This window comes from Phocoena phocoena, chromosome 7 (genome assembly GCF_963924675.1).
Source record: "Phocoena phocoena chromosome 7, mPhoPho1.1, whole genome shotgun sequence".
Classification (NCBI taxonomy): domain Eukaryota; kingdom Metazoa; phylum Chordata; class Mammalia; order Artiodactyla; family Phocoenidae; genus Phocoena; species Phocoena phocoena.
Window position 1 is genome coordinate 13,060,977 of NC_089225.1, and position 143,587 is coordinate 13,204,563.

Genomic DNA, 143,587 nt, shown 5'->3' on the forward strand with positions numbered 1-143,587 from the left:
CTCTGAAGTCCAGTCCCTCAGGCTCACCCAGGTACCCTCTGCTCTGCCCGCGCACATCCCTCAGCACCAAACGCTTTCCCCTGCTGTGTCTCTTACTCCACCCCAGCTCTTAAATGGATATCCTTGGAGAAAATCTCACTGACTTCCCACTCAAAGCCATTCGTCCTTCTCTGCCTTCTCATCCCACCTTTCAACCTGCCATGAATGGCACGTATTTCACCTGCAGTCACGTAGCTTTGATGTGATTACTTTTCGTCGTATTATTTTGTATTCGTCTGTATTATTTTTGTTGTATTATTTTGATGTATTATTTTTCTGTGCACGTTCATCTCACAGCTCCATTTTGTTCACTTACTGTACCCAGTGTTTTTCCGTCAGAGGTTTGGGGGTGATTGTGGCATCTGGAGAGACAATTCTTCCTTGTGTGGTGCATTAGTCAGACTACGCTGTGACGATGATGTTAGCAAACAACCGCCAAATCTCAGTGCTCACACTGATACCCCACTCATGGGGCTGGCTGGGCTGGGTCTCAGGTCTGCTCCCTTCTCTGTTTCTCATGGAAGGACCCAGGCAGAGGCAGCCGTGGCTGCCAGGGTGCGTTCTCATAACGGTTGGAATGAACAGAAGGGCTCTTAGCATCCCCACCCAGAACTGGCACAGTCTCGTATCTTCCCTCACTCCTCCAGCCAAAGCAATTCTTTTTTTTTTTTTTTTTCAGTTTTCAAAACATTACTTGATTTTTCTTTTTTTTTTTTTTACATCTTTATTGGAGTATAATTGCTTTACAACAGTGTGTTAGTTTCTGCTTTATAACAAAGTGAATCAGTTATACACATACATATGTTCCCATATCTCTTCCCTCTTGCATCTCCCTCCCTCCCACCCTCCCTATCCCACCCATCTAGGTGGTCACAAAGCACCGAGCTGATCTCCCTGTGCTATGAGGCTGCTTCCCACTAGCTATCTATTTTACGTTTGGTAGTGTATATATGTCCATGTCACTCTCTCACTTTGTCCAGCCAAAGCAATTCTTATGACTCAAATTCAATACAGGACACTTGACATCCACAATGGCTGGGTGCTAAATTGTTGGTAATGACTCTTAGTCACTGTGAAAACTGCATATGCCCCTTGGGTGCTGAATCACACCTTCCAACCCCACTGAGAACCCTTCTCCCTGCCTGGCACACAGTAGGCACTCAATGGATATTTGGTAACAAACTAACTTTGCCAAATTGCCCTCCAAAACCCTTGCAAAACCTTAATGATGAGGGAGTGTTATGGCATTAGTTTAATGTCCTCAAAACATTAATTATTTCTTCTGTGCAAAGGTTATAACTAACGTGAAGCTGAGAATATTTTTCATATATACAGTGACAATTCCTTTGAGTAATTCCCTATTCAAGTCTTTGGCTCATTTTTCTATTAAACTTTTCTTCCTCATTTGCAAGAACTCTTGCCACTGGTAATGAATAGTTTTCCAGTTTGCCTTTTAAATGTTTTAATGAGTTTTTGACAGGCAGACATTTCTAATATTTATATAGCCTCATCTCTTACCCTTTTCTTTCCTGGCCTGCTGCAGTGAACGTTTTTTACAGGCAACGTGATGTTGCACCAAAAGGACATACTCTGATGTACTTACCCATTCCCTTTTCATGGGCTATTTACACAGTTTCCAGGTTTTCCTCTCATAAATAACATCATGATGAAGATCTTTGTGCATAAGTCCTAAGAATGGAAGTATCACGTCCAAGGATATGTTGTAAGTTCTTGATACAGTTTGCCAAATTACTATTGATACCCCACTTTCCAGGTCCCACACCCCAGAACTTGCCACCCCAGGATCGACACTACAGATCCTCACATCCTAGGCACCCGTACCCCAAGTCCTGCTGATGGACCCTTACTGGCCAGCTTTGTATAGCGGCAAGCAAGGCGAGAGGGGTAAGAGTGGGTCTGGAGGGGCAAAGAGAGGTTGTCCAGAACACCCTAGATGCTCCTCCTGCCTGGAAGGAGATCTTCCCATGGCACCGTCTTAAGATTTGGGTCTCCCTTCAAATGGCACCTGAAAGCCCTATACTGCCCCCTTCATCTAAAAGATGTACATGATGACACATCTAAAAGAGCCTCTGACTCCAAATATTCCCTATCACATTACACTGTTTCTTTTTCATGAAGAACACTTATTTGTATCCAATACTTTTTTTTTTACATCTTTATTGGAGTATAATTGCTTTACAATGGTGTGTTATTTTCTGCTTTATAACAAAGAATCAGTTATACATATACATATATCCCCATGTCTCCTCCCTCTTGCATCTCCCTCCCTCCCACCCTCCCTATCCCACATCTCTAGGTGGTCGCAAAGCACCGAGCTGATCTCCCTGTGCTATGCGGTACTTCCCACTAGCTATCTATTTTACGTTTGGTGGTGTATATATGTCCATGCCACTCTCTCGCTTTGTCACAGCTTACCCTTCCCCCTCCCCATATCCTCAAGTCCATTCTCTAGTAGGTCTGTGTCTTTATTCCTGTCTTACCCCTAGGTTCTTCATGACATTTTTTTTTCTTAAACTCCAATACTATCTTATTAATTTACATGTTTAATTTCTGTCATCATCTTGTCTGGTTTGCTAACTGCAGTATCTCCAGTACCAGGAACGAGTCTTTGGCACAGAGGGACTGGTTGTCAAATTGGCTGCTCGTCGAAATCACCTGTGAAGCTTTAAAAATCTACTTGCCTCCCCAATCATTTTACCAAGAAAATGTTAGATATCATTTTCTGCAGGAGATACAGAATGTAAGAGATGCTCTCAAGCATTTATTCATTGCTGTGTAGCTGGATCCTCGTCAAGTCCTTTGTAATGTAGTGAATAGAGTGTGATTGTGAAAATTATGGAAATTGCTGGAATTCTTTAATAAAACTACCACGTTTGGGAAAATGCACTAGAAGAACTCATCCAAGTGTCTGTGTTTCCGTGTGTGTGTGTGCTGGGTTGTGTCCAGAAGCAGAGGAGGGCTGGGTTTGCTTGTATCATCTGTGCCTCTATTTTTTACTATAGAAATGTGACATGCTAAATACAGGGTAGTGTGTTGTAAAACTTTACTGCATGAGAATAGATCAGCATACAACTAAGAATTTTCAGGAAGAACTCATTTAACTTAAAGACTCTTTGTTTAGGAATCTTAAATTTTGTATGCCACTGTAATCGATAAAGAAACAATAATAATGTAGTCACTGTAGTTACTACTGTGTTGCCCACGTACATATACCTGTATTGTTTTATATATAAACAATATATTCCAAGGGAAAAAATTCAGTATTCATGCTTCTTTCCAGATCAATTAAACCAGAATCTCTGGGGGTAGAATTCAAGGCACTGGTACCTTTTAAAACTCCCTTGGTGATTCCAAGGTGCAGCCAAATTTGAGAGCCACTGATGTAAAAGAAACTCAGGAGGGGCTTCCCTGGTGGCGCAGTGGTTGAGAGTCCGCCTGCCGACGCGGGGGACACGGGTTCGTGCCCCGGTCCGGAAGGATCCCACACGCCGCGGAGCGGCTGGGCCCGTGAGCCATGGCCGCTGAGCCTGCGCGTCCGGAGCCTGTGCTCCGCAACGGGAGAGGCCACAACAGTGAGAGGCCCGCGTACCGCAAAAAGGAAAAAAAAAAAAAAAAAAAAAGAAACTCAGGAGTATTTGTTGGATGGATGGATGGATGATGGAAGGATAAAAGGACACTGTGAATAAGAAATTTGGGGCTCTAGTCCAAGCACTGCCAATAACACGCTATGTGCCCTAAATTGTGTCACTCTACTTTTCTAAACATCCACAGTTGCCGTCTAAATTCCTGCTTCAAGACTTCACAATTCCCCTTCTTGGTTACAGTAAGAGCCCTGGAGTGGAAGAGCTGGGAGAAACATGAGGACAGAATGACTGAGGCTTTGTAAAACTGTCACCCAGGATAAAGGTGATCCTAACAGGAAGCTCTTTACTATAGCAACCTTTTACCTGGAAAAGGAAAGTATCTGTGGAGTTCCCGAGAATCTTGCACTTAGAAGAACATCACACATCTCTGTACTGGATGTGCAGAGGAGGGACAGAGTGATCCTTAATCCCCAAATACCCCACTAGGGAGATAAAATGTGTGTATGGGTACCCTGAGCCAGAAGAAGGGGAGAGATGCATTTATCTGAACCCTCACAAACCTCCTCTTCTGATATTATCTGTTTGAGGTCTTCTCTAAGGCAAACCTTAGAGAAGGTTTGGGCTACTCAAACTTTCTTTCTTTCTTTTTTTTAATTGTTTTTCTTGTGATGAGATGCTCTTTTTTTTCATGTTTATTTTATTTATTTATTTATTTATTTTTGGCTGTATTGGGTCTTAGTTGTCGCACATGGGATCTTTGTTGCGATGCATGGGCTCTTTGTTGCAGTGCGCAGGGTTCTCTCTAGTTGTGGTGCATGGGCTCCAGAGCACGTGGGCTCCGTAGTGGCGTGTGGGCTCAGTAGTTTCGGCACAGGGGCTTAGTTGCCCCATGGCATATGGGATCTTAGTCCCCTGACCAGGGATCGAACCTGCGTCCCCTGCATTGGGAGGTGGATTCTTAACCACTGGACCACCAGGGAAGTCCCTACTCAAGCTTTCTTTTTCTTTTTTCTTTTTTTATTATTTTTTATTGGGGTATAGTTGCTTTACAATGTTGTGTTAGTTTCTGCTGTACGGAAAAGTGAATCAGCCATACATATACATATATATCTGCTCTTTTTTGGATTTCCTTCCCATTTAGGTTACCACAGAGCACTGAGTGGAGATCTGTGTGCTATACAGTAGGTTCTCATTAGTTATCTATTTTATACATAGTAGTGTATATATGTCACTTCCAATCTCCCAATTCATCCCACCTCCCCTGGTATCCATACGTCTGTTCCTTACCTCTGTGTCTCTATTTCTGCTTCACAAATAAGTTCACCTGTATCATTTTTCTAGATTCCACATATAAGTGATATTATAGCATATTTTTCTCTTTCTGACTTACTTCACTCTGTGTGACAGTCTCTAGGTCCATCCACATCTCTGCAAATCACACAATTTCATTCCTTTTTATGGCTGAGTAATATTCCATTGTATATATGTACCACATCTTCTTTATCCATTCTTCTGTTGATGGACATTAAGGTTGCTTCCATGTCCTGGCTATTGTAAATAGTGCTGCAATGAACACTGGGGTCCTATTCAAGCTTTCTTGATTGTTACCATGGCTATTTTGCTGGATTCTTTTTTTTTTAATACAAATTTTCTTATTTATTTTTTATTTTATTTTTGGCTGTGTTGGGTCTTCATTGCTGCGCACGGGATTTTTCTAGTTGTGGTGAGCAGGGGCTACTCTTTGTTGCAATGTGTAGGCTTTTCATTGCGGTGGCTTCTCTTGTTGTGGAGCACAGGCTCTAGGTGCACGGACTTCAGTAGTTGTGGTGCGCAGGCTGAGTAGTTGTGGCTTGCAGGCTCTAGAGCATAGGCTCAGTAGTTGTGGTGCACAAGCTTAGTTGCTCTGCGGCATGTGGGATCTTCCCAGACCAGGGCTCGAACACGTGTCCCCTACATTGGCAGGAGGATTCTTAAGCACTGCGCCACCAGGGAAGACCCCTTGCTGGATCTTTAAAAAAAAAAAAAAAAGGCATGCTGCCACCCTGACTCTGCTGCTGTCACCCTACACAGACAGGATGGTTTCTTACTGGGAAAGATAGCTGCTCATGTTTATTTAAAACATTGCAAAGTCATTTACAACAGGGAAGTCCAGTGTGGCCTACCTGAGTCCTATTATTCTCCAGGCCCTATTCCCCAAGCTACTTTAAATACAGCTATTTAGGCTTGCTGCTATGTGAGATTGTGCTACCCGTTCCCTAGGCATCAACACCTGTCTGGTCATTCAACAATGGCTACAAATTATCCACCTTTAGTTCCCCTCATCCTATACCATCTCAGGGAAGGACAATTTTAAGATTACAAAGATAACACATCTGGGAAGTTATGAGTGTGGGCACCTTAGACACTGAGTTTCACTGGCTTCACAATGGGTGAGAGCAAAATATCACACAACACAGTCAAGAGAGTTCTCATAGCACCTTAATTTGCATATTCAAATTACTGCTAAATACTGTTAGCAATATTTACCAGCTACATTTTAGAAGGAAATGGTCATTCTTAGGATGCTTCCAACAATTTGTATACTCTGGTTCCAGAGTAATCTCTGTTCTGTCAGGATAAACTTGAGGAGTACAAAAGGCACAAAGAATTTCTTCAAGGACAAACATTAACTGAGTACCTACTTTTTAAGATGCTGGGGATGCAGAGAGGAACACACACACAACCTCTTTGATCTCAAGGGGCTCATAGCCTCACACTCCTCGCTCTGCCCCTTCCCCCCGCCCCACCCTACACACTCACAGAGGGAAGGATCTTCCCTACAGAAAAGTTTTCACATGTCACCTCTTTCTTCATCGCTTGAACAAAAACGGCTGGAGAACCCCATTATGGAGCGGGTGCGAGGGGCTTGTGGCTAGGGACACCACTCCTTTACATAGCTGCCATCCTCTGGGACAGACAAGGGGTGCTTCAGGTAAATGATGTAGCTAAAATGACGTCAATACTGGAGTCGCGTTCTCAGAGATGACCTTCTCCTCAGGAAGAACCCGAAACTGGGGATGGTGGGGGTGAGTTCCCGGGGAACACTGGCTCAGACACTGGGGAGGAAGCGAGCTGAAGAATCCTTCTTCGGGTACTCGGTTCCCTGGTCCGTATATCAAGAAGTTTACCCAAGCGCGCGTTAATCAGGGGACACCCCGATTCTGAGCCACAACCAGCCGGGTCTGAATCGCCAAGCTCATCAGTGCTTAAGCCTTGACCCGGAAGCAAGCGGGCTTCCGAAGTCCAGCTCGCGGAGAGGACCGAACCCACTTGGGGCATCTGATGCCCGTGAGAAGCAGAGACGGAAACCAGGATGCAAAATTTCCCCAAGATAGAAGAATAATCCCTTTTATAAAGCACCTCGAGGAAAATACAGAGCCCCGGCGCGAAGCTCCGCAGAACCTGGAGCTCGGCAGGCGGCCTGGACTGCAGCTCACGCTCCAGATCGAGTCCGGACCTCTCCCGGACCTGCCCTCGCGCAGGCGCAGTTGCGCAGCGCTCCCGCCCCAACGCGCATGCTCCGCCGGGCTGGGGAGCTCCCGGCGAGCTGCGGCGGCGGCGGCGGCGGCGGCAGCGGCGGGAGGAAGTTACCGCTTTGCACTCCACCCCGGTAGCAGCTTCGGGGCTGGGGACAGCTTCCTCCGGACGCTCCGCGGGCTTCGCTGCCGCCGCACGGCAGTCCGACGAGATCATGGGGTTGCCCAAGGGGCCTGAAGGCCAGGGTCTCCCGGAGGTAAGGAACCCCCCTCCCGCCCTGACACGTCCGGGTTTCCGAAAGAGGGCCAAGCCCACGGGGCCGCCTGTGATTAGGGCGCCCCGCCCCCTCTCTCAGGTGTGTCCACCGCCGGGAGCACCGGCCCTGTCCGCTGGGGGCTGAGCAAGTGTGGGCGTGGGCGGGGACAAACTTCAGCCGGTGCCGGCTCTCCCGGGACGGAGGGAGCCTTCCCAGCCCAATACCTGCGCCGACGCAGCACCAGGCCCCGCGGGGCCTGGGGTCCCACCTCTCCGGCTTCCCCCGGCAGTCCCCCGCGATCCCCGGCGCCGCTCGGCTCGCCTCGAGGACATGGGGTGCTGCGCCCAGTAGTCACGAGACGCGCGCTGGGACGGTCCGGGCTCGGGTTGTGCAAAGGGCGGTGACCTTGTGGCGCCGGCCGCCACCTCCCCGGGCCCACGGGGTCCTGGCGGCCGGCACCCGACGCCTTGGTATCGGGAGGGAATGCCGCCCTGCGTTTGTCCCCACGCCCCGCCGGTCCGGCGGGAGGAAGTTTGGGAGCCGTCCGGAGTGGCCGGGCGGAAACCGTCGCTGCTTCTCCAGAAGGGAGGTGTTTGTTATTAAGTACTCACTTGGTCCTGAGGAACAGGATGATCAAAGGTTTCTGGATTTACATACACATTACCTGGAAGGAGAGGAAAAGTGCATTTCCTTTTGGCTGCAAATATCACTTAGCTAGGTGGTTTGCATAGGTGGCTTGCATCTGTCCTCTATTCCAATTGATTTGCTCAAAAGCTAGTCTAGTTTACTAGATTCCTGAAAGAAATGGAATCCACGCTGCACCTCTGTCCCCTTTCTGGGGTTCTGAAGCAGGCATTTGTCAGAGGGACTGATTCCTTGACATGCTGCATGGTCCCTTCACACTTAGCTGCCTGTGGCCAATCTTGCTTCTTTTCCCCTCTCCCCGTATCCTTAGTTCTTAAAGCCCACTAGTACCACTAATTGAGGGGTCACTGTTCTGTGCATAAAAGCTGGACGTGTACTAATGGAAGGACAGACTTAAGCTGTCAGTGTGTGCTCCCAGAATGCAAATCCATTTTGTTATCTCTAGAAAACCTAGCAAGTTTTCTGACGTTTTCATTGTCCCACTGTACTACCAGTAGAATCTTTCTAAAATAAAAAGCAACTTGCCCCTGTTTGTCCTTTGCTTAACCCTTCACTGTCAGGAGACTGGGTCTAATTTGTCACTTTTCCAAGTTCCTGGCAATTGGGAGGAAAACAGGGTGAATATAATAATCCAATTATTATCACATCGTTCAAAGACCAGTACATATGAATATGTCATTAAGCTGTCACTAGTCCGGTTAATTAAATTCAATTTTGTAAGCCCTTTATTGTATGTATGTGAAGGATAGAGATATAGTTAGACGTGGCCCTGCCTTCCAGCTTATGTGAACTCCAGTATCAGACAACTGATAATTTAGTGTGCCTGGTTTAAGAGCTCACAGCATTCATCTTTATCAGAATTTTAGTTTTAACAATGGGATGTATTACCCAGCCTGGTGACGTTTTATGGCTTAAAGAGAGGATATTCTTTCATTCCCTGCACATTAGCCAGTGACCCTTTTACATTTTGTTTTAGTGTTAATCTGTGAATTGAATTTGGAGTCCTATTAACATTCTCCATTCATTGTCTCGTGCTAAAAAGTTACTTCGCAGGGTGCATTGCAAAAGTACACTTCTCCATTCGTGGGATAAGTGGCTGGGAAGCATGGGCCAGGCACCTGCCATGGTGTGGGCAGTGGGTGCTCATTAGGTGCAGGCTGAGGCAGGGATGCCCTTCCCCAGATGTCTTGTCCTCTTCTTGGAAGCGTTTTCATGATAAATGATTGAACGAATGAAGGGTTCCTGTTTTACATCCCGGGAGTTTTAAGAAAATACTTGTATCATCCATTTTCCTTTTCTATACTATTTTTATGAACCATAACTATTCTTTATTTTCTCTTCTCTTTGTGTCTCTTGACTTGTAGATGGTTCTCAACCATCACAGATCTTTTGCCAAGGAAGAGAATGTGTGAATAATTAATATTTACTTCTGCATGTCTCCTAGGAATTAGTGAATGCTAACCTTCAGAATCTTTGATAGGCCAGACCAGGGTCCTTTGAGACGGAAGTAAACGGAGCAGTGTTGCAAGGCTGTCTCTTCCATCACCACACACTGCAAGAGATTAACAGTCACATGAATAGTTCTATGTCCAGCTATGTGTGCTCCTTCTTTTTTTTTTTTTTTTTTTTTTTTGTGGTACACGGGCCTCCCACTGCTGTGGCCTCTCCCATTGCGGAGCACAGGCTCCGGACGCGCGGGCTCAGCGGCCATGGCTCACGGGCCCAGCCGCTCCGCGGCATGTGGGATCTTCCCGGACTGGGGCAGGACGAACTCGTGTCCCCAGCGTCGGCAGACGGACTCTCAACCACTGCGCCACCAGGGAAGCCCTACATGTGTGCCCCTTCTCCTGGCAGTTTGTCCTTTAAAATAAACTTGAATTTCCATTATCAGTGTCACGACTATGAAAACATTTTGTTAATACGAGACTGGCTTAGGTCATGGACTTTACGTAATGTTTGAGCGTGTCATTCCATACTTAACAAGTGTGTGCTTGGAGCCTAATGCTGTTCAGAACAGAGGAGTAAACGTGGGTGGATAATATATGGAATATATGGGTCCTCCCCTGAACCAGCTAATAGTCTATTTGGAGAGACTGGCGTGTCCGTTAACACCAGACATCTCACTCAGAAGAGGTTGATAATTGTATGAATGACGGACTATAAATAAAATAGAAATGCAGAGGAGTGACCACTTTAGGCTGTAGGGTTGACATTGAATAGGAGCTAGGGGTTGAAGATGGTGTCTGGGTGGTTAGAGAATATCAGGAGAGCCATGAAGGAATGAGAGTGAACAGGGCTTGTTTAGCTTGGCCACAGCCATGTCTGTATTGTTTTGGCAGGAGGTAAAGGATGAAGCTGAAAAGATAGGTTGCAGCCCAAGATCTGAATGCCAAACCAAGACGTTTGGAATTTATCTGATAGACAGTGAATGATGCCTTAATGATGAGGGCTGGGGGCCGAGCTGAAGAGGGATGATGAGAAAGCTGTGATTTCGGAAGGAAGGAGCAAGACAAATTAACAGGGAAGGAAGATTGAGAGGCAGTTGCCATAGTCCTGGCATAATGTGCAAAGAAAAGGGAAGGGAGGATAAATGTGAGCTGCGTAGTTAAGGAAGATTTAGCAGGCATTGTTGGGTAAGGGAGTAGTCAGAGGTGGGTATGAGGATTTAAAACAGGGTACCTTGGCATTGTTTTCTGTAGAGAGGTAGTAGTTTTTTATTTTCTGCAATAATGGAAGTCAGGAAAGGTACAGTTCAGGAAAGTAAATGGAGGCAAAAGTACTGGAATATTTAGATATATTGAACTTGTAGATAAACAACCTGAGAGCGGAGGTAGGATATTAATTAAAAACATTTAAATAAAGTCCTTATTTAAATGTATTAAGTGAATTTTTTCTTTTTAAGGCAATCCTGTTATGTGGTAGTAATCTCCCCGTAATATATCTGGGTTGAAAGCCTTCCTTATATTTGCTGTAGAGATCAAAGTGCAGATGGAGACACATGTTTGAATTCTTTGTTCTTGCCCCTCTTGTCAGTAACTTCTAGGACCAAGATGAGTATAAACTTAAACAAAACAAACTACCTGTTCCGTCTGAAAGGAGTTTATAATCCAGTCGAGAAGCCTGCCATACAAGTCACATGTTAGAGAACAGGGTGGTAATGTGCTGGAATCTTCCTTTCCCTGGATTCCTTCACACCTGATGGACAGTCCATATCACCTGTGCACGTCTTCTCCCCCCCACCCCCACCTAAGACGATTAACAGCAGGTTAGGACCAGGGACCCTGTTCTGTGCGACTCTGGCAGCACTGTGTCCCCACGCTCCGGCATGAATGCCGTGACACAGCCAATGTCACCTGCTCCTTGGCAATGAGATTGTGGCATCGGAAATATACCTTGTGTTCCTTTATTCAAGGTAGCTTTTACCAGCCTTTTGCTTTTGTTTTAGGTAGAAACAAGAGAAGATGAAGAACAAAATGTCAAGTTGACTGAGATTCTGGAGCTCTTGGTTGCAGCTGGGTATTTCAGGGCAAGAATTAAAGGCTTGTCACCTTTTGACAAGGTAAGACAAAGTCTTTCTAAGCATTAGACTAGTTTCTGTCAGGACGGCATGGTTTACTGTGGAAAGGAGGAAGAGGCTGTGTTTTTACTTTCTCTACGTCCTTGTTGCCATTTCTCCTGGATTCAGATTCATTAAGGAAGTGTTCACATTTCCTATTAAAAGAAAATAATCATGTATGCATAAATACACCTTGAAGTCCTTTCTGTGCACGAAGCTTTGAGATATACAAATAAGCAAAATAAATAGTTCCTTCTTTCAAGGAACTTAAAGCTTGGGTGGGGAGATAAAGTTTATGTAAGATAAAATAATTTGAGGTAATAGGGAGCTATCCCAAGTCGGGGCACTCACAGACAATTGCCAGGTATTCTGTGGGTGGTAAACGCTGGGTTTAGAGGAGGAAGAAATCACTATGGGATGAAGTCATTTAATTCAGCAGAACCTTGAACAGTTCTTATGCACAAGGCGTAGTAGTAGGTGTTCAGGGCACAAGGATAAGAACAAAGGTCTTCTCCCAAAGAGCCTGACTTCTAAAGAGTAGGGAAGAGAGGCAAGTAAAACGTCGTGCATAGACTAAATGGCACAATTCGGTAAGTGCCACAGTGAACTATGCACAGAAATGAAGCATTCAGATCAGTTGGGGCAGGCCGGGAAAGCTTCCTGGTGGAAGAAAGCATTGAGTCCTCCCATGGGCCACGGCCCTGGCTGCATATCACAGATTCTTTTGTAATACAGATATCTAGGCCTCAGCCATTGAAATTCTGGTTTGTTAGGTCTGGGCTGGGCCCTGGAATCTGTATTTTATTATGCATCTCACATGAGTCTACAGTATAGCCAGGGATAAGATTCACTGTTATTCTTTTCTAACATCAGGCTGTGTCTAAAAATGTTTTGTTTCAGAATGGATTTTTAGCCTTAGTCTCATCTGCATCTCCGAGAAATCCCATGACAAAACTAGAGCAAGGTTTCTCATCTCCTTTAGGTAGTAGGAAAAAATGAGATGTATGGAAATTAAGTAATGAGTCACAGAACGTCACCCTTGTTACCCACATATCTGGTCCATAAAATACATAATTTCTCTGCAGTCTGGCACTTGCCTGTAATTGGATTAAGACTTCACCCAGCTGAGAGTGAATGTCTGTCCCATCAGTATAAAGAGGATCTATGCATCATAGGTCCATTTAGTAATAGAAGTCAGCTTCTCAGTCCACTGGCCATGAGTCAAGTGCTCAGTAACTGCGTGTGGCAAGCAGCAGTGTACTTAACAGTGCAGATCCAGACTGTTCCCGTCTTTGCAGAAAGCTTTACAGTGGTCAGCAGTGCTGTTTAGGTGAATTGTAGTGGATGGAGTCAGGACACGTATTATCTCTCTGAGGGTACCCAATTTTGTATATAAAAACTCTTTATATTTTATCTACCTTCCACTTCTTCCCCTCTTCCCTAACTAGGAAGAGAAAATAGGTATTTTTTTGTGTCTTTCAGGTGGTAGGAGGAATGACCTGGTGCATCACCACTTGCAACTTTGATGTGGATGTTGATTTGCTCTTTCAGGAGAACTCTACAATAGGTCAGAAAATGTAAGTTACCCGGCTTAAGAGGCTGAAGGGGGAGAAAAGAGCTAACTCTTGAGCGTGTGCTGTGTGCCAGAAGTTGTGTTAGATGGTTTACCTATAGGCTGAAAGAAGCCAAGGTTACACAGCTAACATATGAGAGTCACCTAATGTTATTCTAATGTTATATAGGCTATTTCTGATGCTTTTCCTTGATCACAGTTTCTGTCGACTGCTCACGTATCTCTTTCCAAAGGCAGTGAATGTGGATGGAAGTTGAATAGGTGGGAGAAGGGGACTCTTTCCCTCCCCGTTGCCTCTGGGTAAGGCAGAGCCCCACTTTGCCTGCCATCGAGAGAAGGCAGCCTGGGCTCCTCGCTGGAAGTGTCAGGGGAGGGTGCCCTGGCTGGTCGTCCGTAGCTCAGCAGGGGCTTGGTGATTTCATGAGACCATTGGGATCCCCAGTTCTGTTCAGCCCTGCCCTGGGCAGCCGTGTGACCTTGGGCAAACCTTAGTTCTCTTTTCTGTAGGAAGGAGGGTTTGTGATCTCAGATCTGTATGATTCTGTGACTTACTTCCTCATTTTTCTGAAGACCTATCCTCCCCTAAATGGATTAAAGATAGTTTACAAACACGCATGGGGAGCAGTAATACTGGAGAAGCGAAGCAAAGCAAAAGGAAAAAAAAAGGCAGAGTTGAGGATAAGGGACACACCTGTGAGGGGCCATAAAGGCCCTGTTTTTCCAAGGGTGGGACACAGATTTGACTGCGAAAAGAAGAAAAAAACATGCTAAATTACCCAATATACAGTTTCCATACAGTAGAAGAAAAATAGGTCCCTGTGAATCACCAAAATTCTTAACACTAAGACCAAAAGGCGTCTCTTGGCTCCTTGTTAAGGAGGACATGCTGTTTGACACAGAGATACTGTCATCGGTGCCCGGCCATGAGTAGTGGGCTCTGTGTCCTAACACCTGTGTGGGGCTGTGGCATCATGTCCAGCGACCCGCAGTGAAAAGTCCTCCACTGGGAGGGTACGATGGAGTCCAGGCATGTGGCTCTGCTCCCTGTCGGTCCAGCTCAATCCAGAGGTAGATGATATTCTTGTTCTTTTGTTTGTTTTTATTTAGGTGTTACATACTTGAAGGTTAAAAAAAATTCAAATACTACCAAAGGGAGCAAAACATACAGCTGATGTTTCTCCTCCTTCCTATTTTACACCCCAGTTTTATTACCTGGAAACAGTCATCCTTGGCTGTCCAGGTTTTAGATTCTTCAGAGTGGTCACTAATACATCTCCAACAATGTATACAGTCTGTTTCATTCAAGTCTAATGAGAGGAGGCAGTTGGTTCACCTGTACCACTCACTACATCCCCTTTGTCTTCCATCTTCCACTCTTTTAATTGTTTTCTGGTTTTTCTGTGATCACTTGCATAATTTGAATCTACTTAAGCTTCTGTTTCTTGACCCATTAACATAAGGTGGTTTCTCCTAGGTCCTAACTGAGTAAACATTTTAGTATCTCTATCTTTCCTTCTGTCCTTCAGCCTCCATGTACCATCATGACATCACTTTCATAATGTTTAGCATATAATATTTATAGTCTCTTCTGTAGTAGCAGTTAAATTGTCTGTGCTTTAATCTACAGGTAAATTCTAAAAGCAAATCTATAAACAGTATTTACAATAAGAACTGAGAATTGTGATGGGGTCAGAAAGAAGGAACTGTAATCTTTTGGACCATAATCGTGCTGTTTAAAGGAGAATATTCAATGTATCATAGTCAAAAGCCATCTGTTTTCATTTATTCATAGACTCAGTAAATATCAAATGCCTACATTTACTGAACAATCAGGCATTGTTCTGGATACATTAATGAAAAATGTCCTGCCCTCATGGAGCTTATAGTCTATTGGGGGAGACAGACCAAAAACTAATTTAATCAATAACTAAATTATATATAGAAATAATATGTGCTATGAAAAAAATTAAAGCTGGGAAGGGCTATGAGGAGGGACGTAGGGCAGGAGGCAGCTGTTTTCGGTTAGTGTAGGCCTCGTTGAGGGCCTACACTAGAGCTAAGACTTGAGGGACGAGGGTTCCAGGCAAAGGGAACTACCACCGTGAAGGCTCCAAGCAGAAGCTTGCCTGCAGTGGAGGGCGGAGTGGGGAGCAGAGGACGTCAGTGCAGAGAGGTCATGGAGGCAGATCAGGTGCGGTGCTTGTGGGTCAGAGTAAGGACTTGGGGTTTACTCTGTGTGAGATGGGAAGTCCTTGGAGGGTTTTGAGCAGAGGAGGAACATAATCTGTTCTGTGTTTAAGAAGGAACCCTGGTCCAATTACCGAATTAAGGGGAATCAGGGAGATTCTTTAGTGTATTATAGTAATCCTCCTAAGAGATGATGGTGCCCTGAACGGTGGGCTAGCAGTGGTGGCATTCTGGATCTGTTCTGAAGGTAGAACCAACAGGATTTCATGACATTGGATTTGGAGCGTAAGAGAGGAGCTGAGGGTGATTCGGAAGTATTTGGCCCGAGCAGGTGGAGATGGTCTGTGCAAGTCATTGAGAATCAAGCACACTGCAATTTGCTTCATGTTTATACGGCATTTTTCCCTTGCATTTCTGATTGCCTTTTTTTTTCCTTGATGACAGAGAAGCACGTAGTTTCACCTGTAATGAAGACCAGCCAGCTTCATAATCAGTCTGTCCACTAACATGAATTCACTGTCTTCTTGAGTACGCTCTTGGTTGAAGCCTCTTTCTGTTCCAATTTGAGCTGATTGCTTCTTCCACCTGTGGCACCCCTAATGTTCTGAGATATCTTTCCATTGCATTCCTTCTGGGCTACGATTCTCAATCCCTTATCTGTGTTTCTGATATCTAAAAACACTGAAAATGGGTTTTTTTTCTTTCAAGTGCCAATACAAAACTTATTTGGAAGCAACACATGACCTGAACTGACTTAAGGTTATTTATAGTCATTATTGATCCCATTTATATGAATATTCATATGTTTTACTGCAGAAATATTCATTTCTTTGATTATAGGGTACTGCTCTAGATTTCACTGGGTCTTACCTAATACACAGTATATGCCCCTTAGGTATACTAAGGTACAAACATCTAAAGAATTCTGACTTCGGAAACACATCTGCTCCTAAAGGGTTTGGATAAGGGATTGAGGGCGTATTGTGTTCCCTGGTAAGTATTTGATGTGTAACTTTTAAGTGCACAGCCATGAACTACAATTGAAGGCAAAACAGTTGACAAGGGTTAACTTGTAAAGACCCAGCAGACTCCTAGCAGTGCATCAGACAGTTGGGTCTTTTCTTATCTGCAGGAGAAATGGCGTAGCCATAGGGCCCTGAATTAGCCAAAAATCTTTTCTGTTTGGTTTTGGAATATGTTCTGTGTTTGGGGTCCCCCCCGCAAAGTTTCTGGTTACTTGCAGATCAGATTAATACTGCCGTGTGTTTGCAGTGCCTCCGCACACCCCAGCTGCTGTGAGGGGGGGCCAGCAGCACCCCTGAGGAGCACACTTGCCTGTGTACAGGGCACAGTTATCTTCCAGGCTCTGTTGGGACCTTGTCCTCCTTCTTGAGCCTTCTTTCTTGTGGGTTCCATGAGCTTCGACCCTCTATCCCCAGCCTGTCCTAAAACCCCATTACCACAGAGTGCTATGTTCTGAGGTCCATAAATGAGATTTTAGGCTTATAACTGGGTTCATTTCTACAGCACATATTTACTAGCCGCCTGTGTGCAGAGCACTTACACATGCATTTTATTATTTTACCTTCACAGCAACCCTTGAACAGGCAGGACAGGGATTACCCCTTGTTTTATGATGGGATCATCAGACCAGTGGGACCTGGTGGCTTGCCAGAAGTTCCGTGGTAGGTGATGGAACTTGGAGTTTAGACCCTGGTTTAATTCACTCTCTTTCACACTGTTTGCAGTGGAGGAGGAAACAGTGCACTGAACACTCAGAAAGCTAAGGAGTCAAGCCTGTCACCTGTAATGAAACGTGGGCTTGTTAGATGAGGAATCTTAGATTAGGAAGCCCATCTGGTGACCTCTGAGACTGTCATGTTCCCTGATTTTCAGAAAGTCAGAGGATCTCCTCTGAGCTCCAGGGAGAAGCCGAATGGAGGCTGGTAGGTTTCCGCAAGAAGCCTTCCTGACTCCTGCCCCCTCAGCCGGCCTCTTTCCCTCCGGTCCCCACCCCCGCTGCAGACTTGGCAGTCATTTCTGAGAAGCGGGTTTAAGAGGGTTGTAAACCCTGAGATGACCCTGGGCATCCTTCCCTCAGGGGCCTTATGAACTGGGAAAGTGGGCCGTCTCTGAGGAGTGGCCAGGGAGAACCTTGTCTGAAGGTAGAGGGTTGGCTGGATGGTGATTTGGAAGCTGCTGACCGGTTGCAGGCAATCAGTAACCCTACACAGACCCACAGATCTGTAGCCACTAGAGGGCGCTCTCCTCCTGCCGAGCCAAGATGTGAATGCCTAGTGAAGACCTGCCCTGAGTAAGGACACAAAGCCGGAGCTGGGGACCATCTTCATTTGCTAAGCTTGGAGTCTGGGGAGCAGGGCCAATTAGGCATCCACCTCTTCCCCTCACAGGTTGCAAAGAAATTAAGGAACAAGGAATGGGCGTCTTATGGAAATCACATTAAAAAGTAAAGCTTATCAGAGAGAGAGCCTTAGCTATGTTGCCAAATGGGTTTGCCAATCCTTCCTACTAAACTGTCCCATTTGGGCCCCAGGAAGAGTTGGACGACCAGAGGCTTCTCAACTGGGGCAGGACATGTACCTCGTGGCAGAGAAGATGCATGTGTCCTAGGAACGGGCTGCTCAGAAAGGAGGGCCTGCAGGGGCTGCTGGGAGTCAGATGACACTTTCCTTCCCCGTCTCGGACCTTTTGGATAAATTACACACACACCCCTTCTGTTTGCAGTGAAAATGTCCTCCCGTGTACTTCTGGGAGGTGGGTAGTCCTTCCTTCCGTGAATGTGTGCAGCAGGGATCAGTCTTCCCTCTCCAAATTTTTTCTCTTAACATATTGGACTTGATATTGTGATCAGTGGAGCTGGGACTGGGACTGTTTCCACTCAGCAGTTTTAACCTTGGTCCCACCTTGTAAAGCTACTGTAGACATAAACATCGTTTTGTAGCATGTTCTCCAGGGATCATGGGATCATTCTCTGGGAGCTGTTTGGCTTCTGTCCCTAGATTGCTACCTTGGTTGCTACCAAGAGTAAGGGCATGAGACATACTAAAGGGACCATAGGTAAGGTAAGTACTCATCCAGGCCTGAGTTAGATGTCGGTCTTAAGGGTGTCTGTCCCCTGAGAAGGATTATGGAACTGCAGAAAGACAAAAGTATACAAGATTTCTTTGAACAAGAAATACTTTTGATAGATAGACCCCAAACTTACTGCATTTGAAGCATCTAATAAGAACCTGGTGACCTTGTTCAGCAGGGCCTTCATCTATTAGAGAGAAGTCTGACACTTGGAGATGAGGCCACAGTAGCTGCTGTAACTAGCTACGTTTTTGTTTTTTTTTTTTTTTTTTTAGTGTCTTAGATGGGGTGTAACCTAAACTATCCATAGGCTGAGCCAGAGCTCCCATTTCTCCACATGGCCTCACAAGGCCACAGCTTGTGACTTGTTTTTCAGGCTTCCTAGGCTTTGTACCATGGCTTTGGGGGTTAGCAGACCTGTTAAATAACCTCTGTTCTCTCCTTTTGAATGTGATCCGATTAAGGTATAAGAAATAGGAACCAGACAGTTGGAGATCAAATAGCAGCTGGTTAGAGAAGATTTAAATCTGTGGTGAAGTGGACTTGCACACAAGTCCCTCTATCACTCCTGCCATTAAACTGCCCCACCCAGGCCAGGGCTGAGCTGTGCGTCCAGCGGGGCGGGTGCTCAGCTCCTGACTGAGGCAGGCGATTCTCTGGGCCTCAAGGAGCCTGACTCCTGCTCTCTTCCTCCAGCCACTTCAAGAGAAGGCTGAGCAAGGTGTTGGAGACAGATCAAGTGTCCCTCGTGAGAAGTGGAAAGCACCTTCTCTCTGGAAGGAAGAGTGAGGGCGTATGGGTCCTCCAAACCTAAGATTAATTTTAGAGTATCAAAAAAATTAAAGGCTACTTTTTTTTTTTTTGCAGTACGCGGGCCTCACACCGCTGTGGCCTCTCCCGTCGCGGAGCACAGGCTCCGGACGCGCAGGCTCAGCGGCCATGGCTCATGGGCCTAGCTGCTCCGCGGCATGTGGGATCTTCCCAGACCGGGGCACGAACCCGTGTCCCCTGCATCGGCAGGAGGACTCTCAACCACTGTGCCACCAGGGAAGCTCCCAAAGGCTATTTTTTATTTCAAAAATATTTTGTATTGGAGTAGAGAACTTCTTTTTTTGTTTGTTTGTTTGTTTGTTTGAGCATGAGGCCTCATGTTTTGTCTTAATATTCTTGGCACCTGGCACAGAGTCTGGTAATTATTTGTTGCTTGCATGGTATTTAGAACAATTTTTTAAATGTTTAACCTAATGGTTTCCAGACTTGGAAAAAGTAAGGCAGTTAAGTGAAATGTAAAAGAATATGCAGCACTAATAACTTTTTATTTTACCACGTAAGGACGTTAAAAAAAATAGCTACTACCTCAAACATCGCCATAACTTCAAGGAACAAAATATTTTAATATAAAAAGCAGGACGAGCACGACCTTAGAATTAAGGATGAAGGTAGTTTTGTGTCCTTACACACACACAAGCCTAAGCTGTGCTTATTTTTCTCAATTTGCTATCAGCCAGGAGAAACGTGGTCGTGGTCTGGTATTGAGAAAACTCAGATCCCTCTGGGTCGCAGCCAGACTTGAGAGATGTCTTAAGAGCCACTTGGTGTGTCCTCACTCTTGGCTTGTTGTTTTTCTCTGAGCAGAGCTCTATCAGAAAAAATTGTCTCCGTCCTGCCAAGAATGAAATGTCCACACCAGCTGGAGCCCCACCAGATCCAGGGGATGGATTTTATTCACATATTTCCTGTTGTCCAGGTAAGAGCATCTGTGGGGTTTCTTGCCCTCCAAACATTGGAATTCCTGTAATGGGTCTGGCTCTTGGGCCGTCTGGCCTAGATCCCGGATCTGATGGGTGTGGTATGGATTTGGTGGCAGCAAAACACAATGATACTCCTCAGAACGTTGCCAGTATTCAGTCTACCCTAGTTTCACACCGTCACCTGTTCTGGTCTTTGAATGTTTCCATTAGTAACTTTTCATTGCCCTTCTGGTAAAGATGGAAGCCCATAGCTCCCCATCGCACCCCACGCGCTGGCCCCCTCTGACCTCTCCAGCCTCAGTTTATTCTTTGCTTTTCTTTGTTCTTTCTATTCTAGCCCCTCTGACTTTCTTTCAAGTTTCCTCATACACACTGTGCTTCCTCCTGTCACGGGGCCTTTCAGGGTGGGAAGGTCTTCCCTTCTCTCCTTACCTTTATCTTCCAGATCTCAGTTCCATCAAGCCTTCTCAAGAAAGCTTCCCCTGACTGCCAGATCTAGAGCAGGTTCCTTTGCTATATCCTCTTATACGGCATATTCCCTACCCTCACAGGAAGCTTCCTCACTGCAGTTTGTGACCGTGTCCATTCAATGTTTGGTTATTTGTACCTCTCTCCCATCAGACCGTAAGCTTCCTGAGGGCAGGTACCATGGCTGTCCTGCTTGCTCTCGTGTCTCCGGCACCTCTTGGAATGTCTGGCACTTTGTAGGCATTCAGTCCTACAAAGGACTAAATTTCTAACGGGAGACTTATCTCCACCCCGGCTTTTCCCCAAGGCCCCGTGATTAAGTGGCTGTGCTGTACAAGTCCCCGTATTCTGTGCGGTTCTTGTGTCTCAGCCCCTCCTCCAGGCACCATAGAAAGAAGAGGAGCAAAGGAACTTAACTTCGTTGCCTGCTGTGTGGACAGTACTTTGCCTCGGATCCTAATAGAGTTCTTTGAAGCATCTATTGTTATGCCGGTCTGACATCTGAGGAAAGGGAGACTCGGAAAAGGATAATCAGTTTGCTTAAGGGCAGAGAACTAGTGAGCGGAGAGGCAGATTCCTCTCAACTCCTTGTCTTTAAGCCTGTACTTTCTCCTCCACCACCATTCAGCCACCCCAAGGAAAGCCGCACAGCCCCTGCGGGAGGGGTTTTGTGATTCTGTTCAGATTATGTAATGTAGCAGTTAAGAGCCTGGACTCTGGAGACTTCCTGGGTTCACATCTTGGCTCTGCCACTTTCTAGCTGTGTGATCTTGGGCAGATGACTTAACTTCTTACCTGAGAATTAGAAATAATAATAGTACCTACCTGGTGGGATGGAAGCTGAGTAAGTTAGTATGTGTAAAGCACTTGATTGAAGGGCTGGCACCTTTCAGTAAGTGCTTTGTGTTATATAGTTGTCTCTGTTGTTGTTACTGCTGTTGGGGATCTTCCCCTGCACTAGACTGCAAATCAAATATGTTGACATTTATAACTGAAATTTGTAAACTTGAGGCTGGGACTTGAACTCAGGATTTGACTTGTTTGTTTGTTAGGGGATGGATGGTACTCAATCATTTTGTGAAAGTAAGAAGTAGGGAGTCTGTGTAGATACTTACAGAAGCCTCCAACCCCATCATACTGTGAAGTTGTCACCCTTTCCCCTGAAGCCTGGATCTCTAGTGACTAGACCTTACTCAAAACTCTGCTAGAACTTTGAGGACCCAAACTCTAGTCCATATATGAGAAGGGGATGAAAGGGAAGTGATTGTCTACAGTTGGTTTGGGCATTTTGAGTATCCAATGTTTGTGTTGTGAGCAGAATGTCAGAGGGCTTCCTGTCTGGATGTGAGAGCCTCTCTAAATGGTTACCCCATATCTTAATTTCGTGGATCTGTAAAATTTTGAAGCGCAAATAGAGGTTGACCTGTGGTTGCAACCTGTATTTTGGCAGGAAGGGACGTTTTTAAAGGCAACAATTACTTTGCTTTCTTTACCATTTCCTAAAAGAAAGGCCATTTAACTCTCAGTCTCAGAATAAAGGACAGTCCTTCAAATGGAATACATGTAGCCTTATGAAAAACTCACCACATGCCTGTAGTTTTCTGTTTTGCCGGACACCAGTGAAAGAGCAATTGTGGACCAGCCACTGGGAACCACTGAACTGGTTGTCTTGTGTGGGACTAGAGGCCCACCACCCTTGTTCGTGCTGTTTAGCACAGCTGTGGTGACACTCTCTGAATGCAACCAGGAGGAAAGAAGAGCTAACTTCCGGCTACTGGTAGTTCCAGGTCACGTCTTTTTCTCCCATGTGGGGCACATGAATCCTGTGAGGGTAGGTATTTTTCTCAAATGCTAGGGGCTTATGGCAGAGCTCAGCTGTCCTAGAGGTTCCCTCAGCAGCCCTTCATGCTGGGAAGTCCAAAACACAGCGGTCGGGTCTCTAAGGAATCCTTTGAATCCTTTGAATCAGCGGGCTCTGCCTTCCTCATCTGAGCATGTTCTCCAGGATCCAGCCAAGTTACAACTCAGTGTCGATCTAATTAACAGAGGCAGATCTGAAAAGGCAACAACAATGAAAGGCCAGAAACTGGATCTCCTGATGCAAAGCAAAGCAGAGAGAAATTGAGTTGAACAGTGACTCAGCCTCCTTAGATGTCCAGGGCCGGTGCTGGGGTACAGGTGAGGGACTGGAGTAGCCCCAAATGCCGTCCGACTTTCTGCCCCTGCCCTTCTGGATTTTAGTCAGTGCCTGAGGTCACTGTTTGGAGGTAGGGTAGAGTGGAGTAATGGAAACAAATGGAAGATACTAGCAACAAAAGAATACTCCTCATAGAATTATTTGCAGCCACTGCTGTCCTGGGCAGCTGCTTCCTACGTGTGTCCTTTACTTGAGCTGGCCGCCCTCCCTGAGCGCACGTTCCTGCCGTCCCCGCAGGAGCCCTGTGCCATGTGCATGTGTCTGAACCTTGCCACGTGTGGCCCTGCCCTGGGGAAGCACAGCTACTGTCCAGACACTGCTCCTGAGATGTAGTAGCTCTCTCTGGAGAGAGGATGGCATCCCTCCATAAAGTTCTTTAGTAATAATGGGAATGAATGAAGAGTCAGGAGGAGAAGCAAAGGCTCTTTTTGCACTTTGCATTCTCACCCTCAGAGCTCCTGGGCCTCCCGCAGGCTGTGGGGCGTGGGTGTGTGCACGTGTGTGTTTCAGTTCCCTCGAGTTGTAAGTCAGCGGGCGTGAGGAGCGGCTCCTTGTGCGTATCGACCCGGTCGACCTAGGACACGTGGCGTGAAGCCCAGACGCGCAGTGTCCCAATGTGGCCGGCAGCTGTGGCTGCTGGCTGTGGATCGGTGGGTGGATCATGTCGTCTCTCCGAGCTTCCGATTCTGTAAAACGCGGCCAGTGCCAATTACCTTATAGCGTTGGGTGGATTCGAGAGCTATGCTGTGAGTGCCGAGCTAACCTGAAGCCTAGGGCTTGTACTCAGTACACCTGGTCTCAAGTCTGAATTTTGGGGGGATTTTTTCCCACCTATCAAACGAGGTTACACTAGGCATTCTCACTGGTTCCCTTCCCTCCCTCTGGTCTGTGGTGCAAGCAGCACGGGAAGGAGAGAGCTCCAGTAAGATCAGCCACTAGGCGCAGGGAGGTTTGGGGGACAGCTCTGTTTGTGTCGGGCTCCAGGTGTTTACAGAGCTGTCTAGTACTTGTGTTTCATTTGCTCCCACAGTTGCTCTGTGACGTGAAGGGAACTGATACTCTCACCTCCTCTTTAGCAGAGAGGGAAACTGAGGCCTGGGCACCTGAAGCGAGGCCCGAAGCCTGCTGCGCGGCTGTCAGCTCAGGCCCCCCTGGATCTCAGCATCCAGACACCCAGCAGCTGCTTTTCCTGCAGGGCAGTATGTGTTGGTGGTTATTCACCACCTGGGCAGTTCATGTTCTGTGATTCAGGCACAGGACCTGTGCCGTCTCTGAGCTGGCCTTTACCATAGTGTGTTTCGTCCCCGTCGGCTCACGTTTCCTCACTTTCTTCCCCAGTGGCTGGTGAAGCGAGCTATAGAAACAAAAGAAGAGATGGGCGACTATATCCGTTCCTACTCCATTTCCCAGTTCCAGAAAACCTACAGTCTCCCTGAGGTCAGTGTTCTTTTCTAGCCCAGTTGGGAACCGGAGTGCACAGTGAGGGACCCCTGGGAAGGTGCAGAGTACGCTCAGGCTCCCCTGCACTCCCGCCCGCCTGTGTGGCCTCCCTGCCCCCACCTACCTGATCAGCCCTGAAACTGGGCCTCCTGGTTCATTAGAATTGCCTGTTTAAATGGGCACTGAGTGTCAAGCCCTACAGTTTTGTCCTTGTCTCTCAATTTTGATACTGGATCTGGACCTTTTGTTAAATTACAAGAGTGTATTTTTGTACAGTCATATAAAGGTTTTCGAGAGCCCACCTGCTTGGGACGCACCTACCGTAACAGCTGAATAGTCATCACAGCAATACGAGCTGGCCACTGTCAGATACCACATTCCAGTCCCGGCACATCACACGCCTTCTGTTTTTTGATCCTCACGACTGCTCCCTGAGATAGGCGGTATCATCCCCGTTATGCAGGTGGAAAAGCTAAGGCTTAGAGGTTAGGTAACTTGCTGAGGTTTCAGAGCTCATACGGATCTGAAGTGAGAACGCTTGTCTTCACCACTACACTCTGTGGTCCCCCTTTTTCTCACCGGCTATAGGGATCTGTTATGCAGCCATCGGCAGAGGCCCTAGCTTTTTCCCATGCAGGATATATTCCAATTTGTTAGAAAACTGAGACTTCTTCAGGCAAAGTTGTGATGAGAAGTCAGTTTATAAGACGGACTGCTGAGCAGTCCAGTGGAGTTTCAGTCTTTACGCAGGAAGATTTGCTTCATCCCTGTGTCTTCTTGTCTTGCAGGATGATGACTTCATCAAGAGAAAAGAAAAGGCCATCAAGACAGTTGTTGACCTCTCGGTGAGTTCCCTGCCCGTGTTCTTCTGTAAGGGAAGAACGTAGGGTCGTAGCCTCCAAGTAGCCCTTTGAGTTAAATCACAAAAGCCCCTGCCCCCCGAGGTTTCTATCTGCCGGGTTGCCCAAGAGCTGATCTCAGGTGCACATGTGAGGGAGGCCCTGCCTGCCGTGCGTGCCCGGTACCCAGTGCCAGCGTTCAGGGTAGAACGTGCCACAACCACTGCCCTGTTTCCCTTAGTTCCAGTTTCCCAGACCCGAAGCCCTTCCTCATTTGTGCCAGCGGCAGCTGTAAACTTCACATAGCTCCAAAGAGCAGATGACAAACTAGAGCTGATGCATTGAGGTGACCACCACCATGACGCCTTCGGAGAGGCAGAGTAGCTTCTGAGCTTTGTGTGGGAAACTCTGGGATGGCCTTTGTCCCCAAGCACAGTGTATCTTAACCACAGGGTCTGCACTCATGTGCCCACTTCCCCAGTGCAAGGGCCAGAGGAGAGCTTCGAGCCTTTTGAAAACACTCTGGGCCAGAGCCCAGCAGGACCTTGTCAGCCTTCACCCCCCAGCCTTCCTCCTTGAGCTGATGGGAATGGAGCCCCAATGCCTGGGTGTAAATTCACTTTCTTTAGAAAATAATATCTAGAGTTATTCTGCATTTTTTTTTTTTTTTTTTTTTTACTTTTAAGAATAAATGTGTGGTCTCCCCAGGTGATTACTGTGAAAAGAATAACAGTAGTTTGATGATGAAAGACGTGAAATGCTCATTTAAAACAAAAAAGCCTTTGTCAGTTTATGGTTGTAATTTGTATCTTTTCCACAGTTCCATTTTGGAAATGGGAGAAATGGAAAACCTTTAACATAGTTATACTCTGAAGCCAGATGCCGTTTTCAGATTTGGTGGCAGTATTAAATAATAATACCAAGAGAACATGATAGAACAGCAAGTAATTTTTTTCCTGGTTGTGAGGTAGATGTTCAGTTTAGAACATCTTTAAAGTTTTCTTTAAAAAGATTGATAGATGAGAGGAAGAAAATCAACCTTAATCTAACAACACAGAAGCAGCCACTTTTGATGCTTGGACATATGTCTTCTGTGTTTTTAATGTGTATTTTTATAGTGAATTAGAATTATACTTTGAATGTAATTTTGTAGTTTTTTTTTCCACTTACCAATATAGAGTCTTGTATGCTGTTAAAGGTTCCTCCTAATCGCATTTTCATGAGAAATAATAACCAATTGGTTGGATGTGCTGTTGCTTTCCCTTGTTTTAAATGATGCTTCATTTAAAAGAAGTGAAAAGAAATGCTTTCATTTCTCCCTCTGATACAGGGAGCTGGGGAGCCAGTGGCAGGAGAGGAAGGGAAATTCTCTTTTCCCTATAAACTCTGTACTATTTGGATTTTACACTAAGTCTGTGTATTACCTATGTAAAAACAATAACGTAAAAACTATTTAATTGTTTTTAATTAAGAAGCTGTAGGAAGTTTATTTTTCCAAAATTACAACTACAGGCATATATTACTGTATCAAATCTTATAAAATCCAATTCTTTTTTTTTGATATTTTCAGCATGTTGTTTTATTTTATTTTATTTTATTGGCTTATAGTTGCTTTACAACGCTGTGTTAGTTTCTGCTGTACAGCAGAGTGAATTAGCTATACGTATACATATATCCCCTCTTTTTTGGATTTCCTTCCCATTTAGGTCACTGCAGAGCACTGAGTAGAGTTCCCTGTGCTATACAATAGGTTCTCATTAGTTATCTGTTTTATACATAGTATCAACAGTGTAAAAAATATTTAACGTTTAATTGAATATCTTCATGTGCAAATCTCACTTGGAGCCCTGGGTAGAGAGTGAGAAACATTGCATTTTTTGGCTGTATCACCAAGAATAAAAGGCCAGTGTAGCTGTTGATCAAACTGGGCCTGATGTCTCTTTACCTATTAAACATTTCAGGCCTCTAGAGACACATTATTTCTTCTTCTCATTTGTAATGGAGTTTTTAAAGATAATCGTCTTCTGCTTGGCAATATGACTTAAATTCTTAATGGAATTTAGGGAGATAATGACAGTGACAAATATATAGGGCCCAAACATTGTTCTAAGCATTTATATATAACTTATCTAGTGCTCACCACAACCCTATGAAGTAATAGTATTTTTTTTTTTTGACAGGTGAGGAAACTAAGGCACAGATCGGTTATGTAGGTTGCCCTAGGTCACATTGGTGATGATGGAGCCAGGATGCAATAAAATGCTAGATAAAATGCTGTTTGCAGCTCATTAGAAAATAATATCAAGATAAAGGAAAATGGAAAAAAAATGTAGGTCTCTGATAATAGTTCAAATTGCTTAGTTTATTTCCTTTTTTTATGTGCGAACTTACCCCTCCGTTGACTGTCAATGCATTTGCAACAGGAATGATAAAAAAATTTTTATGGATGGCCAGAGCTGGCCTTTGGGTTTTGTTTGTTTGTTTTCTACTTTCTCTGTCTACTGAAAATACGCCCCCATTTCTAGATGCTGTCTTCTTAGGTTTCTGAGCTGAGCTCTGTTGCCATTAACTTCCATCCTTCCCACCCACCACTGCTGCACACGCTTGCTTGCGGCCTTGGAGTGAGGGTCCCAGGAGCTTGTCAGGGGCTCCATGTCCCTGTCTTCTTCTTGTGAGTCAGTGTAAGACATGAAACAGCTTGCTGGGTTTTGTCTGCTGTCACTCTCTCCAAGGAGAGTCCCTCCCCTTGTAAAGGGAATAAATTCTTTCCTAGGTGACCAGGGTGTGGCTCTTTGCAAGTCTTTAGTTTCTCAAGAATGTTTTCTTCTCCTCCCAGCCTCTCTCCAGTTCTGCCCTTCAGATGTCTCATCACTGTTTCTTACCTACCCCTTACTGACAAATGTAGAATCCCAAATTTAAACTCTGAATGGTAAATTAAGGATTAAAATTCGCTCTTACATACAGTGCCAGGTTTCTAGAGCCAGCCTTCTATAAAATATGCATGTAGCTGCCGGGTACTGACTGAGTGCCTTCTATGTGCTTGACATCTAATGAGGCGTTTTACAAGCATTATCTCATGTACTCATCAACACTCAAGGACTTATGCGTTACATTTCCATTTTATAAATCAGGAAGTTGAAACTCAGAAAGGTTAATAAATTCCGTACACAGTTGCAGAGCTGAGAAGAGGCAGCCAGGTTTTCACTTGACATCTGGCTCCTCAGACACAGCAGGTGTTGGTGCATCTCTAGTTTTCTCACTCTTCACCTGGTCTCTGATTTCCTGCATATCCCTGACACTGATTTGGCCCTAATGTTTCTGACTGATTTCAGGACCCTGGGGTGTTATTTATCAGGGTCCCAGAGACACAAATGCATGCAGAGTGGTTGGGTACTCTGCCCTTGTGAGGGCATCTACTCTGCTTTTGCCCGTTTGAAGACCATTTGTCCAGCTGGAGAATGGGTGCCAAGTGGAGACTGTCCTGTTGTCTTTTTCTTCCATCTATTAACAAGTTATCACTGTGCTTCAACAAGCAGACTTTACTTACTCTTGCTTACGTGTCTTTTTAAAAATAAATATTAAACATTTTAATATTTTTCAAAAAATTTTAGCTTATAAGAATATAAGCTTGTCTTGTCTTTAGCCATCTTTGTAGGCCTGTTCCAATTTTTTGCATTCATCCTTGGTTATGTAGCTCATCTATTTTTTTGATGCATGATTTTTTTGTTTTACAAAAGGTTATTTTTCTTTCATTCTACTACTGTGGTAATAATGAAAAATTAGGCAATGGAGAGAAAGTACAAAGACTAAATCACCCATGATACCACCAGCCAGGGATAACCACAGTTATTCCAAGTAGGAAATACATAGTTATGGATATCAATATAGAAAATTAGAGATCACAGAAAAATGACGTGATACTATATATTCTGTTTTGTTGTGTAGTTATTTTGCTCAACACTATAATCAAGGATATATTTCCATGCCAATAAATACACCTCCATAGCATTTTCAGTGGCTGTACATCATGCATTGTGTGGTACTAACTTAACTAGCTTAGTTTGTTTTTTGGGGTTTTCTTGTTTTGTTTTGTTTTGGCTATTATGTAGGACATCCCCATAGCTAAATTTTTTCTTTTATCTTTAATTATTTACTTGGGTTGCATTCCATGAAGTGGAGTTGGTTCAGAGGTTATGCCTCAATCTGTTAGTACCTCTTGCCCGATTGCCTGGCAGAAAGGCTGTTGTGTGAACTTTCAACTTCTGAGCTCATCACCTTCCAGTGTTCTCTCTTTTTGTCTTGGCCTCATTTTTCTTCATCCTGGGGATTATTCCCAGTACTTCTGCTTCTCCTTTGAAATGTGTTCTTTTCTTGACTTCTCCATATCTCATTTTTACGGAATAGGCGGCCGCTTTGTAGAAGGCCTGCCTGATGGGAGGTGATATTTTCAAAGGACATAAGAAAATGAAACTATTGCCCAGGACAGGCCTCCCCTTACCCTTCCACTTTCACATCATAATCGTAATCGCTCGTTTGTCTCACCTAATGTGCTGTGGTACGGTCTACTTCCTCCTTTTCTGAACTGTCTGCCTTCCATATTCATGAAGTATCTGACCTGTGCAGTGAGGTCTTTTACTCCCTGTCAACCTTGAGTAAAGAGTAGCTGTGAAATTTTACCCAAAGCCCCCAAAGATACATTTGCTTACTATTTGTTGAGCATTTCTTGGTAATGTTTAGAATTTTGTATGAGAACAGAGGGGACAGAAGGAAAAAAAAAAAAAAAGAGACTTCTTATTGGTCCCCTAAGAGACCAGGTCATTTAAAACTACAACTCCACTGTTTTCTTCCATAGGAAATGCTGTGAGGAGGACCTTTCTTTCCAGGACATGAAATGTAAACGTGGCAACATAAGTAAAAAAATATATATTAGTACATTTTATCAATAATAGCAAATATACGCATGTATGTATATCTTAACCCTTAATGTGTATCAGGTAACGTTAAATAGATTGACTAATCCTTATGACTCTCTCCATATACCTATTTTACAGATGGAAAACCTCAGAGGTTAAAGTAATTTGCCCCAAATCAGAGAGGTAGTAATGGGGCATGGGTTAAAACCCTGTCTGTCTGACTCCATAGGTATTCATTCCATAATAGTAATTGAGCACTCACTGTGTGCCAGGCCGCGTTCTAGGGTATGAGGTGAGAGCAGGAGCATTGCAGCTGTAAGGGATTCAAGGGATTTCGGGACTCATCAAGGGAAAAGCTGTGACGGGGAGTTAGCAGTAGCACACACAGCGTCTCTGGGCGATGCTTTGACAGGTTTGCCTGAAGGGTGGGGAGGCTGTCAGTGCGCAGGCCATCCTGAGGCCTAGGTGCTGGGGCCACCATTCAGAAGGGGAGGCAAGGAAACGAGGAAGCCTCGGCCGGGGCAGGTTAGAGAAATCTGAAGGGCAGCTGCAGCCTGGGGTCTTTATAGCCACGGGGCTTATCCTATCTGTGGTTTGCAAATGTCAGGTGCGGTTTTGTAGAGCATGCAACGTGGGCAGGCTGTAAACCGCTAAACTCTGCTTAGTGGGGCCATCTTTTAAACAACTGGGTCTGTGAAAAGTTTGAGGTTGGCGCTGGAGGGTTTTGAGCTGTGGGTCTCAGCCTGCTGTGAAGAAGTAAAGCTAGGAGTCGATATACGGAAGCCATCTTGGCTCATGTATACAAAACAGTGACCTCATTCTTACCCACCAAGTTACACTGTTTGGTACAAACTCAAGGGGACCTGAGATGGGACTTGTGCCGGACCTCAAACAACAGAAGACAGGGGCTTCCCCGGGGGCGCAGTGGTTGAGAGTCCGCCTGCCGATGCAGGGTACACGGGTTCGTGTCCCGGTCCGGGACGATCCCACATGCCACGGAGCAGCTGGGCCCGTGAGCCATGGCCGCTGAGCCTGCGCGTCCGGAGCCTGTGCTCCGCAATGGGAGAGGCCGCAGCAGTGAGAGGCCCGCGTACCGAAAAAAAAAAAAGAACAGAAGACAGGCCTGTACAACGGAGCTCATGTAAAAGAGAATAGAGGAAGGACAAAGTTTAGGGGTGTCTGGAGAAAGCCCTACCTCCCTAGCTAACTTTCCTACCCATAGACATGATTGCCATCCGTCTCTCATCATTCCCTCACTCAGTTCCCAGGGCTTCATTTTTGTGGTGGTGGTGGTTGTTTTATTCATGTGAGAATGAAGAAAACAACCTGATTTGTCTCAGTTATAATGACTTTCTTCTGGGGTGTTTCAGGGCTCTGTACTTGCTGATGGGAACATCAGCGGAGCCTCTCTGGGTGGAAGGCAGCATTTGTTCAGGGGCTGGTGGGCGGAGGTGTGTCCGTTAGAGTAGGGTTTGGGTTTGGGCTGCCAGGTGAGCCCTAGGAGACTGAGATGTGCTTCCTGCTGAGTTGGGTGTGGTCCGGTCCCCTGGAGCTCTGGAGGGCAGTGGCTGCTCGTGGCTGTCTTGCTGCCCGCTGGGTATTTCCTGAAGGGGTTGCCCACCGTAACTGAGAGGCGAATTATTTAATCTCTTCTTCTTTAGTAGCAAGGTGGAGGTAATGGCATCTGCCCTGCTTCTACCTCATGGTGTAGTTATAAAATATAAAAGGTGTGATGTACGTGGCGTGCTTTAAAGTATAAGGATAATTACACGAAGGCCAACGTTTGTTATTGTTTGGCAGGATAAAAGGTCCTTGTGGCTGTCGGTTTCAGTATGCTATTGTTTTGGAGTCAGTCCTTTAGACTCCAGTTTCCTGTCTGGGGTCGTTGACTCTATGAATGGTAACTAAGGAAAGTAGCAGTTAAGCTCGATCATATAGTGCTGCTGTAACGGTAGGGCTCCGTGGAAATTAAATCGTACACAGTAACTGAAGTCCTGTGGGTCTATTATGTTTTTCATTTCCCCATAAATCTGTTTTGTGTTATTTAGAGCTTCCTATTCATGTAGGCACCAGCAGCAACCTAGGAGTATTTGCGGCAGTGAGTTAGAAGAACAACCCTCCAGGGTCATCCCAGCACCGGTTTCATTCCTTTTCCACAAAATTGTTGAGATTATATCTGTTACAGAAAGGATGTTTTTCTGTATGTTTGAAAGTTTTCATAACAAAAAGTGAGATAATAATAAAGTTAACAAGAATTATCAAGAGGGGAACAATTCTAATTATCATTAAAATACCACTGTCTAGAGAAACCTGATAGTGTGCTTGTCCTGGTGATGTCCAGGTAGAGATTAGGTGTGGTGAACTCCTTTAGTGGAGAAGGAAAGATCCAGGGACAAACTGGAATACCTTGCACAAACAGCTGCCTGTTTGCACCCAGAGTCCTGAGCAAATATTATTAAGGTATTGTTTGATGCCAGTTTGGCAGTCAAGAAGGACATTCATTTGAGGTAGAACGACAAACCAGGTCATCTGTGGGCGAAGACCTACATTAATTGAGCACCTACTACGAGCCGTGTACTTTGTGTTTAGGAAATATATATATGCAGTTTCAGAATGTGTCCTACACAAAAGAGGTCTGTGTTTCTACATTTATAACTAAATAATACTTTAATAATTTTAAAAAGTCATTGAAATATAAAGTGCATTTTGTTGTTTTTATAAGTTTTTTAAGGATAAACCTCAAAACACTTTTGTAAAGAGATATATATCTGTGAAGGGTTTGTATTTACTTTCCTCTTCTGGTAATGGAGATTTCTATGCCATGAGAGAATTTTTTTTTTAAACATTCTAGGTTAACATGTATATCCGTGATTGTTGCACAGTTTATGTCTCTGGGTGGTAGAAAGGTCTGGATATGTAGTGACTGGAAAATTTGTATTGTTTTCTGGAAAATTTTATTCAAGAATAAAAAGGATTTGAATAGAGAGATAAATCTTGCTTTTCAAGGCAAGTTTCAGTATTATAGAGATGTCAGTTCTTCCCAAGTAATGTATAAATTTGGTGTGATTCTAGTCAAAGCTCAACAGTTTTTCATAATGAACTTGACAAGCTGATGCTAGAATTCATTTGGAAGAGAAAATGTGTAAGAATAGCCAGGAAATTTGAAAAAGAACAGTGGAGACAGGATAAAGACTCATAAAGCAAGAGGAATTGAAGAGGGTAATATTGGTACATGTTTTATATATATGTATATAGTTGTCATTTTAAATCAAGGAAAGGATAGACTATTAAACTGATGATGTTGGGATTCTTAATTTTCCATTCAGAGAAAAACATATATCTATAGATACCTACCTTTCACTATACCCCCCCAAAAAAATTCTGAATAGATTAAAAGGCTAAATATAATCTATAAAAATAACATACAAGAGCCTTTTTTTTTTTTACAGTCCCTGGGTTAGGAAGTAAGATGATTGATAAGTTTGATTGCATGAAATATTAAAATGTCATAGGACAAAAAAAACCCAACAAGATTAAACAAAGTTGACAAGCAATAGATTGGGTGGAAATATTTGCTCCAGTATAAAAATCAAAGGGGCAGACTCCTTGAAGGCAGTCGCCATGTGCCAGCTGTCCTCCTGAAGGGGACCTGTACACCCACTGCCATGGGAAAGGACTCCCGCCCCTGGCAGGCTGGACCAGCCTCCTCACGCTTAGTAACTCCCGGCCTCCCCATCCACTTCTCAGGATGCTTACAAGCCCCGTCGGAAGTACAGACGCCAGCGGGGAGCAGAGGAGCTGCTGGATGAAGAATCACGGGTCCACACGACGCTTTTGGAATATGGCAGGTAACGAAGGCGGCCCAGTCTGAAGTGTCTATTTGATAAAACCATTGAAAAGAAAAGCTAATTTAAATCGCTTCATTGGGGTGAACTTGGTTGGTTTTCACCTGACTGAGTCTACGGGTTTGAGCCCGTGATTGCCAGCACCGGGGACTTTTCTCCCTGGTGTGGAATTAGCTCAGTTTCTGTGGGTAGCTTCTCTGGTGGTGGTAGAGGCCTGATCTTTGAAGTTCCTCAGCAAGCCCCCATCCCCGGCTCTGCCCTCCTCGGGGAGCTGGGAAGCGTGGGGCGTTCACAGAGGCCCAGGTGGGCTGCCCTTCATGCCCCTGCCATATGTTAACATCTTCAGGTAAACTAAGAATTGAAGGCAGTTACAGCAGTTTTACTTTGTGTCAGAGTCTAATCGTTTTGGTTCCCTGTGAAGAATTGTCCTGACCAGGAAAATGAAGAATTTAGAAGTAGTTTTGTCACTTCTTAAAAACATCTCTAATTTTTAAAAATACAGTTCTTATAGCCTCAGTTTTCAGTTACACACACGCGCGCACACACACACACACACACACACACACACGCACACACACACACGGAAATGCTTCTCCTCGTTGCATCTTTTGCTTGGCTCTGGGTATTAACCTTCCTTTGTGTCCTGAATTTTCTATTTAGGGTCACTGATTCCTTGATGTGAGTATGTCTCCTGTGCTTCCTCCCCCCTCTGCTCGGAGTGATTGCTGTGTGCTGCCCTGCTCATAACCCAGCCCGCACTGGGGGGCTGGAAGTAACAGCACTGCCACTAGCATCTCCAAGTGAGCATCTGCTGGCTTCTCCCTCTAGGGTACTGGAGACAGCCAGAAGGAAATTAAGGCTTAATTGCCTTACTTATTCCATCTCTCAAATGGAATTGCAGTTGCCGCTTTTTGTTTGTTTGTTCATTTGTTTGTTTTTGAGAGAGTAATGCGGGCTCAGACCCTTTCTTCCTGAGAATGAAAGCTAGTCCGTTTCATTCAAAGGAAGTTGTTAGTTCTGGCCCTGACCTGAGCGTGAGGGCTGCCCCACAGCTCACCAGCTGTTGCTGCGAATTGAGCTGCTTCTGAGTCAGGCATCTCCAGACCAGCGACATAATTTGCAGGGCCCAATCAGAGTAAAATGAAAATGCAGGGCACGTTAGGCCCCTGAGAATCATGAATAATGATTAATCATTAAGGATTTCATGACAGCGGTAACAGCCAAATGCGGGGCCCTTCGGGTGTGAGGTCCCGTGCCACTGGACGAGTTGCACGCCTTGGACACTGTGAGGGGGGCTCTCTAGCCACCCCTCAGCTGCAGGCGGGCACACGAGACTGCACTGGTCCGGGCGAGCCAGAGCTGGAGAGGCAGCCTCTGGGAGTGTCACATGTTCCGGAGCCAGAGAAGACTTATGGAAGTGTGGTTTTTGGTAGTTTGTATTGTTCATACCTCCATTTTTTCCAATATCCAGTATGTATCTCAGAACTAGCTTTAGTTCTTATTGGTGGGATCATGCTGACTCCTGATTTCTGAGCCTGGGGTGGGTGTTTGATGAAGCCTTTTTTTGTTTGTTTTTTAGGAGATGGGGTTATTTTGCCTTTTTTTTTTTTTTTTAAGCTTTTCTGGTAAAGAGAGGGTGAGTTTGTGAAGGTGGAGAATTCTGATGGTTTATTCAGCTCATTCCCCATTTTGCGAATGATGAAGACAGCATTCAGAAAGGTTAAAAAATAACCTGCCCAAGGTCAACTGCTAACTATTAAGAACTAGTAAGAGCCTCAAAGTGGGACTTGAACTCAGGTTTGCTGGACTCCAAAAACATGTCATCATTATTACCTACAAATGTTGTCTGAGCCTCTGGTGAGAGTTTGGTTCTTGATTTTAGGAAGACAGGCCCAGCGTTGGTTGTTGGATCTGAGACTGAACAACCAGAGAGTGGTTATTACAGCTGACAGAGCAAATGGGATAAAACTTACAGCCCCAAGAAGTGTCCTTTTATTCCCCTTCCTTGGGCAGGCTGCTCGCCTCCTTTCTGTCTCTCTTACTCCTCCCTTAGGGTTTTAAGTCAATACTCTCCACTGCTTGAGATCTTTCCCATTTGATGAGGATTACATAACAATGTCTTTATGAAGGATTTTGAACAGTTTGTCTCATGTGGAAAAAGGAAATGTCAACTGTTAGGTGCTGTCACCACCACCACCACCACCATCATCATCACCATAATCATCATCACCATAATCACAATCATCATCATCACCACCATCATCATTCTCATCACCACCGCCACCTACACCATCATCATCATCACCACCAACACCATCATCATGACCACCAACACCATCATCAATCACTATCATTATCATCACCACCAACACCATCATCACCACCACCATCATCATCACCACCAACACCATCATCACCACCAACACCATCATCATCACCATCATCACCACCAACACCATCATCATCACCACCAACACCATCATCACCACCACCATCATCATCACCACCAACACCATCATCATCACCACCAACACCATCATCATCACCACCAACACCATCATCATCACCATCACTATCATCACCACCAACACCATCATCATCACCACCAACACCATCATCATCACCATCACTATCATCACCACCAACACCATCATCATCACCATCACTATCATCACCACCAACACCATCATCATCACCACCAACACCATCATCATCACTATCATCACCACCAACACCATCATCATCACCACCACCATCATCATCACCACCACCATCATCATCACCATCATCTTCCTCTTCATCACCATCACCATCACCACCATCATCTTCATCACCATCATCCTGAGCAGCAGCAGTTTTCAGTTCTCAGATGCGCTTAAATGTGACCTTTAGATTCAGATGAGGAGCCTCACCTGAGCCCCTCCTTTCAGTTCTCCTCATCCCTATGTTCTCCTTACCCCCAGCTCTAGCCCTCCCTCCAGCTCCTTTATGAGAAGCCTTACCCTCTTCCCTTTCCTTCCTAATCCGGCAAGGCTGGGCGCCTGCTGCCTCAGGGACTCACTCCACCCCTCCCTGCCTCCCCCTAACTGTTGTAGCACCCCTTAATTGCTCATCCCCACCTAGGAATCCTAATCCCTCATCTGTTGTCAGTGCTTCTGTTTTCCTCTTCATCTCGCCTCTTGACAAGATGGAAAATACTTTGACTCCTAGAATAACAAGGTCTGAAAACAGTGTTTCTTCTTTGGGGTTAGAGGTCAGTCATCAGCCTAAGCCCGCAGAGCATCTGGCTTTGAGGCCCGCATCCCAGTTTCTTCTCCCTTTTTTGACTTTCAGTTGCTCAAATAAGGCTAGACTTTGAGCCTCGCCAACTATACTGAGGACCTTATGGACTGTGTGTCTTGTTAAAAACATGTTGGACATATTTGTTTAAATGTTGTGTTGTTGGGAAAACAAGACTCATAGTTTCAATTTTAGACTTAAACACAATTGTATCTTTATAGTATTTCAATTATATTATGGGTCCAATCAACTTTTAAGAGCTAAACTTAAACAACTAACCACACTATGAAACTGTCACTGTGGGGAAGTGCATTTTAAGTGCATATGACATGTCTCTCCCAACCTGTGTCCCCTCTGAAGGCCCATGACATGCTCATAGAGTATTTAGTAAATGCTAGTTGACTGAACAAAGAACAGAATCCACAGTCCTTAGTATTTAGGGCTATTTTATGCCCCTGATTTGTTCTGGATTCCAGACGATTTGATATGTCTTACTTTGCCCTAGGGGAGAAAGTTAGTTTGTTTTCTAGAACTGTGATGTGCAGTATGGTAGCCAGTAGCCACGTGTGACTGTTGAGCACTTACAATGTGACTAGTATGGCTCAGGAACAGAATTTTAACAGTTAAGTTAAATTTAAATTTTTTTATTACATGCTTTAGTTATTGGAATATGTTTAAGTATGTCTGGAATAACTTGGGTATGTGAACACTGATTTAAAGTTCTAGAAGATGTACATCCTTGATGATAAAGACCGAGTCCTGGGTCTGGAGTGTGAGGAAGTGACTGGGTGGTGAGAGGGCTGGAGCTCTGTTGGTGTTGACGGTGTAGACATCAGCCAGGTTGGTGGGTCAGAGCTAACAACGGGAAATCCAGGAGCACACTGAAGCACGTGGCACTGCATATCAGGCTGGTGCTCGAGAGGAAAGGGCCCAGCTGACAGGGCAAGAGGAAAGGTAGGTTGTAGGATACAGCATGAAAGGATGCTCTAGGAAGGATGAAAGAGAAGTAAATGTGTTTGTGGTAGAAATAAGTTGAAGCATCTCCCTGCTCTTCGTGAGGATGATAGGCTGCAAAAGGGTATCACGTTCTCCTGGTGAAACTCAAACAGCACGGAAGAGTCTCCCAGAGATGTGGGACCAGTGAGCAAATGAGGCAGGCATTGATAGGCAGCTGAGGACAGCTCTTTTTTGTCATGGAAGAGTTGCCACTATGTCACATGGAGAAGGAAACCTTTAGAAGAGTCAGCAGGACTCTTCATTCAGCAAACGTTAATCAAGTACCTACTATGTGCCAGGCACTGCACTAGACGCCGGGGATACAAAAGTGAATATTCATAGCAGCACTATTCACAGTCACCAAAAAGTGGAAACAAACCAGATGTCCATCAGCTGCTGAATGGACAAAATGTGGTTTTTTCATACAATGGGATACTATTGAGTCATGAAAAGGCATTAAGTACTGATTCATGCTATAATATTGATGAACTTTGAAAGCACGCTAAGTGAAAGAACCCAGGCACAAAAGGCCACGTGTTGTACGATTCCATTTATATGAAATGTTCAGGATAGGCAAATCCACAGAGACGGAAAGTAGATTAGTGGTTGCCAGGGGAAGGGGATAGGGGACAATTGGACTAACTGCTATTTATATATATTAGGTGTGGAGCTCTTTGGGTGATGGAACTATTCTAGAATTAGATAGTAGTGGTGGTTGCACAAAGTAGTGAATACACTAAAAACCACTGAAGTATACCTTTTAAAATGGCGAATTTTATGTTATGTGAATTATACCTCAATTTAAAAAACGTAAAGAAAAAAAAAGTGAATGGGGCTTCCCTGGTGGCGCAGTGGTTGAGAGTCCGCCTGCTGATGCAGGGGACGCGGGTTCGTGCCCTGGTCCAGGAAGATCCCACATGCCGTGGAGCAGCTGGGCCCCTGAGCCATGGCCGCTGAGCCTGCGCGTCCAGAGCCTGTGCTCTGCAACGGGAGAGGCCACAACAATGAGAAGGCCGTGTACCGCAAAAAAAAAGTGAATGAAGCAAATTTCTTCCCCTCCAGGGCTCAACAGACAGATTGCACATAACACATAATTATTGGACCCCGTGGGTGTCAACACAGAAGTGCATATCTGTGTGGGCCTAACCTAGTTTTGGGTGGTCAGAAAAGTCTTCCCAGAGCCTCTGTCTTTAAGGAGAAGTAGCTGGGACCTGGGAATTGAAATACTCAGATTTAGCTGTTTACTGCTTTATTTGAAAAATCTGTAAAGTTCCTGGGCCTTAGATAAGGCCCGTCTGCCTGAGGGTATGTCTTCTTCCCTGAAGGTCTCCACAGACTGAAGGCCTGGGAAACAAAAGAATACCCAGGGTGCAAGGACACTTCTAGGAGTGGGAAGCTTCAGAGAGACCCTCTGTTGGTCAGCGCTCCCCGGTTCAGGACACAAAACCTTCCCACTAGTTTCAGCAGAAAGGATTGATTGCAGGGGTGGATGGGAGGAGTTAAGAGATGTGACGTAGGCTGAGCAGGGTCACTTCCCAAGTGTCACATTAGATCTGGGCTGCCTGGGATGCAGCTTCTGCCTCCGTCATCAGGAAGCTAGTGAACAGCCTGTGGAGTTGGGAAGCTGGTACTGCAGCTACTGACAAAGAAACCACCCACTTTGCCAAAATCAGAAAACCACCGTGACAGCTTCTGGCCCCAGAACCAGGGTACTGCTACTGTGATCCACACCAGTGCAGTGAATCCTTTGTGCTTTTGCTGTCTCCTTCTCTACCTGCTACACATTCAGAACTCCAGCAAATGCATCTCATTGATGGAACCTAAGTAGTATTCAGAGCCCCAGGTGCAAGAGAGTATGGAAAATAGAGTTATTTGTTCTCCTGCCTCCACGGTATAGTAAGATGCTAGATGTTGACTAAGCCAGTTCACTGAATCTGCCGTAAGGTCCCGTACAGGATTTGGGTGGATACTCAACACATAACTTTAGTTTGCTGTACTTTGGGCCTGTAGATCTGTGCCTAGAGGATGGGCACAGTGTAACCGGCAGTGACTTTTGGTCTCTCCAGTTATAAGACAACCTGTTGCAAGGTCGGGTGATACTTTTGGCTTCTTGATTTCTCCATTTTCTTGGAGAAGGATGCAGACAGGCAAACAGGCAGTTGGACATGATTTCTGTCCAGGAAGTAGGGGGAACACGTACAGGCGCAGGGATGGATCAGCCAGGGCAGAATGTTTGAGCAATTGAAAAGTTTCCAACCCAAACTACCCAGCCTGTAGTTTGTATCTCCTTCTGGCCCTCCCGTACCGTCAGTGGTAATTTATAGAAATCCTATGGAAGCTGTTTAAACAGGGCTTGGGATCATGTTTGCAATCCCATATCAGTGGTACAAAGCTCAGAGAAGTGAAGCAATTTCCCCCATGTTACACAGTTTGCTGGCACCAGAGTGAAGACTCTAGCTAAACCCATTGTCCTGACTTTCTACCAGACTCAACTGTAAACTAAGCCTGTGATTTGTCAGCAGAGTTCTAAGCAATCCTGTGCCCAAGTGTGTCTTTCCCTTCACACTCATCACATGGCAGGCAAAGCACTGGTCCCAGATTGAGATTTTCAGATTGAAAGTGGAACTGACTTTTGGAAATGACTAAAACCATCCAAAGCAAAGTCTGGGAACACTTCAAAGAAGAGGTGGCTTTAGAGCTGAGGTGTGAGGAGTGATTAGGAAAGTAGGAGGAGCCAGGAGAATAACACAGTGTGCAGAGCTCTGCTCGGGGGCTGATGCACAGGAGTGGGGAAGGTGACCTGCTGGTGGTGAGTGACGCTCAGCGGTTGTTAGGCGGGGCCATGGAAGGGAGGCCCTAGTGACAGTGCCCACAAGGGCAGGTGTTCCCTGCCAGTGACAGATGTGGGCCAGGCCAGCGGGAGGTTGAATAAGGGATGGGGAAGGAAGAGGGGGCGTGGAGGCCCGAGACCAGGTCAGAGGCCAGCACACGACGCAGCAAGCAGGGTGAGGGCAGAGCAGGAGCCCTTAATTTGTTTTTCTTAAATGCTTGCATGTGATTTTATTTCTTTAAAAACTATTTAAAGGTAAGTGAGTTTGGGTGTTTTGCATTACGGTTTTTTGTTCTAGGTCGAACGCTTTTTGCATTGCTTTAAAAAATAGGTATTGGGTGGCGCAGTGGTTGAGAGTCTGCCTGCTGATGCAGGGGACATGGGTTCGTGTCCCAGTCCAGGAAGATCCCACATGCCACGGAGCGGCTGGGCCCGTGAGCCATGGCCACTGAGCCTGCGCATCCAGAGCCTGTGCTCCGCAATGGGAGAGGCCACAACAGTGAGAGGCCTGCGTAACGCAAAAAAATAAATAAATAAAATAAAAAATAGATATTAATTAGAACCTGAAAAGTTAATGTAAACTAAAGTGCATTTGTGAGCATCTTTGAATTTAAACTTGGCGTGAAGTGAGCACACAACATTCTTGGCGTCATGCTTGGATTGCGTTTGAGAATAAAAAATGGGCTGGACATGAGGTTATGAAAGTAGTCATTTAGAGAGCATGTTTAGCTTGAGCCAACACATGCACATATCATACAGATATTTTTAAGGCTTTTAGCTTAAACCGTGGATCTGAAATACAGTTCCTGATTCAAAGAGTAGTAATCGCACTTAAAGAGAACGTTGCACTCTGCAGGAAGAGTTCCCATTTATAGTATTTATATGGCAAATAGAACGGCGGGCACTTTATTCAGAAACAGTGGGATATGTTTTTGGTTTAGGCACTTGAAACATGTTCTCCAGTCACCAAATAGCCTAAATTCTTTGTGGTGCTTTTCATATGAAAATCCAACTAAAATGCCTGTGATCAAATTATTTTTTTAATAGTAATTGAACTCCCCTCTTTTGTGGCTTGCAGGAGGTATGGATTTAGCCGCCAGAGCAAAGCAGAGAAGGTAAGAAAAGCTTGGCTAATGGGAGAGAATGTTTGAGAGACGCAAGTGCTACTTCCCTTTGCCTCTGTCCCACGCGGACAGGCTCCCAGCAGGGGTGGGACAGCAGGAACCTGGTCCTTGGGCAACCCCGGGCAGCGGGGATGTGCCAGCAGCCTTTGGCCCCTGAATCTCCCTCGTGGCATCCCCAGTCTGTTGCCCGTGCAGGCTGCGGAGCTGAGGCAACACCTCATCATGGGACTGGAAGTGAAGGGTGATTGGAAGTCATGACACCAGGGTCAAACAGACAGCCTGTAATAACTCTAAAACCGTAGAGACGAAGTCCACTCCCAGAGCCCTTAGCACTCCTCATCTGATGAGAGAGGCCCTACACAGGTGTCAGCAGGCTGATGGTGGTGAGAGAGAGCACGTTACAGGCTGGCCCTGTACTAAGACAACCTGGTGTGGAAAAAACGGAAAGTCAAGATGGGGTTTTATAAGTTCCTAAAAGAGTATCAAGGATTTCTCTTCATTCATGTATTTTTTTTATATGTATCAGTATTCATTCACGGTTCTTAATTGTCAGCAGCAGGGCAGGCATATAAATCTTATAGTGCCAAACCTTTCCTGTGTTCAGGCCCTTTGTTCAGGGCTCTACATGTATTTTTTTCACTGATTCCTCTGAACAGGTCTGTGAGGAAGATACTTATTTCTGTTTTTCAGGGCAGAAAGCTGAGGTTCAGAGAGGCTCAGTGATTGGTCTAAGATCACACAGCTCCTAAAGTGCCATAATAAGAATCTGAACCCACATCTGTGTGACATCAAAGCCTGTGCTCTTATCCACTGCCTTCTCAATAATAATATGCTAACTAAAGTGACCAGTGGCCTCTTAAAAAAGTAGAGTCCACAGCTTGAGATCTAGTAAAACCTCTTTCCTCATTCCCCTCCTGACCCCCAGATTTTCTTGAATGAGACACCACTCTGCCTGCTCTTCTCCTGCCACCCCTCCTCTGTCCAGATCCCCCATTCCTCAGTCCTTCCAGGAAGCCTTCCCTGACCCCGGCCTCCCTCTGCTTTCTGTGGCCATTGTCTCAGTCCTTGGAGGGCACTGACAGTGACTTGGAGCATATGTTCTAAAGCCAGACTGGCTGGTTTCAAATCCTAGCTCCTGCCCTTCACTGTGTGACTTTGGTCGGTATACTTTGTTGTGCCTTAGTTCACAGCATCTGTGAAATGGGGGCAGAAATTGTACTACCTCACAACGTTGTTGTGAAGATTAAAATATAAAGGATGTAGAATAATCCAACCCATAGTGCACATCTACTAAGCGTTAACTATCATCATTATATGATTCTCATTAACAGTGATTTATGCATTCATTATGACATCTTCTTTTTTGGTTTTCTTATTATTTCTTCCACATCTGTGTTTTCACTCAACCAAACAGCCATTTCCTCCAAAGCAAGGTTTTTTTTCTGGATCTGAGTGTCACGTAGCATCTAATGTATAAGAATTTGATGTGTATGTGTGATATGTAATTTTAAGTCTGAAAAGAATGTCTGTGTATATGACTATATTCTGAAATAAGGCAGTTTGGTTATGATTGGAAAAATCGTGAGATGCCCATGAAATATTATTTGCATTGGCCTTGCCTTATCATTCTCATGTGAGATGGCACATTTGAACTGGAAGTCTTATCCCCTGTAGATATATGCAGGCGCTCAGGCCATGCCCCAGGGTCAGTCATAGGCTTGTTATAGAAATTCATCTCAGAACTGGGATGGTCTCAGAGGGTATCTGAGGGCAGTCCTCTCATTCAACCCTAGAAGACCCCAGTATCCAGAGAAGGTAAGCCTGAGGTTGCCAGCTGGTGAATGGCAAAGATGGAGCTAAAACCAAGAACCCTAGACTTGCAGCCCAGGTTTGGGGAGCAGCCGTTACTCCAGGTGTCCTGAGTGTGGTGCGGTACATTTAGGCCTTGAGCTGGGTCCATAGCCTAGAGCTTGATCACCAGGGCAAGCAGTTTAGAGTCTTATTCTTCAGGCCAGTGGTTTTCAAACTTTGCTGACCACTCTTGGCAGTAAGAACTCTGTTTTTCATCATGGTTCAGTACACACACACACACACACACACACACACACACACACACACACACCCCTGCAGATACAACCCCAAAAACAAAAGTTTCACAAAGCGGTACATAACCCTTTACTACCTGTAGTGCACTTGGATGTGTTGTGTTCTGTTGTTTTTATTTAATTTATTTAGATGCCAATCATACCTGATAAATTACTTTCATATCCCACTAATGGGTCTCTGTTGAAAAACAGGCAGTGATCTTAAGGCAGTGATATGCTCTTAGCAGGAATTAAAGTAGGGGAAGACCCAAGCAAAGTGTAAGGGTAAGTCTGGCAAGGTGTATGACCTGATAGGAATTGCGTCGGTGAGCAGTTCAGAAATGGAGGCGGGCATTGGGTGAGACCCGAGGCTCCAGCTGCTTGGGCTGTGGTTGTAGTGGAAGCCCCGGTCTCTGAACCTCGCTCTCTTTCCCCGAGACTGGGTGACTTGTCCAGATCTGTGTGTTTTCTTTCACAGACTCACTCTCCTTTGCAGTGTTGTCCTTTCTCTACTGAATCTCCAACTGCAGTGCTCAGCTGTTTTCCCACCTTCCCTTCCAGGCCGAGGACAAGAAAATGGCACTTCCCACAGGGCTGTTAGCTGCAGAGAAAGCCGACGCCCACGAGGAAGACGAGCTTCAGGCTGCTGAAGAGGTGAGTGGTCCACGTAGCCCCTGCGGTTTCCGCCTAAGTCTTTGGGGGAAATCTCACTTTCATCGCAGCTCTCCAGGATGGCCAGCTGCCTCTCACAGCCAGCTGCTGTTGGCTGGCCTTTCACGCCCTTTTCAGCTTCCTTTCATCACCTCTCATGAGGCTCACCGTAAAACGAGACTGGCTGAAATAGCCCTTGGATTCCACTGTGAAGACCTATTGCAACACCCTGCTTAAGTCTTGTGTGGTCAGACCTGCTCACTGCTACCTCTCCCTGTTCTTCTTTTAGCAGCGTATTCAGTCCCTGATGACCAAGATGACTGCCATGGCACGTGAGGAGGTGAGGCAGGCATGGTCATGTGGGTGGGCGTGGTGTGGAGGTGGAGGCCTGGCACCACCCCGGCTCTGCTATGAGGGGGCCTCTTCCAAGTGTCCACCTTCAGGGCCCTCTCGTTTCAGCACCCTGCTTCCCGTTTTCTTGGGATCTTTCTTTTGGAAACCTTTTATACATGCACGGTGTTGCTGTCCATGGGAACCTCTAGGAGGGAGATTTGAAGGACCCATGTGAAGACAGGATGTCCCAGCTGGGATGGCATCACAGGGCCCCTGCAGGAGAGCTGTGGTTCAGCCCTGCCTTTCCATAACTGCATGTGGCATCCCATGCCAAAGGAGCCCTTGTTTCCCTCCTACACCATCTAGGTAGATGATAGGGTACTAAATATATATTCACTCTTCCCAGAGCTCATTCATGACCTGTGTTAAAAGGTTTAACCAAGTGCTTTGAAAGGAGAATTCCTTTTTTGGGCAGGAAGGGCCTGTGGCAGTCAAGAGGTAGTTCAGGAATTCTGAGATCCCGTTTCCTCTCCCATTTGTACTTTTTTCCTCTGAGTCCTATGCCTGCCAAGTTCCCTTCAGGCTCTTTTTAGTGACCCTCAGCAGTAAAATCCCTGGAATGATTTTCCAGGATACCCAGGGTCCGAGGAGAATCTAACACAACCTGCTGAGTGACTCAGGAGGAGGGAGGTGACTTAACCTTTGCCCTGAAGCTTGTTTTCTCCCTTCCGTGTTTCCGAACACATGAGCAAAAGCCAAATTACTTTTTCCCCTGGGAATATTATCTATTTTACTTTAATAGTGTTCAGGGTTTCCAGTTGTGTGAAAGACAGTGCACGGCCTTGAGAACACACCCTCCCTGTGATTGCAGAGCCGTCTGACCGCTAGTTCCGTGGGCCAGATCGTGGGCCTCTGCTCTGCCGAGATCAAGCAGATTGTGTCTGAGTATGCAGAGAAGGTATGTGGGGACCCAGCTGGAGCCTTTGCCTCAGATACTGCCCCAAGGACTTCTCCTGCTTACCTAACCCCTCCCAGCAGTGAGGGAGGCAAGTTGTAATTCATCAGCCATGTTTGTCAAAAACATACACCATGCAGAGTCATCCGCGTTTGCCCGTTAGCTGAATTCATTTTCTTCTGCAGTGCCTATTTTTCTATAAATATAAAGAGAAAACCTGTCTCTCAGAGCAATTATTGCATCTGATAAATGGACGTGTTAGGTACAGCACCCGCATTTTTCCTTCTCTACCAGGCTTCTTATAACTTGGGCTCAGTTTGGTGATGGGGCTGAGGGATGAAACTTTGCCACTTAGGAGATAAACCCCATAAGTCAGCTAAGCCCAAGGCAAAATTTTGTGTTCTGCTTTATTAAAAGGGTATAGAATGAACAAAAGCCTGAAAGTCATATTTCAGCGTTAGATTTTTTTCCATCCTAAGAATAGGCAGCAGGACCTTGAATATTTCAGGGAGACAGTGATTAATCATTTTGCACATAACTGATTCTGGTCTGGCTGAAACATAGTATCGGTAAAATCAGATTTACAGGGCATTGTTTCACGTCCTTCCTTCCCCAGCCCTACTCAGGCTGCCCCACTAAAACGTTGATGTCTGTTGAAGCATCCAGCTTTGCTGTCCCTGTCTCAACAGCCTTGACGACAAATTAGCTCTGCCCTGACCCTCTGAGCAATGTTCTTCTGAAGCAGTTGCACAGATGATGTAGTTGGGGAACAGCTGTCACCTGTAACCTGGTAGCTATAATCTGCTGTCAACACAGCGGGTGGTCACCTCCCACCAAGTGAGGGGCCTTCTGAGTAAGACTGAGTAAAATGGTACAGAGTAGTGGTTACCAGAGGGGAGGAAGGCGGAGGGAGGGCGAAATGGGTAAAGGGAGTCAACAGTACGGTGACGGATGGAAACAACTTTTGTTGGTGAACACACTTTCAGAAGTCGAAATAAAGTGTTGTACACATAAATTCATGTAATGTTATAAACCAGCTTTTTAAAAATGGCATAGAATGTCTGGGGAATGGAGTTCTATTGTTTTCCCCGCCCTCCAAATCAATGCTTCTTAACATGGGTTTTCTAATCCAACTTTCATAGAATCCAGAGTATCCTGTATTTTAATTTACCACCTAGAAAAGGTGACAGTTGTCAAAGTGTCATCTGAGATTTGACCGGAAAAAGATTTAGGTCATCCTAAAAGTACCAGTAAAATCAAAAGACTTGAAGACATAGTTGTGGAAAGAGTGATTAATTCACTGCCCTAAGAAGAAGTTATCTTGGTTTGCAGTCAGCACACACACCTGGATGGCAAGAGGGTGAGTCTGTACCTGCCCTTAGGTCGCCACATGGCATTGCTGAATCCAGTTTTTACCAAAAGACAAATGGATGGGGCACTCACTGCTGTTCCTACAGGGACTCTGATTTTTATCTTCATACTTGCCCACTGCAAGCAGATAGGAGCTCAGATGATAAGAGGGGAAGCAAGTAGGCAGACCCTCCTTAGTATACCTGTCCTTGCTTGCGAGTCTTGAAGCTTACCTGCCTTCCCCATCAGCTCAGCAATTCCTGCTGGGCCTCTATCCCCTGAGCGTTCCCTACCTCACCCTTGTACAGTGATCCGATGGCTGCATTCTGTATTCTTGCTTCTCTGCGTCTGTTCTGTTCTTCCAGAAAAGAGTGAGATAGTAGTTTTGGACAGGTCTTTTTCCAAGGACGTATGTAATTAAAACTTCTCAAGGAGAATTGGAGTTCACCAGTTCATTGCTTGATTGTCTGCGTTATTTGCATTAAATATATAGCATTAAAGACAAGTACTTTTAAAATTAAATTGCCTTTAATCCTGTTCCCGTATCACAGTTATCTCACATTTGCATATTTAATCCGGTGTTTGTCCCCAGATATCCATGGTAACACCTAGTTGCAATCATCATGTGTGTCTAGAAGAGGTAGAACAGTGTAGTTACAAACACAGCATTGGAGTCCTATCTTGGTTCACGCCTGTCTCCTCAACTTCCTAGCTCTGTGACCTTGGGCAGTTTATTTAACTGCTTTGCTCTAGTATCTTCATCTATAAAATGGGAATAATAAAACTTTCCTGGCATGGCGTTGTGAAGATTAAATGAAATGTGAACAAAATGCCTAAAACAGTTCCTGGCACGTTATAGCCATGCACCTAATGGTAGGCTTTATTTGCACTTTTACAATTTGCTTTTTTTTTGGTCACATCAAATTCTAAACACTTTCCACGTTTCCAGTCTTCAGAATAGTTTTCACATGGATCTGATAGAGTAATTCATTACATTTCAGCTCATTTTTTATTATGTTTAATCCTTTAAGCTATGTAGAGTTCATTTTTATTTAGTCTAAGTGTACATTCATCCTAGTTTTCCTGCTCCTATCCACTTAATATCATTTATCAAATAATTTCTTTATACTCATTTGGAGATACTTTGTTATATTTTTGTATTTTAGATCTAATTTAAACTATGTATTTTCTTTATTGGTTTAAACTTCTATTTTTATTCAAGTTCCATGGTAAAATCATGTTTGCTTTTCTGTTTTTGTTATTTGCTTTATTTGTTTGCTATAGTCTTGTCAATATCCTCCAGCCAAAGACCACTAGGAACATACCCATAGTTGAACAAGTTGGGTTTATTGCTGGTTGTAGTGAGGGAGACCACACACCAATGGGGAATGATGCAGCATCTCAGTAAGGAGGCATCAGAAAAGACTTACGGGATTCAGACTTGTTTTAGGGGATTTGGGGGAAGCTTCAAGAAAGTAGAGCTTTGCTCTGTGTTGTATGCCTTAAGGAGGGGCAATTCAGTGAATATTATGTAAAGAAATCTATGAGACAGGGGCAGTGAATCAAGGTTGAAGCTGTATGCCCATGTTAGCTGGTATAGGGGGCTGTTTGATCATTTAGGGGATTTGAACAATGTTCAGGTTTCTGTCCATGTACAAACATGATTACAGAGTGGTCGATGCTTGTGCGTGTCTGATGTTGCTGTTCTCTGGAATTATTTACATTTAACACCGAAGCCTAGTATGAGTGCAGGCCAGCTCCCAGCAACATCAAGGCCTTGCTGAGAGTACCAGATTAGCTCTCAGATGTCAGGGGCTGCTTTTCTCTTTCTCTGAATTTAGTTATGTATTGCTACACAGGAATATTACATAAATGCGGTGGCCTAAAATAACATAGTTTATTATTGCACTTTCTGTGGGTCGGTGGTTGGCACAGTGTAGCAGGGTCCTTTGTTCCAGACTCTTACAAGGTTACAGTGAAGGTGCTGACCTGGCCTGCGGTCTCATCTGAGGCTTGACTGGAGAAGGATCCACTTCCAAGTTCACATGGTTGTTGGCAGCATTCAGTTCCTTGACACCCGTTGGCTGAGGTCAGCAGTTCTGGCAGTCAGCTGGAGGCTGCCCTCAGTTCCTTGCCAGGTGGGCCTCACCAACATCACTTATTTCATCAAAGCCAGCAAAGGAGGCACCTCCCCACAAGACAGACATTACAGTTTTATGTGACATAATTATGTACATGCATCCCACCACGTTTGCAGAGACTGTGGGGCTCTTTTAGAGTTGCCCACCACAGCGTATTTGTTTTTCTCTTTAATCTTACTGCCATACATTGGGCTGAAACAGGGCACTGGCAATCCATCTAAAACTCCATGCCCCTACCTTCCTGGCCTCAGTAATGAAACCCTTGAAAGTAGAGATGGGATTGGGGAATGCTCAGGAGGAAAGCCTTTGGTGGCACTTGAAAGAAACCCAAATTAGGCTGAGATCAGGATGGATTTTTTGCTTAGTGAAGAAAAGGGACGCAATAATTTGGGGAGGATGAAAGTGTGAAAGTGATTTTGTGACTAGGGAATGAATCAAACAGCCTGCCTGGTGCGAGTGGTTGGAAAGTCGACAGGCACTGAGAAATAAAAATGAAGTAAAAAACATGTGCAGGCTCCTCTTTCATTTGTAAAAGTTCACAGGTTCTTACAACAGTGTAACATGGTACGTAATCCATGTTTTTCAGAGCAAGTCCCTGAGATACATAACTCAATTTAATATGGTTCCTGTAAAGCAGGGAAGAGGAATGTGAATAAGCTTCCAGATACATAATTCATGAGTGTCAGCAGGCTCCGGCCAGGGAGCACCATCTCCCTTTGTTTCCAGAGGGTGACACTCTTCCCAGAATGTACTTGGTGAGGCACCACTGTGCTTCGTGGTGTTACTGTCCAACATGCTCACTGCCTCGTAGCATTCATTTTTGCAGGGAAGAAGAATCTAGTACTGTGATTTGCAGAAAACTAAAAGCTTGACTGTCCCCAAAATACTTCCACTGTACTATCCCAGAAGGAAGGAAAGGAAGCTGAGCCAGGCAAGGCTGGGCCAGGGAAGGTGCAGGGTGCCTAGAAAGGCAGGAAGGGACTCTCCTCAATGCCACATGTTAATCAACTGTACACCATTTTGACTCATCTGCGACTAAATCATTCTTGGTCAACATCTCCCTGAGACAGGATCTGAAAACATTTTGTACATCTAGAGGCACAGATCTGTCTTGGGGAATCAGAAGAATCTACCCTGAGTGCCTTCTCAGTGCCAGATACTTTAAAAAAATTTTTTTTATTAAAGTATAGTTGATTTACAACATTACATTACTTTTGGGTGTACAGCATAGTGATTCAGTATTTTATAGACTATACTCTGTTTAAAGTTATTACAAAATAATGGCTGTATTTCCCTGTGCTATACAATGTATCCTTGTTGCTTATTTATCTTATACATAGTATTTTGTATCTCTTAATCCCATACCCCTATCTTGTCCCTCCCCTAACCCTTCTCCCTACTGGTAGCCACTAGTTTGTTTTCTATATCTGTGCATTTGTTTTTTTATAGATTCTATATATAAGTGATAACATACAGTATTGTCTTTCTGTCTTATTTCACTGAACATAATACTCTCTAGGTCCATCCACGTTTTTGCAGATGGCAGAATTTCATTTTTTAATGGCTGAGTAATATTCCATTGTGTGTGGAGTGTGTGTGTGTGTGTGTGTGTGTGCGAGTGGTTGGAAAGTCGACAGGCACTGAGAAATAAAAATGAAGTAAAAAACATGTGCAGGCTCCTCTTTCATTTGTAAAAGTTCACAGGTTCTTACAACAGTGTAACATGGTACGTAATCCATGTTTCTCAGAGCAAGTCCCTGAGATACATAACTCAATTTAATATGGTTCCTGTAAAGCAGGGAAGAGGAATGTGATTTGTGATTTGCAGAAAACTAAATCTTCATTCATCTGTTTATGGACACTCGGGTTGCTTCCACATCTTGGCTATTGTATAAATAATGCTGCTGTGAACATTGGGGTGCATGTATCTTTTTGAATTAGCATTTTCAGGTTATTTTGATATATACCTATGAGTGGAATTACTGGATTATATGGTAGTTCTATTTTTAGGCTTTTGAGGAACCTCCATACTGTTTTCCATAGTGGCTGTATCAATTTACATTCCCATCAGTAGTGTACAAGGGTTCCCTTTTCTCCACATCCTAACTGAAATGTGTTATTTGTAGACTTTTTGATGATAGCCATTCTGACAGATGTGTGATAGCTCATTGTGGTTTTGATTTGCATTTCTCTAATAATTAGCGATGTTGAACATCTTTTCGTTTGCCTGTTAGCCATCTGTACGTCTTCTTTGGAAAATGTCTGTTCAGATCTTCCGCCCGCTTTTTAATTGGGTTGTTTGTTTTTTTGATATTGAGTTGTATGAGCTGTTTATGTATTTTGAATACTAACCCCTTATCGGTAATATCATTTGCAAATATTTTCTTCCACTCCAACAGTTGTCTTTTCATTTTGTCAGTGGTTTCCTTTGCTATGCAGAAGCTTTTAAGTGTAATTAGGTCCCATTTGTTTATTTTTGTTTTATTTATTTTTTTGCCTTAGGAGACAGATCCAAAAAAATATAGCTACAATTTATGTCAAAGAGTGTCCTGCCTATTTTCTCTTCCAGGAGTTTCATGGTTTCAGGTTTTACATTTAGGTCTTTAATTCATTTCGAGTTTGTTTTTGCATATGGTGTTGGGAAATGTTGTGATCTCATTCTTTTACATGTAGCTGTCCAGTTTTCCCAGCATCACTTGTTGAAGAGACTGTCTTTTCTCCATTGTATATTCTTGCCTTCTTTGTCGTAGATGAATTGATCATGGGTGTGTGGATTTATTTCTGGGCTTTCTATTCTGTTGCATTGATCTGTGTGTCTGTTTTTGTGCCAGAACCATGCTGTTTTTGATTTCTGTAGCTTTGTAGCATAGTCTGAAGTTAGGGAGCATGATACCTCCAGCTTTGTTCATTTTTCTCAAGAGTGTTTTGGCAATTTGGAGTCTTTTATGGTTCCATATAAATTTTATGATTATTTGTTCTAGTTCTGTGGAAAGTGTCATGGGTATTTTGACAGGGATTTCATTAAATCTGTAGATTGCTTTGGGTAGTATGGCTATTTTAATAATATTAATTCTTCCAATCCAAGAGCACAGGAAATCTTTCCATATCTTTGAATTATCTTCAGTTTCCTTTATCAGTGTTTTATAATTTTCAGAATATAGTTCTTTTACCTCCTTGTTTAAGTTTATTCCTAGGTATTTTTTTGACACAATTTTAAATGAGATTTTGTTTTTAACTTTCTCTTTCTGATAGTTCATTATGAGTATATAGAAATGCAACAGATTTCTGTGTATTAATCGTATCCTTCAACCTTACTGAATTCATTTATTACTTCTAATAGTTTTTTTGGTGGAGACTTTAGGATTTTCTTTATATAGTGCCATGTCATCTGTAAATAGTAATGGTTTTACATCTTCCGTTCCAATTGGATGTCTTTCTTTCTTTCTTCCTTTCTTCCTTTGTTTCTTGTCTGATTGCTGTGGTTAGGACTTCCAATACGATGTTAAATAGAAGTGGTAAGAGTGGTCATTCTTCTCTTGTTCCTGATTTTAGGGGAAAGGCTTTCAGCTTTTTCCCATTGAGTATGATGTTAGCTGTGGGTTTATCGTAAATGGCCTTTATTATGTTGAGATATATTCCCTTTATACCCACTTTGAGAGTTTTAATCATGAATGGATGTTGAATTTTGTCAAATGCTTTCTCTGCATCTATGATCATGTGATTTTTATCTTTCCTTTTGTTAATGTGGTCTATAACCTTGACTGATTTGCAAATATTGGACCATCCTTGAAATCCTGGAATAAATCCCACTTGAGCATGGTGTATGATTCTTTGTATGTGTTGTTGGATTCAGTTTCCTAGTGTTTCACTGAGGATTTTTGCATCTACATTTATCAAAGATATTGGCTTGTAATTTTCTTCTTTTGTAGTGTCTTTGTCTGATTTTGGTATCCAGGTAATGATGGCCTCATAGAATGAATTTGGGAGTTTTTCAGAATAGTTTGGGAAGGATAGGTATAAGTTCTTTGTATGTTGGGTAGAATTTCCCAGTGAAACCATCTGGTCCTGGACTTTTCTTTGCAGGGAGTTTTTTTTTTTTATTCTGTTGCACATCTAGTAATCTGTCAAATTATCTGTTTATTCTTGACTCAGTTTTGGCAGGCTATATGTTTCTAGAAACTTGTGTGTTTCTTCTGAGTTTTCCAATTTGTTGGCATAGAACTGTTCATAGCATTCTCTTATGATTTTTGTATATCTGTGGCATCATTTGTTATTTCTTCACTTTCATTTCTTGTTTTGTTTATTTGGGTACTCTTTCATTTTCTTCTTGGTGAACTGGCTAAGGCTTTATCAATTTTATTTATCTTTTCAAAAAAAAAGACAGCTGTTAGGTTCATGAATTTTTTTCCATTGTTCTTTTGGTCTCTATTTCCTCTCTTATCTTTACTATTTCCTTCCTTCTGCTGACTTTAGACTTTGTTCTTCTTTCTCTAATTCCTTTAGATGTTAGGTTAGGTTGTTTATTTGAGGTTTTTCTTGTTTCTTCTAGAAGGCCTGTATCACTATAAACTTCCCTTTTAGAGCTGCTTTTGCTGCATCCCATAGATTTTTTAAAGTTGTGTTTCCATTTTCATTTGTCTTGAGGTATTCTCTGATTTTCTCTTTGATTTTATTATTGGTTTTTTAGTAGCATGTTGTTTAGTCTCTACGTATTTGTGCTTTTCCTATTTTTCTTACTGTAATTGATTTCAAGTTTCATACCGTTATGGTTGGGAAAAAAATGCTTGATATAATTTCTGTCCTCTTAAAGTTGTCGTGACTTATTTTGTGGCCTAGCATGTGATCTGTCCTGGAGAGCATTCCATGTGTACTTGAAAAGAACGTGTATTCTGCTGTTTTGAAATGGAGTGTCCTGTAGATATCTATTAAATCCAACTGGTCGATTGTATCATTTAAGACCACTGTTGCCTTATGGGTGATCTGTCCATTGATGTAAGTGGGGTGCTAAAGTCCCCTACTATTATTGTATTATTGTCAATTTCTTCATTTATGTCTGTTAATATTTGCTTTATACTTTTAGGTGCTCCTGTATTGGGTGCATGCATATATGGTAACAAGTAAAATATCCTCTCCTTGGATTGACCCCTTGATCATTATATAGTGCCCTTCTTTGTCTTTTGTTATAGACTTTGTTTTAAAGTCTATTTTGTCTGATACGAGTATTGTTACACCTACTTTCTTGTCATTTCCATTTGCATAAAATATCTTTTTCCATCCCCTCATTTTCAGTCTGTATATGTCTTTAGCTCTGAAGTGAGTCTCTTGTAAACAGTATATAAATGGGTCTTTTTTTTTTTAATCCAGTCATCTACCCTGTGTCTTTTGATTGGAACATTTAGTCCATGGATATTTAAATTAATTATTGATAGGTATGTACTTATTTCTGTTTTATTACTTGTTTTCCTGTTGTTTTTATCATTCTTCTCTGTTCATTTCTTCTTCTTCTTGTTTCTTCCCTTGTGGTTCTTTAGTAGTATGTTTGTGTTTCCTTCTAGTTTTTGTGTATCTATTGCTGGTTTTTGATGTGTGGTTACCATGGGGTTCATGTATCTTGGCTTATAACTGTATCTGTTGATACTTGTGGTAGACTGATAGTCAGTTGTTTAAGTCCAAACACATTCTAAAAGATCTGCATTTTTTTACTCCCCTCCCCCATGTTTTGTGGTTTTGATGTCCCATTTTACAGCTTCAGGTCTATCCCTTCACCATTTATTGTAGTCAGAGTTGCTTTTCCAGTTTTTTGTCTTTAATCTTTGTACTAGCTTACTTAAGTGGTTGATCCTCAGCCCTCACTGAGGCCTTTCCTAGTTGGATTTTTCCTTTTCTATAGATTCTTACTTCTTGTTATATAGCCTTTTCTTTTCCACTTAGAGAAGACCCTTTAACATTTCATTTAGGGTAGGTTTAGCATTGATGAACTCTCTTAGTTTTTGCTTATCTGAGAAGTTCTTTATTTCTCCTTCAATTCTAAATGATAAACTTGCTGGGTAGAGTATCCTGGGTTGCAGGTTTTACCCTCTCAGCATTTTGAGTGTATCCTGCCACTCCCTCTATCCTGCAAAGTTTCTGCAGAAAAATCAGCTGATAGCCTTGTATATGACTCTGTTTTTCTCTTGCTGCCTTTAGAATTCTCTCTTTGTTTTTAACTTTTGCCATTTTAATTATGATATGTCTTGGCATGGGTCTGATTGAGTTCATCTTGGTTGGGACCCTCTGAGCTTCCTATACCTTAATATCTGTTTCCTTCTTCAAGTTTGGGAATTTTTCAACCATAATTTCATCAAATATATTTTTGGCTCCCTTCTCCTACTGGGACCCCTACAGTGTGAATGTTGGTAATGCCTGGTGTTATCTCAGAGATCTTTTAAACTGTTCTCATTTTTTCATATTTGTTTTTTTCTTTTTGCTGTTCCAAGTGGGTGACTTCCATAATTCTATCTTCCAGGTCACTTATGCGTCCTTCTGTATCACTTAGTCTGCTATTAATTCCTTATAGTGTTTTTCATTTGTTACTGTATTTTTCACTTCTGACTGGTTCTTTTTTATATTTTCTATTTCCTTGTTAAAATTCTCACTGTGTTCATCTATTCTTTCCCCTAATTCAGTTAGCATTTGTATTACTAATGCTTTGAATTCTTTATCTGGTAATTTGTTTACTTCTCTTTCATTATTTATTTTTTCAGAGGTTTCTCTTGCTCTTTCAGTTGAGACCAGTTCCTCTGCCTTCTCATTTTGCTTAACTTTCTCTGCCTCTATGAACTTACGTGAAACAGTAGTTATCTGTTACAGTCCTGAAGGGTGTCCTTATGTGGGAGTGTCCCTGTACAGACTACATTTGCCTCCTGCCTTTGGTGGGAGAGCTGGATTTGACCTCAAAGCAAGTCACATCTTTCCTCAGTGTGTGCTGGCAGCTCTCACCTTGGTAGAAGGTGGGGCTATAGATGGAGGGGCTAAAGCTGGAGCCAGCTGTGAGCTCAGGCTTCCCCTCTGCTCTGTGGCCATTACTGCCCTATCAGGGGCAGGGGCAGGGGCAGATCCCCAGCTGCTGTAGCAGAAGCCCTGAGGTTTGGCTCCAAGCCAGCTGTGTTCCCTTTAAGTGTATGCTCTCCCCTTTCTCAGCGCTGGGACCCTTTCCCCAGACGGGGGAGCAGTGCTGGAGCGAGATGGGACCTGTGTGGGCTCTCGGCTCATGACGGGGCGCGGGCTGTGGTGACCCGGCCACAGACAGAGGTCAGGGCTGCCTCCCTACGCTGCCTGTGCAAGCACCGCAGTGGCTGCTCCCATCCTGCTCAGATGCAACCTCGGGGCCACGTCTTCTTTGTCCCTCACAGCCAGCCCCTGCCCCAGCCTCTGCCTTCCCCGCCCTGTTGTGGAGCCATGCCACAGGGCAGATGGGGCCCATGTGGGCTCTCAGTCTCTATCGGGGTGTGGACTGTGGAGTCCAGGTGCCGTCAGAGAGCAGGGCTGCTTCTGATGCACTGGCTGAGCGAGTGCCAGCAGTGGCCGAGCTCTCTCCCCAGTCCACCGTGGAGCTGCGATGTGAAGTAAGCTGGGCTAGGGTGTTCACTTGTCTCAGGCAGGGGCACATGCCAGGGTGGGAAATGAGGCAACCACTGGAGCAGTCCTCCGTCCGCCCTCCACCCTGCCCTGAGAGCAAGCCACCGCAGACATGCTTCTCTCCAGCGGAGTCCAGCCTTCCCACAGCCCTCCTGTTTGTCCGTCCCACTGGTGTTCCAGTCAGCTCGAGGGGCTCATCTTCCCGGTGCTGGACCCCGGGAACGGGGAGCCCAACATGCGGCTTGAACTGCTCATTCCCCAGGGTGGATCTCTGCCCATGTAATCTCCCTTTTCCTCTGACTCCCTTCCCAGGGGACCCGACCTGATTGCTTTTCTTCCCTTCCCGCCTGATTCCGTGTGGATCTTTCTTACAGCCTTGGTTGTACAGGAGTCTTTCTGCCATTTTCCGGTTAGTTTTCAGTGAGAACTGTTCCGCCTGTAGGTGTGTTTTGGATGTGTTCATGGGAGGGGTGAGTTCCACTTCTACTCCACCATTTTGATCGATCTCCTTTCCAGGTACTTTTTGTACCACTATCTTATTTAATTTTCAAAACAGCATGCTGCCTCCTTGCTTATAACCCTCTGCCTTCCTCCATCCGTATGTTGATACTTGCTCGTGTGTAATTGAAGCTACCTGTTTATGTGTGCGTGGACCACACTTTACGCTTCTTCTCTGTAACCTCGGAGCCTCACCACGCGCCAGGCAGTGTTGCTGCTTAGTACGTAAGCATGTGATACTATATCTGTTTTATAGATGGGATGGTCATCAGAGGCATTAAGTAGCTTGTGTACTACCATGTAGCTAGTAAGTTCCAGGTTTGCATACAGGACTGTCTGACTTTGAAACCTGTCTCTGTGGCAGGGTGGAGTGTCCTCAGGGGGCAGCAGGGACGGCCTCCTTGGCCATCTTTAGTGTCTGCCTCCCAGGCTTTGCAGTGGCCAAGCCTCTTTAGACTCTCCCACTGTCTGACTGCCCAGTGGGGCTGAGTGGAGTGAAGAAGCCAGGTCACGTTGGGAACTAACCACAGAAAGAAGTAAAAAACTGACGCAGCCCAAGCACTCACACACAGTCACGCCTAAGCTACTAAAAACTGTGGGATTTTCTGTTTGGGGTATGTGAGCGGCTTTTCATATCACTGGAAAATGCCACATTAAAATATTCTCATCCATCTCTCCAGAGTGGAATATCCTAGCCAGAAGACTGTCAACATCTTGATCTTATTTTAAGGTGAGATGCATTTGGGGTCATCAGGGGACTTATTTGTGGAGGAAATTCTTTTTCTCAATAGGTTTTGGAAACTTTCCTGTCCAGCACAGGGACCTTGCCTGCATCAGAAGGTCATGGGGTGCTTAGGAACTAGGAGACTCTGACTTTCGTTAGAGAATCTGTCCTGAGCTGAGCTGGAACCGGTGTGATTTCTAATAAGCTCAGGTATGAATGATTCTAATCTCATCACCTGACCCCACCGGAAAAACTTTTCTTCTAGCAGCATTAGCACGTAAGGTTGGGGAAGAAGTGTGGTACAGGGGAGGAGGTGCCCTCTTGGGGCCCTCCTACTGTGGCCGCAGACAGAAAAACCCAGGTTGGGATTCGGGAGGCGGTGGGGTGGCGAGGTCGGGGAGGATTTTTAAGCCCCTTCCTTCTAGGCTCCATTTTTTCACTTAAGGTCACAGATGTTAGACAGGTCATATTCCAGATCTATAAACTTCTGGAGGGCCAAGATTTCATCTTTCATCTCTGTGTTCCTGTTGCCTGGCACATAATAACGCTCGCCCATAGTTGCGGGTGCCTCTCCTTCCTAAGGCTTTTCTCTGATGTGTGGGTCAGCTCCGTGTCGTCTCCTTCGTAGCACTGCTCACAAGGCACTATTTCATTTGCCTCTGCTTGTCTCCCAGGACTACAGTGTGTGCTGTCAGCCAGGGCTGGGAGCATTGTACATGCCCCGTGCCTAACGTAATGGGGTTTTCATAAACATTTGTTGAAGGAAGGAGAAAAGGAAGGGAGGAAGAAGAAGGAACGAGAAGAGCTTTCAAAACTCTCTCTTGCTCTGTCACGATGAAGGCTTGGGGAGAATGTGGTGGGTATAGCACCTTTATGGATGAGCGGGTGTCACCTGACTAGACGGTGAGATCTGTGTCTTTTTCCACGTTTCCAGTGCCTAACACTGTGCCCCAGTAAAGCTTAGCTGATGAAACAAAGGAAGGTGGGGAGAGAGATTTAAAACCATCAGAATTTGGAGATGAAGGAACCCTGTATATCTAGAGAGAATATGCTAATATGTTTGTGTCTCCAAACTGCTCCAAGATTTCCTAAATTCTGAGTTATGTAACACGGAAACTAACAGCGAAGAGAATGATACAAGCTAATGAGTTGTTGACCTGGTGGGATTGTCTCAAGTCACACAGCATAACCTATACCTTTCAGGGCCTTTATCAATTTGGATAAAGACATAGGAATTAGCTTCATCAAATTTAAACGTCACTTAAAGCTGGAATAGAAAAGGTGGCTAATAGATTGGAGAATAGAATCAACATTCAAAAATATCTTAGACTGAAATGTTAAGCCCAAACAAATAAATTCATTTTTTAAGGAAGGTAAGAGTGAACTATTTTATTTCAGAAAAATCAGTCATACCAGTTCAGGATTCGATGAGGATGCCGTCCGACCTGACATTAGTTCACGGGGTAAAAGTGGGAGGTTTTGGATTTTGTTCACACCTCCTAAATATTAGCTGCATTCTGGGCAGATAGACTGTATTGCTCACCTTGGGACCCAGAGCTGTGTATTAGACTCAGCAAGTTTACATGAATATGGGTCTTTGAAATTCATGGGACTTCGTTAGTGAGGGTCAAGAATATTGAAAAGCACATTTATGTATCTGGTTTCGTTAATGGGAGCAGAGTGTAGATCAGGGAAAGTGAATGATCCCATCCTGTCTGCAGTGCTCAGATTCCATTGGGAATGCTCAAAAAGGGTTATGAGCTACGGTATGTCCAGGGGATAGCCAAGATGGTGAAAGGAGCCGACATCTTATTATGAACAGGAGAGAAGACAGAGCTGTGGGTGCTTCTTTGTTAGAAAAGTTGGACCATTACACAAGAGTGATTACACTTTGTCTCTGTGGCTTCCGGGGGGAGCGGGTACGTGTGTGTGAGTTTGCAGGTCCATTTCTGCTGTTCGTTTCTGCCAGCTTTTTCTCATGATGCTTTGACTTCGTGTGTGCTTTTGATTTTTGACTGTCAGTTCATACTGCTTGGAAATTTATCTGTAGAAGTTCTTTGAGACCTGGAGTTGAAGCTCTGTTCTTCCAGAGAGGATTGTCTTTTGCTCTTACACGCATTTGGGCACACCCCAGCTCAGGCCCATTGTACACATAGTCTTGGCTTGTAGGTTTTTTGGACCATCCAGGTAGTGTGTACATTTAGATTATAGAACTGCACGAGGGCAAATCTGTTGTCACAGAATCTCATGGCAGATTGTTTTTTTTCCTGCTACATCTGTGTCAAGGATTATGCAAAGCAGTTGTTGAATTATAAAAATCAAAGCCTGAGATCAACTGGTTTTGGCAAATACTCTCAAGAAAAAAACCAACCTCCATGTGTACAGCTACCTCTTGGATTCCCACTTTTACTAACTTTTTGGCCTTTTAGGATTTCTTACATTCTTGCTAGTGCATAGTTTTTTTTTAAGACTAAAAAAATAAATATTTTATATTGTCTGTGTACTTGTTTTCAGTGGGAGGGTTTGTCAAGGTCCAGAAACTGAAGTTCATCTATTCAGTATGGAGAACTTGTGGCACCCTCATGAGATAAGGATCTTTTATTATTGACAGCTTACTAGCCACATTTTAGTGGGGGAATGGGAGAGGGATGACATAGGAAAGATTCCTGTATTAGGAAGGTTGATGTGTAGATAACCTTTTGGGTCTATTTCATTATGAAAGTATATAGTTTTAGCTAAAGTAATCATTTTTTTGTTTCTCTTAGGAATTTACTGTTTTGAACTGGACTAATATTATCGAGTGACATTTATATCTGGTTCCCCTAAGAATAGAAATTGCAAACATCTGTCAATTATTAGAAAACATTGAATCTGCACTAGAAGTCATCTTAATCCACCTTGTGGTTTTGAAAGCACGTTCTTAATCTGAAATTGTTGAACAAAATTAGATTGGCACTTTAGCCCCTGCTCTAATGTAAACACAATGCAATATTTATAGACGGTTGGCATTCTTTGAGAGATGTTGGGCTTTTCAAGTAAAAATCAGTTAATATACCCCAGGGACTTAATCTTTTTCTGTCAAGGATTTTCTGTCAAGCCCATTCTCCTTTCTCCATCTGTCCAACTTTGTTTCATCCTTTAAGATCCAACTTGGTGATCTTTAGTTTTCTTGCCACTGTGACTGTCAGTGGACACAATGTCAGATGAGCCGTACTGTTTCAAAGACCTGTTTCTGCCTTCATTGGTCTAGTTCTTTTGGCTTTGAGGAGGGTATTTGAAAGAAATGAAAATTTTCAGTGACTTAATAAAAAGTGTGTTTGAAATATAGAGCAATCAGCTTCCCGTTGACTAGGTTAAGAACTCTCTTCAGTGCAGCTCTGGAATAAATGATTTTTTTTTCTGTTACAAAAATAACTTCCCGTTAAATAAAGCAGTTTGCGTAGCACCATCTCTGGACTCAGGCACATGGAGGAATTCACAAATTTATATGTACTGTGGGCCTGTTCCTGTGCCTGTTACTCATTTTAATTGCACTGGAGAAATGTCAGATGTGGAAATGGCACTTAATAACCTGACGTGTACATTAATGCTTCGCAGATGCAAGTTTAAGGGACTGCACAGAGCAGTGAGAATTGCCACCTAACAGCAAGAGAAAGGATTTTGAAAGCCCATGTTTGCTTGGGACATACACTGTCATAACAGAGATGTAATAGTAAGTTTGTATGGAGACTTGAGCATCCTTTCGGTGCACTACAAGTATTTTCTCTCTGGTTGGTTGAAGCAGCTGTCTAGTGAGGGTGGAATCAGAAAGCGCTTCCCCTCTCAGTTTCATGGGTGGGCCCACTGCATTGGCTGGAGTCAGGGTTAATGAGGCTGCCCCAGTCAGTGAGTAGATTCCCAAGAGAGCCAGCCCCTTAAAGTAATGGTTCTCAGTTTTTAGTTTCGGGACCCTATAAGAACCCTTAAAAATCACTGAGGAGGTCCTGAAAACTTACATATTAATTCATTTACAAATAACAATGGTAAATGCATTACATATTAACATCAGAGCAGTGATACCGTCACATGTCATATAACAGGTGGAAAATTTCACTGTACAATCATGAGAGAATGAGTGAAAAAATATCATATCCTAGTATCATTATGAAAAGGATTTTGACCTCAAAGACCCCCTGAAAGGAGCTTAAGGGACCATGTGGCTAAAAATTTAAATTGAGAGAGAGGCAGGGGCAGGGGGGAGGAATAGCCAACTAGCCTGGAAGTCCTCTTCCCAGGTTGCAAGCTAGCTACTGGTTTTCCTGCAAGAAAGGTTCTTGGAAGTGAAGTCAAAGGTCATAGTCTTAAACAAAGCCGTGTGTGTTGACAGGTACACTGATAAGAGGGTGTGGAAGCTGGGTGGGAAATGCAGTTTTCCTTCTTTTGGGACCTTGGCCATAAAAGCAGTTTTTCAGCAGGAAGGCATGCTAAGAGTTGGAGACATCATCCAACTCCTGCCAAAGGTGCAGGACAGCACTGAATGAGTACATGCCCACCCTCACCCCCACAGACCGGAGGAAGTCTCCCTGGGAGGTGACCGAGACATGGATCCCCTGGAGCCTGCTTGCCCACAGCTTGACCTGATCCAAAGCCAGAGAGACAGCCAGAGGAGGTCAGGGCACTCAAGATAATCCTGACATCAAACAGAGAGACATACCACGTGGGGTAGTTCCTATGATTGGGGAATTAATTCCATTTCAGACATCAATAAATCATGAGATGGAGGGTTTATGTAATTCTGCTAGTAAAGCAGAATGCTCTGAGGATATGCCAGTGACATTTTGGAAACCAGTATCAAGGAATCTAAGCTGGATGTTAAAACCCAAATCTGAAATGAACTATAAGAAGAAAGCTACTAAATATATAACAGACAAAAGTGGCCAAATTGATAACATAGTTCAGGATGATGTATAGTCAAAGTGGAGGAGATATAATTGGTTAATTATAATTATGTTTCTGACAAGTGATCTGAAAATCAAGAGGGAGTGCTCTTTCCTTTTCCCCCTTTTTTTATGCTCTCAAATAATTTTCAGGAACAGTTCTCCTTCCCTTGACTACAGGTTGTAAATATCTTGATGTGCCCAAAGTTAACTGCATTTTAAAAGTTAACTCCGATTTGAAGAAATTCAGATAAGCTGGAGTGTGTTAGTTGACATTTCCCACAGATCCCAGGTTTCAAAGCTAGCTATTTTGTAATGTCTAGTTCTCCTTTATGGCCTAGCGGCTCACAAGCTAGGAAGTGACGTTTCCTGCCATTTTATGCAGCCATATCCTGCTGGTTGACTCCCACCTCCAGAGTCATTAAGCAGCAAAAAACTCATCCTCTATTAATAGTGCCTCTGACTTATTCAGGGAAATCCTTAACCAAGATAAGTGGTGACTGTACCATCCAGTTTCTTCTTCTCGCTTTTCTGTCTCTTTCCACCAGAGGTAAATCTTCCAAAACTTTGAAGCTCGTGATCACTGTTCAAACATGCAGGGAAAATCAGATATTCATACAGTTTCGTTGTGCTTGGGCTTAAAATCAGCGATTAGCTTGGAACTGGGGTACTTCCAGTAAAGAAGGCAGTGTGGTTATAATGGGTGTTCATTGGCTGGTCAATGAAGCTGTCTATTCGGTGATCACCCAAGAAGTGTTTTAAAGACACCTATTGGAATAGGGTCAAACTTCTTGTTTCTTGTTCCTGGGACTTCCTCTGGGGTCTTGAGGCAAGTGTTTGTTTTCAGTATCTGCACCAAGCTGCCGCCTTCTTTGCACGGTTTCTTGGTAACGTTGCTACGTTCACCTCATCACCCCAACCAGAAATCGCACCCTTGCTCACTTCCCATCCTGACAGTCTCTACGTCCTGTCCAGCCCTTCTTCTCCATCCCCTCACCATTTACACAATTTCAGGACCTTCCTCCTGGCCTCTCTCAGCACCTCTCGCCCCTCTCAAATCTATCCTCCGTGAACACCAGAGGAATAGAAATGAGAAATGGGCCCATGGATGGGGAGAAGAAGGTGAGAGAGAGACTGTTTCTTTTCATTGTAAGTGCTTCCGAATGGTTAAACTTTTTAACCATATATTTATAATACTTTGATGAAAGTGAATCAATTCATCATTCTTAATAACTGCAGAATGGTCTTAATGAAGATACTAAGATGACCATGTTATTCCTCTATTCGAGACCCTTTGATGAGAACCTATTGCTTACGTTATATCAACCTAACCGCAGTTACATATCCCTGTGCTTCTGCGCATGCTGTTCACTCTGCCAGGAACGTAGACGCTCTTGATCGGGCTTTTGGTCATTGGGTCAAAATCTTCTTCTCTGAATTAGGTTTGCACTGGACCCCGGGGCCCCACTGGCTTGGTTGTGACCGGCTGCCCAGTAGTGTTCTGCCCAGACTGAGCAGGGACAGGGCTGTCTTAATGCACTGGGGCGGGCTAATTAAATCCTTTGGGTCTTCCATCTCTTTCCCACAGCAGTCTGAGCTATCAGCTGAAGAAAGTCCAGAAAAATTAGGAACCTCCCAACTACATCATCATAAAGTCATTTCCTTGAACAAGCAGATTCTGCAGAAGACCAAACAACTGGAAGAGGTTAGTGTTTTCTTTTCATAATTTTATTCAAGTAAAATAAAACCATTCTTCAAGAAGAGAGAAACTGGGGAAGGAGTTAAGATCTCCATGTCAGAATGGTCAAAGGCGATTCTAGAAGAAGGGTCGACACTCGCAGGCCCTAGGGCAGTCCGGCCGCCACCTGTTTCTGTAAATAGTTTTATTGGAATACATGCACACTCATTTGTTTACATATGTTTTGTGGCTGTTTTCAAGCTCCAGTGGCAGAATTGAGACCTACAGAGCCGAAAGTATTTACTGTCTGGCCCTTTATAGAGAATATTTGCCAACCTCTGTTCTAGAAGAAGATCACAGAGCAAGAAGAGCATTTATTAATTCACAAAGATAAGTTGAGCACCGCTGTGCTGGGCACTGAACTAGGCCATGGTGGTGAAAGAAGAACAAGTTACGATCTCTGCTCTCAGGGGTCTGAAGGTAGTGATGAGGGGACATACTCCAGCCAAATACATCATTTTTTTCTGTCTTTATAAATTTAAATGCTTCAGCTCATTAAATTTAAATTATAGGGATAATACAAGCTCACTGTAAATAAACAAAATAGTATAGAACTGTATGAAGTTAAAAATGGGAATCCCCTTGTACTCTCACCCAGTCCCGTTCCCTAGAGCAACCCGCTGTTTCCTAGGCTTTGCAAGCTCTTACATATGCTCATTCACCTGGGGAGAGGGGGTTGTCTGGTTATAAAAATTGAGTTTGTTTTTCACTTATTTTATCACAGATATCTCTCTGTCAGTAATAGTAATGTCTAATAAGGACTTTCTTTTAGAGTAATTACAAAGTGCTTTTCAAAATTAACTCATTCAGGGACTTCCCTGGTGGCACAGTGGTTAAGGATCCGCCTGCCAATGCAGGGGGACACAGGTTCGAGCCCTGGTCCGGGAAGATCCCACATGCCGCGGAGCAACTAAGCCCGTGTGCCACAACTGCTGAGCCTGTGCTCTAGAGCCCTAAGGCCACAACTACTGAGCCCGCGCCCTGCAACTACTGAAGGCTGCATGCCTAGAGCCCGTGCTCCGCAGCAAGAGAAACCACCGCAATGAGAAGCCCGTGCACAGCAACAAAGAGTAGCCCCCTCTCACCGCAACTAGAGAAAGCCCGTGCACAGAAACAAAGATCCACCGTAGCCAAAAATAAATTAATAAATTAATTTAAAAAAAAATTAACTCATTCAGTTCACACAACATCCTTGTGAAGGAGGTACTATTATTACCCTCATTTTACAAATGAAGAACCTGAGACACAGAAGTGAAGCAGTTTTGCCTGTGGTCACACAGCTTATTAGCAGTGGAACCAAGACTGGAACCTGTAGATCTACCTCATTCTTTCTGACGAAAGAACGTAGTATATATACACAGTATATATGTACTATAGTTTATTTCACCTGTCCTCTATTTATGAGGTTTTTTCCCCAGGGATTTTTTCCCAGTTGTAAACTTATGCTACCATGCACATCTTTGTACAGTCATCTTTGTGCAAATATGTAAATATTTCTGTAAAACGGATTTTAAGAAGTGGAATTGCTGGATCAAAAAAATATGCATTTTCAATTTTTCCAGAAACTGTCAAATTATTCACCAATTGTTTTACTAATTTATACTTCTACCAATAGTATATGAGAAAATCCAAACTCTGTAAATCCAAGAACCTCTCCTACAAGGCCATGAGGGTAGAAAGTGACCAGGATTCTCCTGCGGCCTTGGTGTTGAGAACCACGGAGAGAGCCTTAGCCCAACAGAAAGATGGAAGGAGGAGTAAAAGAAGGAGAAGGAAGAAAGAACATGGTCCAATAGGGGAATATGCTGCCAAAGGCAGAGAGCAGGAAGGCAGCTAGTAGATAGCGGACAAGAAACCTGAGGGTGAAGAAAGAGGAATCCAGAAGGAAGTGTTAACCAGCAGCTGAAGTTTGGGGGGTAAGTCTCGGGGTTAATGATGAAGAAGAAGATGGAGATGGGAGAATCACGGAGGACTCCAGCAAGAGAAAAACTTAGCTAAGCTATGGGGACAGCCCCTGTTAGAGAAAAGCTGGGCAGATCTGTGATGAGTTAATTAAAGAGAAGAGGTGTCTTCCCTGTCAGGATCCAGCCTCCGTGTGTCTTTGTCGGTGACTCCTTCCTTGATGAGCAAGCGGACTCCTTCCTTGGCCTCCTCGGGGCCCGTCTCTGGCCCAGCTCTTCTCATACTTTAATCCCCAGTTTACTGGTTTGGCTCCTTGAGAGAAAGGACTGTGCCGTGCTCTTTGCCTTCCACTGCACACCTCATCTGAGCAGAGCCTTGGGTAAATGTCAGATGGGTGGGTGGGTGCAGGGGAGAGAGGGGGGCAGGAAGGTGGGTGAAGCAGGTGCGAAAATAGCAGGAACTCTTCCTGGAGCTTCAAGAGTTAAGTCATTAGAATTTCAAGAGAAAAACAAACTTTCTCCAGAAATGCCCTCATCTACTAGTGACACAGACAGGTTAATAACAGTCCTCATTGCACAGATGGCACACTTTGAAAAGCAAGAAGCCAGAGCGCCCTGCTTCCCTCCTCTGTCTCTCCTGCCCTCTGCTTGAGGTGACTTCCTGAGAGGCCTGGCTGGAAATTCATCAGTTGTGGAGACTGGTAACTAGAAGCACAGTTTAAGAGTAATGATTTTTGAAGGTGACATAATTCTTAATAGGTTGCTTACAGGTTCAAAGATGGGCTGAGTTGGGAATTCCCTGTTGGTCCAATGGTTAGGACTCCATGCTCTCACTGCTGGGGCCCGGGTTCAATTCCTGGTTTGGGGAACTAAGATCTCACAAGCCACACGGCACAGCCAATAAGTAAATAAATTAATTAAATGAATGAATGAATAAGTAAATAAATGAATAAATAAATTTTTTAATGGGCTGAGTTATTTTGAAATAATCGTTGAGATACAAAATACAATTTCTCATTGTTAACTTGTACGCAGGTAACAACCAAAGTGTCTGACAAGTCTAACTGCGGTTTTCTACCACGTCCCCTTTTCAAAAGTAGAAACGTACAAACGCTTTGAGCTTTGAATGGAATGTTTTCAGATATCTAAAAGTTCATAGACAGCACAAGATATACCTTTTTTGTAAGGAAAAGGGAAATGACATTTTTGAGATGTAAGTTTATGATTGTATAACTTTGAGCAGTAAAGGTAGTTCATTTTCTTTCTCCTCATGTTGAAGTCCTGAATCCTTTCTTGTATCTGGCATTGTTTGCCATCCAGTCAAATTCTATGCCAGATTCTTGAGTGCAGCAATGCAGTTTGTATCCTGTGAACGGGATACATGGACCATGTTCTTTATTCCTTCTCCTTCTTTTACTCCTCCTTCCATCTCTCTGTTTGTTAACTGAAGTGATTGTAGCCATACAAAGAAGTCAGACCTGAATTTGAACCCAGTCCTTATCAGTTATCAGCTACGAAACTTTAGTAAAGTAACTTAACCCCTCTGAGTCTTTACTTCCTCATATGTTAAATAAGGATAATGTCTTCGTCCATTGAATTTAGTAAGGATTCACTGTTAGGATTTACGCAGAAAACCTAGTATATCACCTGACATGTAGTTGGTGCTAATTGAGTCAAAAACGTCCCTATTTGTTTCGTTTAAATCTTTCTGAGCTTCCATTTTCTCATCTGTGAAATGTGGATACCTCCCAAATCTGTGCCATTGTGAGGATCAAATGAGAACAGATGTCTTTTATCTTTCGTTTACAGCTGCAGGCAAGTCATACCGACTTACAAGCCAGATATGAGGAAAAAAAGAAAACACTGACAGAGGTGAGCAGGTTTCCTTCCTCCACGGGTCTTGTTGGTAATCGTTCGACCTGCACCACTGATGGGATGCCTGCATCATCAGTCCGTGTGGAGGGGTCACCATCCCCTTCTCAGGGCTCAGGTCCATCTGGGGTCAAAGGATGATCACATGGTAGTGCATGACTCGAGCCATCAGTTTATCCACACGGCCGTGTTCTAAACCATCAGAGTCTGAGTGGGAGAGGTCGCTGTGGGCTGCAAGGGTCCGGGAAGCTTCCTGAGGACAGTGGGCCTGACAGGCAGGGCGGGTCACGTTGAAGAACACGGTGGGTCATTCACGGCAAAGGGCCTCTGCTCCAGAACACTGGATTCCGTGAGAGAGAGGAGGTTTCTTTTTGTGAGGTGACACAACTACAGAGGGTATAATTCGTTGTTCACAATTGCCGGTGATCTCCTAGGCGGAATGGAAGAGGGGCTGTGGGTCTGTTTGACCCTGTGGTCCGTGTCCTGACCCAGATGGCGACCGTGCGGTCCTCCGTCAGCATCACAGCATACTCACCTCCCACTGGCGACTGCCTCAGAAGCCAGGCGAGGAAAACAATCATTTGTGATACCAGCTCTGTCATGTGAGGAATTTAGTTCCTTTTACTTCTGTCCCTCTTTCCACGGAAAGCGAATCCTCACCCAGGTCTGAAGAGCTCTCCCCATTGTGATTTTCGTGCTCGGGCTACAGCTGTACTTTACAAGGGCCTCGCTGCGAGGGCCCCACCTAGTGCTTTCTGGACCATGTGGAAGCGGGACTGGCCTTCAAAGGCATCTCTGAAGCCAAGGCAGTCCCTTTTTTTTTTTTTTTTTTAAATTTCGCATGAAATTTGCCCGTTTAAAATTGTCACTTCTCTAGCAGTATGCAGCACTTAGTTCACTGCTTTGCTATAAACCTGACAAAGCTTTGTAATTCTGACCTGGACTGGTGGCTTCGGTTATTGTCAGAATGTTTGAAAAGGGCAGACGCAAGGTGACAATTAGAGGAATTTTTTAAAAATTCTTTCTAAAGATGCCTGTGTTGCATTTGGACACATCAGCTTTCTTTACACTATTCTGTGACTCCATTCCTTCTGGATTAGATGGCAAACTCCTGGGGTGGAATCCCTGCAGCTGTCCTACTTTTCATGCTACACAGTCCCTGGCTTGAAGTTTGCCAAGTCATGGATCCATCTTTCTATAACAATCTGGAAGAGATTAAAGGCAAAACATCTTGATATCAATTTCCCTAAACACTTAACTGTCTTAGGATATAAATCCAGAATGGCTATCAAGTCACTTTTGGTATTAAACACTAAATCAAATATTTTTGGAACCCTGTACATGTGCTAGAAAGGTGGAAGTTATGAGTTAAGCCAATAATAGGAGATAGTCTTCCTGTCCTCACATAATAGTAACAGCTAACATTACAGTGTGCTGGGTGTGCTCTGGGCACATCATCTGTGTTAGTCATTGAATCTTCATAACAACCCTGGCAACACACTGTTGATATCCCTGTTCTGCAGCTGGAGAAACTAAAGCAGAGGGGCCCTTCAGATTCCACTGCTAACAATCGGCACCAATGACCTCTTGCAGTGAGCTTGCTGTCTAGGAGGGCAGTCAGACTAATTCCCATCTAGAAAAACGGGAGGCTCTCCAAAACCTAGTGCTGAACAGCTTATATAGAAGACGGATTTGGTCAGAATTCTGAACACTGTGAACCTGAATCAGTAATGAACTTTGCCTTTGGGGCTCAGTCTTCTTATCTGTTCAAGGCAAGGACTGGGCAAGTGTGCCCAGGTTTTACCTTTTCAGCAAAACCTGCCTTGCAGGATAACCTAGTAGCACTGGAAAACAGGGAAGATCTGCCTTCCCAGTAAGCTTAGGAAAAGTGAAGCACAGCATGGAAGGTAGAGGACAGATGGGAGCCCCGACGTGTGGCCAGGGGATGGGGGCTGCCGCAGGCCCCTGCGTTAGTGGAGGCCCCCAGGTTCTAGCCTGTGCGCTTTCAATTTCAGCGATCACAGCTTTGATTTTGTACGTGAGAGGTTAATTCTGTTTTTAATATGCAGTATCCTCTCCTGCCTCTCTGAGGGCATTAACTGTGTCTGAAGTTTTTCTTGATGTATAAACTATTCCTTCAGATCAGAATTAATTTGTTGAATTGATACATTTTTATGGTTATATCTTTCTTCAAATGTTTGATAATTCTTCATGGTGTGCTTACTGTTGATTCTGAAATTTTCTGTGACCAACTGTATGGGTTCTGTGTCCATTTGGTGCAGTGACTACTCTGGAAGGGTGGGTCCCACTATTTGGTGGGATCAGCCAGTGGTACCTGATGTTCGGGGCTGGGGCACCGTCTCTGCTGCCGAGTGTTGCCAGGTCTCTGGGGGCTGCCCTGCCTCTGGGACCCATGTGCCAGCCCTTGGGTTAAGGGAGCCAGGCTTCACTGCGTAGCCCGCTGGCTCATCCTGATGCAGACCCCAGCCCTGTACCCCAGGCCTTCCTGCGTCCTCTGGGTCCACACGGCAGTCCTCCGCAGGCCCTGTCTGCTGCCATCTTCCTTGTCCCCGAGGTACCCAACTCCTGTGATCCAGCAGAATCACCTGGACTTGAGGCAAGAGGAGCTTCCCGCAGCTTGTGTTTGGTCTTCCATTTTCAGCTGGAACTCTTAGAACTTCTTTAACTTGTTTTTTAAATAGGTAACCCATTCACATGGTTCAAAATTCAAAAAGTATGAAGGGTGTCCCCCTGTAACCCAAGCAAACAGCTACTCTCTCCAGAGGGTAACCAGTTTCTTGTGAATCTTTTCAGAAAATTTTCATGCATATACAAATAACATGTAGGTTCTTTTATACCTGGGTACATCCGATGTATACATTCCTTTATACACATTGGAAGCACATTGGATTCATGGTTTTATATGTTGTTTTCTTCAACCAACAGTAGATGTTAGAGATCATCATAAAAGAGCTGTTTATTCTTTCTTTTTTAATAGCAGCTTAGTATTCTATGGTGTGATAGATCTGCACACCTTAAAAGTTAAAATCTGAATTTCTTTAAATTTCTTTTTTAAAATCCCCAACTGTCTGACTCAGAAAAAGAATGGAATTTTTCAAGATGAGAGATTTAACCCTACCCCTGTCAAGCAGCCATAATAGTGGTATCCTGAAATTGAAACCCAGGTCTGTCTCTCACAGCCACTGTTATTATTTACCTCTTCCTACTGAAAGACACCTGCTGTCAGCATTACTTTTGGCTTTCCACCCATTTGCTGCTGTGATTTAAAGGTATTGCCTTTAAGGTCTCATTTACCAACAGAATGTGTCAAGAAGGGTCTGGTTTTGACCTTTCCATGCTGTCCCTCCACCCCCATCGTCTTCCTCTCATCCACCTATTTTCTCAACATACAGCCAAATCCAGTGGGCTGTCAGGAAAGGAGTGCAGGTGTGAGCCGGGAAGGAGAGGACATCTCCTGTCCCCCCAACGTGCCTCCTTGTCTCCCGCAGCTCAAGAGTTATGGTGAGAAACTGGACAAGGAACAGGCCGCCCTTGAGAAGGTAGAAGCCAAAGCTGATCCAAGGTAAGAGGTTTCAGCATGTGCTTATTTTCTCCGTGAAGCTATCTGGTGGTTTGAGCACAGGGCTGAGGAACTGGGGGTCATTGCTGCTGGACCCGTGCCGCTCAGTTACTTCACCGCTGATCTGGGCCGTGCCTGTTGCCCAGGGGGTGCTGAGTTAGCCTCCTCTTCCCCCCTCCCCAGTTCCCCCTGGGGTCAGGAACAGCTCGTTTTGTGGGTTTTTTTCTGTTTGTTTTTCTGTTTTTAAAAACTAAGTAATAACATTCAAGGTTCAAAAGGACGTGTGCCGAAAAGTCTCCTCCCGCACTTGCCCCCCTCCCTTAGAATCAACCATGGTTACCAGGTTTTAACAGCACAGATTTTAGCCCTGTCCTTTGGGAGTGAAGGTACAGTCTTTTTTGACCAAGACACAGCTGCTGGGTTTTTGTGTTTTGTTTTATTTTTCAATTAGTTGTATTTAGACAATTTAAATTAAATATAATCACTTACATTTGACCGTTTTAGCACCAAACTGTTTGGGTGGTGAACTCTCCCAAGTGTCACTCACTTGAGTGAAATCATGAAGTAATAAATGCTTCAGGCACAAATTGAGCAGTTCTGGGTTTGGTGGACATTTTTAGCCAAGAAGTACCTACAGATTACTTGGCTTTATGATTAGAAACCCTCTTTTCATGAAGTGGAGCAAAGTACTATTAGATACTTGACATTTAAAATTTCAAATTAGTGCTTTTAATGACCTTAAAACTCGTTTCCTTTCAGAAGGGAAATGAAAAATAGGAATTAAAATTACGATACTGTCTGTGCTCTGAGTCTGTTAAGTAATTAGTATCATTAAAAATATACAGTAATCTTGATACTCCTTGTTGTTTCTGCAGCTGACATTTTAATGCTGAATTCTGTAGTGTTTGTTTGGTTGTGGCCTGATGGACTCAGCTTATAAATGAATAATAATGTCATTTAAAGGGTAGTCATAACCATTTGTGGGAAGCCCATTAGACACTCTTGGGAGAGACAAGGAACTTAAGAAAGAAATCCCGTTTTATCTGGGGTCTTGGTTTTCCCCGTGATTCATAAAATCATAATAGTTTGTTTCAAGTCAGTCATGTTTTGGTCTTTTCTTTTCAGCATCCTGCAGAACTTGAGAGCCCTTGTAGCCATGAATGAAAATCTGAAAAGTCAGGAACAGGAGTTTAAAGCACATTGTCGAGTAAGTGTTGCTTGGTGTCGGCAGATGTTAAACAAGATTCTTGTAAAACCTCCTGCTTTCCCTCTCTTGCGCTGCCGAGGGTCCTGTCCAGGTGCAGTCGGAAAAGCAGGCTCACCAGGCGGGTACGTGGCAGTGTGTGAGAGGAGTAGAGGACTATGGTAGGTGCCTTCCGAGGACACCGCAAGTGACTTAGGTGTGCCAGACCCCCAGACCGAGAGCACAGTCTAACAAACGATGTTTTCTTTTTTTTTTTTTTTTTTTTTTTTTTTATGTGGTACACGGGCCTCTCACTGCTGTGGCCTCTCCCATTGTGGAGTGCAGGCTCCAGACGTGCAGGCTCAGCGGCCATGGCTCACGGGCCCAGCCACTCCGCGTCACGTGGGATCCTCCCGGACCGGGGCACGAACCCGCGTCCCCTGCATCGGCAGGCGGACTCTCAACCACTGCGCCACCAGGGAAGCCCACAAACGATGTTTTCTAATTTCCAAATGTACTGAAAAGAAGAGTCTTACAAAGTGCGAAAGGCATAACATCTTAGGAGACCAGGGCCGCCCTGCAAACCTGGCGTGTCTGTGTGTTGCGTGTTCTGCCACGTGAGACCTCGTGGTCCGGTAGCGCCAGAGCCATCCGGAAGCTGGTCTGACTTGCGCAGGGCCGGGTGGCAGGGGAGGAGTACCTTGGTGAGGCAGGGCTCCGGGCCGCAAGGTCCCAGGAAAGGTGGAGAAGCGTCGGCACCAAGAAGGAGGCTTGGACTGGGCTCTAAGCCACTCGTTCATTCCGTGTCCCAGGGGTTACTGCGAGACTCGCCTGCCCTTTAGGAAGAAAGGCCCCTTCTGACTGAGGTACAGCTGCCTGTATCCTCCTGAGTTAAACTTCCCAGGCTGAAAATCAGGGGTCTGGGGAGCTACTGCCTAATGGACTTTCTGACTCCACGTAAACTCACTAAATGTGAAAAAAAGACTCTAGATCAAGGTAAATAATTACCTCCGATTACTAGCCTGTCCAAATCTTACAAGTGTTCGTGTTACTTTTAAAGGAGGAGATGGCCCGGCTGCAGCAGGAAATTGAAAACCTGAAGGCTGAGAGGGCTCCAGGCAGAGATGAAAAGGTACGGGCTGTGGAGAAGTGCTCCAGTCTGCTGGGGGCTGTGTGACTTCCACCATGAAAGGATTTCTAGAGGACTCAACAGCGAAGAGTCTGGTGCCAAAAAAGACCAGACTTCCCTCAGCCTGGTCCTCTGAACACACATTTCTCAAGTAGTTTTCTTAGATATTTGTCCCTGTCCTTTGTCTTCCTTCTATGGGTTAAAGCATCCATAGGTGTGGCCAGCAGCAACTTCAGATAAGAATTAACAGGTCACAAGCCCGGCTGCCCCCTCTGTTAGGGACAGGGTGTTTGCAGGAGCCCCCGGAGCTCTGTTCCCACTCGTCCCATTTGCCTGTAAATTCTGTGCCAGTTTGCTCATTTCACCCTGCGCTCCTGACCGGGGACACAGGAAGGCAGCAGAGAGCAGCACGGGATGTGAGGTCAGAGCTCTGGCAGCCCGGGAGCATCCCGGGCTCAGGAACACGGCCCACTGGCTCTCGGAACAGACGCCTTGACCTTCCAAGGAGCTAGTGTGGACAAGGACAGAAAAATAAGTCTGTTTCTCTCACCAAATTAGATTGTAGGGATCGCTGTGGTTTGTCCCTTCTCACACTCTATTCAAGGCTTATTTGCTGAGGTTCCCTGTGCTTAAGATGTGAGAGCTGGGTGTGGCTTTGGACCCCATTGACTGTACCCTGTCTCTTGGGGAAATGGGGAACTTGGGGCTCAGAGAGGAGAGGGGACTTGTCCAAGCAGCCAGCATGAGTCCAGATGCTTTCCACCAGGGCTGCGGGGAGATGGGCCTCAGAGGTACCACCTCCCTGTCGTGATGGGTTGTGCCACTCCAGCCACAGCCGTGAAGACTGGCACGGGCATAGCAGAGTGTGGCCGTGCAGTGGGTGGTGTCCTGGGACCACCCACCCACATCCAGCCTTTCCAGTTGTTTCTAAGACTTGGAGCTCGGAGGCTCACATGAGCTCAGCAGCCTGTGGGTTTGCACAAATCACAGACTTTCAGGATGGCATTTCTCTTCTTAGCAGTCACACCTTGTTAGAGGGGTTGACTCACATTCAAAGACAGTTAGAGTTTAGCTTGTTAGTGTATGGCTGACAGGTATTTCAGAACGATTTAAAACTTGGGGCTCGTGTGCAGGCTGCGCCCTGTTCAGACGTGGTCTGCCCATCCCGCCCCCCATCTGGACCCTCAGCTTTTCTGTCCCGTCCCTTTCCTCAGAAGCATGTTTTTTCTTTTTTTTTTACTTTTCCTTATTGCAGACCCTCTCCGGGGGAGAGCAGCACAGTGCCCTAACCCCTGCCATGACGCACAACGTAAGTACCTGCTCAGGACCGCCGCTGTCCTCCGTGGGTGTGGCAGCTTCTCACGTCTTTTCATCCTGTCTGCGGCCACCTCCTTGTCTTCGGGCTCTCAGGGCGTGGCTCAATCTCGTGCATCCGCCCCGTGGATGGAGCAGGACCTCCCGGGGACGGCCCTGACGGCCCGGCACCTGGCACAAGGCATGCCGTCCCCACCCTGGCATCTGAGCCGGGAAGGGGACAGGCCTGTGTGGTCCACACGTGCCCGTCACAGCCCAGGCTCCGAGGGGCGGGCAGTGCACAGGAAGAAAGCTCTCTCTGGGGGGACTGCGTTCCAGGGTCAGCAGCCTGTAAAAGGGCTGGGTAGTAAATATTGTCACCTTTGTGGGCCAGCTCCACCGTGGTCGTGGTAGTCTATAGATAAGTGAAAGGACATGGCTACATTCCAGTAAAACTTTATTTACAAAACTAGGCACAGAGGTGAAATTGACCCAAGGGCTGTGGGATTTAGCTGCTGGGCTCTATAGTTTGCGGACCCCTGTTCTGAGTTAAACAGGTGCTTCTAGGAGAAAGGAATAGAAAAGGAAGAAGAGAAGGAAGAGAGAAACAGGAAAGCCTCTAACATTCTCCTCCTTTAGGGTTTCTCTTCCCTCCGTGCCCTCAGAGGCTCCTAGAGAGTGAGCTTCGGGACTCCCATGGTGAAGGCTGTTGGGGTTTGCCTGCAGCTGAACCCCATGGAGGAGCTGGGGTGTGTGTGTGTGTGTGTGTGTGTGTATGCACACAGTGGGAAAGGGGCATCTCTGACACTACTGTAGCTTTCCCCAGTTCAGCAAACCATCCAGCCATGTCTTTTACCCCATTGGGTTCAGCGAGGGGCTAGTTTCTCTCTTTTAATTCAACTCTGTCCAAAGGACCTTTCTGCAGTGGTGGAAATGTTCTCTGTGTCTGCCGTCCAGTATGGTAGCCACTAGCTACATGTGGCTACTGAACACTTGAAACGTGGCTAGGGAAGTTGAGAAACTGAATATTTTTAAGTTTTAGTTAACATAAAGTTAAATAGCTGCTTGTGGCTGGTGGCTATCATATTGGATAGTGCAGGTCTAAACAGAAACATAGGAAGCAAGCCATCATCACCTCCAAACACAGAGACATAGAACAACAGGCTCTTTAAATCACGGTTGTCTTCCCCTCCTCATGGATCTTTTTTGGTGCGGGAGGAAAGGGCACGTGGACTTGAGGGATACTTCACTTAAGAACCCTGGATGCAGCCTGGGTCCCAGAAGAAGGAAGAGTTGTCATAAAGTGATGTGAAAGAGTGTCAAGGGTCTCCCAGGACTTAGGACCCGACCCTGAACTCGGCCATTTGAAAAAAGGAATTTGGAGCCTCAGGATGAGGGAGATATATAAAAACTGTCCAACTTCAAAAGATTTCACCAAAAAATGAAAATTTCCTCTTCCCAGATAATTGTGTTTCTTTCCAATTTCAGGAAGACCTAGACAGACGGTATAACATGGAGAAAGAGAAGCTTTACAAGATCCGTTTACTACAGGTGAGTGAAAGCAAGAGCCAGTCAATGCCTCTAACTAGGCTTGCATGCCTATAGCCGAAGTAGAAAGCCTCAGCATCTAAGAGCTGGAGAGGCTCGGGAAAGCTGCTGTTTGCTCTCCTATCTGGCGTGTAACTCAGCGGATTATGTTGGTTATAACACCTCACATTGGTATGTTGTTTCTCCATCGTCTCGTTTGATTTGAGATGGGTGGAAAGTAGCTATTAGCCTCATCTTCTATATGAAGAAATTGACTCACATCTGTGAAGTACAAGCAGCTGGTAAGTGCCGGAGCGAAGGTTAGAGGTCTAATGTTCTTGTCCAGTACTTTTTTTTTTTAATTAAGAAAATTTTATTTACAGTAGAACAGAATACTTAGGAATATATTTAGCAAAAGAATTGTAAAACTTGTACTCTGCAAACTACAAAAAATTGTTAAAATGTCCAGAAGAGGCAAATCTGTAGAGACAGAAAGTGCATTAATGCTGCCTAATGGTGGGGATAAGGGGTCGGGAGACATGGGAGTGACTGCTGATTGGTACGGGTTTCTTTTGGGGTGATGAAAAAGTTCTGCAATTTTAGGTAGCGGTGATGGTCGTACGACTCTGTGAGTACACTAAAAACCATTGAGTTGTATACTTTGGGTGAAATGTATGGCCTGTGAATTATATCTCATAGCTGTTTAAAAAAAAGTGGGGGGGGAGGATAAGGTAGATTTAAAAATATTGTGTTCTTGTCTAGTACCTTTCCCCTAAAATTAAGTGCCCACTTTAGCTGTCTTAGTTGATAACCTTAGGGGTTTGTGAGAAGGCCATCAAATATGGGGAGTTTTAAAGTTGGCTCTAAATTCACATAGATCAAAATTACGTTGTAGAATCTTTTACATTGCCGGAGTCTGGCTCATGCACATTCAAAAGCCAAGAGTTAACTTGAGTTGCACTTTGGCACGGGCCTTCTCTCTGTTCTCTGGGAAAGGAAGGCCAGGTTCTGGCGGGGAGCGGCCAAGGGGCTGCAGGGGCCAATGGGACCCTCTTTCTCCTTTCTCTGGTCCATGCTTATTTTGCTGAGTTGTTGGGCTAAATTCTGGGGAGTCAAATTTGTCCTGATACAAGGACGCTGTACCAATCTTAAAGAGACACAGAATTAAATAAAATCAGGACAGTACAGCTGCATACTTGGAAACTTTTTGACTGTGTGCTTACTATGTATTCAGTGTTGCATTAGATCCCAGGAATAGTAAATGGGATGCTCTATCTTCTGGGAGCCGGCTGGCTGTTTGAGAACCAAGATATGTCCATATACATCAAAGTACAAGGGGGCTTATATGCGAATTGCATACTACAGGCTGGAGACCTGGGGGTCAGTCATACATACTGGCTAGAGGGAAGGTGCTGTAGAACCCTAAGCCTGCTGAAGCCTGAGCCAGGGCTGGGTCAGTGAAAATGGACAGAAATAAACTGGCAGGTGAGAGGCTGAGCAGCTGTATCCATGGAACTTGGGATGGGTTAGAGGAAAAGTGGAGTCGAGGATGGTGGGGGAATTTCTGACTTGGGCAATAGTGTGGATCCTTGTGTTATTCATTGAGCAAAAGCCTAAAGGAGAAAGGATAGGGCTGAAGGGGATGGGAGTGTGAATAGAAGTGTTAATGAGATCTGTTTAGGGCTTTTAAAGATTGGGGTACTCACCCCAGTAGGAATAGTCTGGGCTGGAGATCTGGGGGTCAGCGCTGTATAGGTGGTAACCTAGGATGTGAAAATACAGGCTGAGAAGAGGGAAAGAAGGACTCCACCAATGAGGGTTGAGACCAAGCAGGCAGCCAGAGGCCCAGGGAAGACAGGAGCCCAAGGTCTCGTGGCAGCTGAACAGAGAGCTCAGGGGAGAGAAGGGTCAGTGTCGCCAGAAGTCAGGAAAGCTGGAAGCTGAGAATTTCCATAGGTGCAGAGAGAAGGTCTGTGGTGACCTTGGCGAGAGCAGTGCCAGTGGGTGTTGGGAGCAGCCCGCGGCAGTGGGTTGAAGGGTGACCGAGGGGAGTGGAGGGGTCAGAGGCACTGGGGTACGTTGCTCTCGGGAAGTTGTGCTATTAAAGGGAGGAGAAAGATGGAAGCTGAAAGATGATCAGGGTTTAAGGAAGGGCCTTTCTAAGGATGAGGGACTTGAACATATTTAAATGCCGATGAGAAGAAGCCAGTAGAAAAGGAGAGGTTAAAGATACAGTGAAAAGAGTGAATGATTTTATCTTTAGATTCCTGCGAAAGTATAGGAGCCAGAGCCAGAGCAGCAGGCACTATTTTGGTTTGATCATGACAGTTGATAGTGGGTTTTGCGCCTGGAGGGGTTTTTGCGTCCTAATGAATTAGAGGTCCCCGTCTGCCGCTGTGATCAAGTGGGCCAGAGAGGGGGAGGACAGAGAGGCGCAGCAGAAGGGCAGCGCTGAGACCGTGAACCTGTGGTGGGAGCTGGGTGGCCCTCTTCAGCGCTGACCCTCGGGGAAGCCGCCCACCTCGGAGCCCGAGGTCTCCCCTGCGCCACGCACAGCCCTGCCTCCCCAGATGCACCTGGAGCAGTTCGGCTAGAAGAGCCCAGTTCGTTTCACAGGAGGGGGAAAATGCCAGAAAGCTGCTTTAGGAGGAAACTGTAGGAGCTTTTCAAACATGCTAAGGGATTTGGGATTTGCATGGAGGCAGCAGGGCAGCATCCCTTGTCATCTGGGAAGCACTTCTGTTTCCTGGTCCCTGCCTGACGCTGGGAATCAGCTGCTCTGGAGTCCTTGGGGGCCTGGTGGGCTGGCTGGGGGCACCATCCACACATGCCCTCCTGTTAGAATCCTCCCTCCGATCCATTATTTTGATGCCTTCTCCCTGTGTTGCCGGGGGAGTCAGGGTCTGAGACGCGCACCTCAGGCTGCAGCCGCGTCGGGTGCCTGCCTTCCAGGGTGGATGTGGGCACAGGGTGGGTGGCGGCAGTGTTTTGCCTCCCCAGAGGACACGTAAGGCCTTTCACCAGACAGTGTTGTCTCCCCCTCCCTTTTGCATCTAGGCTCGAAGAAACCGAGAAATAGCAATTTTGCATCGCAAGATTGACGAAGTGCCCAGCAGAGCCGAGCTAATACAGTATCAGAAGAGATTTATCGAACTCTACCGCCAGAGTAGGTGCCTCGACCACACACAAGCTCCCGAGGCTGACTCTGCGGCGGTGGGGGGTGGGGGGGCAGGAGGCGCGGGGTTCTGTCCCACTTCAGCGTGGTGGCACCGTCCATGAAAGCCACCCCTGGGAAGGCCCCTAGCTCATCGTCAGGCCCACTCACTTCACATAGCCCAGAAGCCCAAGAGAAACACCATGGAGCTCTGACTGCCCTCTCCCTGGACAGAGCTGATTGAGCTCTTAGAGTGATGCCTCTAGCCCACCCTCATCCCTGTCAGTCATCGGACTCCACTTTCCAGCGTCACACGGAACCTCGCGACCCCGGCATCTCTAGATCAGCCTTCGCTCATCGTTCTCCTCTGCAGACCTTCTTGCTCATGTGGTCCTTGCCTTTAACAGCATCGTGTTCACCCAGGGATGCAGGACTGGGTCTCCCTCAGCCTAAATCAGTGAGCACATCTCGTCAGGCTCAGAGTGACACTCAGAGCTGTCATTGCCTTTCTCTTCCCAGCACTGCTGCCATATCTGTTCTCCCTGGCATCATAGCTCAGCCCAGTGAGCCTTAGCTGGTCTGCAGCCCCTTCTGAGTCTGTCATCCACCCATCTAGTCATATCACTTCTCTCCAGTGACAAATCCTCAGGTGCTTCCTAGACCCACTGAAGAAAGCCCCTCTCCTTATTCTGCCCAGGACCCTCCCCAGTCTAGGTGGCCTGCCTGAAGGTCCCGATTCATGCCCGCAGTCCCCACTCTGCCGTCCTCAGGGCACACGCTGCCTCTGACTACACCATGCACTTTGACATCCTAGGCCTTGACTCCTGTTAACCTGCTCCTGGGACCCCTTCTTCACTCTGTTAGACAAAATTCTTCAAGGCCCAGCTCACATCCTCTGTAAACAGACCCTGGACCATCACCCCTTCCTTAGGCTCCCACTCTTGCTTGTCTCCCGGATACCTCAAACTCAACACATACAAGACTGAATTTGCCTCCCCCTCGGTCTTTCCCCTCGGCCACTGGGATCGCTGTCAAGCCAGGTTAGACCCCCCTGTCTTCTCTGCCGTAGTCACCTTCTCATCACTGCCCAGAGTCTAACCCCTCGTCTGCACTCCTGCCTGAGGGATCTTTCTCACACAAAATTTGATCATTTTACACTCTTGCTTTAAAAGCCTTGATATTTAATAGCTCCCCCTAACTGGATGGACAGTCTTCAGAATCCTAACTCCTGCCTCGTCTGGGCCAGCTGGCCCCCCTGCAGTCCCTGTGCCCCTCACCCCTGTGAGCTGGTCCCAGGCCCGGGAGGCCAGTGCCCTACAGTTCCCACTTGGAAAACTCCAAGTCTTCTTTCAGAATATACCCCAGATTTTCCCTTGAGACATTGGCGTCTCAACCATCCTTCCTGGTTCAAGCCAGAGCACTGTCCCTACTCAGAACGTGCGTCCAGACGCACGCTTCCTTTCACGTCTTACCTCACCAACCTGACGTTTTATGCGGTCCTCACATTTGACTCAGATGATCGGGGGCAGGTGTCAACGATGGCAGTTTCTCAGCAGAAAATAGTTTCTGCCTTAAATTAAATCTTTCTCCCTAAGCACAGGGTTTACAAAAGCGAGCCAGCTGTGGCTCCTGCCCCTGAGGAGTGTGGGAAGGGAGGGAGCCACACAGACAGGAAGAGCTGGCATGGGGCTGCTTCGTCCCTCTGCCTTCCTCCCGGGACCCCTCACCTGGAGGACTTCGGAGAAACCCGCGTCCCGCACGCCGACAGGGAGCTTCCGCTGGCTCCTCGTGTCGGCGGGCCCGTCACGGCTGCCACGCACGTGCCATCGGCCTGCGGCAGCCCTACACCGGCCTTTGTGCCCCGTGGGGCTTCCGCACAGACGGCACTGGCAGGTTCGAGTCCTGCAGTGCCTCCGCGGGGAGAGGGTACTCAGGATTGTTTTGATACATTTTCTCACTCACCTGCTGATTTCTTTGCATTTGCAGTTTCAGCAGTGCACAAAGAAACCAAGCAGTTTTTCACTTTGTATAATACCCTGGATGACAAGAAGGTTTATTTGGAAAAAGAGGTAAGAGCCTTTATAGAAAGAAGCAACATAATCAGATGAGCAGCTACCAGTGCTGTCCGCCCGGGAAGTTTGCACGAACCTGCTGTCGGGATGCCTTCGGCTGAAGTGGGAAGAGCACCTGTCGTGTGCCCAGTGCCGACTACAGGGTCAGAAAGTGCCCACTGTGCAGGGTGGGCAGCAGTTGTATGGCACCTCGTGAGCGACGACGTCATAAAAAGAAACATCCTGGAAACTCGAGAGGTGCAAACGGAGGAGGGTCTGCATCTGCTGAGACTTTAGTTTGAGTTTTAGGGGAAGGAAAGAACCAGCTAAAGGAAATGGGGAGGGTGGGCTGTCAGGGTTGACAGGGGGAAAAATGGCGGTTTAATCATCCGCGGCAGACAGGCGTGAACTAAAAGAATTGTGAGAACGAAAGCGAGAGTGGAAGGGGTGACCAGGGCAGCCCCTCCATGTTACTCCGACTCAGGCCAGATCCGCTGGTGGTCAGGGCCCTCGATGGAAGGCAGACAGACGATTGGGGCAGGTGTGCAGCCGTGTTTAGGAAAAAGCAGCGCTGTCTTCCCAGCGGCAGCAGTGTGGTGGCTCCAGCAGGCACTCTGGACTCACACGGGTTTGGGTTTTAGTGCGGCTTTATCTTCCTCACCTGTAAAACGGGGAGAACTGCAGTGACGGAGACAGAGCCTGTGAAGTCCCTCGCATGTGGTGATACATATTAGCTCCTGCCTCCCCCTCCCCTTGAGGGTGACAGAACCTATTTTTATTTTATCATCATCCTGCAACCTGCACTAATTACCAGTCTACTAGGAACAGTATTACAGACGTGTCTTTTACCTGGACCCAAATGGAGGCATCAGTGAGTACTGTCCTTGACTGCCTCCTGTCAGTCAAACCAGATGGATCTCTCTCCTCCGAGATGCACTCCTCGAGGAGGGGTTGGGTTCTGTTTTCCCTGTATCCAGGGCCGTACACAGTAATGGGCACAGAACAGGCATCTGATGAACGTTCGGGTAGATGAGCCGAGTGTGTTTGGGGGATCTACGTCAGCCCCGGGGGTAGCTCTGCTGTACACCCTGGCCTTGGGTTCTTCCTGCCTGGTGAGGGAAGACGGGCAGCCCCTCCTGAGGAAGCCTCGAAGCCCACTGACCTTCCTTCATCATCAGTGTTTAAAGTTGTTGCACTCTTTTAAAAACGAGGAGTATGCAGGGGGGTGGGGCTATTTAAATTCCAAGCCATACTAATGCGGTTAGAAGTTTGCATTTGGATAAACTGTACATTTTATCTCAAGTCTATTTATACCTGTGATATTTTAGCTTTCAACATGTCTGTGGAGTCATAAGGACAAGAATATCATCTCCGTTTTACAGAGTGTGACCCTGAGTCCAAGTATAGTAAATGCTCAGTCCTGAGCTCACAAGCCAAGTCAGTGACAGAGCCAGAAAGAGGACCTAGGTTTCTAGACTCCAGACTCACAGGCTTGCCCTGGATGATCGCCAGGACAGGTAGAGAGTCCTAGGTGCGGGCTATGGCGTTTCTAGGGGACAGGGGCCTTGAAGGGCGCACCCCCGTGGAGGCTCTTAGGGCCGCCCAGCAGCTGGCCGCATTGGCAGAGACTTTGTGGGAAGGAGTAGAACGGGCACGGTGTTCTCACCCTCCGCGCCCACTGACCCTCTGCTGAGCTGATGGCCCTGAAAATAAAGCACAGTGTTTGGTGAGATCGAAAGGGCTGTGGTACAGCCCTAAGAGCCCTAATGTTGGCTTAGGCTTCCCAGCTGGGAGTTGGGTTCCGTCATTCCTGTGGTCATGGCTGTGGGAAGGTAGACAGACGCTCTGGGGAAACTCTGGAGGTGAGAACACGTTGCTCTTTTTTTTCATGTTACTTTCATCTGTGCGAACAAGGTGTGTTCATCTCAGAAGCAGCCTCCAGAGACACGTGGCAAGCTTGCGGTGGCTGGGGTCAGCACGGGCGTCTGTCAGCCTTTGCTTTGTGTTTTTGTTCTTCTTTCCTCCCCAGATTAGCCTGCTGAACTCAGTTCATGAGAACTTCTCACAGTAAGTGCTCTCAGCCCTCCTCCCATCGGTGGCTTGCGTGCCCTGCGCTTTTATTGGCTCGCCTTTGCCCGATCGAGCAAGGCCCAGCGCTCAGGGTGGGATTCTTACTTACGCTTTCACCCCTGCTGCTACGTGCGGATGTGCCTTGGTTTACGCAGAGCTTGAGTTCTTGCAAAAACTTAACGATACAGTGAATTTTTAAAAACACCGAGGAATAGCTTAGGGAAAAGGTGAACTTTCAAATAATTTGACTGCCTAACTACTATGATTTCTTCATAGATTACTTTTGTCCTGCTAGGATGAGATTAATAACATTTGTTTTTGAGCACATAGAGATGCTTTAAAATTTAGATAACGAGGCAATTCCCTGGCGGTCCAGTGGTTAGGACCCTGTGCTTTCACTGCCGAGGGCCCAGCTTCAGTCCCTGGTCGGGGAACTAAGATCCCACAAGCCGTGTGGCGTGGCCAAAAAATAAAATAAGATAAAATAAAATTGAAATAATGAAATAATCTATATGATTTTTTTAAATACTTTTCAAATCTGTGGTAGATTTTGGCTTTTAAGTCATGTGCGTACTCTAAACTACTTTGTTCAGGTATAAATATGTTCTCCAAAAGTTGGATGGCAAGGCCCATCTGTAGCCAAATCATACCAGCCCTCAAGCATGGCCATTGGTCTGCCCGCCATCCGGGCAGCCCCAGGCTGGCTCTCCGTCCATCAGGCTTCCTCTCCTTCCAGCATAGGTCTCTGCTGTCCCCTGGCAGGTGACCAGCAACTAAGATCTTAATGGATAACAAGTTGTAGACTTTAAGTTTCATTTCTAACTAAAAACAAACAAAAATCCTCACAGCCCCATTTAATATTCAGATTCAGTTAGTGACTTAACAACCTTGTGACATTTCTGAAAATGGTCCCTTCATCTTTATCCCCTGATCATTGAGAGAAGCTGAGGTTTGAGTGTTTTTGTGGCCAATTCTGCTTTCTCTCAGCCTGTCCTTCGGAAGAATTCTCATTCTTGTATCCGTGTGCTCTGATCCTTCTGGTGTCATTTCCTCTGCAGGACTGGAGGTGAAGGGGCAAGTTTTAGGGCATCGCTTCTTTAGCTGCTATTCCTGGAAACAGGACCAGGTTTCCCAGCCTGGTTTTAGGAAAATCTCAGAAAATGTCTCTCAGTCTCGAGCAGTGCCTCTAAATCTGCAGATTTTTAAAAATTAAGTGAAATTCATTTCTTAAGCAGAGCCTGCCATCATTCAAAATTTTTTTAAAAAATTGTTACTTTTAGTCACGTTTTATTTTATTTAAGAAAATATGCATTAGTAAGAAAACTATAGGGAGAGTGGGGAAAAAAAGATTACTATTCAGTTACAAGACCAGGCTAATGTTCATGCCTTCCTCAGAGTTTAGAATCTTTGGCTGCCTGGAATCTCAGGGGCTCCACGGGTCCTTCCTGCCTTGCAAATGCCTACTTGCCTCTTGGGGCATTATCCGGGTACAGGGCTGACCCCTCGGTGCCTCCCCTTTTCTGAGAGTCCTGTTTGCTGGTCATACCTCTGTTGGTCTTTCTTTCAGAGCCATGGCCTCCCCTGCTTCCCGGGACCAGTTTTTACGTCAGATGGAACAGATCGTAGAAGGAATTAAGCAAAGTCGAATGAAGGTCAGATGGTTTCCTTTCTGTAATGCGGCCAGGGTTTCACACTGGTGATGGAGAAGGCCTTGGGGAAAGCAGGCCTCTTCTGTTTGTCCTGGGAACGTGCTCTCAATTCTGAAGACACATCTTCAGTGTCTCTGCAAGGGGTCCCACCAGGCCTCTGACCCTGCAGTGGGCAGGCTCGCTCCACGGGCTGCCCGCACTGGTCGTTCAGAGGCCGCTCTTAGCAACAGCTCTGTGGACGGAACACCTACCATGTGGCGAGGAGCGTGCTAATCCTCCTAAAGCCCTCTGAAGTGAGTGGGGTTCCCCCCACTTCACAGATGAGGAAACTCACCAGCAGGCCTTCTCCCTTGCCCAGAAACACATCCTCACTGGCTCTTTGGTTCCTGACATTCTACCATTAGGGATTCATTCCTTAGCAGCTTAAGAGCATTTTAGTTTCCAGGAACCCCCTGTAAAAAGTGCAAGTAATTGCTGAACTCTGCTAAAGTGAGAGGATATTGAGCCTCAGAAGTCAGAAGAGAAAAGAGAGGAACTGAAGAGGGGTGTGGGTGCTCCAGAGATAGCTTTGCAGAGAATCATCCAGACGGGGCGCAGCATGGGGATTTCCACGCTCTGTGGCTCTGCACGGGCACACTTTGTCGGTAGGAAAGAAGACTTGCTGACGGTCTGAAAGCCGGACACACAGCCACAGCCTCCCACTACCGTAGCCAGACCAATCCTAACTAGTGCTTCCAATGTCTCTTGCTTTTGGTCGTGTTTTTAAAACGTATCACACACCTGGTCCTCGGGCACGGCAGTGAAACCTTCTGGGGACTTAGGGCATCTCCTCTCACAATCCTGGGGCAAAGTGGTCCAGTGAGGGCAACCAGGGTGTAAACACATGAAAGGAAGGATTGCCTGTAGGACCTGTCCTAAAAATCCACTCATTCAAGCTGCCTGTAATCCCATCTCACCAGAGATGGACTTCGGGCAAAAGCTTACCATATCCCCTTTCCCTGTAGCAAAATATTCATCTTCCTATTACGGACGTCAGTAAAATCATGTCAAAAGAGCAAAAAAAAGAAAAAATGTGTCACTGGTGACAAGACTATTCAACCTCAAAATGAGGGCAAAGATGAGGCAGCACCTGTCCACGTGCGTGGATCCTTACCCAGGGTGGACAGGCTGTCTTGCAGGAGGGAGTGGAGTCCCTTCTTGATGATCTGGGGCACGAGGGAAGTGGGGGGCAGAGAGCCTGGCCAACCACAGGCCTGTAACAACCCAACCTCAGTACGAGGACCTTTCCAGCTGCCATGCTTGTCCTCAGGGAGATGCTTTTGCTCATAGTAAAGAACAGGAAGTTACTGGGTTTTTTTCCCCTTTGGCTTCCCCTTTGTTGACTACGGATGCATTCCTGGGGAGAGAAATGGGCCCGACCCCTTCGTTCTCTCCATCCTCCCCCAGGCTTCATGGCAAAGACACCTCAGTGCTGGCCAGCGAAGGAGGCAGCCCTTGTGCCCGTCCCCGCCGCGAGGTGGCCGGGCACCAGAAGCATGGTCAGGTGCCAGGGCAGGGAGGGCTCTCTCTGTTCTGCTGGTGGCTGACAACAGCACCTGAGCTGTAGCAGGTACCCAAGAACTGTTTGTTTTAAGTGAATTCATTCTGTTGACTCCAAAAGCAGTTCTCAACAAGGGTTCCAGGTAGGGTTTGAATAATGACTGGCACTGGGATGGAGTAAGTCTGCCCTGCAGAACAGTGCTCATTTGGATGGATGTCTTTTGTTGTGTTTATTTAAAAGAAACAAAATCATAGCCCTCCGTATCTAGGTGTCATGATGGGTCCTGCTCAGATAGAGGTGGCAGGGGAGCGTGTGTACCCCAGAGCTCAGGTTTCCCCGGAACTGGCAGGTGAAGGGTGTACACGGAACAGACGAGCAGTGAGTGCAAGTAATAGACTGGGTGTCCATGGAAGAGTTGCTGAATAAAGAGGGTACTGCCTACCTGTTTCTTGTGAAATCGTTTATATCCACACACACAAAAACTCATTACAGGAAGTCCCCTACAAACAAATTCCGTTCCGAGAGCGCATTCGTAAGTCCAATTTGTTCTTAAGTCCAACAGAGTTGGCCTAGGTACCCAACTAACCCAATCATTTATACAGTACTGTACTGTAATAGGTTTATAATACTTTTCACACAAATAATACGTAAAAAACAAACACAAAAAAATAAAGAAGACATTTTTAATCTTATAGTACGGTACCTTGTAAAGTACAGCAGTACCAGCTACATCACCGCTGCTTTTACACTTGCTTCCGGACATCCTGGGCTTGAAATAAAGATACTGTACTGCTGTATTCTATACAGTACTGTACAGTAAAGCACACAAAAGCACAGCCACTTGTAGAGGATGCACACACCTGACAGTGTATGCCAGACGCGTGAACTTACGTGATTGGACACGCAAATGCACGTTCTCATCTTTGAAAGTTCACAACTTGAAGGTTCGTATGTAGGGGGCTTACTGTAAAGGAAACAGTTAATGCTCAGTGATAGGAGAATTGCTGAAAAATTGTAGAGTCTCTGCAATATTATGCAAATAAATAAACCAACCTCAAAAATGATGCATAGACGGAAACTACTGGAAGGAAATCCATGAAAATGTTAGTAATAGTTGCCTTTTGGACATTGCCAGCCGCCCTTGGTCAGAACATGCCTTTTATCACCATTTCCCAAAATGTTTCAACAGATGGAGAAGAAGAAGCAAGAGAACAAAATGAGAAGAGACCAGTTGAACGACCAGTACTTGGAGCTGTTAGAAAAACAGAGGCTGTACTTTAAGACTGTGAAAGAGTTCAAGGAGGTAAGAGGAGGGCTGGGCTGGCATGTAAGGCTGGGCGAGATTTGTGTTCGCCCCCAGATGAGCCTTTGCAAACCAGAGCATTGCTTTGTTTTTCCACTGGTCTGAAATGGGAGATGGCAAGTTGGCAGTGGATGTGACAGTGAAGCGTGCATCACGATTGCGTTGTTCTGTGGCCCATCTTGAGGCTCTAACTGGACATTCTAAGAAACGTCACTTCAATTTCCTAACACTCAGTAAACTCACAAGTAAAATGGCCTCATCAGCCCACCTGGAAACAGTGTTTGCTGTGGGTTCAGGTCTAGCATTTCCCCTCCTCCCAATCTTAGACTGGGGAGGGGCCTTGAGAAGCCACGTGGGAGGAGAGTGAATGTGAGTGTGGCAGGCTTGGGTTCAAACCCTGCCACTCGCCAGCTGTGCAGGTGGGGAGGGACCTCATCCCTGTTGGGTCAGAGGAGAGAGGAGAGCATCTAGTCTGTGTCTGGCACCTGTCACACCCACACACGCAGGTGAACTTTGTTTGCCCCTGTCTTTTCTCCCTGCATTTGGGCAGGATTATTTTCCATCATTCCAGAAGGAAACGTGCCCTTTTAAGAAAATTTCCAGAAAGGAGACTTTATTCTTTTGCTTGCCAAGATCTGTCTCATCAGCTTTATTTTCCGGAATTTTTTCCCCCTTTCTAATGTAAATCCATGTGGTTTTAGTGAATTTAGAGATTGCCAAAAATACAGGGGGCGGCTAAAGGTAGTTGTATCCTGGGGTGTGGTCAGTGGAATAAAAAATACAATCTGTCCATACCAGTAATTTGGTCCTTACCTGTTTTGAGGCTCTTCTCTCTCCCTTCCTTGTCTTTTTCTTCTCTACGTCTCCTTCCCTTTTTTGTAACTTAACTTTTGAGAACCACAACCATAGGCATTTCAGATTCTCTCGTCCTTTCAATGAATGTTCTTTCTTCCAGCTCCTGCCACGGCCCTGGGATAGATACATCAAGTCGTAAAACAGACTGGGTCCCTGTGTCCGGGAGCTTGCATTGTGATCGGAGAGACAGATAGCAAGCTAGGAAACAGACCCTCATAAACAAGTAGTAACAAATAAGAAGTACTTCCAGCCATTGCCTTGGCGGGGACTAATGTAGAGGGTGTGGTCGGGGAAGGCGTCTCTCCGACGAGAAGGACCTGGCCTCAGGCAGAGTGGCCAGGCAAGGTGCTCCGGGTCCGGGGGCCCCTGTTGCCAGCAGCAGTTGGAGCTGAAGGGCCAGTGAGTGAGCTGACAGGGAACAAGTAGGGACCCGCTGCATCCCATCTGAGCTCCTTGTTCCCAAATAACGCGAAAAGGCCCAGAGGAGAACTACATTTCACATGTTGCCTGAACGCCAGCACTGCCCTTTTGACAGCAGGAACAGAAAGCAAATGAGCTGAGGAGGATAAGTATAAGCTGTCAGAATCAAAGCAAATAGAAGTGACATAGAAAAGCTCACTGTTGCACTGCAGGCTCTCAGGCTGAAGGCTTGGGGTGATCTCTGCTCCGAAGGGAAGGTTCCCTCAGACGCGTTAAGCTGGAGGTTTCCACGTTCCCACCTCTTCGGGACAGTTACTCTCAGTCAGAGACTGAGGGTGGGTCCCTCAGAGCCCGAGAAGACCCCAGACTGGACCAGGTGCTGGCCTCAGTTTTCTTCAGTCCAAAACAAGTTGGAAAAAAGGGGGCAGGGGGAATGTGATATATGTTCCTCAGATAGCTAAGTGTATTTCACTTAAAGGACTCACCTTTTTAAAAAATTGCATGTCCCCTTGTTTTTTGATGTTAAAATTGCTCTCTCTTATAAAATGATAGTGACAGTATGCATTCCTTTTTTTTTTATCATTTTACTTGGCAAAAATTTAAAATTAACAACCACAGGTTAGCATTCCCAAATCTTAATTTTTTTTTCAAGATCCTCTGAGGTAACTTGGGGCCATCACAGGTGTTGAGGCTTGCTTGCTGCTCCCCAGTTTCCACCCCATTCCTCCTGGTAGAGGAATTCTGTTCTTTTACGTATCGCAGTGTCAGGTAAGATCTCATCTGTGGAAGAAACACAGTTCGAAAAGTCAGACTTTCATCCCAGGATGGACTCTCCTCCCAGAACCCTCTGTCCGCCTCCTTTATTTGCCTCTCCTCCACCTGCTTGGGTTACTGCTCCCCAGGTCTGAGTTCTCACTGCGTCCTGGTCCCCAGCACCGTCCTGGGCAGTAATGGCTCTTCATGCCGAGCACGGTGTTAGCCAGAACATGGCCTTTGACCACCACCGCCGTCCCTTTATGGTTTAGTTGACTCCATATTAACTGAGCCCCTTGACGCCTGTGGGCTCCGTGCCTGATCCAGCCTCCTCTGGGATCAAGGCCTTTTTTGACTGGCAACGTCGGGTTGTCTCTAAAATCCCATTGGCTTGCTTGCTCTGGGATGGTTTATTAATAACAAGTCTGCCAGGAAAAAACACATACTCTGGAATCACCTTAGATGCATCATTACACCAACTAATTGTGTTTCCCAAAGCACAGTCTGTCACAAGGTCACCAAACCAAGATTCCAGTTCTAGCCTGGCTCTGACGAATGCCAGCCATACATCTTTATGACGCTGGCTCTGGGCACGTAATCTCCGGTGAGCGGAGCTCAGGGTGTCTGGCACCTAGCGAGCCCCATACCGTCTTCAGCAGGAAAGAAGCAGGAGGGAGGAGACATTGTCCCTTTTCTTATAGAAAGAAACACCTAAAGGGCCCTTTCTGTATTTACTTTGAACAGACCGACAGTATCATTCTGTAGTCCCGAAAGGCTCCGAGGAGATGCCCTGAAATGTAGTCAGTGCTCAGGCACCAGGTGACACCAAGGATGTTTTTACTGAGAACTTGCAGTAGCATCTCAGTGTGGTGTGATGACCAAGGTCACCCCTGTGGACTCTGCCACAGCAGTGTTTTGATGCTTATGAGTTGTTTGTTTTGGTTTTTAGGGTTTTTTTTTTTTTTTTGCTCTATTCAGAAGGTGAGGTGGGTAACAAAAGTTATTTATTCGTTGTTTTATCTTTTTATTATGGAAATTTTGAAAAACACACAGAAGTAGAGAAAGTAGTGTCACAATATAATAGCATGACTCTGCCCCGTCTTGGTCTGTCTTTACCCCTCCCCCTCCCCCCCCTTGTTTCTTTTTGGCTGGAGGTTTTTCACCCAAGCAGATCTCGGTAACTCTTTTTAAATAAGAAAACTTTCTTCTCAACTTTTCTAACACAACAAATGTTACTTATTTCACCTTCTTTTTTTTTTTTCCCATCCCCAGGAAAAATTAACTATCTACCCCTCCAAAAACACGTGCTTAAAAAATGTCAGAGTATCTTGCTTCTGGCAGAACAATTCAGCTTCACCCCCACCCAGCCCAGAGCCTCCCCAGCTCTGAGTGGAAGATACGCAGAAACCCTACAGGTGAACCAGGGTCCTTGCAGCCAGAAAGACCAAAGGGCCTCAAGAGAAGTGGGAGCAGCTGGCCGGGCCCAGGGAGATGGAAACATTGACTTTAGGGGTCTTGGATGCAGAGGGGCCATGGGTGACAGAAAATTTTTCTTCCACACTAAGTGGATCTCTAGCCAAGCATGGCAACTGGAGGCCTAGCCACACGCCGGACCTGCACCCTCGGGCTCGACCCCTCCAGGCCCTTCCCCCTGCCACATTCACCTCTCACTCTAAACAGGGCTCCTTGTGACGTGGCCCGGGGAAGGTGTGGAGATGGTGTGCTAGCAGATGGAGGTACCCTGAGATTTCAAGGCCACTACAAACAAGGGGGAAGGAGGACACACAGTGATAAGCTTTGGAAGAAGGGGATATGAAACGATGCAGCGGTGGCCTTGCACCCTGGACGCCAGACTCCCCACGCGGGGGAGGCCCCAGTGACCCTTCAGCACACACAGTGATGGGTTTCCTTCAGCTCACTTTGAGGGGGAGGTGTCCCTTGACGCGTCTCTTTCCCTCTGTCTTCTGTGAGTTTCTCTCGTAAAGCCAAGGGTGTTCTTAACCTTCACTCTTGCCAGGGTGAGAGCTTTTCTACGTGCCCTGCCTGCTGTGTGGACTGGGGCTGCCTCTTATAACTCCTTAGGCTGTGGTCTCTGAGGACTTTCCCTCTTCCTCACTGGAGGGTTCCAAGATTGGCACATAAGTATCTGCTTTCTGCTTCTGTCCCTTGGGATTTTAGAGGCTTTTTGAAGTCTTTTGGAATGACAGTGCCTAATCCTCTCCTATCCTCAGTCTCACAGTCCAGAAACCAGTCATCTTTGTAGCCATTGGGGCCTTGAAGGTCAGCGTGTGGCCAGGAAGCTCCGCCATGATGGTGGCAGCATGCAAGGAGGCTGGTCCATGGTCCACAGGGCTCCCTGCAGGATGGGAAAGGATGCAGAGGCCGTCTGAGCCTCATGCGGGTGCCGACGCGGTCCCCACCTCTCTGCTCTCTCTCTCTGCTTCCCCTCCAGGAGGGCCGCAAGAACGAGGTGCTGCTGTCCAAGGTGAAAGCCAAGGCCTCCTGAAAATTCTCAGGCGGCATCGTATGTCATTGATGTCTTTTTCTAAATGCCGTGTATCAACTGCAAGATGGTGAAATGGTTCTGAACGCTGCAGCAAAGATGCAGGTGTGATGATCTCGACATCCTGGATATTTCCTTTCTCCTATCTGCTTCCACTGTTGTCGATGGAATCAGATGGGGCAACCACTGTGGCTTGGATGACACCCATCCTCCGCTGAAGAAATGTGGGCAGCATTTGTTCTCTGTGTCGATTCAGCTCTTATTTCTCCAGTAACATTGCACATATGAAGGTACCATGTTTGTCTGGACTCTGAATAAAGTAATGTTAATTGAGCAGCCGCTGAGAAGGAGGCACTGAGGGAGCGAGCAGGGTGGCATAGACCCAGCAGCCAGGCTCCCAGCGAATGGCCCCAGAGCTTGACCACTGGGATTTTTTTTTTTCTTAGCAAACAAGGCTTTTAGCTGAATGACCCACCCAGGTGAGTGTTGCTCACTTGGGCCTTTCACTTGCCCGTGGTGCCTTTTGTTCCCGTCCCCTCGGGTGCCAGCCAGCAGGCTTGATGGTGTAGCAACTAGAAAGAAAGCTCAGCACCTGCCCTGGCTTCACCCTCACACTCCGCTCGAGTTCATCTCACCAGAAATCGAAAGCAGGGGCCTCAGCTTGAGGACACGTAAGTAAGAATGACACCTCACCTCGCCCTGTTCTCCTGTGAGTCCCAGCCACCCTGTGGATGGTCCTGTGCATCCCCCTCGCCAAGAGCACATCACATGCCCTCCACTCTGCACAGGTCAGGGCTGGGCCTGGAGATGGGCTCTCCCACCAGCCACTGCCGTCCAGGCCAACGTGTAAGTGGCGGAGGGACTGGCCGTGAGCAGGTGCCAGAGGGCGTCCCAGCAGGAAGAGCGGCGAGGTGTGCGGAGATCCAGAGGGCTTCGTGGAGCAGGCTGGGTCTGGGCTGGATCTGAAGGGGGAAATAGCAATTTAATAGCAGAGATTGGTGGGAAGGCCATTTTGGATAAAGTATAAGAGGGTGTGGGGAGAGTACAAGGCATGCTTGTGGGGAGAGGAGTGAGCGGCCAGTCTCTGCAGGAGGCTTTAGAGACCAGTCTGGAAAGGTGGGCTGGGACCCGCCTTTGCAGGGCCTTGAAGGGAAGGTGGAGGGCTCAGGTTTCTCCTCTGGAAGGAGCAGTCCATCCAGACAGAACTTCTCCTGCCCCAGCCCTGGGGAACCTGACAGCTTGGGGTCAGTGAACCCAGCACGAGGCTTGCACGTCATTCCACACGAGCCTTGCACACGTACCAGTCAGCAGGTTTGGGCCATAAAACATAAAAGCTCAAACATGCAAGGAGGGCGCTCAGTGCAGCCACAGGGACACTGTGCTCATTTTTAGTTCCCTAATGTATACGTTAAGTGGGGCTGATGGCGTACAGACTTTGACAGTTTCTTGCTGGATTAACAGCCCTTGGCTTCTGTGTCCTCCCAGCGAGGCCCACCCCGTGAGAAGGCTACTCCCGGTGCCCGAGTGATAAGGGCACCGTTCCTGGGCCATGCGCTTCTCCACTTGCCCTGAGCCCTGGTCCTTTGTGGGTTTTGAAAGGACTCGATGGAGTTGAAGCAAGTGACTGCCGAAGAGCAGGTGGCGTCCGAGGGCAGGGGAGGGAGACGACAGTTTGACTGGGAACTATTTCGGGTTCAGAGAGACATCTTGGTAATCGTGTTGAGAAGCTCGTGGACCCATTCCCTAACTAACAACTTTTGAGCAATTCGCTGATTCGTGTATTCTCCACAGGTGGTAGGGAAGAGGAACAGGTAATATCGGAGGCTGTGGTGGTCCTTCTTCTAGATGACTAGGGAAGGTAGGGCACGACTAACCCGAAGCAGCCGATAATTCTTCTAAAAGTAGGGGTGTTTACTTTGGGCTGTTTCTAAAGAGTTTCGTTTGTTTTGGTTTTGGTGTAGGGAGGTATCAGTAGATATCTTTTCCCATTTTTTAATCTACAAGGCCTAAGACAGATAATAAATCAATTTCTGTTCCGTGAGCACGTTTTGAATTTAACTACAGAAGTCCGTCTTGAGAATTCTGTTTGCCACAGATAAGCCACAGGGCGGATGCTGCCCTTGTGAGTAATGAGGACATAAAGTGTGCTTTACAGTTAGGCCTCAGAGGCTGAGGAGATGCCCCGAGGCCCTGATCATTTCAGAAGCCCCTCAGGGGGCCCTCCCAGGACTGTGTCCTTCTGTGCGCCCACAGAGTATGGCTGGCTGTTCTGCTAACCCCACAGGCTTGTCTGGAGCTAAAAAATAAGTTGCTTTTAGGAAACCTGTGCTTCGGGAGGAACAGGGTTTCCCCAGGGAGCGGTCCGTTGTCCCTGCTCAGTCAGAGCAGTGAGCTTGCTGACGGCAGGTGCCCTGGGATTCTTGGGGAGCCTGTGGGCTGGGGCTCCCCTCCATCCCACTTGCCCCTCAGGGAGTACATGGGGATGCTTCGGTTTAAACGGAAATCAGAGCTGCTGCGAGCAGGACGTGCTAGACGATCACGAGGCGTCTGGGGACATATTTGTTGCTGTCCTTGGCGTGGATTCAGGTTCCTGGGTCACTGGGCTCAGCTAATCACCCCCGAGGGAGGTGCTGAGGTTACAAGCCAGGGGCCTGTCTCCCTTTTTAACAGGGAGGGCACAGCCCAAATTCGTCAGGCCTGAGCTCTCGTAGAGTCCGCAGGGTATGGTTTTAATTGGGTGTGGGTTCATTGCCCGTGTTCTGTGGAGAGCCGGGTCCTACCGGTGTCCACTGGGCCGGCAGCAGGGCCAGAAGACAGGAGGCCTTTCCCAGGCTGAGGATCCGCTCGCTGACGAACTCCACAGCTCCGGGCCTCCTGAAACCGGGCACAGGGGATGAGGAAGGCCTCAGGCTGTCAGCTTGACAGCCCCGATCGCGTCTGTAGTGACCAAAGCAGCCCTGCCCGAGGGCACTGTGGGCCGTCAGCTGTGGCCTGCGCACCTGTGCCACCCTGATGTCTGTCGCCTCAGCACGGCCTTGTGTCGCCCTCTCTGCAGGTGACGGGTGATCAGTGTGAGAGGGCAGTGGGCCTTTTAGCAAGGCGTGCTGGTTACTAGGCGGAGCCTGAGCTGCAGTTAGTGGGCGGTCCCCAGTCTTTTTGGCACCAGGGCCTGGTTTCGTGGAAGACAGTTTTTCCACAGAAGGTGGCGGGAGGGTGGTTCAGGCGGTGATGCGAGCGACGGGGGTCAGCAGATGAAGCTCTGCCCGCCGCCGCTCGCCTCCTGTGTGCGGCCTGGTTCCTGACGGGCCTCGGACCGGTACCACCCCGGGGGTCGGGGATCCCTGGCTTAGAACACACTCTGAAGAAGGAGGTACTTTATGAGTCGCTCATGGCCAGTGTTGGCCTCAAGGAAAGCACGACTTGCCGCAGAGCCGGACGGTGAAGAGCCCCCGTAGGGTGAGGGCCCGCTGTCTGTCCGGGTGGCTGAGCGCTGGCCGGGAGAGGGGCCTTGTGTGATGCGTCTTCAGAGTTCCCCAGGCCCTCTCTTGGTCCCTTTCCGCCAGCCCACAGCATTCCCTCTCACAGCACATGGTGATAGGCTGACAATGCTACTAAAAAATAATGTTACGGTCTCCCCTGTTCTCACAATAAATATGTAAAAACATTAGGGGAGATTTAGTGTCTGGTCTGCAGCCTCTTTGACAGCGTGGGGACCACGACGGGTTCTCCGCGTCAGCCTTACGTCAGTTCCTCAAAAGTGCCGGGCTCACACCTGCTTTGCCTCTGCCTGGACCGCCCTCCCTCCCAGATCGTGGGCAAGGGCTTTCCCAGACCCGCCCCCCATCCCACCCCCGCTGCTCATACAGACCCCTCAGTGTCAGCCTGCAGCCCTGACCACACACTGCCCTCTCCCCTGCGCTGTCTTGATGGCACACGTCACTGTTGGACTCTTACGTAGTCTTTTGCGACGTGTGTTGCATGCCCTCCCCTCTGGTGTGTAAGAGCAGCAAACGCAGGCACCTCACCTGTATCTTTCCCCGCTGTCTCCTCAGCATCTGGCTAGAGTGGATGAGCAGGAAATTCTGGCTGGATAAAACAGCTTCTCCAAACTGCAGCTATGCGTCCCCATATTAGCAAAGTTTAGATTGAACCTTTCATCTATGCTTAGCTTGAGAACAAGGAGGCAATTTTATTCAGCACCTTTAGAGGATCCCAGAGTCTTTGTTACACTCTAACCTTGCTGGTTGGGATGAGAAAGGTGTCAGAGGTTTCAGGCCTTTCAAAGGAATTATGTTTTACAGAAGTATTTTCTCCCCATGTAGATGGGGGGAAGAGGGAAGAAAGGAAGCACATTACTGTCAGTGATTAGCTCATGAGTATGTTTTGGCTCAAAGTAAACCATGCATAAAGGTAACTTGTCTGGTTGAAATGACTGAGCCACATGCAACCAAGAAGTGGGAAGCAGCCCCGAGATACAGCATTCTAGATACAGAGGTATGAACAGTACAACCCCGTGGAGGGTAGTCAGACAATTTCTATCAAAAGTGCAAATGCACAAATCTTTCGGGCCAGCCATGCTACTTCTAAGGGTTTTTCCTATAGACAAGGATTTTCATTGCAGCATTATTTGCAATAGTAAACAGTTGGAAGCTGCACCAACATAGGGCAATGGTTAAATAAATTGTGGCAAATCCATACAATGGAATATTAAGCCACTCTGTGTGTACTGCCATGGAATGATCCCTAAGATGCATGGTTAAGTGGGGAAAAAAAGAGGCTCTTGGCTTAGTAGTGTTTGTTTCTAAAAAAAAAAAAAAGAAAAAAAAATGGAAGGGGATGGAGAAAAATGCCTGTGGCTGTGCATGTCCGTACGTGTGTGTGTACAGATAGAGTGCCTCTGAAGGGATCCACAGGAACCTGACAGCCTTGGGTGCCTCCGGGAAGAGGGCTGGGGGGGACTTTTCACTCTGTACCTTTTGTACCTTTTGAATTTTGTACCATCTACATGTATTATCTATTCAAAAAATAAAGTTTTTAAATTTTGACTTTGTTTACTATTCTAAAAAATAGAAACAGGACATCAGATTCTTTTTCAGTAAATCTGCTTTCTTTAGGAATTGAAAGTCCTTGAGCCCAAAGTAGTTAATCTCCTTTTCTTGGGTCTTGGGGGAAATAGTGAAGCGAAGAGGGCGCCCTTAAGAGGAACAGCTCCAGGGAGACGAAGCAGTGAGAGTGGCTCTGCTCTGATTACGTGAGTGGGTTTGGGTGGCAGTGAGGGGGACGCGGTCAGGGGACGGTGAAGTGGCTGCATCTTGGGGACAGACCAGGGCTGCTGTATGGTTGCCTCCGTCTCACGAGGATCACAGCACAACCCGTGTTCCTCTGGCTTTAGGGCTTTAAAAGATGGAGATGGGACCTCTGAGTCATGGTCCAAGGGGAGCTGTGCCTGTCCTATGTGGAAACCTGATATGGGTGATCCCTTTCCTGACCAGCAGAACCAATTTTGTCCAGCTCTGGGTGGCAGTGTGTCCAGCCCCAGGAGAGGAATCGTGACAGCTGTCCTAAAACAGTCATGAGAATTCTGTTTCTGTTTGCCAAGAATTGGTTTACAGGCATGCACGTAATTGGGTGTCTAACCCAGTTATGGCCAATACGGAGGAGACCTTCCTGCTGCTGATTGGCACGAGATGCAGAGAAGGGCTTCTGTTCCGGCAGCTGGCTGGGGAAGAGCAGGGCATTGGAGCAGCCTTCGCCATTTCCGGACCATCACAAAGGACATCTGGCACCCTGAGCGAAAGGCTGGGAAGAGCCTGGCTCCCTGAAGGCACGACGAGCTTCCGAACCAATGTGGGGGGACCGCTTGCCTCCTTATTGCTTATTCCATGGGAAAAATAAATCCCTGTTCACTCATTCATTCAACCAACAAAAATTTGAGCTTCTGCTCTGGGTCAGGCCCTGGGAATAGACCCAAGCAGGCAAAGGAACCGGTTTTCCTAGAGGTACACTTCTGAGGGGAAAGTGTACCAACAAGTAACACACGTACACTATCGCATTTTGCCTCAGTGTGCTGACTAAGCGAAGCGTCTGGTTTGGTGGTGATGGCTACAATTTTATAATGCATAGGCAGGGGATACGACTTTGCATTCTTTACCGAAAACCACCTCAGTTTATATTCTGGAAATTTTACCAGACAGGTAATTTGCTGCCTGTCATAGATGCCACATTTTACCCGTCTGATCAGTGATTCTCGGCGTTCAGAGCCTCCTGGTTTCATCCAAGCTTGCAGTAGACGTCATGGGAGCATCCTGCTTTACAGAGTATCTCCTGTGCCTTACTGCCCTTCTTTCACTTTTTAGTCACCCTGATTTTCTTTGAATTCTATAAACTGCAGACTGTTTTACTTGTTTTCATTTGATTACAAGCCAGGTACTGGTTTTATGGTTTAAAAGCTATGGGTACTGTCTCTTTGCACAGTTTTAATATTGCTCTTTCTTAAAGATAATATTTAGGTGTTGTCAGATTAATTCCAGTAAGAGAGAAAATATGTTGTGCATTTTTCTAGATGTGTGTGCTTTTCTGTTTTAGAGGTTTGAATCACTAGTGGTTTTATTACGAAAATCCTATTTAGAAAAAAAAAAAACAGACTGTTCTTTAATTGTCGGCCCCTTCTTTAGGCTATCTGTGTTCTTAGCATTAAATAAATATTAATAAACAAAACCTCACTACTAGTGGAGGAATGAATCACATAGATAGATACCGTGGGAAGAGAATTCCAGGCAGAGGGAGTGGCAGGTGTCAAGCTGTAGGTACGAGCATATGCCCAGCAGGTGAGTGAGGGGCAGGAAGGCGTCCTGTGTGGGAAACCACTGGAGGGTTTTGAGAACATTTCAGCAGAGACCCCTCTGGCGGCTGTGCTGACTACAGACCGCAGAGGGGGTCAAGGACAGAAGTGGGGAGTCCGGCTAAGCAGTGACTGATACTCCAGCTGAAACATGCCTGGAAGGGGTTTTATGAGACAGTGCTTGCCCTTTCCACACTACACTCTGATGTTTTTCCTGTCTTACGTAACTTTTGAAAAATGCTAAACATTGAATGATTGGATTCCATTCTTCACTCCCCAGAGCGGACACGTTTGTCATGGCACCCTGGCAGCTGGAATGAGCTTCCCCACCCCTGACTTTGGGCTCGGTCTGGTCTGTGGGTTATTAGCAGCCTTGATAGGAGCAAAGGTTTGAGAATGTGCTGTGTGCTGGGTTTGTCCCCTTGCACGTCTCTCTGGGAAAGAACTTGCCCTGCTGGCCCGAGAAGGTTCAGAGACACATGGAGCAGACGGAGACCAACCCACAGCTTGAAGCTGAGCCCAGAAGAGCCCAGCCTGGATCAGTGAAATCCCAGCAACTCACAGACACCTTAGCAGGGAGTGAAGGCCTGTTGCTCTGCGCCACCCAGATTCTGTAGTGATTGTGTGCAGACACTGAGAACACAGCTGTCTGAGACGATCACTCACTGATTTCATAACAAGTTGTGACCTGGCGTTTAAAAGACACTTCTCTATATCATCCAGCTTCAGTGTGGAGGGAGAAGGTCAGGCGCCAGAAGAGAGGGCTTCTGGGGCTGGTACCCACACGTGGAAGAGATGCTCACAGAGGACAGCAGTCGTGAGCAGAATCCAGATTCCCTTCAGGCTCGCCTGAAGAAACATGGAGGCTGTGATAAAGGGGAGAAAAGTAGCATGCTAGACGCAGGACTAAATTTACAAAATAAAACTATCAGGTTAGCCACACCCACCCTACAGGCCTGGAACTTTATGGAATTGGATTTGGACATGAGGACCCTTTAGTGATAACTTAATCAGCAAATAAATTCTAGCAAGGAACAGATTAATTCCTCTTACAGCCTCCCAACCCTCTCTCCCTCATGTCCTACAGGCAGAGAGATTTGAGGCAGAACAGAGACATTAGGCTTAAGGGAGTTCCTGCAATGTTTATTGTAAATCCATCAGTTTGTCTGTAGATTTCTATTTCTGATACTCTGTATTGAAAACAATTACAAGTACATCCTTACATAAGATGAGTCACCAAAGGCTCTGTCTCAGAAACTGAGCATTTTGTAATTATAGTGAGTAGTCAGGGAAGGCCTCACTAACTGAAGAAAAAGTTCAACTCTGAAAGGTCCAACAGAAATTGCCATCAAGTTAGCCGGCCAACAACTTCCCTTCAAGAAGAACTCAACATAAATGATTCCTTCTGCCTGGGATGCTTCCATAATGATCCTGCATTAAGTCAAAGCCCGGGCCAAATGAACAGTGATAAAGCATCCTATCCAATAGTGAGAGTAAACCAAAAACTTGCATGCCCCTCCCCACCCCACAACCATACCTAGACTCTTCCTCTAAGACTCCTGCCTGGAATCCAACCAGAACAATGCAAGTGGAGCCACTACACCAGGTATGGGTCCCGTGCTGCGAAATGCAAGCCAACATTGAAACGTGGAGTCCAGTCAGATTTCTGTTGTGTTCCCTTCACTTTCCCATGTTTGGATTCAGGCAGACTTGAGCCCAGGTACTGTTCTACCATGTGCTGTGTGACCACAGGCAAGCTTCTCACCCTCTTGGAACATGATTAAATGAGGACAGCACCTACCTTGTAGGACAGATGTAGGATTAAACGAGTATTTGTATGTGAAACCGAGTATAGCAGCTACACATGGTGGGTGCTCAATAAAGAGTACTGTTAAATGTATTCCTGATTGTGTGTTTTATGAGGGGAGGGATGGGGAGAAAACCATTAACACCACCTAGCGTCTTTCAACCAAGAGGGGAAAATCCTCACTAGCCCCAAGCTTGAGCTATATATAGCCCTTAAAACCCACCAGTGATGATGTTTGAGGACGCCATTTGATCAGTAATGATGTGCCCACCTGTTCCACTGCATCCGGGTTGTCAGTCATCTCCTGGTCCTTTCTTCCCCATCTCAGTTCATAGAGGATTTGAGGTAGCTTGTAGGAAATACACAGAATATGATGGTAAAGTATAAATAAGACATAAAACGCTAGAACAGGGAGAACCTAAATAAGAATTGGGATTATAGACTGGCTAGGAACGTCAAACACAAGTAGGTTACCCCTTCCTATATAGATTCCAAAGTTAAGACATAAGTTTGGTTCTACCTCCTGATCAGAATAAAAACGGAAACGTGGTCAATGAAAAGTTCCCGTTATCATAAGAAAACATGCCTTCACAAAGAGTGTAGGCAGATGACTTCAACTACAGCTTTATGTGAAAGGCATTGATTAAGTTTCATAAGACTATTTCTTGAAGTACCTTATTTCCAAATACGACTCCAAGAAGGCTGTCCTAGGGGCCATGCCAAGCACCATGTGATGTCCCGTCCTCTAGCAACAAAGGAATGGTTGGACCACGTACTCTTCCCAGACTCCCTGAAGAATCCCTCCTCTCAGCAGGGCTGAGCAAGTTTGGGACTTCAGATGGCTTGAGGTTATACGGGTCCTCAATAGCAAAGCACAGAAAGCTCAGGAAACAAAGGTTGTTTCTAACTCATGTGATGATAAAAATCTGATCTGACCCAGCGTGAGGTTATTTTTAGTTCTTTTCTCACAGTGTAAATATTCATGCGTTTTACTGCAGAAGTACCCATGTGTTTGATTAGAGGCTGCTGGCTCAGACTGGCTGGGGGTATTAACTAATCTAGGGATTACACACCATATTGCATTTCTAAAATTTAAAAAAAGATTCTATCTGTCCCAAAGATTTTGGAAAAGGCCCAGTGGACCTATATTCTGATAAAGTACAGATAACTCTATAGTGTAAGTTGAAAGATGGTCTGCATACCTCAGACATCAAGTGAGTCAATGGTGGGGTGAACTGTTTCGTGTAAATTAAAACACCTAATCAATAGGCAGCCAGCCACCTCCAAAGTCAGGTAGACTCTGGCCAAGATGACTTAGTCCAGGCACCCCCTCATCAAGGCCCTTGGATTCCTCCATATGTGGCCACATTTAATCTTTTTCAGAAAGGCCAGGATTCACTATGGCAGTTTTGGGGGGAGAGGTTGGTGGTGGTGTTTGTGTTTTAGTTTCACAACACACATTTTCCCCATCTCAGTGACATACACGTGAGTGTATATACATATGAACATGTATCCGTGTGTGTGACCAATCACATGTGAATGATTCTGAACCCAGAAATGAATGCTTCAAAAGTACTTTATTACGTATACAAGTCAGAATGGTGAAGTAATGGAAACATTTCTCACAGCTGCTCTCCCTTGTACAGAGCAGAGGAAAGGCCTCACCAGGGGTTCCCAATGCCGGACACACAGTGGAATCACCCAGGGAGCTTTAAAAAGCACTACTGCCGGACTTCCCTGGTGGCGCAGTGGTTGGGAGTCCGCCTGCCGATGCAGGGGACACGGGTTCGTGCCCTGGTCCGGGAATATCCCACATGCCGCGGAGCGTCTGGGCCCGTGAGCCATGGCCGCTGAGCCTGCGCGTCCGGAGCCTGTGCTCTGCAGCGGGAGAGTCCACAACAGTGAGAGGCCCACATACCAAAAAAAAAAAAAAAAAAAAAAGCACTGCTGCCTGGATCTTAACCCCCAGAAATGCCAGTTTAATTGCTCTAAAGAGCAGCCTAAGCATCCAGCTGCTGTGTCTCTCACTGACTGATTAAAAAAAAGATCATCTAGAGAATTTAATAAAATATAAATTACCAGACCTCTTCTTTACAAGTCTGATTCAGTAGATATGGGTTGAACTGGACAATTTTTTTAGAAAACAAAACTTCAGATGATCCGTATTGGGATACACTGCCTTGGAATTTGGGAAAGATAAGTTGAATTGGGTGGATAAGGGTGAGAGGAGGGCTGTTTCACAAAGAAGACAGGCTCCTGAGTGGGCCACAAAACAGGCCACTGGGGCCCTGTGCTGAGGAATATGGTAATTAGATAAAGGAAGGGCAAATCAGCTTTGACTCTTGTATGAATTCTAGCCAATTTGCAGTAACTGCCTGATGCGCTGTCTGAAAAGGATTCTGAGGCCAAGTTCCTCCTCAGTGGGGAGGTGTGCCGAGATCAATTAGCAATGTCTGCCACATACACGGCAAGAGGACGTAACTGCACGCTTGCCACCCATTTGCTGTTCTTCTGGAGAACCTTTGGCTCTGCTGCTCCTATAGTCCAGGCCCAAGTGGTATGGTTCCCAAACGTCATTGATACTCATCTGTGGGGAAGGCTCCCACCCAGATCTCCGGTGAAGGGGAGAAATCCCAGTTCCCTCCCCACAACCCTACCTGCGCATCTCTCCAAGCCCTGGGTTTATCTCTGCTTGGTGAAAAGTTTCCTGAAGGCATTGTAGTTCTTGTTCAATGCCGTGTAAATCAGGGGATTGAAGAAAGAGTTGGAGTAGCCAAGCCACAGGAATACGCTTTTCCAGATGGGGGGCAGGCTGCAGGCACAGAGGGGGCTGATGAGCTCCGTCAGGAAGAAGGGGCTCCAGTACAGCACGAACATGCTGATGAGAATGCCCACCATCACGGCCGCCCACTTCACCTTATGCTCCTGCCACAAGGCTCTGTTCATCTGAAAGGCCACCACAGGGCAACGTGCTGTGAACACCATCTCAGCTTCGTGAGGGGCCTCCCTCACCTGGGAACAAAGGAAAAGTGGAATTCAAAAATAAAACGTATCATTGGATGGTACAGCGACATGAGGCCACTCCAACCCTGGCCGAGCCCTCCCCTCCAGCCTCATTCAAGATGCATTGATCTCATACTCCATCAGTAAGTATTAGGCGAAAAAGTCCTTGAAACCGTAGGTTAAAATAAATTCTGAAGGCTCTTCAGGGAGTGAGAGTGATGGTCCCTACAATGTCAAATAATATGATCTAAAAAGCGGGGGACGGGGAGACAGTTAAGAGCAGGTGTCTTGGTGTCACACCCTGGCTTGAGCCCCCACCCCACTGGCTGAGGCTTTCCCCAACCTGTTAAGCTGGGCGACCAAGTCCCCATGGTCGAGAACTGGGAACGCGGTGGGTGCACAGCACTCACCATTCAATACTCATAGAGCCTCCATACTGTTCTCCATAGTGGCTGTATCAATTTACATTCCCACCAACAGTGCAAGAGGCTTCCCTTTTCTCCACACCCTCTCCAGCATTTATTGTTTGTAGATTTTTTGATGATGGCCATTCTGGCTGGTGTGAGATGATATCTCATTGTAGTTTGGATTTGCATTTCTCTAATGATTAATGATGTTGAGCATTCTTTTATGTGTTTGTTGGCAATCTGTATATCTTCTTTGGAGAAATGTCTCTTTAGGTCTTCTGCCCATTTTTGGATCGGGTTGTTTGTTTTTTTGTTATTGAGCTGCATGAGCTGCTTGTAAATTTTGGAAATTAATCCTTTATCAGTTGCTTCATTTGCAAATATTTTCTCCCATTCTGAGAGTTGTCTTTTTGTCTTGTTTATGGTTTCCTTTGCTGTGCAAAAGCTTTGAAGTTACATTAGGTCCCATTTGTTTATTTTTGTTTTTATTTCCATTTCTCTAGGAGGTGGATCAAAAAGGATCTTGCTGTGACTTATGTCATAGAGTGTCCTGCCTGTGTTTTCCTCTAAGAGTTTGATAGTGTCTGGCCTTACATTTAGGTCTTTAATCCATTTTGAGTTTATTTTTGTGTATGGTGTTAGGGAGTGTTCTAATTTCATACTTTTACATGTAGCTGTCCCATTTTCCCAGCACCACTTATTGAAGAGGCTGTCTTTTCTCCACTGTATATTCTTGCCTCCTTTATCAAAGATAAGGTGACCATAAATTGATACAGCCACTATGGAGAACACTATGGAGGTTCCTTAAAAAACTAAAAATAGAACTACCATACAACCCAGCCATCCCACTACTGTGCATACACCCTGAGAAAACCATAATTCAAAAAGTGTCAGGCTTCCCTGGTGGCACAGCGATTGAGAGTCCACCTGCTGATGCAGGGGATGCGGGTTCGTGCCCTGGTCCGGGAAGATCCCACATGCTGTGGAGCAGCTAGGCCCATGAGCCATGGCCGCTGAGCCTGTGCGTCCAGAGCCTGTGCTCCACAACGGGAGAGGCCACAATGGTGAGAGGCCCGTGTACCGCAAAAAAAAAAAAAAAAGTGTCATGTACCAAAATATTCATTGCAGCTCTATTTACAATAGCCAGGACATGGAAGCAACCTAAGTGTCCATTGACTGATGAATGGATAAAGAAGATATGGCACATATATACAATGGAATATTACTCAGCCATAAAAAGAAACGAAATCGAGTTATTTGTAGTGAGGTGGATGGACACAGAGTCTGTCAGAGTGAAGTAAATCAGAAAGAGAAAAACAAATACCATATAACTAACACATATATATGGAATCTAAGAAAAAAAAAAGGTCATGAAGAACCTAGGGGCAAGACGGGAATAAAGACACAGACCAACTAGAGAATGGACTTGAGGATATGGGGAGGGGGAAGGGTAAGCTGGGACAAAGAGAGTGGCATGGACATATATACACTACCAAACGTAAAATAGATAACTAGTGAGAAGCAGCCTCATAGCACAGGGAGATCAGTTTGGTGCTTTGTGACCACCTAGAGGGGTGGGATAGGGAGGGAGGGAGGGAAGGAGACGCAAGAGGGAGGAAATATGGGAACATATGTATATGTATAGCTCATTCACTTTGTTATAAAGCAGAAACTAACACACCATTGTAAAGCAGTTATACTCCAATAAAGATGTTAAAAAAAAAACAAAAAATACCTCCTGAAAGGCATTCAGGGTGAGAGCAGGAATGAGGCCCTCTTTGCTCTGGGAAAAACTGGCAGAACAGGCCTTCAGATAGTTAGATACTTTCAGGAGAGGATTTTATGAGCCCAATTCTTGTATCTCCTCATATCTAGAAAAGCACTAAAATCCTTCATGGTGACCACTGCTCCTGGTGACTAGCAGAAACCTTCTGCAAAAAAATATTTTCTTGATTGTATGTATTCCCCCTTCACCAAAATCACATATATACTGACCTTGCCCCCGCCTCTTTGGAGCAGTTTCTCAGAGCTATCTGAAATGCTGTCTCCCAGGCTATAGTCCTCATTTTGCCCCAAATAAAACTTAAGTCACAACTCCTACGTTGTGCTTTTTTTTTTCAGTCAGCACCCCTCTAAACTCAATCACATCTCCCTGTGATTTGGTACCATGTTCCCCTCCTTTGTAGCAATGTGTGTGATCATGGGTGTTATATGTGGCACCCCTCTAGTCCAAGCTGAACAACGGCAGGCCTGGGTCTTCCTTGTACAGCACCTGCCTGGCAACACCACCTGGCACCTGACAGGTGCCCAGGAAACAGCTGCTAAGTTGACATTTCAACAGCATGGTCTGCACCTGCAGTTCTCTTCCTTCCCGGAATGCTGCCAGTCATGATGCTGGAGAAAACTCAGAGGCAAGGGGCTCCCAGGCAAGGATTACATCTCGTTTCCCTCCCAGACACAACTGGAAGCAGGCATCAGGAGAGTCACCCAACCGCGGGGCACTTCAGTGTCCACAGAAGGAAGAGCCCTGTCTCCTGTCGCCTGGGGCAGGACGGTGGGAGCCAAGAAGGCGACCACGTGGTCTGACCTGGCAAACCTCACCCTCAGCTCTACCTTCAAATTCTTGGTCTCTGCTACTTCCCCCCACCCTCATCTCTATTTATTCAGAAAACCACTAGGTCAGCCTGAAACAGATCATGGCAATATGGACAAAGTTGAGTCCTTTCTTTTGTTAGTGTAAACCCAGCATCCTCCCGCTGCCACTTGGAGAGAGAGAAGGAAAAGGTCTCTCGTGGTGACCAACCAGCACTTCCCTCCTCTCCATCCCTCTGTCCCTTACAAAGGCCTGTCTTGGCAAACACACACCCTCTGGGGGCCAGCGGGCACCCCCTCTTTAATGAGCCATCCCAAGGTTTCCGGTCCCCCCAAGACAGATGGGAGCTGCAGGTCACCTCTCCTCTTTAGAAGAGATAACACTGACCAATTCCCTCATAGTAGACCACCATCATCCACCAAAGGAAGCCTGGGGGATAAAATGTGTCACCCTGAAATCACCCCATGAATCATAGCAGTCCATTTTCCGGAGGGAAAAATAGTATCAGAGCACAAGAGGAAGTGGCAGGTGATGTTTGTCTTTGTCCCACTCAGCTCACTAATGGGCACTTTCCCAGCCATTTCTCCGGTGACCTCAATGACCTCCCAGGCACTTGAGTTCCTCCCTGGGTTAATGCAATTCCAAATCCTTGTTATGCTACAGAAGTAAAGACATGGGGTCAGTTCAGTTCAAAGGGATCCTGGGGGAAGAGAAACAGAAAAGGCAGTAGAAAGAAAAGGCAGTCCCCCTGGTTTGCTAGGAGACTGACAAGGTTGGCTTTCTTCACTTGAAATGTAATATCCAATAGTAAACCAAAAGACACTAAGAACAACACTAGAAAAGCTGCTGTAAAACAGAGACTATGCCAAACACTTGTAACGAATGACTTTAATTCATCCTCACACCAATCCTTCGAGGGATTATCTCCATTTCACAGTTGAGAAAACACAGAACCTATCTTAGGATCACATTTGTGCTTGGGATGCTTTCAGAATGGACATCTACGGCTTCCTAGGAAATGTCTAGGGGCTCTGGCACCCAGCTCTGGGGCCAGCCCTGAGCTTCTCTGTCTTTCCTCTTTGGTTGGGTGTCTCCTCAGCCTCTTGGCCCTGACTTTCCTCTGCACAGCTGTGGGAAAACTGACCATTCAGGTTTAAGAAGCCTGACGCTGGCTTAGAATCCACTAATCTGAAGGCAAAAATACGGACTGTTGAAGGCACACAACCAGTAGCACCTGACACTTTTTGGTCCTGCTGTAAAAGGACAGGTGCTCTGAACACACAGAAGTTCGGAGACATCAGATGTCATGGCCAAGGCCACACAAGCAGGGCAAAGCAGAACCAAGGTGCCTGCCCAGTCTGTTTGGTTCCAGGCCTGTATGGTTTCTTTCTGCCAGGGAAGGGAAGGGAAGGGGAAGGGGACACGACCTAAAAGATGCGTTCATCTAAACATCTCCATAGAGTGAGGCTTTTCCACCTAAAATTAATTAAGGACCAAATCAGCCAGACAATATATTCTCAGAGATTTATTAATCACCTACTGTGGATATAGGGACTACATACTGGAATTCCCCATCAAGTCCCAATTTCAAATATTCTGTCCCACTGTTCCCATAAGCACTCTGATATCAGGGCATGGATTCTGAATCGTCATTCTGAATATCGTGTCACGATCAACACTCCAGGAGGGCAGGGATCACGTGTGTCCTGTCCACTGAAAAGTCCCCAGCACCTTGTAATATATGGCCTATATTAAAATCTCAATAAACACTTACTGAATAAATAGATATTTGGGGGTGAAAACTCTAAGTCTCTTGCGTTTCTGCACATTTTGCTAGCAAAGACAGTGACAGCCCTTGTTTTGGACTAGCTTGTCAAGGATGTTTGAAGAGCAAACAGCCTTGGAAGATAGAGATAGTGTCTCCCAGTAGAAAAGAAGGCAGGTTTACTTGCAACCCATCATAAAAGATTCATGTTTCCTAAGAGCAAAGGGCAAGTTTACTTATTGGCCAACCCTGGCCAATACAGACTTGAGTTCCCTAATCTGGGAGCTTCTCTACTACTTGTGAGGCCAATCGAGTGGGCCACTCCGTGTGACTCCCATGGAACTTTGAAGGAAAGGGGGACGGATGCACACATGAAGCTGGTGCTGCCTGTGTACCATGAGTAATAAAGGCCTTTGACTCTGATCCGGGAGTCTCCTGCCTTCTGCCAGCGTCCAGTAAACTAGGGTAGGCCGACTTGTTTGCTTGCAAACAAGCTAAAATCTCAGACCTTCACAGTTCCTGAGAGTCATTTAGTATTTGCCATGTGGTCCCACACACCAACTTACTCAGTTATAACAGCAGCCAGTAAAGAAGGAATGAGGAAACCAAGGCTCAGAGCAAGTTAGTGATTAGATAGGATTCCAATCGGAGCCCCCATTTCCACATCTCCAACCATGAAGAACCTTATCTATATGGTGGGCTTCCTGGAGGATGACAGTGAGACAGTAGTACATGGCAGGACCTCAGAAATGTCAGCTTCATGTCCCCTTGTCCCTTCCCCCCCAATTAAGAAAAGAAAAATTCCAGCTGCCACAGAAAGTACCCACAAACATATGTAAACCTCTAATGTTGTCAGATGAACAACCTAATAAGAACTAGAAAAGGAAAGCAGAAAGAAGGAAGGTTACTAATCACTTCTGGGACCAACCAGTTTGCATTGTGACGCATGGTCAGGCACCCCGTACAGTGAGGCTCTTCACAAGGCTGGTGTGAGGAGATACACTAACCCTAGTGACTAGTCAAGCCCTACAACATCTGAGGGAGGGCAGAGGGCACTGAGGCGTTTCCGATTTTGGTTGAAGGCAATCTGGATTGTAACTGGAATCCCCCATTTCTAACCAGAGCTCGGAGGGTCAGGAGTTGTGATATCCGGAGCTCCATTCTCTCTGCCCAAGGTGTACTGAGATAACCAAGCTCCGAGCTGCATTTGCAAAGGCATCTTGAAGAGATAACTAACCAAAATAGCCCCTCAAAGTAAACAGGAGCTGTCTAGCTTGTCTGACAAACTAGACCAGGAAATCTTCTCAGCTGCTTCTCTTGTGCAAAAGAAGCCAGAAAATAAATTAAGGACATTTTCTTGTAAAAAAAAAAATAAAAATAAAAACACCATTGTAAAGCAATTATACTCCAATAAAGATGTAAAAAAAATAAAATAAAAAAAATAAAGGCAGAGCACTGCTGGGCTTGAAAAATATTAATTTTCCCTTGAGGGTAATTATATACACCACAGAGTACAGTTTTGCTAAACTTTTGGGTATGATGATAACATAAAGTACAATTACTATTTTTCTTATATTTGGAAAACATGGATTTGGCGGGGCTGTTAGTCACCCTGGAATGGCGAAGGCACCACTGGAGTTAATGATGAGAAGGGGAAATTGTAATCAAGTGTGCTAATTAAAGTTACACGACACTTGTTTTTGCTCTTATATCATCTGACCTAGTGACCCCCCTTTATGGGTGGAGGCCAATGGAAGGTCATCTGTTGAGGCAAGTGCTCTTACCCTGAGGTGCCTAGACTCCCAGGCCAGAGAGTCTCTGCACAGAAGGAGTATGGTGTAATGGAGAGAGGGGAGATTTTGCCTTTTGCACACGCATTGTCCAGCCTCAGTGTTCTGACCTGCCCTCTTAGGGGGCCATGGCTCCCCTGACCACCACGGCCCTGCCTCAGAGAGTTCCAGTTCCTGCTGCACTGTGGGTTCCATCCCTTCGGAGAGCCAGTAGGAGGAAAGGCTGAGCATCACTCTCCAGAGATGGGCTTCAGGGAGTGCCCTAGGCACGCTGGGCAAGCAAATGTCTACGTGCCTTTCTGGACAGCAAGTCCAGAGGTTTGTTCGATCTTCAGCGAATTCTGTGACTTACCAAAGGGTTAATGACCAAGGAGTTTGGATGTCATTCTTCCACTGAGAAGCTCAATCTTCTCCAAGAACTACATGGATTTAAATGTCATTGATGAAAACACACGATCCCTGCACCATGCTCATCTACATCCCCCTTCGTTCCCCCTGCCCTTTCCACTCTTCCCCAGCAGTCCAATCAGAGAAAAGAGAAACGGAAGCAGATGTAAAGAGCCAGAATGAACATAATGATGTAAGAGAACAAGGGAGAAGTTTATAGAGAGGGGAAAGCCAGGGATATTTCTAAAAGTATAGAGAAAACGCTCCTTCATCCACCTAAGTAGTTCTGGAAACTCTCAGTGCCAATCTTAAAAGAATCAAACCATAAGCCAGATGTATTTTTACCACTGATACAACTTGATTAATGCAATTTACTTTTCTAAAGTTAAAATAACCTTGCAGTCTGGCATGGGAATGTGTTTCAGTCATATTTCTTTTAGTAGTTGGAATCAGAACAAGGGTGATGATTTTCCACCATCCTCTTCCCATATCTGAGCTCTGACTGAACCCAGGTCCCACACGTGGTTCTGTACACAAGCCCACCAGCCGCTGGTCTTTGGAGAGGAACAGATCACAACTAAACATTGGAAAAGTGGCAAAAACGTCGAGGGCTCTGTACAGATTTCAGGTCACTTAGGGCTTATATACTGTATGCTTGCAACACAAATCTACTAAGGTGGAGAACTGGGTTGGAGAGCCAAATATTTTGTAATATAACATTATTTAAAATTCAGATCCAAGTCATCATAAATGCTATAGCTCAATATTACAAATTTATTTTGACCTTTACAGGTTCCAAAGTGCTTTCACGTACACTATCAGTCTTTTGGGATCACTGCCCTCTGGACAGACTTCTAGAAAAGCACCTATAAGAATTTATTATTAATTCTGTAATTGTGGCTTACTAAAATTAATCCCCTGAGATCAGAGACCACTTCTATGAAACCTCAAAGGCTACTACACTGTCTGATGCATAGGTCACTACAAGTCAGTCAAGTAACGTTGAACCATCTCCGTGTCCTTTTGAAGGGGTTTTAAAATATGTCCACGGGTTCATTGACACGTTTCCCAAAGGTGGAGCCTAATTCCCCCTCCCTTGAGTATGGACGGGAGTTAGTGACTCACTTCTAAGGAACAGAATATAAGGGAAGTGATGCAATATAACTTCTGAGACCAGATCATAAAAGGCACTGACTGCAGTTGCCTCCTTGCTTCACTGTCTCAGACTAGGGGAAGCCAGCGGCCGTGTTGTGATGACACTCAAGCAGCCTTGTAGAGACGTCCTGCTAACAGACATGCAAACAAGCCACAGTTACAACCACAAGAGACCTTGTGCCAGAACCACCCAGCTAAGCCATTCCCAATGCCTGCCCCATGGAAACTGTAAGTTCATACGTTTTTGTTGTCTTAAGACACTAAGCTTTGTACTAATTGTTAAGAAATAAATAACAAACCCACCTATAATGGTAAGAGGTATAAAATAATAGTTTATTACTTATAATTTATAAGAAGAATTTCAAAAAATAATAATGAAGACAGTACAGCGGCTATCATTTAGGGTTTACTATTTTAGTTACTCCATATACACTATTATCTCATCTATTCTTCACAAGAATTTTAAGAGGCAGATGGCAATATTTCCATTTTACCTACAGATGGAAATGCAGATGGAGATGAACTTACTTGGCTGAAGTGCTAATAAGTGGCACAGAAAGAAGTGGAATCCAGGCCTCCTTGCTTCTAAACCCCATGCTCTTAACCACTGTGCACACTGTCTCCCAACACATGTTTATTGATTGAGTGAATGAGTGAAGGGTATCAACCAGGGCCACATTATAACCTTCACGAGCCCGAGGCATCCTTGCCTCTGTGGGTCCTTCCTCCATTAAAAAAATATTAAAAATTATATTTTATGACCATATTATTATAAAGACTAATATAATCGAGGCTGGGCTCATGCTTACATATTCCTTAACAATTATATTCATTTTTTCCTCTAAAAGAAATTAAAATTAAACTATTTCCACGGGCCCCTATAAGTATGGTGGCTCTCGGTGGTGTCCTCACTGTACCTAATGAATAACATGGCCCCAGTATCAACTTGTGCACAGATATCAGATAATTAAAAAGAACAAAATGTTTGATGTCGCATTTTAAAAGCCAACCGAATCATCTCTATTGGCTTTGCTTCTTTCTTCCTCTAAGCAGTAAAAGGCACAGGGCAGAAGGAAACAGTCATAACCCATGGGAGGTGTGTGTGGTGAGGGCAGAATATACGCTATGTGTCGCGCTCAGTCTATGAGGCTGACAAAAAGGATGCAGGTGGGAATGAATCCCGTCTCCCAAGAGAAGCTGGCAGTACCTCTGTGCTCAACTGTGTTCAGCTCTCCTGGAAAGGTGTTCACGGGCATAGTTTTGAGATCCTGCTCGCTGTGCGTGAAAAATGTCGCCTGCCATGTCAGTAAACAGAGGATGTTGTGGTCCTCAAGCCATCAGCCACTGAACTGTGCACCCTGAGGGGATTCAGGACAAAGAAAAGCAAGATACAAGCCCCAGATAGCTAAGGTGCAAATCAAAGGGCTGATTTCAATGAGCCCAGACTCTTGCATCTTCCCATACATAGACAAGCGCTAAATGCATTAACTTAAGATATCTGGGGCTTCCTTGGTGGCCCAGTGGTTAGGAATTGCCTGCCAAGGCAGAGGACATGGGTTCGAGTCCTGGTTCGGGAAGATCCCACATGCCGCGGAGCAGCTAGGCCCGTGCGCCACAGCTGCTGGACCTGTGCTCTACAGCCCGCGAGCCACAACTACTGAGCCCGTGTGCCACAACTGCTGAAGCCCACACACTTAGAGCCTGTGCTCTGCAACGAGAGAAGCCACCGCGATGAGAAGCCCATGCACCACGGCAAAGGGTGGCCCCCACTCGCCGCAACTGGAGAAGGCCTGTGCGCAGCAACGAGGACCCAACGTGGCCAAAGATGGATAAATAAATGAATAAATTTATAAAAAAACAAAAACAAACTTAAGATATCAGGTTTTCTTTAATTAACAGTAATCTTTTGAAGTTCCGACTACCTGTTTTTTCTATATATCCTGGCTGCTTCCTTACCTCTTCGGAGCCATCCCTCAGAGCGACCTGAGAGGCTGTTTTCGGGCTTAAGTCCTCAGAAAGTCCACTGAATAAAACATAATTCTCATCTTTTAGGTTGTGCTTTTGTTTTCAGTTGACATCCCCATGACCCACCTGGACTGGGATATGACTGCCTGTCTCCCATGAAGGTCTAGATACTTGTGAGATGTTTGTGACAGTGCCCAGAAGTTAAGTTCCTGGAGAGAGCATGGCATACTGAAAAAGGGGTGAAAAAGAACAGTGACTTTTAGATCTGGGACAAACTTCAGCTTTTCCACCCCATAACTGTGTGGTCGTGGAGGAACTCACTTTATGGCACCTGAGTTTGATCATCTGTAAAATGAGAGCTGTGTGGCGAAGACGGTTAGTGTTCACCAAAGAGCCATAGGCTCCCCAAGTTTTCACAGTGTCTGGCCAATGGACTGTGACCCGAAGGGGCACTTCAGGGCAAGGCAGGTAAAAGTTGCTGTATCCCCAGGTCTTGCTTCCCCTTCCACAGAAACCTTGGAAGCCACATGTTCAGGACAGCATAGCTCAAGAATGACAAGGGGCCTGGATCCATGAGTTACCGCCTGGAGGAGAGCTGAGCAGGAAGAGGGCCACCAGACCCACACTGAACTTTGAGTGAGAGTGAGATAAACCGTTAGTCTGGGGCTTCTATGTTACGCAGCATATCTTAGCTTATCCTGCTAATGCCAATTTGTCTGGACGCTGAGGATTAAATAAGAGGATGTAGGTAAAGTGGCACAGTGCCTGAAAGAGGGAACTCAGTCAGCATTTCTTTCCTTCTCTGCTTTAAAAAATTGAGGCACTGTTGCAGATCCCTTTCTGATACTATTTTAGTGTTGGGACCTAGTCACAGAATCCTGAAAAAAGATGAAGGGTGTGCACAGCTTCATGACCAGAGGCCTTCTGCCTTCCCAAGTACTTCCATCACCCACAGAAAGCAGTAAAGACACTTTGCAGGACCTAAATGCAACTTGACTCATTTCCCCGGAGGTCAGACAAAAGCAGGTGGGGGAACGCATGGAGAGAGTACTCCCGGCACATTATTTTAAATTTCTGTCTGGGTGTCCTGTGGTCAGCAAGCTTGCAAATGCTGACTCAGCAACATTACCCAGGAGTTTGAGTGACAGCTTGCTGGAGCCTAAAGAAGCAGGGTGTTCTCGAGCCCCATCTCATCTGTAGATGTATCTCAGCATCATATGAGTCAGGACTCTTAGCCTGACTTAGACCAATGCTGTGTCCTAGAGCAGAGACTTGCAGTACAAGGTGCGGCAGGGGCTCGCCCCAGCAGGTGGCGCCAGCAGGTGGCTAAATCAGGGCACCACGCTGCCCCGCCTCCTAGAACTCTTTCTCCCTGCCAGTGGCCTCCCCATTGGCCAGGCTCCCGACCAGGCACACCTGCTTTGTATCACCTGCCTGAATGGGTTCTGTCAAAAATGAACACTCAACTCAGGCTTGGCAAGCCTTTCTAGCATCCGTTTCACCATGATGTCTCTGGGTGCGCACTGGATTGATGTAGCCAGTAAAAGTCAGCCCTACCTCGGCCAGCAGAGAGAAAAGCGATGATCACCCCAGGATTTCCGAGGGACCTTTCAAAGGACATCATTAACTCTGAATAAAGCTCTCCCCTACCAACACTTTCCAGTTGACATTCCTATTTTATCCTACAAAACTCCCCTGCCATTTAATGAAGGGTGTGCGGGTTGGCGAGACGCCTGCTTTTAAAAATACCCACGTTTGAATAACCTAAGTATCGGAGTTAACTTTCGAAAGTAAAACAAAACTAACAACAGAAGAAATTACCCCGTCTCCTTCCTTCCCACCTCATGCCCCCTTTCCCTGGTCCATATATTGTATTAGGAAAGGGGCAATAAGTCCTGTTATTCTCTAGGACTGAGAGCCTGAAACCCCCATTCACTCAAAAGGAGAGTTTGGGGCTTCCAGGGTGAGGAGGGAACTGTCATCTGTTAGGGTCTGGCCAAAAGGCAGAAAGCCCCGACTCTAAATACAATGGAGAGAAGTTCTGCCAAATGCAGGTTCCTCCATCTCATTCATTTCTAGGCTTATGTGCGGGCCCATTGTAGATTGCCAGGCAACGCGCTGTGGATCTCCTTGCTCCAGCCAGCTCTGCCCCCCATTCCCCGTTTGCCAGGCACTGCGCTAGGTGCCTCGCATGCTTCATCTCACGTAAACCAACAGCCCTATGAAGTAGGAATTCACTTATTTAAAGTTAAGGAAACAAAACCCACAGAGATTAAGCAACTGCCCCAACGTCCCCAGCTGGGATTTCAACCCACAGTTCTACCTCGTTCCAAAGTAACTAAAAGATAGCACTGGGGTTGGGACAGTGAAACCAAAGTGACACTTGGATTCATTTTTATCCTCACTTCCCCCTTGGCAGGGAGCTGGCCGATAGGGTTGGGGAATCGCCTCTGGACAGCAGGGTGTGGACGAGGGCGCAGTGGAGACATTAAATAAGGGGCGCATGGTCACAGGAATTCGCTCATCTGCAGGACGTATTCCCAGCCCCCTGCAGTCGCGCTTGGTCTAGCCGGGACTAGGAAGTTGACGGCTAAAGACTCGCACGGACACAATAGCTCCTGGGGAAAAGCAACAGAGGGCGCAGCGAAATCAGACGTGCCCTCACCGCTACCGAGCAACGCTGCCCATGTCGCCCCCTTCCCCTTCTCCCGCGCGCACCAGCCACGCAGGTGGCGAACCCTTCGCGTGCGCGCCAGGCGCAGGTGATGAGCCCCTCGGTGTGCGCTGCAGGAGAGCAGATGGCAAACTCCCCGGCCGCTCGGGCTGCGCTGGTGGCCAACCTTTTCGCGCGTGCGCCAAGTGTGCAAACTTCCACCGCCAGCTCTCCCTTTCGCCACGCTTCCTCCTCCCGCAGCGAGCCGCTTCCCCAAATCCCCATTGCTCAACCCGCGCCTCACCTGCACGGTGGCGGGCTACGGCAGCACAGCCCTGCGGCGGCGACCGAAGCGAAGCTTGGCCGCCTTGTATATCTTCCAGTAGACAGATAACACCACGCCAAGAGGCAGGTAAAAGGCGCCACAGGTGGAGAAGACGGCGTAGGAGGGTTCCTGGCTCGCTTAGCAGCGCTGGAGCCGAGCGTCGTTCGCCACGCCCCAGCCGAAGAGCAGCGGCGCGAGGGCGATGAGCGCGGAGAGGGCCCAGGTGAGCGCGATCATGAGCACCGAGGTTCGGCGGCGGGTGCGCGGCGTGTACGGCAGGTGGCGCGTGATGGTACAGTATCGGGCCGGGGTGATGGCCGCCACGTTCCAGATACTGGCGGTGCAGTGCAGCACGTCGAAGGAGGTCCACACGTAGCACAAGCTCCGGCCCAGCCGCCACCGTCGCCCCGTGGACAGCTCGCTCGCCAGGCTCAGGGGCGTGATGCACCAGCGCTGCCACGAGCACGTCCGACACGGCCGTCGAGGCCACCAAGTTATGCGGCACACGGTGGAGGGCGCGGACGCGCAGGATGGTGACCAAGACCAGGAGGTTCCACAGGAAAGTGGCCGCGAACGGCAGCACCAGCTGCGTCACCACCAGCCCCGTGAAGACAGAGAAGGGCGGCTCTCGACCAGGCAGGGCGGCGCCGCCTGGGGTCAACTGGACGACCCCGCCGGGGCTTGGGCTGCTGCTCTAGGCTTCGGGTCCCAGGCGAAGGGCGACCCCGGTGGAGGCCACCGAGAGGTTAGCTGCTTCCATGGCGCGGGGCGTGCGGGATCCCGGCTCCTCGGCGGGGACGCACGCGCCCTTGGCGCTCAGCGTGGACAGGGAGGGTGCGAGCGTCGGAGGGGGGCCCTGTGTGCCCGGGGACGGCAGAGAGGGGTCCAGGTCGTCCTACCATGGTCCCTCATTGTGCCGCAGCCCTCCTTTGGCGCCTCTGCTTGGAGCCCTCGTGGACCTCTTTTCCAGTGGAGGAAAAAAAAAAAAAAATAGTGGGACCCCTCAGGAGTCCAGCTCCGCCGGGCCCGCCAGTCCTTCCCGCCTCTCCTCGCCGTCCCGGGGGCAACAGGCTGTCGTAGGGCTGGGAATCTGAGAGCACGCGGTGTCCGCGCGCAGGGCGGCCTTGGAGAGTGGACTCCACCACGAGCCGGCAGCCCCTGGAGCAGAGCTGCACCCGGGGTGCGCGGGGGCGGGTGGTCCGGAGAGCCCGCCGACTGGAGCCGGGCCTTCAGGCTGTCCCGCCGAGTCTCCCCGCCCCCGCCGCGCGGAGAGAACCCCAACGCGGGAGTCCGCTGAGAAGGTTCACAATCGCCTAGGAATCCCGTGGCCGCCACCTTCGCGGATCCCTGGGACCAGCCTGGGGCACAGTTTGACATCCGGAAACAGAGGCACCGGACAGAGAGATTCTGGTTTCCTGGATCCCCATCCTAGGTGAACTAGGAGACTCAGGTGTTGGGTATGTCAAACAGGAAGCTCTTCAACCCGGCACCATCCTGCCTGCCGCTTCACTCGCCACACTTCTGCCGGGCGAGGCTTCCTGCTGCCTTAAGAAGTTCCCTCTCTGGCTCTGTGCAGAAAGAACGCAGCTTCTAGGCAGTTTGGCAGAGGCTCTGACGCGGGAGGGTTCGCCTCCTCCTCGCCATGCCATCCCTAACCCGTCCCATCACATCCCTACCCGCATTCCCACCCCGCCCTCCCTTTGCGGCTGCGGAAGTTCCTGACCCTAGTGTATGTCTTCCAGTCTTCACATCCAGGGTGGAGATCGGGTTATATTTTGTTGACCCCTGGGCAAAGGTAGAAACCAGTGAGAAGTGAAATTCCCCTAACCTGCCGCCCAGCCCCCATTTTCAGTCTCTTAACACTTTAAAAAAATAGTTCAATCAAAATGAAATCAGCCTAAAGCCGCAATACTTCTGTTCCTGGGAGTAGACTAGAACCTAAAGAACACAGAGCCCAGACTGCCCCTTCTCTTGTCAGGGCAGCTCGACTGGTGGTCATTCACTGGCTTCTTACCAACACCCTGGGAACAGCCTCAGGCTGAGCAGGCCGCCCAGAAGAGGCTCTTTCTGGAAAGGTTCTCTAGGCTGCAGTGGAGGGAAGTGTTTCTTCCCTGGTCCTCTGAGCATCCCACCCCTGGCATCTGGCGCAATCTTTGGGGATCTGGACCCTGCAGGAGGGACACAAAGAATGTCCTCCTTACTCTCCCTTCATCATCCATTCACAGAGTGAGGACTTTTGCCTTCTGCATCCTGTGTGGGACTGGTCTTGCTTACACACACAGACTCACTCCTGGGGCATAAAGAGCAACAGGCAGAGGAGTCAAGATAAAAATACTTGGACTTGCAGGCGTAAGTGTCAAGTGGTTGACAAAAAATCTCAGAAGTGATGGGCTGTTCAGGGATCACAGAGATGCGGGGAGCTGTGGTCGGAGAAGCCCTTAGGCTTACTGAACTGTCAGGAAGGCATTTAGATGTTGGATGAGATGAATGGAGGGTGGGACCTGGCCAGAGTGTGGGTAGCTGGGGCAAAGCCACCAGGAGATGGACATGCAGAGTGCAAATGCCAAGCAGCAGGGTTTGTACTTGATCGTGGAAAAAGCTGGATTTGAGACGAAAATTGACATGACAAAGACCATCCTTTAGAAGAAAATGGTGACTAGCAACTGAAATAGTTTCACAAGAATTTTCTCCCTATTTTATTGGGCAAACGAGAGCAAAGAATATCAAAAATGTAAAAGCATTCATCTTGCCCCAGTCGGATGCAGGACATGCTTTTATTTTCCCGTTTTTGCTTCTATCCACATACAGTTTTCATGCCTAAAGTCAATTTTTTGTTTTCCAGATTTCTCTTAACATTTTTCGTGTTGCTATATACTCTCTTCATAGTTATATTTTTTTATATTGTTCCATGTATTAGGTGAGAGACGTTGAGCAACTTAAGCTTTTGGAGACTCAGTTTTCTTATTTTAGAAATGAGGATAATTAACACCTGTCAGGAGATTATTGTAAAAGTATGGTTTAATAGTTGACTAAGTGTTCAATAAATGATGACAATTGCCACTATTTTTTTTTTTTTGCTGTACGCGGGCTTCTCACTGTTGTGGCCTCTCCTGTTGCAGAGCACAGGCTCCGGACGCGCAGGCTCAGCGGCCATGGCTCACGGGCCCAGCCGCTCCGCGGCATGTGGGATCCTCCCGGACCGGGGCGCGAACCCGTGTCCCCTGCATCAGTAGGCGGACTCTCAACCACTGCGCCACCAGGGAAGCCCAATTGCCACTATTTTTAACTTCTAGTTCAAAGCTTAGATTCCATTCTCTTGTGATGTTTGATGCAGATCCAGTTATTACGGTTTTACTCTCTCCAATATTTGTAACTACAAAATACATTCACACATTTCACTTGATCTTACCCGCAAGCTTTTTAGGCATTTTTCCTATTTGCAGATGGAGCAACAGCGAGAGGTTTGTCGCCTGGTGACTGATGCAGGGGGCTTAGCTCTTCCGACCCCCATACCCCATTTGTCCATGACACCAAATGGCCCTCCATTCACTGGACTGGGGCTTCAGTCTGATGGGTTTCATTGACTTCTTCTGTATAAATCGTTTCATGTAAAAAGTCTGCTTGTCATTTTAGAAAATTACATTGTCTCCATTACAAGTCGTTTTGGGCTTTTCTACTCTCATCTCAGACCACTCTCCCCTGCTCGCCACACCCCAGCTGCTCGGCCTTCCGTTCCTTGAAGGTGACAAGCACATCCCATTCTCAGGGCTTTGGGGTGTGCCTGGGATGCTCTTCCCTCAGGTAGGCGTGTGGCTTATTCACTTCCTTCTGGTGTCTGGTCCAGTGTCACCATCTCAGGCCTTCCCTGTCCATCGCTCTGTCTAAAGACGGCTCTATCCCACTCCTCCGCTTTGTCTTCACAACAGTTCACAGAGTGCCATCATGTTATTTAATTCCTTTTGGATACCTGCCTCCCCTACTATATAAGCTCTTCTCAGGCAGGAAGTTTATTCACCACTGTATCCTTAACCTCTACAGTTGACCCTCGAGAGATGCCGAGGATTAAGGGTGCCGCGCTGTGGAGAATCTACCTATAACTTTACCGTCAGCCCCTCCTATCTGTGATTCCGCATCCGCTGATTCAACCAACTGTGGATCACGCGGTACTATAGTAGGTATTTATAGAAAAAAGAATCCGTGTATAAGTGGACCTGCACGGTTCAAGGGTCAACTGTATTTCAGTGCAAGGCATATAGAAGGTGACAATAAATTTGAATGGATATGTTGAATGAGTGAATGAGTCGCTATTGGGACAGGTGATCCGGGAGCCCTGAGCCCCCCTGCACATTCATGTAGGGCAGGCCAAGGTTACAAGGCCCTGACTCCTCATTATCTAGGCCATCTCTCAGAGTTGTGTGTGCAGCAAGCCACCTTAAAAGATGAAGTAGCCTCTCCCCATGGGCAAAAGGCAAGCTTGCTTCCATTACTATAGCCGTGGTGAGCCCGCCAAGCTCAGTGTTCCTCTCCTGTAACAGAGACCCCTGTGTGTGCAGGATCCAGCCCAGGCCCTTTCCGTAACCCCCATGGGACTTGGGAAACGTAGGGAGCCAGCATACATGAACCTGGAGCTCTGGCTACAGCTTTTCCCCAGAGGAATACAGTCCTCTGTCTCTGACCTGGGGGTCTCCTGTCTTCTGACAGCATCTAGGAAACAGTTACAGGGTAGCTTGTTAGCTTGCAAGCCAGGTAAACTTCCAGGCCCTGCACAGTACTTGCCAGGCCTTTTCGGTTTGCTGATTTTTAAATTACAATTAGCAAAATTCTTTCGCCCATTTGAGATTATTTCCTTGATACATTTTCTCCCAAATCTAATAACTGAGTTGAATTGTAGGAACTGTGTGATTATTCTTTTTACATATTTTCAAACTTTACCTTGGAGAGATTTATTGGATTCACTGTTGTGTTGGCCCTGGCTCTGGAGAAACAAGAGAGAGACTGACAGCCTTGACAAAATAATTTTTTTTATCAGAAAAAAAGTTTAATTGGTGTATAATGATCTATTTTAATTGTTTTAATTTGCATTTCTTCAATGGCTAAAAAAAGCCCTGATTTTTCCACATGGTGATTTATTGTCTATATATTCTTGTGTAGAAACTGTTCATCTCCTTTTAGCTACTTTATACAGGAATCTGGGTACCGACCTTATGACTATTGATCAATTTCAGTGTAATTATAGAGCAGATTTTCATCTGTGCTGTTGTCACATACTTTTTTCTGTCATTCCTGTGTTCACATTTATAACTTTATTACATTTTGTTGAATAATTTATTTGCTTTATATAATAGGCCTCATTGATCTTGTCTCCACCAATGTCTGCAATTTACTTTGCAATTGTAAGTTGCTTTGCTGCCCTTTATTTCTATTTCTCAAGTTTTTGGATAGATTTGGGAATTCAACTCCTTGATTCCTCTGGAGTCGTTGTGTGTGGTGCAGCAGGAGACGGTGATGGGCCTTCTCATCCCCAGGCCATGTGTGATCGTTTGCAGCGAAGCCCAGCCCGGACTGTTGAGGGCAAGACGTTGAGGTGGTACAGAGGCAGCTGAGATGTTGTCCTGGCCCGAAGACCCTTCATCCATCTGTTGCATGACCGGAATGCAGCAAAATGTGCCAACCGCTGATTAGAAGTAGAAACAAAGGTGTCTGATCTTGCTGGGGGAGAGGAGTCACCTCCGATGGGAAGGAGCAGAGGGGGAGGCAGCCTTTGACCTGGACATTAAACGATGGGGGACTTTCCCTGATGGAGGTGAAGGAGGAGGGAGGCAGAGCTGGCTGGGGGAAGAGGGTGAGCAAAGGCTTGGAGGCAAAAGAAGAAGAACAAAAACAACGACAAACCCAAGGCACCGGCAGAGAATAATCAGGAAGTGCCCGACATTGACTGAACAGCAGTTCATTCCCTTCTGGTTTGTCGGGTTTTGCTTTTAAAGAAAACAGAGGTAGAACATTTCAATCATCTTTAGTCAGCTGATCCAGCTATTTCTCTTTAGTGTTTCCATGCATCTCCCATGATTACCTTCTTCTGCTGTTATTAAAAAAGCATTTGTTCTTTGATATTATTGCCCTTGTGTTCTCCCAGATGATTTTTAATGAATGAATGAGTGAATGAATGAATGAATGAATGAAGAGAGCTAAGAACCAGCTAACTGAAGGTAGAGAGCAGTTGAGGGTGTGGAAGAGTATCAGGGAAGATATCTGGTCGTGGAAGGTGAGGAGAAGGGTTCGGTTAAGCATGAAGCCAAGCAAAAGTAAAGAAACAGCAAAAGAGAAGGGAGGAAATATAGAGTTTCAAAAAAAACTGAAAAAAAAATAAAAGTTTGTAGTTGGGGAGGAAGTTAGGATCTAGTGGAGAAGCACCCCCGTATCACAGCCCAAACACCACCGCCTCAGACTGGTCTCATGCATTAGTTCTCAAACCTCAACGTGCATGAGAGTCACCCAGAGAGCGTATTAAACCCAGATGGCTGGGGCCCGGCCCCAGAGTTAGGCCTGAGCTGGGGGCCAAGAGTCTGCATTTCTAATGAGCTCCCAGATGTAGCTGCTGATCCTGGGTCCACACTTTGAGGACCACTGGTCTAAAGCAGGTTTTCAGCTTTTCTCTCTCTACTTTCCACTTTCCTTATACGACTTATTAACCCTCACTCTGTGCAGGAGCTTTCTATCACGCGACACACTTAATTTTCACCAAAACCTTCTGTGATACTTTTATTATCTCCATTCTACACATAAAGGAAGAAGCAAGAGAAATTAAATTATGGTACCAAAAATCATATAGCTAGTGAAGCTCTAAAGTCCGTTTGACAGTAAGAGCAATTTTAAATGCTGTAAAGATTGGGACTCACTGTCAGTGGTGGGACCCTGGACAAGGTTCTTACGGTCCAAGGCCTCAGTGTCTTTTTAAATGAGGTTATTATAGTAGCACATATTTCACTACGGGTTGTTGGGAGAATTCAATGTGTTAATTCACAAGAGCTGATAGCATAATTATGATCTGAAGTGTACCCGATTCTTAGGGGTCTGCCCTCCCAACTGGAATATAAATTCCATGAGGACAAGAAGTTCGTCCTGTTGGTTTCTAGGACCCCAGAGCACATAACAAAACCTAACACACACTAGACCCTCAATAAACACATCTCGTTGTCTTGTTTTTTGCCAGACAACCTTGTTTTATTTTTTATTTTATTTATTTATTTATTTTGCGGTACGCGGCCCTCTCACTGCTGTGGCCTCTCCCGTGGCGGAGCACAGGCTCCGGATGCGCAGGCTCAGCGGCCATGGCTCACGGGCCCAGCCGCTCCACGGCATGTGGGATCTTCCCGGACCGGGGCACGAACCTGCATCCCCTGCATCAGCAGGCGGACTCTCAACCACTGCGCCACCAGGGGAGCCCAACCTTCTGTTTTAAAACCAACATTACTAGTACCTTTGAGACAGAGCTTTTAGTATATTTGCATATGAACATCCAAGTGCATTTACTACATCCATCTAGGTCAGAGTTCCTCAGCCTAAGCACTGTTGACATTTTGGGCTAGACAGTCTTTGCTGTGGGAGGAGGAGTGTGTTGCTGTAGGATGTTTAGCCGCATCTTTGCCCTCTACCCACTAGATGCCACCAGCACCTCTCCAGGCGTGACAACGAAAAATGTCTCCAGAAACTGCCGGATGTTTCCTGGGGGTCAAAGCCCCTGAAGTTGAGAACCACTGACTTCGGTATTTCAGACATGTCTCTCTGGCTGGCATGTCCCCTCTCAAATGTCCTGCTTGACCACAGAAGTCTTAGTCCTACTTGTTTCCCTTCCTACGGCTTCCCAGAGAAAGTTCCTCCACATTGGCATGGCCCCTGCCTTAGCTCCTCAGGAATCAGAGAACAGCACTGGGGGCTGGATATGGCTGTTCCAAATCACCATATTGTAGGTGATAAGGTCCCTCCAAGGGTGGGTCCCTGAGGAGTTCTCACCCACCTGGAGTGCCAGCCTCCACCCCTCAGTCCTCACAGCCCAGCCCATTTCTGGGGTGTCTGGCCCTTAGAAAGTCCCATCAGAAACAAGTGTTCCTCCTAAGGCCTTTCCTTAGTCGCTCCCCTCACCTAGACCATACCAAAACCCAAAGAGGTACCTTCCCTGAAAGCAGAGTTATTTAATCTGCATTGACGCCTGGTGTGAAGCTTTACAAAGCAAGTGTGAAATGAAGACATGTCACTGCATCCTTCTGGCTACCATCCCAGCTCCTTTTTGCTCCTAATACAGACGGTTAAATTCCTAAACAAGAATGCTTCTGCCGGCCAGGGTGAAATTCAGGTGTCCACCTCCAGAGAAAGCAGTAGCTGCCTGTGACTTTAAAATAGCCACCTCCCCTCCTCAAATCCACTGCTTGTCTTTATCAAGGTTTTAAAAAGCACAAGGACTAGTCTCAGGCAGGTACCCCAGTGTATCTGTAGTTAGAAATAAATCTAGAAACGCATCCTCTATACATTAACCTATGTCATAGTGTCATCTGCCTTTATAAAACTATTTTTAGCCACATTTCCTCAATTATGATTTACATTGAACAATTAAAGCATATTCCTCTCCTACGCTATGAATGACTATAATTAGTCCTCAGCCACCCAGAGATTTGTGTTCTATCTGGAGTTGAAGAAGGTGGTCTTTTTCTCACCTCACACACAGGAAGGAATTGATCTGGGTTTGGTGTTGGTCCCAGCCTCCCCACTCCTGTGACTTTGCTTTAGAATAAAAGTGGGCAAAAATAATTTTTCCAGATAAGCAACGAGCTTATGGGCAACTCACCATCAAAGTAACGTTAATGATCAGGTGGTGAGGGGGAAGAGAAAACATGTTCAAGGAAACATCCAGGCGTGACTGGCGTTTGTTTTTCCACGTGTGGGTGTTGAGGCCAATCTGTTTGCAGGAATGTGGGAGAGATAGTGCCTTCGAGTAATTGTTCCTCCTACAACTCTTAGAGTTTTAATTAGCAGATGGGTTCCATTTTTTCCCCAGCTACTTTCTTTTCCATGACCAAAGGTAATTAATTGTTTTTCCGTGCATTCAAACCTCAACCCTTGAAAATCCCTCCATTCTTACTAAAGCAAAAACCTCTAGCAAAGACTCTTGGCCTACAGCTGAAAGTTCTCCAATGTCAGTGATGATAGTAAAGCCTATCCAAGAGCCTCCAGGACCCTGCATCAATAGGTTACATCCCAGGGTGGTCCACTGAACCGAGGGCTCTGCCTAATTCAGTGTTTTCCACGCTCAGCGGTCTCTTCCCACCAGTCAGGGAATTAGCCAGTCTAATTACCTCTGGCTCATCTTCCCACATGTTGCTTCCCAGCATCAGAAGGGGTTAGAAGCAGAATAAGGGAGACGAGGGGGTGCATGGAAGAGAAGGGGTGTCTCAGTGGACTTTTTCTGCATTTTAAGCAGTTCACAGGAAGGCAAAATTGGAAAGCACAGCTGTAATGAGATCTGGAATTATCCACATTCCCCCTGCAGGCTAATTTGCACCTTGAACCCTATCTGACCTGTTGATTTAGCCCCAGATCCTGTAACTGAAACATCAGCCTTAGAATGACCAAGAGTTGCAATTTCTAACTCCAGAGGAGCAAAAGAGAGAAGTGCTTAGAAAACAAAATAAATCTAAGATCTCTAAGTCTCTTAATTTGGAGAGGTCAATTAGGAAACAACTCACTGAGAGGAGTACAGATTAGAAAAATCGATCAAGACCAGATGATACTCGGTAAATGCAATGTATAGATTTACAGGATGAATACAGAAAGCCATTTGGTGAATTTTAACTATAAGGTGTTAGAGAAAAGCATTAAATATTTTGAAAAAGGCATGGATTTAAGGATGGATTCTAGGAAAAATTCCTCACTCACTGTCCTGCCTCACACTCTTGGATGAAAACCCCAGTTTGGCCCAAGATCCTTGGGGGCAGAAGGTATTATGATTTCTAGAAGCCTTGGACTTTCATTCCTCCTGGGGGGAGGGAGGGTGTTCTGAGATGAATTCAGATTCTTGAGCTGCAGGAAAGGCCTCCGTGGTTCCTATTTCCCTTATGTGACAACTGGCCGCTAAATGAGCTTCAGAAGTTGGAAGCGGGAATAATACTTTCAAGTCGCCCAGGTCATGCCAGTTGGGCTCACCTCTGCCTCCGCTTCTCCTCCCTGCCTCTATCGTTTTGATCTTTCTCTTTCCTGGAATTTGATTTTCTGTGGGTTGTAAGAGGGAGTCATTATCATGCCTGCGCCGTGGGCTTTCTTTGAGGTTTATAATTTCAGATTCCAACACATTCCAGGCACACTCTTTTATCTCCAAAATTTGAATTCCTTTTTGGGCTTTACAGAAAGTCTGGTCTCTGGATACTCTTTACTTTAGGCAAAATTAAATTTTACCTTAAAAAAAACCTTTATTGTGCACGGAATTATTTTCCTTCTATGAAAGTTTTCTTTCAGTCTCTAAGGATTACAGGGAAAGCAGAGGACTTTCAAAATTCTCTTTCTTGGTTTTGAGCCCACTTTTCCTTCAACATCTCCAGATACTTTCCAAACGATGACGTGACCAGAGGCTCAGTTTGCCAACTGAGAGGACAATGAAGGGGGACCCTGGAGCCTGACATGCGTGGGTGCAAATCCCAGCTCAACCAGTGGCCAGCAGAGCCCCTTGGTCAGGACACCACTGCTCTGCATGGCCGTCTTCTTGTCTCCTTGCAGCTCGTCGCCTTAATAAGGGAGTGACTACCCTGTCACATACTGCTCCAAACAAGACCCAGGGTAACACGATGGACCCCTCCCCTTCTTCCCTCTTTTCCATCTCCCCCTTTCTTTCCTCACTTCCTTTTAAGCCCTCAGAGTTGACAACCAGCTCCCCCTTTAGGATCAAGGGACTTGGTCCCCTGGCAGCTGGGGGAGCTGCCACAGAGAGTCCTCCAACCCCGGCTTATTCTGGAATTGACTGCTGAAGGGAGTCCCTGGCCCAGGTCGCAGCCCCTCCCAGGACCGCTCAGCCACGACCAACACAGAGTATAAAGTCTCAGCCCCTCTTTCCAACTTGAGACTCAGAAGGATCATCTCAGCTTCAGAGCGCCCAGTGGGCTTAGCTGTGAATTTTTGGTGACTGTGTCCCAGCTCAGCTTCTCCCTTAGCCCCTGAAGGTGATGTTTTCCCCTGAGCCACAACCCAACAAACTTCCTGCACACTAATCTCCATCCCAGCATCTCCCTGTGTCCTAGGGAATTCCACCTGCAACAGCTGTGATGAGGTAGGATACTGAAGACACAATTTGATGGATGAGGAAATGCACATTAAATAGGTTGAGAGCAATACAAGATGAAGGCTAATGAAGGGTCGTTAAGTTACCATTCAAAAAACACATTCACAGGAAAACTTCAATAGGGTGAAAATAGTGAGGGGGGGCTTCCTGGAGGAGGTGTCGTAAGTGTTGGGACTTCTTGATGGGTAGGATCTGTAAAGAAGAAAGAACAACACAGGGTGCTTTTGACAGAGGGAATCACTCAAGCAATTTGAGACTGCACATCCCTAGTTTGTGAAACAGGACTTTCAGGAAGGCAAAGCAGACACCATTTGCTTGGGGGGGGTGGGAGGGAGCTAGATATAGGGTTTGGATACGCTAGATTGTGGTTAAATATTAGATTTGGAAGAACTTTGACAGCCAGGCTGTGACATCCAATACCCACAAGCAGCGAGGAGCAACTAGGCATATTGGAGCAGATGAGGACATGAGGAAGCTTATCTAGGTATTGGTGACACTGATTCATTGTTGGGGCCAGGTGGGCAGAGATTTCATAGTAATGCTTGATGCCAGTTATTGAAAATCACTCCTAATTTTACTTATTTTAACAAAAATCCACTATTTTTTACTTGGTTGTAAATGACAACCTGAATCCAAACTTCACTACATGTGTAGCTGTTTTATCAACCTTTGACTGTTCCATTGCAATTACACTTTCCCCCTCCTGGGATGTTGGCACATAATGTAGGGAGTTTGAGGGAGGTACCAGGGCATGTACTGCCATGATTTCCCCCTCCTGGGTTTGTGTGTTTAGGAGTATTATCGATATTTTGCCAGCAGTTTTTATGACGGGTTAGCATTGGGACTAAATTGGAGGAAGGAAAGCAGGTGAGTGAAAATCCCACTGATGTAAGTGGCGTGTGAAGGGAGCTTGGCATCTGGGCAGGAACAATGTGTAGCATGTATCAACATCTCATTCCTTTTTATGGCTGAATAATATTGGAGTGAAGTGTATAAATCACATTTTGTTTAACCATGTATCTACTGATGGGCACTTAGGTTGTTTCTACCTTTTGGCTATCGTGAATAATGCTGTGATGAACATAGGCATGCAAGTAACTGAGTCCATGTTTTTGGTTCCTTTGGGTATGTACCTAGGAGTGGAATTGCTGGGTCATATGGTAACTCTATGGTTAACTTACTGGGGAGCCACCCCACTGTTTTCCACAGCAGCTGCACCATTTTACATTCCACCAGCAATGTGTGAGAGTTACAATTTCTCTACGGCCTCACCAACACTTGTTATTTTCCATTTTTTAAAACTATAGACATCCTAGTAGATGTGAAGTGGTATATCATTGTGGTTTGTATTTCATTCTTAATTGTAGAAATTATTTTTGCATACTTCTTTTTTCTTACTTTGCAACGATTTTAATAACCTAGCTCTATATTGATTTTTATTGTAAGCCTTTTAGAAATAGATACACTGGACTTAAGCTGCCTTAAAAGAGCTCACATTTTGTGTTACGAAGCTCTCCATTCAGATTGCTTTTCACTTCCTAGATGATCTTGTCATGGAGGATTTTCTTTCTCGGTTTTTCTTTGTCAAGTCTCTAGTGTTATGCCTCTACGGTCCAGTGGAGATTCTTCTGTTTCCTGAGCAATCTGACAGTTGAACTTATCTAGTCAAAAGAGCAGTCCTTGCTGTCTCTTTTGAGTAACATTTATATTCTGTTGGCAAGATATGAAACTCCCAGTATCAGAGTGTTCTTTATTGAGGGTGAAATGATACAGGACTATGGAAGTAGCTACAACCAGACCTACCCCTTACCCTGCCATGATTGACTTCATGACAAATTCTGAAATCCTCAGACTGTCTTTCTTTAAAAACTTCCCCAGCCAAATACTAGCCATTATTTTTATTAATGACTTTAAGAAGGGCTAATGTCAGTCAATCACAAAGGAAAATAAAAATCTTTCTTTCTTTTCCTTATATGTTTTGAACATGAAATAGAGGAAAATTATAAGGTAATCTTTGGGTATTGTTTCCAAATCTTTAAAAATTATGCCTGTGTGCAAAAAAGCATTTGAGGAATCTATCACCCTTTGAAGATAAAGCACTAGATAAACTCAGAATAGAAGGGAACTTTCTCAACATAATAAAGGATATAAATGAAAAACCTATAGCTAATATCATGTTCAGTAGTGAAAGTCTGAAAGCTAAGATTAAGAACAAGACAAGGATACCCACTTTCATCACTTCTGTTCACCATGTTTATAGCAACAGCAATTAGGCAAGAAAATAAATAAAAGGCATCCAAATTGGAAAGAAGGTACTAAGACATGTCACAGATGACATGATGTTATATGAAGAAAACCCTAAAGATTCCACAAAAAACTGTTAGAGCTAATAAACAAATTCATCAAAGTTGCAGGCTATAAGATCAACATGCGAAAATGAATATTTCCATACACAAGCAGTGAGTAACCCAAAAAGGCAATTAAAAGCAATTTAATGTACAATATCATTAAAAAGAATAAAATATTTAGGAATGAAATCAACCAAAGAGGTTCAGGACTTGTAAATTAAAACTACAAAATTTTGCTGAAAGAAATTTTAAAAGACTTCAAGAAACAGAAAGACATCCTATGTTCATGCATTGGAAGACAATATTGCTAAGACTGAAATACTCCCCAGTGTGATCTATAGATTCAATGTACTCCCTATCAAAATCACAACGGTCTTCTTCCAGAATAAAAAACCTGATCCTAAAATTTATACAGAGTCTCAAAATAGCCAAAACAATTGTGTAAAAGAAGAGCAAAGTTGTAGGAATCATAATTCCCAAATTCAAAAGTGACTACAAAGTCACAGTCATGAAAATAGTGTGGAGTTGGCATAAAGACAGACACAATAGACCTCTGGAATAGAGAGCCCAAAAATAACCCCATATACTCATGGCCAGTTGATTTTGACATTGATGCCAAGACCATTCAATGGGGGAAAGAACAACCTCTTCAAAAAATGGTGCTGGGACAACTGGATATCCACAAATAAAGAAATTATGTTAGACCCTTACCTCACACCATATACAGAAATTAGCTAAAATAGAGCAAAGACCAAAATGTAAGGGCTGCAACTGTAAAATTCTTAGAAGACAACATGGAGGAAAATCTTCATGACATCATTAGTTATCAGAGAAATGAAAATCAAAACCACAATGAGATATCACTTTACACTTACTAGGATGGCTACAAGCCACAGTCAGACAATAACCAGCATCACTGAGGATGTGAGAAATTAGAACCTTCATACACTACTGTTAAAAATGTAAATGGTGCAGACACTTTGGAAAACAGTTAAACATGAGTTACTATTTGGCCCAACAATTCCACTTCTAGGTATGTTCCCAAGTGAAATGAAAATATGTGTCCACACAAAAACTTGTACACAAATGTTCATCGTAGCATTGTTTATAACACCCCCAAACAGAAACAATCCAAATGCCTGTCAATGGACAAATGTTTAAATAAAATGTGGTATATTCATACAATGGATTATTATTTGGCCATAAAAAGGGATGAAGTACTAGTTCACGTGACAACATGGATAAATCTTGAAAACATGCTAAGTGAAAGAAGCCAGGCACAAAAGGCTTCATATCGTATGATTCCATTTATGTGAAAGATAGAGAATAAGCATATTTATAAAAACAGAGAGTAGATGAGTGACTGCCAGTGGCTGGAGGCAGGGGGTAGGGGCTGCTAATGGGTACAGGCTTTCTTTTTGAGGCAGTGGAAATGTTCTAAAATTGATTGTGGTGATGGTTGCACAACTCCCTGAATATGTGAAAAAAACTTTCAGCGGGTGAATTGTATGGTACATGAATGGTATAATAATATATATTATATCTCATTAGAGCTACCCAAAAAAGGGTTCAAAGGGATTGGACTCCTCTAGCCCTTCCAACCTTGCCCTCACTCACAATAGAGTGGGAAAACCTCCAGTTTCAGCTGCTGGTCTCAAATTGGCCCCCTGTTTGTTCTTTTTGGGTTTCTCCTGTTCTTAGATCCATCAGCTGCTGCATTATTTCCCACTGTTTCCTCCTGAACTTTGCCAATAACCAGCAGGTCTGTGGCTGTTTGCTGCTCTGTCCCACCCTCCTGTGCTTTGGGATTCAACGGGACACTCTGTAACCTACTTTTTGTTGTAATTATTGTCTGTGGCTTTTTTGTTTTGCTCTCTGGCTGCTCTGTTTTTATGTGGGGATTCAGAAAAATCAAAAAATTATTCTGTCAGGGTGACCACCGTCTTCCTAGGATCCCTGTAGGAGAGCTTTGTCAAGTACCCCTTTTTGATATGAATTTCAAAGATTCCTCCCCCCAACCTGTTTAATTTGTCTTTTGTCATTTGAGCTTCGTGGATGGGTCACTTGGAGATGAGGAAGTGGGCGTTCTGACGGTGATCCATAGCTGCTCACACTGTACTTTATATGACCTGGGGGTCGCACCTTTCTGATCAATCACTAGGGAATCCATTGAGCCCCTTGTTTTAACAGCCTCGAGGCTCTGTAGCACTCTGGACTTTCCCAGGTTGTTATTCATATTTTCTCTTGAGCTTCTTCAATAGTGCAACTCAGCCCATCTATTGCTTAGAAAATATTGCTATGGTAACGTATTCTGGCATGTAAAGCTGTTACTTAGAGTTGAGGGAAATGAAGGTGGACTAAAAAACTGAGTACTCCAACCATTCCACCACCGCTTATTCCCCAAAGGCACCTGAAAGAATTAAGGGAAACAAACATGTAGGTATTGAATACATTGTTGTACTCTGTCCATCACAGATGCGGAAGGGTTCAATCCAGCTGGCGTTTGCAGAGGACACTTCTCTGACGCAGAGAATGCTGGTGAATTTAATTCCTTGTCACACTGGCGTTTGCAGAAGAGTCTGTAATGAGACTTCCAGATGTCTAATTTGTGGCCAAAAGATAGCTTGTTTTAAAGCGTCTTCAATTCCTGTGGAGTTCTATTAAGATTTAAACTCCAGTTTCCACAGCTGTGAACATTGTTCCAAGGCTGAATGCAGAAGTCCAGGGTTTTACAGCTTGTGTCTTCCAAATGGTTGCCAAGGATCCCGGGAAATGTGCACAGGTACAAAGAAGTCTTTCAACTCGAAATGGGGGAAAGGTGCTATATTAGTTTCCTATGGCTGCTGTAATGAATTACCATACACTTAGTGGTGTAAAACAACACAAATTTATTATCTTACAGTAATCGGAAGTCCAAAGTGGGCTTCCCTGAACTAAAGTCAAAGTGTCAGCAGAACCTTTTGGAGGCTCCAGGGAGAATATTTCCTTGCTTTTCCAGCTTCTAGCATCTGCCTGCATTCCTTGACTCACAGCCGTTCCTCTGTCTTCAAAGCTGGCTGGGTAGTATCTTCAAATCTCTCCCTGACTCTCTGATCTCTGTTCCTGTTGTCACATCACCTTCTTTGAGTCTGACCCTCTTGTCTTTCTCTTATAAGGACCCCTGTGATCACAGTTAGCCCATTTGGGTAATCCAGGATAACTTTCCATCTCAAGATTATCACTTAATCACATCCACAAAGTCCCTTTTGTCACATAAGGTAGTGTTTTCATGGTTTCTGGGGATTAGGACATGGGCATTATTGGGGGGGCATTATTTTGGCTGCCACAGATCCCAACATTTCCGAGGTACGCCTGCTCTAACCAGAACCTGGTCTTTTCACCCGGGTCCCTATGGAGCTGAAAACCTCCAGGTTCTGGTGCCAGGGGAGCTAGAATGCCACCTTACACCTCAAAGCCAAGGATGCCCGGGGATGCTGTTAGGAAACAGACACTTCTTAAGTTTCACATAGAGTGGGGAAAACATCAAACAGGAAAGTGTCCTGTTTAAATCAATTACTCACCTGCCAGCCTTCTCTGAGGTTTTGCTTCTTCGACTACCCTCACTTTCTCTCTTCCATCTTCAATTTCTCGCTCCTTTGCCCAAGGATATGTTTAAGCCTCTTCTATCCTAAGAAAGCAAACAGCATTACCTTCCCAGGACACTACAGCGGCTCGTGACCTAGGCAAGGTGGCAGTTCAAGAACCTTTATTTAACAGGAAATCAGTGCTCATTACACAGGACACCGTGTAGCTGCTGTACAGGACTCTTGACCGCCCTCTGTCTTTGTGTCCACCTACAAATGCTTCCTACCCTTCTCCAAATACAGAGCCCTGGCTCACCTGCTATTCCCCACCACACATCACTCCGCACCGTCCTCTCATGCAGCCCTGCCCGGCGTTTCCACCGTTTTCGCTTGGCACGAGCAGTTCCCACCACCTGGAATATCTTCCAGTCCTTGCTATTCTTCTTTACCCAAGAGATCTCTCCTGGCCCCTCCTGCCTCTGGTCACTGCTCGCGTCATCCATGAATCCCCAGGCAGCATTAGCGGCCCATCCTCAGGGCTCACACGAGGCCCTGCTCATGAGGGATTTACTTCCGAGTGTCTCCACCTCCAGTGGACCACGAGCTCCTCATGCGTAGGCATGGAATTGCTCCCCTCTGCTGCTGCCGCGTCCAGCACAGCGCCTCATACAAAGTAGTTACTCAGTACAGTTCTCATGGGTGATGGAATGACTCCCAACGTCCTGCTGCAGGTTCTCTTATGACTTCTGGTCCTCCTTGCCTCTCAGAATCCCGCTGAATTCGCAACACTGACTTGCTCCGAAGTCCCTCTTCTTCCCCAGAAATCAGCACCTCTTCCTGATTTCTTTTCTGTTCAATCCCTATTCATTAAACTCTTAACTCTGTGTGCTAGACACAAGGGGTACAAAGATAAATAAGACCCAGAGCCATGCCCTCAAGGAGGGTCTAGGTCAGGGTTTCCCATTCTTGATGCCACTGACATTTGGGACTGGATACTTCTCTGCTGTGAGGGCCTGTCCTGTGCACTGTAGGGTGTGCAGCAGCATCTCTGGCCTCTGCCCGATAAGCGCTGGCAGCATCCTTCTCCCAATCATGACGGCCAAAAATGTCTGCAGACACTGTCAAATGTCCCCTGTGAGACAGAACTGACCTCCGTTGAGAACCGCTGGTGTACATGCAGAGACATCAAGAAACAGAGAGAAAAATTTCCAAATGAGGTAGATGTAAGCACAAAGTACAAAAATGATCTGTAAGAAAATTAAATTGGAGACTTGGAAAATACTTGTATGTGCACTGATGAACTGGCCAAGGATCTAAAGCTTCGTCACATGAAATAATTAAAAGGCAACACAAGACAGCATTTTCATAATGGGAGACGAGGGGGTTAAAACTTGTTCAGTCCTTGCTATGCAGAAGCTTCTTTGCATCTGTTGATTCATTTCATTCTCACGACAATCCTGCGAGGCAGGGATGGTTTTCCATTAGTTAGAGGAGGAAAGTGAGCTAATGAGTTAAGGTTACCTGCTCAAGGCGACACCTCGGCTCCTTTGTATTCGCTAACGGCACCACATTCCTCTCCGCACCCCGTCTTTGTGGTCAGCACACCGTCTTCTTCGAGCCACTCTAGTGTCACCCCCGAATCCATCAGTGTCATGTCTGGAGGACTGCAGCATCACAGTGTCTCATCTCTGTTCTTGTTTCCTTCTCTAATTCCCAGCTTGCCCCACCTCCAGTTTCACCCTGGTCCTCTCCACCCTAAACATTAGCCGGCATGAATCCTAATGCACAATCTGACAATGCACCTGCTTTCTTTCCGCTGAGATCCAAATTAAAGTCCAAGCTTCACGGCTTGGCTTTCTAGCCTCCTTTCTCTGAGTTCCACCCAGGCTCCTAGTCTCGTCTCTCACTGCCTCCTAAAGTACACGTCCTGCTCTGCTAATAGCCGCTAGTATATCTGAAGTGCTTACATTGGTTCATAGAATCCTTATAGCAGCCCAGTGAGGTGGACAGTGCTGGTCTTGTTTTACCCAAGCTGCTTCATTTTTGCCTTTGCTCAGGCTGTTCACATCGTTGCCTGGACACCTGGTTCCTCCCTTGTGTCACCCGCTTTGCTCCAGGTGAAGCCTCCTGCAAGACTCCACTCTGACGTCACACCTTCCCAAAGCTGCTATCATTTAACCCTTGGAGATGGTTATTTTCTCTGTATAGTACATTGTCCCTGTATTTATGTCATATCCCTCTCACAGTAAGCTTCTAGAATGGCATCAGAACCGCTCTACACTCCTGGGGTTCTACCCTTAGTAGATGCTCAAATACACCTTATCTGAACAAAGTTGAGGCCCATTGCTCATGTGGTTTCTGACCTTTAAAATTTTTCCTCTATCACAGCTGCCCTGGTAGCCCTACTGACCGGAGCATCAGGGCTACGAGGCACGCCTCCTGAGCCCTCGGCCGGCATCGCCTGCTCTGTCAGGGTTCAGGGGCTCTGTGTCCCGTCTGCATCTGGGGACACCAGCGCCAGCCCTGAACAGGGTGGAGCCTGGCGAGCGGGCACCCCTGCTCTCCCCCTACTCGCCCCGCCCCCTTTCCTCTAGCCTGGGGCCGGGGTAAGGAGCACCCTATGGCCCTCCTCTGCCAACAAAAGGAAGACCAATCAACCCCCGGATTCTGCGCAGAGGGGCCGCGGGAGCGCAGACGCAGCTGCAGACGCAGGTCGCTCCCGCTCGGCTGCCACGCCACCTGCTGGCGAGATGCGGAATCACAGAAAGCGTACGACACCTTCCGGGCTTTATTGGCCTACGTCTGAAACTGTGACGTTTTGATGGTGGGGAGAGGGTGTGAGAAAGCAGGGAAGTCTGAGAAAACATTGTTCTGTTTCTGACCCACCCTATCCCTTTTCTGATGTTCGCGGTAGTAGCTTCAATAGCTGTCATTTCCAAGAGCTGACTCGGCTCCATTCGGTGCTAAAGTTTTCCCTTGCTCTACTGCGTTTAATCCTGCGGATGCCGTCACTTCCTTTCTGTGGATGAGGAAACTGAGGCACAGAGAGGGAAGTCGCTGTTCAAAGTCTCGCAGTCAGTGGTGGAGTCGGGATTCACACAGGTTGTGACTCCAGAAACTGCGGCCCTGGAAGGTTCGATGAGGGCAGCCCGGTCCGTTACCAGGGCCAATGCTCCACACGAGGCTCTGAGAAATGCGAAGGCCCTACGTTCTCCCGCCCCGCAGGCCCCCAGATCCAGAGCAGTACTCCATGATCTTTCCCTGGAGGTGGCGAACTTGCCGCTTGTTCCTCTTTTGATGCATCCTTGCCTCAAGGATGTTTGCACGTTTCAAGTCCTGGCTTTGCTCCACATCAGCCATTTTCCCTGTGTAGGAGGCCGGAGTCTGCGCGGGGAGAGCCTGGATGGTGGGAAGCAACCTGGACTTTCTACCCTCTCCCAACAGAGGGAGAGAGAGAAACCAAATCTGAGAGTCACTGAGTGTTGGAGGGGCCTTAGAGGTTATTTCGTTAGGTTCTTTCTTATAAGCAACGAAGAACCACTCAATGATCTAAACTGAAAGGAATTAATTGAAATGACTGGGTGGCTGGAGACCCCGGCTTGGAGAAGAGGCAGAAATAGGGGCAGGTCGATAATGGGCAGGACCACAGCCAAAGTCACGTCCCACAGTCAATCTGGCGTTAAGTCCTGCTGCTGCCTGGACGCCGCAGCTGGAGCCACCTCTGCTCCTGAAGCAGCTGTTTCTGGAAGATGGATGAGGAATCCGCCACTTGCTTCTGCTCCTTTTTTAGTACCCGATTCAGCATTCTGATGCCTTCAGGTTACACCTAGGTCACAGCCCTTCTGACTGCAGGGGAGGCTTTCTGCTTTCCAATGGGAAGCGATCCTGCCCACACACCAGGACTTACATGGCTCGTTCTCTGAACCCAGGAAGGAGATTATATGCTGGGCAGCCCCAAAAATGTCCACTACAGCAGCCATCTAGTTAAAATTTGTTTGCATCCCTTCCCCTACCCCTGCCTTAAATTACAGATGAGATGCTGAGTCCTAGAGGGGAGAATGGCTTTCTTAATGACATCTCCTGTGCTACCACCAACCAACTGGATCCCAATTGAATGGAGCACTGTTGGGGGATCTCGAGGCTTTGGCTGGCTGGGGGAGGAATGGGGGCCGAGGTTGTTGTGCTGTCCTGCACTGTGCTTTCCCACGTCAGGCATTTCAAACAAAGGCACAGCTGTTTCTTGCTGGAAAGCCTGAGTCTTAGGTGTCTCCTCTGGCCACCCTGCCTTGTGGATGGCTAAACACACTAACGCCATGTCCTGTGTCTGGCAATTTTACTTTACAGGATGAGAACATTACAAGGTTTAGCAAGAGACTGTCTGTGTTTGTACTCTAGACTGGATGTTCCCACACCTAGCTGTGCTGAGAACCGTCCAGATTCCTCTGCCTTGCTAAAGGCCTATATGGGCAATCTCCTGGGCATGGGCAAGAAAAATCTTAAAAAAAAAAAAAAAAAAAAAAAAAACCTCGGGGTTTCTTGTGTGGCACATTTCTTGTGTAGCATTTGGGAATTCACTTCCCAGAACAGAAGCCTGTCTTCCATAGGTAGAGAAGGTTCCGACGGCTCTTTATCAGCTGAAGTCCACCTGAACCCAAGGATGCAGAATTTCCAGGCTTAGAAACAGCTGGGACATTTCTCTATATATCTGCATGTCACATGACTTGGAAAACAATATTACAATTGCTTATGACACCTATCTTCTCTAGACCTACCAGGATCCTAAGAGGAGCTCAGCCACACGCATCTGTGTCCTCTGCAATTCCTGGCACCTAGCAGGCTCTCGACTCATGAACATTTAGCGTTATCCAAAGTCACTGTTCCCTCCACCAAACACCCAATACAAATCAGCCTTGAAAACTGCATGAATCAACTTGACAGTTGCCTTAGGAAGGTACTGTAGGATTGGAGCACTTCCCAAAACCTGGATCTCATCAGAATTCCAGGGGACCTGGACTGTCAGAAATCCTTGGCCTGTTCTCCAAAAGGCCCAAGATAGCTCAGGCTTTTCAGTGAGTCCTTGTACCTGATTCCGTTGGGCAGCAGGCCTTTTGTGTAGGATTTAGGTATTAATAAAGACAGCTAACAGGTACTTCGTACTGTCCTAGCACCTTACGTGTTAGTGCATTCAATTCTTACCACCTTACAAAGTAGGTTTTATTGCTTTCTTTGTTCTACTCATTTAACAGGCCCAGAAAACAGGCAGAGCTGGAATTTGAACCCAGGCATTCTGGTTCCAGAGCATTCATTTGTAACCACCATGATTTTTTTTTTCTTAATATAAATTTATTTTTGGCTGCATTGGGTATTCGTTGCTGCACGCTGACTTTCTCTAGTTGCGGCAGGCGGGGTCTACTCTTCTTTGCGGTGCGCGGGCTTCTCATTGCGGTGGCCTCTTGTGGAGCACGGGCTTAGTTGCTCCGCGGCATGTGGGATCTTCCTGGACCAGGGCTCGAACCCATGTCCCCTGCATTGGCAGGCCGATTCTTAACCGCTGCACCACCAGGGAAGTCCCACCACTACGTATTTTTGAATAAACAAGATCCTTTTTTGGATATCCCAAATTCAGCTTTAACCTGGGCAGCTAAGACCAAAATAAACTTAGAAACAGCAACGACACACCTGCAGCCCAGAGGTCTCTAGTTGCTGCCAGTGACCTGCTTGGCTTCCAGTCCACGCTGCCTGGCCTTCCTGACTGAAGCCACTTAATCCCATTTGTCAAGTTAGTGGCCGCACACATGTGCCACCAGCAGCTGCTGTGTTCTTAGCACAGGAACCTAAGGAGGCCTTCTCTTTGTGCAAACGAGCCTTGCAGATGGTGCTGCACTGACCTCGTTATCTGACTCTAGTGACCGCTCCCTCACATTTGAATCCTGGCCAGGTCGGTCAAGTCTGGTTGTCTGGATGTCCCTAGGCTGGACCAGCCTGCCAGCAGAATTTCACACAGGACTCCCAGCAAGTCCTGACGTAAGCCGTTATCATAGTGAGAACAATCTTTCCACCTTCTGTTTATATACTCTTCTCACAAATGACAAAACAGGCACTAGACACACTGAGACAAGGAGAGCCAGTGGGCGGCACGCAGGTATTCAGAACTCAAATCCAGGCAGACCAGGCAAGGTTAGAGCATCGCAATAAATGAGATACAAATTTGATGTAATTATTTAATGACAGGAAAATAATGTTATGAAACAAGATGGTTACAAACAGTGGGTAAGGATGACTTACTTCACCTTTGATTAAAAAAAAAGTATGTATACAAAACACTGGAGGGTTATGTATCAAAATAGTGGCAGTATTTACTTCTGTTCAGTGATTGAATATTCTTCTCTTTGCTTTTGTGTACTTTCTGAAACATGATTATTTCTGAAACAAAAAAGAATAGTTACTGGAAAGAGAAACAGTTATTAAATGCCAGGAGTCCAGCAATCAAGGTCTGAAACCCAGGACATGTCTAGCTAGGGGGACAGTGGTCGAGCCCAGGTGTGGAACAGTATATCACTCTTTCCTTTTCCTACTGCAGTGCTGTTTACCACTGTTTCTTCTACATTTGATACTTATATTTAGTAGGAATCTATGAATATGAACTGGTACAACAGCAAAATGATGCTAGCAACTTTGGTTTTAAATAGCTACAAAATGTAATAACCATTCTGTAGTTACAAAACACACTAAAAATAAAACATAAAACACACCAGAAATCAAAAGTTCCTACTACAAATAACCCCATCTGACTAAACCACTGACTTCGTTGCTCATTCTGATGTATGTTCATTTTCAATTTTCACCATAAATCTATTTTTGTTTCATGGATCTGAAAGAGGCAATTTTTCTCAAAAAGATGCTCTGCCTTTTAAGTACTATGAAGAGTTGGAAGGGCATACTAAACTCCAAACCACTTCAAACAAACAAGTTTGACTGAGGACTGTCACCACTCTCTGTGCCTTAAAAAAAAAAAATCTGCTAAGTTACCAAATGGAGAACAGCAGAGTATTATTACACCTGTAAATGAGGCTCAAACCTCTCAGATCTCATCCCCACCCTACCCTCCATGTCAGGACTGCTGGGGCACTTTACTCAAGTAACAATGACAACCCGTACTTCTTCCTCTTAAAAAAGTAAAATGGAGAAAGGATCATTGTTTTAAAATCCCACATATAAAAAAAACAGTGCCACCTTTAACCGGAGGTGCTTCTTAGGTATTTCCCAAAGTCCTCTGCCCTTTTACGTGGCAACATTTTCAGCAGGGGGTCAGAAAACTACTGAAGTAAGGTCCAAGAAACAACTAAAGGTCCAAGAAACAACTAAAACTAAAAAAATAAACTGAGATAATTGCAGCTGTCCAGTATCACCTGCCCTGTCTGGCAGGCTGACACAGCACCCTAAGCCATACAAATCTTCAGACACCAGGAAGGAAAGGTACCAAAAGAATTACACTAGAACAGTAACCAGGTTTGGGAAAAAAAAGATTTAAACTTAAAAACATTCTATCATCACAAAGACTAAGAAGATCCCTTGCTTTGTCCTTGGCCAATCAAGAAATACTGAACTGTTTTATATCCCCAAAGAGACCCACTGGAGATATCAGTGCCAGCGCCCCAAGTCAATTCACACTCTTCTTAGATGAGTCCCAGATCCTACGGCAATAATTCCTTTGTTAGAGCAA

General features: G+C 46.1%; 1 protein-coding gene and 1 pseudogene across 1 annotated transcript; one reads left to right on the top strand and one right to left on the bottom strand.

Moving 5' to 3' along the window:
* Positions 1-7,200: 7,200 nt before the first annotated feature.
* CCDC93 (coiled-coil domain containing 93) lies at positions 7,201-94,579 on the top strand. The gene is made up of 24 exons (XM_065880112.1): positions 7,201-7,416; positions 11,507-11,620; positions 13,100-13,194; positions 20,106-20,217; positions 24,225-24,323; positions 25,115-25,171; positions 33,826-33,926; positions 42,107-42,143; positions 44,798-44,890; positions 45,177-45,227; positions 46,092-46,178; positions 65,010-65,126; positions 68,870-68,932; positions 72,442-72,515; positions 73,638-73,719; positions 74,756-74,827; positions 76,080-76,133; positions 77,606-77,668; positions 80,702-80,810; positions 82,785-82,867; positions 84,879-84,916; positions 86,487-86,571; positions 89,298-89,411; positions 93,892-94,579. The coding sequence occupies exons 1-24, from the start codon at positions 7,375-7,377 to the stop codon at positions 93,943-93,945; spliced, it is 1,896 nt and encodes a 631-aa protein (XP_065736184.1). The 5' UTR covers positions 7,201-7,374; the 3' UTR covers positions 93,946-94,579.
* A 10,693-nt stretch (positions 94,580-105,272) lies between these two features.
* LOC136126025 (5-hydroxytryptamine receptor 5B-like) lies at positions 105,273-119,393 on the bottom strand (annotated as a pseudogene).
* Positions 119,394-143,587: the final 24,194 nt, after the last annotated feature.

Excerpts from the sequence above, each read along its gene's own strand:
- CCDC93 (XM_065880112.1), top strand. The coding sequence starts at position 7,375 with ATGGGGTTGCCCAAGGGGCCTGAAGGCCAGGGTCTCCCGGAG. Across the intron at positions 11,621-13,099 it reads GCTTGTCACCTTTTGACAAG|GTGGTAGGAGGAATGACCTG; the intron begins GTAAGACAAAGT and ends TGTGTCTTTCAG. Across the intron at positions 20,218-24,224 it reads ACATATTTCCTGTTGTCCAG|TGGCTGGTGAAGCGAGCTAT; the intron begins GTAAGAGCATCT and ends TTTCTTCCCCAG.